General features: G+C 44.9%; 1 protein-coding gene and 1 pseudogene across 1 annotated transcript; one reads left to right on the top strand and one right to left on the bottom strand.

Moving 5' to 3' along the window:
- Nucleotides 1-35,005: 35,005 nt before the first annotated feature.
- PLEKHF1 (pleckstrin homology and FYVE domain containing 1) lies at nt 35,006-101,100 on the top strand. Its single transcript, XM_078671311.1, has 2 exons — nt 35,006-35,157; nt 97,499-101,100. The coding sequence occupies exon 2, from the start codon at nt 97,513-97,515 to the stop codon at nt 98,299-98,301; it is 789 nt and encodes a 262-aa protein (XP_078527437.1). The 5' UTR covers nt 35,006-35,157; nt 97,499-97,512; the 3' UTR covers nt 98,302-101,100.
- LOC144798026 (acid-sensing ion channel 2 pseudogene) lies at nt 56,967-57,605 on the bottom strand (annotated as a pseudogene).
- Nucleotides 101,101-144,179: the final 43,079 nt, after the last annotated feature.

Here is a 144,179-nt window from a genome sequence, read left to right as displayed (position 1 = left end):
GCCGGCAACGTTGATTTAGTTCTTATTTAATGGTCAAATCTGACTAGTTCAGTTGTGCTTTCTCAGAGACCCCCTACTCACACTTACCCAGCCACATCTGGAGTGGGGAGGGAAAATCGGCCACAGCTGAGTATGTATACCCTATGTATTGGCTGTAGGTTTATTCAAGCTTGAAGGACTGTAGTTCCCGCATTGCGCAAAAACCTTATCTCTATACACTTCCACCCATAATGTCTCAAACAGCAGACCCAGGTGCTAGTGGTGCTAGTAGGGAGCAAGTTGAGCAGGAAGGTGCTATAAACATTTCAGAAAATTGCAGAAATGCACTTGCTATAAAATTAGAAAATGTTGGACTCTCAACATTAGGCGGGACCATTACCTTTGTGATTGAGGCACAAGATGCATTCAGAACAGAGGTGTTATATTCTTGGGTTAAATTCCCTCCTGCTGATGTAAACACACATACGTTTCATTCTTATACTCCAGCTGAAATACCAGATGAATACTCTTCAAATGAGGACATAGAAGTGCCATTAACTTAACAAGAACATATAAATTGGTTTAAAGGCGCCCTCCCCCATACCACAGATCAAGTGAGGCTTGGCCTGCACAGCAGAGATGGAGCGAGTTGGCTGGTCCTAGCTGCTTACACACCATATGCAGAGATTGAAATAATGCCTGCAGCAGACTTATGTCCACTTCACAACGAAATAATAAACAGTTCATAATGCGAACACTCACTATTCAACCTACAGGGGTCAATGCGAACACTCACAATTCAACCTACAGGTGTCACTCAGGCTGGTCAACTACAAGGGACCACATCAAAAATCACCCACAAATGCTGAACGTGATTATAGGAAGAATTCCCACTAAACGTGAGCAAATGCCATTCTGGAAAGCAACGAAAATAGCACAGCTTGAGGTAGTTATTCCACATACTGGCCCACAAGAAAAACGCAAAATACTGACAATATGCTTGCCAATGGGGATAGCTCCCCTGATAGAGGATTTTACCACTTGGGGTACAGTTTTATGCTACAGTTTATACAGAACACATGGTACCCCTCAATAGCAATCATACCAGAAGTATTGAAACAAATACAGAACGAGTACAGGGCAGAACCTGCCCTGGATTTGGGGATGAAATTAATAGGCAATTTTGCCCAGGTATCAACAATTATGTTAGCCAACATAAAAGGATAGGCAGCAGCGGTGGCTATACGTCAACGCCCGAGGGAATGCACTCCTGCACGACAGGAGTGAGGGTTACCAAAAATTATTGAAGATACATATGCGTCACTGGGTAGAGATAATTTGGCAGCTAGACCAACTAAACCACAATTAATGGGTAATCCTGAAAAGGATAACTCAAAGCAAGCACCCGAATATTCTAAAAAGAAATGGGACAATACAAATTAAAAAAAACAAGCAAAATACATTACAATCACGGGGTGAGTCTCCACAACAGGAGCCTTCTGATAGGAAATATAACCATAGAAACCATGACAATATTAAAAAACTTGACAAGTATCAGGATACTGATACACATTCCTCTCATTCCTTACAGGGTTCATCAACAAACTCTGAGAGGGAATGACGGTCAGAACACAGAACAAAGGAGCGAGTCAAGCCAAGAGACACACATTGCACTTCAGACTACATTATCAAAAAAGAAGATAAAACCAAAAGTAAACCTCAGTTTAAAAATAAGAAGGTAGGTGACCTTAAGATAAGAAATGCCAAAGCTACTGAGGACTCAAATATTGAACGGGGAATGGGCTCTGATGATGCTAGACTACGCAGCAAAAGTAACAATTGCTCGCCAGAACCTCATAGAATTTCTGGTTACAACAGCGTTGAATTAACATATCACGGTTGAAACACCTGATACAAGGGTAAGTGTCTCACATCAGTTATACAAAATAATGGTCCAAATGGAGGGGGACATACCTAGAAAAGTGAAAGGTCTCTTTTGAAAGAACTTGACTTATGGATATGATATCCTTTTGTCTGAAAAGAATTGGCCACCTGATTTTGTTATGGACTGCCCAAAAAGAGAAGGCATAATATTACCAGCCTTCTCCGACCCCGTTCTAGGATCACTAAAACATTCATACACGCAGGAGTCAGCGGTAGCACTAGTTCCTGCATTACACCGCAATCATGTAGGGTGGGATGCTGAGTCACCTCACCATGAAATCCCAGTTAAAACGGCTCCTAAACCACAAAGGCAGTACCCAATAAAATATGATGCCAAGAAACAGGTCAGAGAGATTTTAGATCAACTTCAATACCAAGGTGTATTCGAGTATTGCACCTCTTCCATGAATAATCCTTTGTTTTCCTAATGAAAGCCGGCAATTCATACCGTCTAGTTTTAGACTACAGGCATTCGAACACATGCACGAAAACATTTGCAGAACAAAATGCACACAGTGCCGCATTGATGAATAACATTGTGCGGGAGAAATACAAAACAACACTAGATATCTCAAATGGATTCTTTTGCCAAAATATAGTGCTTAAAGCAGACATTTGACAATATTTTCAGCGCTCGGTTCTCTTCGCCAATTCTGTAGACTGCCCCAAGGGTATAAGAATAGCCACAGGTTGTTCACAGCAAGAGTAACAAAGCTACTTCAAAATTGTGAGGAGGAGGTATTATCCTTTGCAGATGATATATATATCTGACGGACGATGAATTATTGTGTCATGATCCCCCTGTGGCGTTGTATGCATTCGGGTAGGAAGGGTGAATGACTACACTTACCAGCACGCATCTGGGCAGGCATCCGTGTCTTGCCTTGGAGGTTGGGCTGCAATATAAGGCCTTCCTCTAGGGGGATCCGGAGCTTATCATCTGCTTCAGTGATTGCATTCTAGTAGAGCTAGCAGACTGAGCCATTAGAAAGGAGTGTTCAACTGCGCCGTGAAGAAGTGAAGAAGACACTGAGGAAGCTTTGGAAGCTCGTGCCTGAGCCTAAATCAATCTGAGCTGCATGGAAGCTGCTTGCTGCTTTCTGCCATCATTGCCAAGCACGCCTGCTTGGTTCAAGGACATTCCTGTTTTCCTGGAGTCGCGCTTGTTACGCGGTAAGCCTCCATGTACACCGTGACTGTTTGTTTCTTTGTGCAGCTCTTTGCGAGGAGCGTGTTGTTCCGAGTTCACTCGCCACACAAGTTGCAGGAATCCTTCCAGGCCTATTTCCCCAGGGTTTTCGCATTGTGTAGGACTTTGCATGAAAGCAGAGCATGCATGAGTTCATCAGAGAGGCTCAGCATTTGCTGGACTTTTTGTTTGCCTTGCACGCTGTGAGATGTATCACACCAGCTTATCTTGTTTTCCTTATTTATGGATTTGTGCATGCTCTCATGGAGAGAGTATTTCCATGCTGACAGTGGACACTCTCATTCCTTTATGGGTATTACCTCCACTAGGCTGCCTGCTACACGAGGGTCGGCATAAAAGATTTGCATGTAAGTACACAGGCAATAGGGGGATATTTAGTGACCTATAGTGTGAGTGTGCGTGGTTACAGAATTAATGCCTATTCTTTTTCTTACAAACAGCGTACCATGGTCAGTAGATTGGACATCCCTAGTGGGAGCCTATTCCTTGGATCCCCGGACTAGAAGATTTTGTAGAAAGAGTGCTGCTGAGTTTGATTTTGTTACTCCTTGTTTCCCCTTTCCCTGCGCACTGCTGTATGGGATGGAGTGTTTTCGTCCCCATGTGGTGTAGTACGAAGGAGATTTGGGATCTGCGCATCACCCCCGCTGGATCTGTATCTAAAAGTTAGTGAATACCCTTTTGATATCTGACATATTGGATCACTTGCAAAGGGTGAACAATGTAATTTTGGGGTTCGCCGCTGAAGGCAACAAACTTAACTTTAAAAAATCAAACATTGCTCACCTCAATGTCCTATTTTTAGGATATAAAATCTTAAATGAAGGAAAAAGCCTAATAGCAATTTATTTAGAAAAATGTGCGCTGCTCCAACCTCCAAAGACTCTGAAAAACTCACATTCCATTTTAGAATTCCTGAATTTTGGGTTATGCAGAAAAAAGAAAAACGTTCTACAACTTAAGTAGACCTGATTTTTCAGTTCAGCATTGGACATAGGAACACACAGAAACACGATGTTCCTTACAAGCTGAAATGATAGCTTCCAAACACTTACATACATATAAAACACTACAAATTTGGTGATTTGTGTATTCATGGGCCAATATGTATACACCTACCTCACTTTTAATGAAGGAGAAACGGTGCCCAATACAAATCTCATTTGTACACAAACGTTGAAATGTGTTTTGCATCCACAGAAAAAATACTGACAGTGAGAGAAAGAGCACTATCTCAGGGGAAACAAATAAGTGTTGTGACTCCAGTACCAACCTTAGAGGCTGTTAGAAAAGCAAGCGTTCCTAATGCAAAAGCACTACATCCGCGTTGGATACATTGGGCTAATTCTCTCACTGCAGCGGATGTAGACTGCAAGTTTGATTCTACATTAAAAACACAGCATTCCTGCAGTACAAACAAGAATATCCTCTCCCGAATGAAATAAGGCCTCTAGATCAGTATGAATACATCATGTACTCTTATGGGTCTGCCCAGCCTCCCGTAGAAAGTAAACAGCAATCCAGCGCTGCGTGTGCGATTGTGAAGGGACATATGCGGGATGGCAAGTTCCGTCCTAGCAATACGCAGGCAGCCTCTCGGAGATTGCATGGCACAGCTGGCAGAACTAAAAAGTCCTGATACTGGAACTAAAAAATACAAATCGGGAATTCCACACACTTATTGTGTGCGATTCATTTTACTGTGTCCATTCATTCAATGAATACCTTCACTCTTGGGCCCTGAATGGGTTTAGGGATAACAAAAGTTGCACAATAAAGCACAGGTTGCTTTGGGAACAAGTAGGAGAGCTGAAAAAAGGCTTGCCACAGGCTCATGTAATTCATATATTGAGTCATCAGTGTGTTGGAGTGCACATTGAAGGGATTTCATAGGCTGATGAAGCCGCCAAGCCAACTGTGAGAACTACTGCTGTTGCTGTAATCACATTGATCTAGTATGAGGATAGACAGACAGATAATGATAGCTGTAACAACAGCTTGGCCTTGCCAAAAGGTTTTCTACTCAAGTACTCCTGCAAGTTAGATGCACAAAATATTCCATATGCTCAAATTACAGGAGTGGGGGATAAAGTAATAGCAAGCATGGATCCCAGATTAGGTTAAATTCTAGCTGCACACGAGGGTCTGAGTTCAGCATACGCAGGTATTACTGCAAAAGTTTCACTACTAAAACAACGTTATTGGTGGTCAGGTCTTACTAAACAAACCAAAGGTTTTGTCCTTACATGTAACATCTGTCAGCACATGAAAGTTTCCACCATAGTACGTCCACCACAAACACCACTTCTGATCTCAGACAGACCTCTTGCATGTGTCTGTTTGGACCACTGCAACCCCTTACAATCTGACGGGCTTACAGGTACATCCTGGTGGCAGTGGATTCATGCTCTAGATTCCTATGGGTTTGGCCACAGCGCTCGGCTGACACTCGAAATGTTATAAGAGTCTTCATAGGGACATCTGCAATTGGCACATTACATTCTTACCGCGGCTCTGCATTTAGCTCTCTTGCTTACAAAGAAGATATGTGAAATTTGGGTGTGGTCTTGTGGTACTCCTCCCCATATCAGCCCGAGGGAAATTCAATTGTGGAGAGGAAAAACCAGGACTTAAAGCAATCCTTAACAGCAAGGTTGGCAGTTGGGTCAATCACCTATATAGGGTCCATAGGGCACCTAATAACATGCCAAGAAGTTCCCTGAGGAGCCGTACTCCATATGAGGACCTGTTTGGGACTAGAATGTGGGTACCCAACCTCGATTGCGGCAGCGCAACGGCGGATGAAAAACCATTTGACATAAATGATTGTTTGGCTGTTTTATAGGAACTCAATGCACCGCCACTGGGGAAGTGAAAGCTGTTTTGCAAAACCTGCCTGGGTCCTGAAGATTGGATACCTGGTCAGAGAAAAAACTGTGGACAAACAGAATTCGGGCCTTCTTACAGAGCCTGTACCTGTCCTGGCTTTCGAAGGAACAAGAACAGTACTTCTTCCGCCCCTTGCCGGCAATTAAGAAAAGAGATTTGTCTCCATTGATCTGATCAAACCATACTATTTGGCCGATGCTGAATAGTAGGCCGCGTGGGCTCCTGGGTAGCCGCCGATCTCCTCTCGCTACAATATAGGAAGTTCAGACAGAAAAATGTATAACATTTGAAGATCCTATACTACCAAGTGAAGGAGTTACCAACAATGGAATGAAACTTGTGCCTGTTGAAATTGAGCAGCAACAAAATACAAATGAAACACAGATCTCAATTTGGCCTAATACAGACACCTATGTGAATATGTCTTGAAATGAGTCAACTTCCAGTTCTACGAAACCTTCTGAACTACCAAAGATAGATCGAACTGCGTCTGGCTACTTCATCGATTTTTATACTTTCTCTCTGGATCCAAGTGAACCCGAGTCACTGCCAGCTCCTGTTTCCCACAAACAAAAACTATGTGATTTCTACCTTTGGTTGAAAAAGACTTAGGGCCAGATGTAGGTAATCCCAATTTACCTATTCTTAAATACCGAATTTTACCGATTTAGGGCCCGATGTAGGTAAATTAGATTTACCAAAACATAAATACCGAATTTTACCGATTCGGTATTCATGAATCGGTAAATCTAATGTAGGTAATTATTCTGTAAAAAATACCAAATCGGTAGGATTCAGTATTTACCGATTCTGTAATTTCCGAATCGGTATTTGTCATTGATTCCTATGGGCCTTGAAACCCATAGGAATCAATGGCAAATACCGATTCGGTGATTACAGAATCGGTAAAATTACCGATTTGCCACTTTGACACTCTGTTGCACCTCTGTTTCTGGCTTGTGTGCCATGTGACACACATACATGCCCTTACGTGCACATGGCACAGGTGTACATGCACAGATGTGCATGTACACTAGAATTCGTTATTTACCATGCAATAGTATTACATGGTAAATAACGAATCTGTAATGGCCTGTGGCACTGTTTTCAGTGCCACCTACATCTATATTTACTAATTCGGTAAATTTACCGATTTGGTATTTTACAGAATCGGTAAATTTACCGATTCTGTATATTTTAAGACCCTACATCTCCATTAGCAAATACCGGTCTGTAACGTCCGAAATCGGCCGTTACCGACCGGTATTTGCCGACCTACATCTGGCCCTTGGTATTTAAGAATAGGTAAATGGGATGTAGATACATTTTAGGTAAAAATTACCGAATCTGTAAGATTCGGTATTTACCGAATCGGTATTTACCGATTCGGTAATTGCCATTCATTCCTATGGGCCTGGAGGCCCATAGGAATGAATGGCAATTACCGAATCGGTAAATACCGATTCAGTAAAATGGGGGAAATGTTCAAGGGTGCCCGGGTGTCACTTTGACACCCTGTTGCACCCCTGAATCGTGCTTGTGTGCAGATGTGGCACACATACATGCCCTGAGGGCATGTATGTCTGCCACATGGCACAGTTGAAAATGCACAGATTTGCATTTTCAAAGGTATTCGTTATTCACCACCAATTTATAGTTGGTGGTAAATAACGAATCCTTACAGGTGAAAAGCACTCACTTGAGTGCTTCCTACATTTCAGATTCAATAATTTACCGAATCGGTATTTAAGAACTCGGTAATTTACCGAATTCTTAAATATCGATACGGTAAATTACCGAATCTGAAATGTAGCCACCTACTTCCCAAATGCCTAATACCGGTCCGTAACGGTTGAAATTCGGTAATTTTGTCCGTTACCGACCGGTATTAGGGTTCCTACATCTGGCCCTTACTTTGGTACTCCCTGGCTACAGCTCTGGATTGCAATTGGTCTCTGTTAAAAGTTCAAATCATGAAGCAAGACGAGGCAATGTATAACACTACTTTATTCTGGCCATCCACACTGAGAGAGTGTCCAACATTCCATTGTAAACTCTATTGGAACATTCTATTGTTCACAAGGAGGAAGGGGAGTACAAGGGAGGACAGTACCATTAGGAAGGAGAATCGAGGGTGTATTTTAATACAGGGCAGGTTACTACACATCTCCCTATATAGGGGAGGAAAGAGGTAAAAATTAAGCTAAGTTCACAAGTCTGTCACCACTCCAAGTCTGTCCATTCTCTAGACAAACCACATTCCTGCTTGCCTTTACCAATCGTTGGGGAGGTTGGAATCTTGAGGTTATAGTCCTTAACACCATGTTTCTGGTCATACCAATTTTTATAATTCCTTTGATGTTTTTACATTTTCCTTTGACCTTCCTAGGGGTTGGAATCAACTTTCTTACCTCCCTCCAACCACAGTGGAATCATCTTGGTGCATGGCTCTCTCCCTCTTAGTGCCAAAAAGGGAGAAATCCCTGTGATGAAATTCACTCCAGATGCACTCCCTAAGAGAATCATCTATCTGGTGAACATGGGTGATAGCTAATGGGATATGTTCTTTTATCATGCAGTTTGTTCTTTCCACTAGTCCATTGGCTTTCGGACAATAGAGCGCATTTTTTCATGTTTGGACGTGAATTGCACTGAGTTATCTGTGACTAGAATACCTGGTATTCCTTCATTGCAAAATATAATTTTCAGGAATGTGATACGGCTGTTTGTTGTGGTAGAAGACGTGAATTTTAAGTTGTTCCAGTGGGAGGAATAGTCTATTAAAACAAACACAAATCTATTTTGGGGCCCAAAAGCTTCCATAGGGCCAATTATGTCAATGGCTAGCTTGATCCATGGCACCACAGGTACCTCCACCGGAGATAAAGGAACTTTGCAATGGTCTTGGTTTTATCACTTTAATCACAGCTGATGCATTCTTTGACTTGTATCCCTACCATTGAATCCATTTTGGGAAACCAAAAGCTATTTCTCACTTTATTCTCTGTGATGCTTCTCCCTAAGTGCCTCTCGTGGGCCAGGTCTATGATCTTATTTCTGAGGTCCAAAGGTGGAACAATTTTCTCATTGCGGTACACTTTATCGTCTATAGGAGTTAGTTCATGTCTTACCTCCCAAAACTCCTTCACTGCCTCATCAGCCTCACTACATTTTTCAGGCCAGCCATTGACAAACCTTTCAAAGTGTTCATATTGGCATATTTTCTCATGCCCTCTTCCCATTCTTCTTTGGTCAAGGACGGTATTTGGATGGCTAAAATGGGAACATCCAATTGTTCTTCTTGAGTATTGGTATTAAGGCAGAATCTTGACAAGTAATCCGTTACAACATTTTCCAGTCCGGGTAAGTATTCAACTTTAAAGGAAGAGTTTTCCAAACCATGGACCCACTTGGATATGCCTGGAGAACTGCATTGAACTTTTCTAGATGAAAACATGAATGTTAAAGGTTTATTATCTGCATGGATGGTGAATTTGGTACCCCATAAATAAAATTTAAAGTGATAACGGCCCAAAAGCACGCCAAGGCCTCTCTCTCGATGACCGAATAGTTGTGTTCAGTAGAACTCAGGGAACGGGAGACAAAAGCTATGATGGTTTCACCATTCTCCCCTCTTTGAGATAATGACGCCCCACCCTTTGTTAGAAGCGTCTGTGCTTAACATGGTTTTCTTACTTGGGTCAAAGGATACCAGGGCAGGTGACTCAATGATCTCCTTCTTCAGCATGTCCACCATTTTGCTGTTCTTTTTTTCTCATATGAATTGTTTTTTTGTTTAATAGTTCACGTAACCCATCAGACTTTTCAGAAACATTCCTTACAAACATAGCCATATACTCAATAAGACCTAAAAAGGATTTGAGTTCATCTTTGTTAGTTGGGTAAGGAGCATCACTAACAGCTTGAATTAAACTGTATTTAGATCTAAATCCTTCTTGAGAAATGGTGTGCCGTAGGTAATCCACTGAGCCTACTTTAATCTTACATTTGTTGCGTTTCACTGTCATGCCTGCTTCCGATAGTCTCTTACACACTGTTTTGAAAATTACATCATGCTCTTCAGCGGATGACCCATAAATCAATATATCCTCTTGGAAGCACATGGTTTTGTGATGCCCATGAGTACTTGCTGCATCATTTTCTGAAAAACTGCCGCAGCAGAGGCAAGTCCGAGGGCATCCAAACAAACATATATGCTCCAAAGGGAATGGTGAATGTTGTTAACAGTCTAGACTCAGGGTGTAATTCCACTTGGTGGTATGCCATTGATAGGTCGATAACTGAAAAGAACTTGGCCTGTTCCATGGTGCTAAGCATTTCATTTATATTGGGGAGGGGAAACCTCTCTGCCCATATATTATCATTGAGACTACGCAGGTCTACACAGAGGCGGATACCTTCCCAATTGGCCTTAGAAACTATGACTATGGGTGCCACCCACTCCAAGGAGTCAATGGGTTGGATGACACCCATCTCACATAACTTGTCTAGCTCCTTCTTGAGAGGCTGTCTCAAAAGGAGACTAACCGGGTGGGGTCTATTAACCATAGGTTTAGCTCCTTGTTTAACCCTAATCCTGTGTTGGAAGTCTCTCAACAACCCCAGTTTGTCCACAAAATGTTCAGGAAAAGCATCACATAGCGTGTTATTACTGTTGGAATCTTCCACAAGGATGACCTGATCTTTATTGTTAGGGTCAAGTATAATGACCAACTCCTACTGGTGCTGCCAGACAAGGATATTGGACCCTTTCTCTACCACATACACCTTACCCACTGTGGATCTTCCTTTAAAATCTATGTGTACTTTTATCATACCTACAAGGGGAATGGGGTCTTTGGTTTAACCCTCGGGAGAAATATCTGGTTGGCTTATTTCTGCAAGTAAATCTCCCAAATATTTTTCATAATCATCGAGATTTAGTTGGGTGAACGGAGAACAAGAGTCTGCAAATATTTCTACTGGCTTGTTATTAATAGAACCATACAGTTACGATAGTCAGGTTTGGTAGCCCCACCTTCACTTTTCACTTGAATGCAAATTTCTGATGTTGTTCACCATCCACATTAACTATCTTGACTTGGTTGCTGTCCCCATCCCTACAAATTCTAGCAAAATACCCTCTTCTGTTGCATCTCTCACACATGACACTATGGGCAGACAATGTGGACTGTTGGCCTGGTGATTACTACTGCCGCATCTAAAATACTTCAAACCAAGATTTTCTTTCATGGGTTTGCTGACAGGTACATCTCTGTCTTTTACCTTGAGTACATCAAGATGTTTATCCTCTACTTGGACAGAAGCAACGACTTCTTCAGTAACCTTCATTTCCTTCATGCACTTGACTGTGTGCTCAGTGGATTGAGCCAAAGTACTCACCGCTCTGAGTGTGGGATTTTTTGCTAGTCATTTTTCCTGTATTCTACTACTATTTGTGCACCTGACTAACTGATCCCTTATAAGGGAGTCATTGAGTTCCTCAAAATCACATAGTTGGGTGAGTCCCCTTAATGCTGCTATATACTTGTTGACAGACTCATTTTTGCCTTGTACACGGCTAAAAACTTGTGGCTTTCAAGGACTGCATTTACTGTATCCTGCAAATGTATTTCCAGCTTCATAAGAGTAACACCATACACATCTAGAACATCATCCTCTTCAACTTCTGGTTCAGATAAGGTTTCATGTACTTTATGATCATGCACTCCCAGGTTATGCAATAGAATATGTTGGTTGTGTACCGCAAAAAACGTTCCCCCCTTGGCTATTAAATATGATTCAAATAATTTTGTCCAATCTTTCCAATGAATTTCTGGTTCCCCACTATCATTTAAAAAGGATGGTGGTTGGCTACTGCCTAGGGTTCCCATTATGAGAATAATACAGGGCTGAATGGGAACGTTAAAATGAGCGGAAGAAAGGTGCTCAATACAAAGGTACAATAACACAAAGTATGGGGAACATAAAATTAATGTGAAGAATACTTATTAGTCACTAAAGAGGATTAGATGGGTAGATTTGTGGAGACATTTACATGGCGATGCACGAGAATATACATTCGTCTCTGCTGTACACAGGTCCTTCTCAAGACTGGATTATATCTTTATTCCTCTGGTGGCGGCTTGACGTGTGGAATCGGCAACGATTCTCCCGCGGGCCTCTCGGATCATTCATCAGTGCTTGTGGAGCTTTGGTTGGGTTCGGGGAGGCAGCCATTCCGATGGCGCTTGTCGGTGTGGCACCTTCAACAGGAGGATTATAGGCGACACATGCGCGAGGCGATCTCCAATTATCTTACAGGAAATGTGGGATCAGTCTCGAGTGCCGTTACGCTGTGGGAAGCATTGAAACCTACACTGCGGGGGATAGATATTGCCTGGTGCGCGGCGACGTGGAGCCATGGCGGGAGGCCCTGGTTCGTGCGGAGGCTGAGGTTGGGGACTTGGAGCATCGGGGACGACTGACGGGGGAGGCTTGTGCAGTGAGCCAGCTTCTACTGGCGCAACAGTCATATGCGGCGTTGCTCATGGATGAGGCCAGACAGGTGTGGCTAGCCACGCGCAGTAGAATTTGCCAGTGGGGGGATGAATCAAGCAAAATGCTACATAGGCTCTGCCAAGGGGTCTTTCAGGCGCAGATGTTGCCCGGGATTTTAGATGGAACAGGGGGTCCGTTAACGGACCCGAGAGAGCTGGCGGAGAGTTTCGCTCTGTATTATGCGGAGCTATATGCCCCGTGGGAGTGCCTGTCAGCTGATCAGGTTGACAAATTCATAGCAGACCTGCCCCCTAGGGTGGTGTCTGATGAGGTGCGAAATGCATTGGATCTTCCCCTGACAGATGAGGAATTGGGCACCGCCCTGGGGGAATTGAACTCGGGCAAGGCTCCCGGTCTGAATGGCTTCACCAGTGAGTTCTTCCAGAAATACAATACCCAGTTGGCCCCGCATTATCGGGCGGCGTTGGAGGAGGCCAGCGATCGGGGCAGGCTCCCCCCGGATTGGAGGCATGCGGAGGTGGTGGTATTTCACAAACCGGGTCGTCCCCCGGAGCAGCACTCCTATCGTCCGATCTCGCTCCTCAACGTGGAGGCCAAGGTCCTGGCCAAGGCTTTGCTATAGCGATGCATCTTCGCCTTGTCTAGTTCAAATACATGCATAGGGTCTACAATACGAGGGTTTGTCTTTGGCGGGCGGGTCTGATTGCTTCACCAGACTGCCTCCGCTGTCACAGGGAGGAGGGGACGTTTCTACACACTGTATGGAGCTGCAGAGCTCTTGTTCATTTCTGGAGTGGGGTGCTGGCCTGACTGTCAGAGGTGTTGGGGTGGGAGCTCCCCGCACGCCACAATTTGCCTTACTGCATGTCATGGATGGGGTGCGGGGGCAACATATACAAGAGACACTTGATGTTACTGGGCCTCACGACAGCCAAGAGAGACATAGCTAAAGGGTGGAAGGATCCGCGGGCTCCATCGGTGGCTGTGTGGAAGAGGGCCTTGATTTTTACATGGGATTGGAGCGTCCGATTTTTGTAGCCAGGGGGTGCCCGCGGAAGCATTTTAAAATTTGGAAGCGCTGGGCGGACTACAGGGGGGTGTGGCTGGAGCCCCCAGTAGAGCAGGATGAGCTTCCTCAAGAGGGGTGAGGGGGAGAATGCAGTGGAGTGTGGAATATGGAACGGACAGGACAAATGGACTGCTTATATCGTTCTCTTTAAGCTGTGTATTGTTTACTATGCTGGAATTGGACCGAATGAGGATTATGCGACCTTGGGGGGGGGAGTGGGTTGGGATGGGTTAGAGAGTTGGGGGGGAGGGGGTTTGGTGTGGGGGACTGGGGGAAGGGGGGTTGGGTAGGTGGGGGGGTTCTTTCTTTGTTGCCTCTTCCACAACAACAGATGGTGAAAAAAGGGGTTGTTGTGGTCGAGTACATGACGAATACAGGTGTAGAGAGACTCCACATCAAAGCTGACTAATAAGTCAGTCTCAGTGTCAAAGGTTATGTCTGGAAGTAACCGAAGTACGTCTTTTGTATCTTGCAGATACGTTGACATCTTTTGAACCAGTGGTCTAACAAACACATCCACGAACGATGACAAAGGTTCTAACAGGGACCCAATCCCAGAGATAATGGGTCGTCCTGGAGGTGGTCTAGTGGCTTTGTGAATCTTAGGCAATATGTAGAAGTATGGTGTAACAGGGCACGAGGCAACCAAAAATTGTGCCTCATGTCCAGTTATGCAGCCCTCCGCAGTAGCCTACTCCACTAGGCTCTTTATTTCAACTGTGAGTCTCAAGGTGGGGTCAGTCATGAGCAGTCTGTATGATTTAGTATCGCCAAGCTGTCTAAGGCATTCTGCACGATACACCGTGGTATCTAAAATGACTACTGCACCGACTTTGTCGGCAGGTTTGATTGTGACACTCTGGTCCTTAGACAGAGTGTTGAGTGCCAATCTCTCATTCTTAGATAAATGTTGGAAGGTGTCATGCTTCGATAGACCCAGAGAACCAATTTCATGAATCACTGCCTTCTCAAAAGCTCCGACCTTGGGCGGTACTTGATGTAATAGAGGGGTGAAAGTAGATTTCTTTTTAAGTCCAGTATTGGTATCAGGGTCCAATTTGTTTTCATCTCTCGTTGTATCTGAGAAAAAGAAATGGAGACGAACCTTGCGGAAAAATTTCTCCACTTCTCCGCGTAGTTGAAACGCGTCTCCATTCTGTGTGGGGACAAATCCTAAGCCTTTATTAAGGACTTAATGTTCTGTTGTGGTCAAAGTTCGTGAACTTAAATTGACTATTAAGTCATCCTGACTATCTTGAAAAACTGTCACTGGCCCCCTTGGCCGCGTGTGCTTGGGAGTTCTTGTTCGTCTTCCCAGCGAACTGTCGGTGTGCCCCTCCGTCTGCCCCTGTTCCTGCCACGGCCCTGCCATAAAAAAGCCTGGTTATCAAAGAATTGGGGCGGCGGTTGAAATTGGGGCATATGTTGAGGGAATTGTGGGCAGCCCCAAGGTGCAGGTGGCCACCAAGGGCCTTGTTGGTAATAAGGACCATGTCCACCTCGCCTGCGATTGGGTCGATTGTATTGTCCTCGACCTCTGGCTGGGGGTGTTGTACTCGTCCCTGCTTCTGAGTCACTTGATTCAGCATCTGAAGAAGAGGTGGAGTAGTTGGAGCCGTATCGCTTGCCTTTCTTGGTAAAATCAGGGGGTGTGAAGCTATCACTAATGTAAGGATAGATTTTCTCTAAAGAGAATTTCGCCAGATCTTTTTTGAATTTTTCAATTTTGGTAAAAATAATGAAGTCTCTATATTCCTTATTTGTTTTATTGGACTCATCCAATTGTTTTTGGAATTGTTTATTGGTGAGTGTGGCTTTAATTTGGCCTTCCAGGACCTGGATCTCCACGAGGATGGCATCAGCCACCCTTTTGGCAGTAGTGATAATCAGGATGATCCAGTCCCGGGTGCAGCGCCACGCAATGAGTGACCAATCCTTAAGAAAGGCCTTATCTGTGAGAAACAGCCTTGGAGTATTAGTAACTATAAGACCGGTAGGGGCGCATTTCCCATGTAGATATTCTGCCATCACTTGGCCATGGGAAATAGTGCGAGAATGGCTTTTTTTGAGATAGAGAATCGTGTCCCAATCTCCTATTTGAGTTGGTCCAGAGGATGGCATAGAGTCTAGAATACTCGGATTTTCAGTGAGAATAGAGAGCAAAGTGTCATCGTCGAAAGATAGGCCCGTGAAGTCCGCCATCTCTAGAGGGCCACTAACAGAATGTCATAAAAAGGGAGCGCAACAGATAAAGCAAGGTATGCGTTATCTCTATCGAAAAAAGACCCGCAGCGAAAGCTGCACTAAACTGACAAAAACACCTGTGTACAAGGGTCTGTAGGGGAAACAAGTTTAAAGACCTATTCAGTATCCTATCCCCCAATCTAATTATAATATAAACACAAGGGATACTATAAGTCTGTAATAAGCTCAATATTGTATGTCAATTATGGAAGAGAGCATGCATGAACTGGTGTCTGATCCAAAAAGACTAGGAAAAAGTGTGAGAACAAAACATAAATACTCCCATCAGCCCACCACTTGGCGGAATCTCGTCATCTGGGATTTTTTGTGAACAGACTGGTATCCGTAAGGTCTCTCACCTGATGATATTGTGAGGAGACCTATCAACAGATCCTCCAGTGACAGAGAACAAATATAGATAACATGGCTAGATGGGAGAAGTTGCAGTGAAAAAAGGTGAAAGAAAAAGTGTGAGATAAAATTACCTAATGTGATGCCAAGACAAAACTACTTTATTAGGGGTGGGTCATCACAAGGGTAATATTAAAAGCAACAGTATAAGGATAGTGTTGGAACAAATATCACTATCAATCAGATGGAACTGGTCGACATGTTTCAGCCTAACAAGGCTTTCTTCAGGACCTAAGATTTACGATACTACTGCAACAAACACTATACAAGTAAGTAATCACTTGATAGAAAAACCACAATTCTTGTGGATGCCTACCGTGTACCTCATTGTAGGTCAATAGATTCTCACCTGTATTAGAGATTTAAAAACAGACACATGACATACATGCAAACATTGTACAAGAGCAGCATTGTATATAGTATACATCACATATATTGACTTGAATCTTAAGTGAAGAAAACAGTCAAACAAACTCACCCAAAAGTTTAATGGGGGAGGGCCTCACCTCGCCTGGCACTCGCTCAGGTCTAAAAGAGGCCCCGCTCTGAGGAAATAGAAAAGAGGGGGGGGGGGGAAACAACATACCCATTTGTCAAATGACTCTATTTGGAAAATAATAAATCAAAGAATTTGAAGATTAAATAATCCAAGGTTGTTGTATTAGATTTCCTAAAGATTTAGCCTCTGATTTTCAGATCCAACTCTAGATAGTGCTGGGGTTACTCTGACCTTCTGACTACTGTCTGCCTTGTAGGAGTGCTCCTCCTTCACACAGCCTTACTATGGTTCTACACACAGCCTTACTATGGTTCTATATAAATGCAGCGTTTTCCATCATTGTGATAGGTCTCATGATGGACCAATCAGGTGTGCCATATATACCTGACTCGGTTTGGGCTCTATATATCGGCTTTTCATCCCCCTTAACGTTTCCAATCGAGTTTTACATGTAAATTACAACTGTTTTCACAACATTCTTAGACCTGAAGATGTGTGGATCTAAACACATGGGGTTGTAGTGACATCACCCGCAGTTGGGAACGTTTTGATAACTACTAGCTACCCGTATACAGGTTTCCATCTGCCCGGTAGTTGTCTTTCTATTCGGTAAGGACGCCTGGAAATACGGCGTCTCTAATGCCGATAATAGCTGAACAGGATTGGTTTCAGCATGGACCAATCAGATTGCTCATATAGCCATTTGAGCCAATGGGCTCCCTGGACTCCACGCACATTCATTCCGGCTCTCTCCGAGCCGTGAATTTCATTTTTCCTTCGCTTTTTACTACATCAGGCTGTTTGCATCTACATTTACCACACTGAAACATAAAACTAAGATGCAATGTATCTAACGGTGCAATAGGATTGGTTTGAGTGATGACCAATCAGATTGCTTGCACAGCCTTCTGAACCAATGGGCTCCCCGGAACACTTTTTAACCTATTCAGGCTCTTTACAGAACTTTCGAGCCGCGTATTTTTTCGGGCTTTTTCTCCATTACTCTCCATTATGCTGTTTGCATTTACTATACTGCAGCATGTAATTCATAACTGAGTGTATTTAACACTACAATATTGTGGAAACACACTCGACTGGACAATTCTTTTTTGTCCAATCAGCAGCCGTTTCGAGCAGTTTCCACTGTGGTCAGCTCATGGCCTTTTTAAGGACCTTCTTCACTGTCCTCGGTACCTCCCCCTCGGCTCAGTTAAGGCCCGAGGTACCGACGGACAGGTTGGTTGCACATTTTTCCTCCTTTCAAGCTTGCTGACCACGCTGCTGTGTTCCTACGCCAGCTCGATCCTCTGGGAACCCATTAATCTAGATTGGTTGCTAGGTTCCAAGGAGAGGGTGGTTCACTCTCCTATTCTACCAGCATACTCTTTTGGTGTTCCCCTCTGAGTTTAGTGTCATTAGTCAGTTTTTCTGACCTGTGGAGCGCCTTTCTAGTCCACTATTTTTTGTTTAAAAATCGGTATTTTGAGGAAATCTAAAACAACAACCTTGGATTATTTAATCTTCAAATTCTTTGATTTATTATTTTCCAAATAGAGTCATTTGACAAATGGGTATGTTGTTTTTTTCCCCCCTCTTTTCTATTTCCTCAGAGCGGGGCCTCTTTTAGACCTGAGCGAGTGCCAGGCGAGGTGAGGCCCTCCCCCATTAAACTTTTGGGTGAGTTTGTTTGACTGTTTTCTTCACTTAAGATTCAAGTCAATATATGTGATGTATACTATATACAATGCTGCTCTTGTACAATGTTTGCATGTATGTCATGTGTCTGTTTTTAAATCTCTAATACAGGTGAGAATCTATTGACCTACCATGAGGTACACAGTAGGCATCCACAAGAATTGTGGTTTTTCTATCAAGTGATTACTAACTTGTGTAGTGTTTGTTGCAGTAGTATCGTAAATCTTAGGTCCTGAAGAAAGCCTTGTTAGGCTGAAACATGTCGACCAGTTCCATCTGATTGATAGTGATATTTGTTCCAACACTATCCTTATACTGTTGCTTTTAATATTACCCTTGTGATGACCCACCCCTAATAAAGTAGTTTTGTCTTGGCATCACATTAGGTAATTTTATCTCACACTTTTTCTTTCACCTTTTTTCCCTGCAACTTCTCCCATCTAGCCATGTTATCTATATTTGTTCTCTGTCACTGGAGGATCTGTTGATAGGTCTCCTCACAATATCATCAGGTGAGAGACCTTACGGATACCAGTCTGTTCACAAAAAATCCCAGATGACGAGATTCCGCCAAGTGGTGGGCTGATGGGAGTATTTATGTTTTGTTCTCACACTTTTTCCTAGTCTTTTTGGATCAGACACCAGTTCATGCATGCTCTCTTCCATAATTGACATACAATATTGAGCTTATTACAGACTTATAGTATCCCTTGTGTTTATATCAGTATACGTTATGCCCAAGGGGCCTCACAAACCATATACTGAAATAGTGGTATAAGAACCACATGAGAGTTAGAAAGCAGGCCTAGGGCCTGTGGAATCGCTGGGGCTGCCTAGAACCACCAAAGGTTAGGATGTAGGAGGCCCATGGGACACGCGTGCAGTGTCTAAACACAGCCGCGGGTTACTCTTGACTTCCTATGGAGAACGAACAAGTTACAAAGTTACAATTTAAGGGCACTTCTAGGTGAACTACAATGGAACCCTTTTAGACTAGGACACTTCGAGAGTCAAGACCCACGGGAGCACCGGAGTACTCGTGTTACCTCACCCAGGGAAGCCGGGTGCATAGGTGTCTTTTGGTGTCGGGTTTCGTTGTCGATTCCAATGGAGAGCTGCGAAGAAGTGCTGCAGGCGACCAGAGGAAAAGTGTCCGGTGGATTCAAGAGTGGATCGGAGATGTGAAGAACCTGAAAGCAGAGGAGACAGAGTCTGGGTCACTTGCCAGTGACCAGGATGACAATAGGAAGATGCCAGCCGATGTCGGGTGATTTCAGGTGAGAAGGTGAAGCTTGTCTCTTCAGCCACGAGGACCAGGAGGTGTCAACGATGATCAGGAACAGGAATCGAGCTGTCACACAAAAAATCTAGTTGACTGCTGTGTTGGTATCCGGATTGGACCCAACAAGCCTTGGCAAACGTAATCCACGCAAGATGTCAAGATGGGCTTTGATGCAGACCAGCAAGGTCTGAGGACCTCCTCCTTTGGAAAGGAGTTGTAGCAAGGCTGAAGCAACTAGGAAAGCTAAAGAAAGTGAAGATTGGTTTTCGTGGGGGCTCACTAGGAACCGTGAAGACGCATCAAGCTGAAATGCACAAAGCAGGCCCACGGGACACTCGTGGAGTGTGGGCCTCTGAGCTTCGAAGCAAAAGGTGCTCGGGGCAGGGGCTATAAAATAGCCCAATGCCCAACTTCGGGATTCCTCGGAAAGTAGATGCAGTCGAAAAAATGCAGGATGTCCAGGAGTTCTGGTCCCACGTCGCTCGTGTCTGCCACAGGTCTCAGCTTTACTAGGAGTGCAGGTCAGCATCAGAGATGTCTGGAAGTCTATGCCCTGTGTCACAAATTCTTCAGGATCCGGCAAGAGCCTCAAAAATGCAGACTGGCAAAGATACTGTTGGTGCCTGTTTGGACAGGGTGGTCACTCCTTGACTATAAGGGAGATTTCTTCCATCTTGCAGTCGATATGGAATGTCGAAGGTCCAAGATATATGTGGTAGAGTTTCGTCCAGGGTAATCTAATCTAAAATCCTAGGGACTGGGGTTCTATACTTATAGTAAGTTTAGGGGTTGGACTAACTCTAAGATCCCTCCTATGGGTGGACCTGGGAAAGGAAGGGGTTACACCCCTTCCCCTTTGTCCAGCTTCACGCCAGAGCTGGGGCTGAGTGCCCTAGCAACCGGTTTGAACTGGGAAATGCATGGCGCACCTTGTGTGCCCCAAGCAGTGTCTGAAAAGCATTCACTGAATGCAACCCTCCATGCCCCAATACACTAAAGCCTTTCTGAGGAGGTGCTAGCACCTCCCTGGACAGGAACCCTATTGTCCAGGCCTCCCCTGCTGGAGTTTCGTCCAGCAGCAGGAGGGCAGACTTGTGTCTGTGGCAGCAGCATCCATTTTGTGATGCTTGGGCTCTGCTTAACTTTAACCGGGTTTAACAGTAACTACATGTCTTCTCCGTCTAGAAGGGTAGAATGCTACCCCCGCCACCAGGACTGGCGGGGGGGGGGGGGGGTAGTTTTCCAAAGTGTTTGACACCTTACACAACATGTTTTGATAAAGCCAAACCAAAGTTAGCATTAACCGCTAGGATTATAATGCACTTAAGAGTATATGGTATGGCTATTTCATAGAACAGCTATAAGGAGATGGTTCCGAAAGCTGCAGAGGGGCTAAGCTCATGCGAGGGCACCCTCTCACACAAAACTAAGCACTCTGCCTCCAGGATTGTCAAAGCCAGCCATAGGAGTGACTTATAGGTTAGTATGTGTCTATATATAAGGTAGATATAGATATACTATATCTAAGTAAGAGGTGATTACACCACCTTACCCTGGCTGTAAGTACAGACCTGTGGTGTCAGTTTGGAAGGCTAACCAGGGGTGGCACAATACATGCTGCAGCCCCTGGTAGGCCTAGGGTGCACCTATGCCCTGGATACCTAAGGTACCATATACAGGGGCTCACAAGGGTAACCCAGTAACCAATCTGGTATGTACCTAAAATACATAGTATCAATTTAGAGAGAGTACAACTAGGCTGCGGGCCTGATTAGCAGGGCCACAGCCATACTAAAGTCGAAAAAACAATGAAACACAGCAAAAAGTGGGGGTAACCATAGGAAGCAGACTCTACTCTCCTACAGGCTTTATTTGTTTTCAAAATGTAATCTTTACTACATTGCTTTTTGATCTTTCAGGATAAGAAGACACTGTACCCACAGACTTATTAAGGCCCAGATTTACTAAACTTTCTCTCAATGCAATGCAGCATGGAATCTTGGTGTGCTGCACTGCGTAAAAGGGAGGAAGTCGAAATGCACCATATTTCCTAGGATATGACACACTTCTGCTCTGTTTTGAGCTGCCACACTTGTGAGAGCAGAGGGCCAAAACTGGCACCCTGAGCCACGATGCAAGGGTACCTGTGTTGTTGTCAGAATAGTTTCTATGGAGGAAGGAGCACCTTCCTGCACAAAAACTATTCTTAGAGCCTGATTCATCTTTGTATGTGTGCTGCAAAATACAGCACACAGGCACGAGGAAATAAAAAGGAGAAATAAAGATATTTCTGCTTGTTAAGCCAGTCTCGCCTAGGCACACCATTGTGGTGCAAACCCAGGTTTGCAGTTTCTAATAAATTTGGGTTTGTGTCAAAATACATAGGTGGCTGCACCTGAATGCCCATGCTTCACTCACATAATACCTCCCTGACGCAGGGTAATGCAATGCAGCTCAAGGTACTGTGTTGCATTACTTTTTGGGTCAAATCCAATGCTAAGCCACAAAAATACTGAAATACATTTTGTGTTGTGGCTGTGCCAAACAAAGTGGTGCAAGCATCACACAAAATGTTATTTAATCTGGCCTTATTGTTTAAAAGCATTTCCACTTAGTTAATTTTCCAAATGCAATGTTTACTGCAATGTTGCTTTTATATCCTCCAGGGCAACACAGAAGCCACAGACATATTTAATGTTTAGAAGCATTTTGTTTTTTTTCAATATGCAGTTTTACCTCAAGAAAAGACGTTTGCGTGACTACAAGTTTTTCTCTGCTGGGCCTCTTCTATTTGCTAAGAATGTAGCCACAGAAAGCAGGTTGTGCCATACCATATGACAGACTGTACTGTAACATACCTCACTATACGTTGCAAGGCCATACCATACTATACAATGACAGACCATACCATACCATACAAGACAATGTCAGGTCAAACCATACCATATTATACCATAATATATTATAATATGACAGTGCATACCATACCATTTTGTACGATACCATACTATAATATACAATGACATGCCACACTATACCATACTATACTAAGCAATGTCACGTCATACCATACCATATTATACCAGAATATATTATAAATTGACAGTTCATACCATACCATATTGTACAATACCATACTATAATATACAATGACAGGTCACACCATACCACTGAGCCTACTACAGACCCAAGACCTGCTGACCTTCAGGAGGATACTCAAGACCTGGCTGTTCGACCAGCGCCTTGAGACCCTTGCGGGTATATAGTGCACTTTACAAATGATTGATTGATTGATTGATTGAATGAATGGTTATACCATACCATAATTAGGACTCACGGTTTTCCGTTTAAAACGGATTTTTACATATAAATACAGATGGAAAACTATTTTTCCTTTATCTGTATTTATATGTAAAAACGGCAAAATACTAGTAAAACTGTGAATGGATGAGGTTGCCTTCTGGCATGTGCTAATCAGTGAGGAAGCACACCTCGGCGCATGTTAATGATATTTCCTTCTCTATTATATTTTAGTTTCGATTTGTAAGCTGATCTATAAATAGAGCTCCTCCTGCAGGGGAATCGCATCACTTTGTTGGCCTGAAAGCATTTCGAAAACCTTAAGGACAAAGAAATAAAGATCAGACTTTGGAGGGCATCTGAGCTGCGGATCTGCAGAGCAGAAGCCGTCATCGCTGCTCGCAGTCGGAGTTAAATTGTTTAAGGGAGTAGGTGGGGGAACCTTGTTAATGCATACTAATGCACCTCCATTTCCTTGTTTCCAGTTTTCAGCAGCATCATTCCTTTTACGGATGTCTTTGGTCCGTAATTCTGGGCTTCTGAGCATTTCAGCAGACTGTGTTGTTGCCCTGCGATAAGCCCAGGAGTTAAAAAGTTCTAGGGGCCAGCTCGCACTTCGCACTTCTCTTTGGAACTCCACGGGATGCAACAGCACCTCCCCACCCTCCACACAGGCAGTGGACGGCCCATTGTCATTCTGACTTCAGATGATTAATCCATTTAGAATGACAATGGCCGTCTGCCTTTAACATGACATGTGCACCACAAGGGAGTGGCTGAGGCGAGTGACTCACATAGCGCTAGTAGATTGTAGCAGAAGAGCTTTCCCCAGGTCAGACAGTTTCGGCGTCCAGCAATTAACAAACTTTGGCAAAGCCAATAGGCCTTGCTTTAAAAGGCAGCGCTATTGGAATTTCCCATGTTTTTGGGGAGAGCTTGAGAAAGGGCAGTGAAAATAACAGGGTAGGAGAGTAAAGAAACACATGTGCACTCAGACTGCTGGTTACTAATAAAAAAGTCTGTGAGGTATACAGTGGAAGGATACAACTCACCCAATCAGAACACAGTCAACCCTTAATGCTAGTAGGCAGACAGAAGAATAGGGAAAAATACGAAATCAAGACAGCACAACATGTAATAGACCACAAAAGCTTCCAATCACAGGCAAAGGTTTGACCCAAGTCCCACTCCAAGTACATGTTATTCACTGACAGCTGTCCTGACCCAAGACCTTAAAAGGGGAGCAATAATAGGGTGGGCAACATGGTGGGTATAGTAGGGGGAGCAGAGAGGGTGGTTAAGAGCATGCATAGTGTGGGAGAGCAGGGAGAGAGTGGGTACGAAAGGGGAAGCAGGTAGACAGTGTATAAGAAAAGGGGGACAGAGTGAGACTGCGGTCAGATCGTATGTAAAGAAAGGGGGAGTGGGAAGACAGTGGAGGATACTGAAAGGTGGAACAAAGAGACCGGGATGAAAGTGGCCACAGAAAACGAATCAGGGAGTGTGAGAAGTTGGCCTGATGTGCAGTGTTCACTATTCTAGTGATCACTATATATCAGTCCAAACAACCCTTATTGATGATTGGTTGTAAGTCAACCTTATAGACCAGCTATCCTAGTAGCATGGATACGAGCAGTCTAAGGCTAAGACTCTAAAGGGCGTGTTAAGCCAGCTGTTTTACCATCACATTACCCCTTGAACACCCAGTGAAAGGACACCACACAAGTGTTATGAAAATAAACAGTGTATTTATTAGAATCACAACAACCCTGTACTCTTTATGAGGACAGGGTGCTAGGCACACAACAAAACTCTTACGAAAATACTTAAGTTAGCACGGTATACACAAATGCCCGAGGGGCACGAAAAACCATATACTTTAAAAGTGGAATGCGAAATTACTAGCAGGTAAGTACAGTACTAATAGGCTTTGGAATCGCTAGGACTTGACTAGGGAATTGTTAGATTACTTCTAGGAGACCTAGGGGACTCGGGTGCAGAGTGTGCACTCTCACGCGGGATGCGGGACAAAGTCAATGGAAGCTAGTAACGCTAAAGTTAGTGTTCACGGGCGAACCCGACCTGGTAGGGAGAAAACGACAGTGGATCCTGACCCTTGGATAGTGAGGCTATGCTGGGGCACCGAAATGCCGAAGTTACCTAGCCCAGGGGCTGCAGCTGCATAGGTCTCAAAAGACGTCGGGAATCCTCGTTGCCGGACCAGGAGCCTGGAAGAAAGATGCTGGCAGGCGACCAGTGAAGATTGTTCGAAGTGATCCAAGCCTGGATCTGGAAGATGGATGACACCTGAAAGCAGAGGGGACCAAGTTCGTGACTACTAGCCAGTAGTCAGTGGGCACCAGGAGGGCACCGGATGGTAGTCACCTCGACTAGGTGAGTGGGCGACGCTGGCTCTGCAGATCTCACGGACCAGGAGGCGTTGTCGGTGACCAGGATGGAGAGGCGAGCTGTCCCACGATGGATGAAGCTGTCGGCATCGAAGAACCCAGGATTGGGCAACAAAGCCTTGGCTAATTCAAGCCCACGCGGTGGACTCAAAATGGCGTCTTGAGTGGACCAGGAGGGTCCGGGGTGCTCCTCTTCTGGAAGGGAGCAAGGGCCAGTCTGGAGCAACCAGACCAGCAGCAGTGATGTTGTCGGGCGTCGTTCAGAAGGCCACAAGCCAGCGGGCTAGTAGCCAAACAACGCGGTGAGCAGCAAAAAGCAGAAGGGCCCCACGCCGATCGTGGAGATGCTGGGGGGCTGATCTTTGGTGCTGGAGCTGCTCAGGGTCGGGGCTTCTCGGACCCCAAAGCACTCACCAGGAAATTACTCGGCGGGCTTGCTGTGCAGAAGTCGTGCAGTCTTGGCAATAGTCGGTCCCTTGAGGTCTCGTCGCACTCACGGTTCTCAGCTTGGCTGTAGAGGTGAGTAGAGGTCGGAGGTGCCAGGGAAGCCGGGTCTTGTCGAGCTGGGCAGTCGGATTCCGGAGGAAGGACTTACAGCAGACCGCAGTGTTCTTGCGATGGTGCCTGCGGATGCAGGGTGACTACTCCTTAGCCACAAGGGAGAATCTTGAAGAAGGAAATCTTGAAGTCCTTTCGTAGAAAGTCGTGTCTTGATTCCAAAGATGATCTAATTTGGAAGGGGGCCTGCTCCTACCTTTATCTGAGAAAAGGGGGCTGGCACGCGACTAAGTCCTGCCCTATGGGTGGGACCAGGAGGGGGGTGGTTACACCCACTTCCTTGGCGGGCTTTTCCCCAGCTCAGGGTCTGGAGTGTCCCTGGAACTGGTTCAAGCCGGCCTATGCATAGTGAGCACCGGGGTGCCACTTGCAGTCACCTTCCTCTGTAGCCCTGCCTACCTGGAATACACAAAACCCTGTCTGGGACGGTGCTGGCACCGCCCCTGGCAGGAAACCCTTTGTCCTTGCCTCCTGCTCTGGGAGGACTCCCAGCAGCAGGAGGGCAGACTTGTGTCTTGGTGGCAGCATCCATTTTGTGGAGCTAAGGCTATGTCTGACTTTAACCGGGGTTACAGGTTACATACATGTCGTGTCCCTCTAGAAGGGTGGAATGCTAACCCCGTCGCCAGAATTGGCGAGGGGTTAGTATTCCAATTCGTATGACACCTTACTCGACATGTTTTGATAAAGCAATACCAGAGTTGGCATATAACCGCGAGGATTATATTGCACTTAAGAGTATATGGCATGCGATATCATGGAAACGGCTAAGGGATGGATCCCGAAAGCCGCAGACAGGCTCAGCTCATGCCAGAGCACTATCTCACACGATTCCAAGCACTCTGCCTTCAGGATTGATAAGGCCTGCCATAGGAGTGACTGATAGGAGATTGGTGTGTCCATTTTTAGGGTTAGATATAGGTATACTATATCTAAAGCAAAGGGTGATTACACCACCTTGCCCCAGCTGTCAGGCAGCCAGTTGTGTCAGATTTGGATGGCCAGCCAGGGGTGGCATAATACATGCTGCAGCCCCTGGTAGGCCCTGGGTACACCTATGCCCTGGGTACCTAAGGTACACTGTACAGGGACTGATAAGGTGACTCAGTATCCAATTAGATATGTACCTAAGGTACAGGGAATCCATTTTACAGAGAGAGCAGTGGGCCTGGGGTCCTGAATAGCAGGGCCCCAGGTCAACTAAGTCAGAAAACCAGCAAAACACCAGGCAAAAAGTTGGGGGCAACCATAGTCAGGAATCTACCTTCCTACATAACCCCCCCCCAAACGAAAGGAGATAAGGCTATCCTTGCCAGGTAAGCCTATATTGCCTGAGTGGCCATATAAGGAAGTACCAGCACTGGCATGGTTACCCCCTATCTCATGGTCCACTAAGCAATCCCTCACCCTAAGGGTATCTGAGGGTCTCCACCATAGGGAATCTCTACCTGTGGTGTGTTTTGGCAAAGGAAAAGGCTGGTGCTGAAATGGATTACTGAAGTGAGGCTCCACAAATTTTGGGCTCAGCTTCCTCCAATCATTTTCCACCATAGAGGCCTTTCTTTCCAAGACTGAGTTGTTTTGGGCTCTCAGGGTCAACCTCTGGCTGCCTACAGCTGGAGGTTGGGTCCCTCTATTTGGCTTACTGGAGGGACAGGTCAGGTTTGGGGCCCTCAGGTCCCAGGTTTGGCTGTGCCCAACAGTGTCCATCTGTGGGAGGTCCCTAACTAAATTTAAGGGGGATCCCTCAGGAGTTGATTTTATTTTCACTTGGCTAGGACTACTAGCTTCAGTGCCCTTAATCTGCTGATTGGGGAATTCTTTTGGACAGGGGGCCCTTTGGGGTCCAACACTGGCCTCCCTGACCTCTACAGCCCTGGGCTGACTGAGGCAGGGTAGAGAGGGGCAGGTTACCTGCTCCAGACTGGGTCCCACCTTGGAAGGGTCCACTGACATCAGGGGTTCTGCCAGGCTAGGCCTGACTACCTCTGTGGCAGTTTCTTCACAAGGGGTCAGATCAGTTCCCTGAGGAGGCTGACCCTTTCCTAAAGTCTGGTGGGAGGGAGATTTCTCTTCCTCCTCAATGCTCTCTGTCTGAGTGGAGTGATCCATAGTTTCAGGCTTCACAACACTATCATCTGTCTGAGTTTGAGCTGTGGCCATCACAACTCTCCCAACCTTTTCAGGAGGGGGCTCAGTTTGGGTGTGGGCTGTGACCATCACAGCCTTGACAACCTGTTCTGGGAAGGAAGTTGTCTGAGATTGGGCTGTGACTGGCACAGCCCTCCTGACCTGTTCAGGGAGGATATCTTGGACTGGGGCTGTGGCTATCACTGCCCCACTAACCTTACCATGGATGTTTACCATTCTAAAATGGGTTTCTTGCTCTACTTCAGCCCAGGCTGAGAGCTCTAAATCATTCCCCAGTAGGCAATCTACAGGCAAGTTTGGTGACACTGCCACTCTCTTGTGGCCAGTGACACCTCCCCAGCTGAGATTGACCACTGCCATGGGATGATCTCTCTGTACTCCATCAATATTGGTCACCTGGTATGTGGCACCAGGTAAAAGTTGCCTTGAGGGGACTAGACTCTCAGTCACCATAGTGATGCTAGCCCCTGTATCTCTATAGGCCTCAACTTTTATACCATTGATGAGGGGCTCCTGTCTGTACTTGCCCAAAGTGTTGGGACAAGTTGTGAAGTTGGCAAACCCCATGCCAGTCTCACAGACAAGAGTATCTAAGTTTGGGGACCTGGTTAGGCCAGAGTCCCCAGGAACTCCCAAAGTAAATGCACCCAAATTCTTGGGGGCACTCCCACCACCTGGGGGATTACTACTAATAGTAACAGGAGGTTTGGGAATGTTACTTGGGGGTATGTTCTCCTTATTGTTATTCTTTGGGCAACTGCTGTCAGTTTTCAAATGACCCACCTGTTTACAGGGATAACAATAAGGTTTCTTCTGGTTATTAGAAGGATTCTGGGACCCACCCCCCTCAGAGGATTTTTGGGGCCCTGATGTGGTTTGATCTGGAGATTTATTCCCACCCTTCTCTTGAGGCTTGGTTGATTCCTTTTTCTGGTCACCACCTTGGTTCTTGGGCCTAATCCTGGTTCTGACCCATTTGTCTGCCCTCTTACCCAATTCTTGTGGAGAGGTCAGATCAGAGTCTACCAGGTGCTGGTGTAATAACTGGTTCTGACAATTATTTAAGACTTGCTCTCTCATAATAAGATTATACAATCCCGTGAAGTCAGTAACCTTGCTACCCAGTAGCCAGCCTTCCAAAGCCTTAGTGGCACAATCAACAAAGTCAGACCAGTCCTGAGACTGAGTTTTCTGGGTGTCTCTGAACAGCAACCTGTACTGCTCAGTGGTTAAGCCAAACCCATCAACCAGTGCATTTTTCAGGACCTGGTAATTGTTAGCATCCTCGACTCTAGTAGTGAGGAGCTTATCTCTACCTTTGCCATCAAAGGAGAGCCACAGTATAGCTGCCCACTGACTCTGGGGAATGCACTGCACAGTGCAGGCCCTCTCCAAAGCAGCCATCCATTTCTGGATATCATCCCCTTGCTTGAAGGGGGGCACTATTTTAGTCAGGTGTTTAGTGTCTAAACCCTTCTCTCTATCTCTTGGGAGATTGCTGCCACCAGTGGGAGCTAGCCCACTCATCTGCTGCTCTCTAGCAAAGGCAAGCTTTTCTTTGGCCAGGGCAAGTTCTTCCCTTTCAATCCTCAGAGCAGCCTGTCTCATTCTAGCTTCATGCTCTATTCTCTGAGGGGAAGTCACTCTCCTCTGCGGAGAGTTCCTCCTCCTCTGGGAAGAGGCATTAGAGTGCAGAGATCTATTGGAGTCCCTAGAAAGAGATCTATCTCTCCTAACTCCAAGGTTAGGCCCACTTCGGGTTAGTACTGGGGGTCCCCCAGATCCTAGCCCAAGTAAGTCTAAGTTGGCCCTGGTTAGCCTTCTGACTACCTCAAGACCTTTGTCTACCTCATCCCCAGAGAGTTCCTCCTGATCCTCCTCCTCTCCAACTGCAGTAGCAGTGTTGGGGAGGTCTGGATCCCCAGAGGTTCCCTCTAAGGCTGGCATGTTCTCATGTAACTGAGAAATCTTTCTGGCATCATATGTCTCTAAGAGACCTATCAGAAAGGGAATGGTGGGGTTAGACCCCTGCTTCAGTTTCCTGGAGGTACAGACTTGTCTCATCTCCTGGAAACTGAGAGCTGCATATCTGGAAGTGACCTGTGGAGGGTCAACACTTACCAGGGGAGTCTCAGTGGACTCTCCATGGTTAGACATGCTTTTCTAGTGAGGTGTAAGTGGTGCACTTACCTACACTATGTGTTTGCCTACTGATCCCTTGCTAGAGTTGTAGTTTAGGGTGTGCTAGGCCCTAGGAGCTACAACAGCTGGTTCAGTAGAACTCAGAGTATTCTAAGCTAAGTTATATGTACCTTTAGTACTTATGTGATCTTTCACAAGATATTCTTAGGGCATGTGTGGTAAAACAACAGCAAGCTCAAATCCCAACCGCTGCTCACCAATGTGAGAAGTTGGCCTCATGTGCAGTGTTCATTATTCTAGTGATCACTATATATCAGTCCAAACAACCCTTATTGATGATTGGTTGTAAGTCAACCTTATAGACCAGCTATCCTAGTAGCATGGATACGAGCAGTCTAAGGCTAAGACTCTAGAGGGCGTGTTAAGCCAGCTGTTTTACCATCACATTACCCCTTGAACACCCAGTGAAAGGACACCACACAAGTGTTATGAAAATAAACAGTGTATTTATTAGAATCACAACAACCCTGTACTCTTTATGAGGACAGGGTGCTAGGCACACAACAAAACTCTTACGAAAATACTTAAGTTAGCACGGTATACACAAATGCCCGAGGGGCACGAAAAACCATATACTTTAAAAGTGGAATGCGAAATTACTAGCAGGTAAGTACAGTACTAATAGGCTTTGGAATCGCTAGGACTTGACTAGGGAATCGTTAGATTACTTCTAGGAGACCTAGGGGACTCGGGTGCAGAGTGTGCACTCTCACGCGGGATGCGGGACAAAGTCAATGGAAGCTAGTAACGCTAAAGTTAGTGTTCACGGGCGAACCTGACCTGGTAGGGAGAAAACGACAGTGGATCCTGACCCTTGGATAGTGAGGCTATGCTGGGGCACCGAAATGCCGAAGTTACCTAGCCCAGGGGCTGCAGCTGCATAGGTCTCAAAAGACGTCGGGAATCCTCGTTGCCGGACCAGGAGCCTGGAAGAAAGATGCTGGCAGGCGACCAGTGAAGATTGTTCGAAGTGATCCAAGCCTGGATCTGGAAGATGGATGACACCTGAAAGCAGAGGGGACCAAGTTCGTGACTACTAGCCAGTAGTCAGTGGGCACCAGGAGGGCACCGGATGGTAGTCACCTCGACTAGGTGAGTGGGCGACGCTGGCTCTGCAGATCTCACGGACCAGGAGGCGTTGTCGGCGACCAGGATGGAGAGGCGAGCTGTCCCACGATGGATGAAGCTGTCGGCGTCGAAGAACCCAGGATTGGGCAACAAAGCCTTGGCTAATTCAAGCCCACGCGGTGGACTCAAAATGGCGTCTTGAGTGGACCAGGAGGGTCCGGGGTGCTCCTCTTCTGGAAGGGAGCAAGGGCCAGTCTGGAGCAACCAGACCAGCAGCAGTGATGTCGTCGGGCGTCGTTCAGAAGGCCACAAGCCAGCGGGCTAGTAGCCAAACAACGCGGTGAGCAGCAAAAAGCAGAAGGGCCCCACGCCGATCGTGGAGATGCTGGGGGGCTGATCTTTGGTGCTGGAGCTGCTCAGGGTCGGGGCTTCTCGGACCCCAAAGCACTCACCAGGAAATTACTCGGCGGGCTTGCTGTGCATAAGTCGTGCATTCTTGGCAATAGTCGGTCCCTTGAGGTCTCGTCGCACTCACGGTTCTCAGCTTGGCTGTAGAGGTGAGTAGAGGTCGGAGGTGCCAGGGAAGCCGGGTCTTGTCGAGCTGGGCAGTCGGATTCCGGAGGAAGGACTTACAGCAGACCGCAGTGTTCTTGCGATGGTGCCTGCGGATGCAGGGTGACTACTCCTTAGCCACAAGGGAGAATCTTGAAGAAGGAAATCTTGAAGTCCTTTCGTAGAAAGTCGTGTCTTGATTCCAAAGATGATCTAATTTGGAAGGGGGCCTGCTCCTACCTTTATCTGAGAAAAGGGGGCTGGCACGCGACTAAGTCCTGCCCTATGGGTGGGACCAGGAGGGGGGGTGGTTACACCCACTTCCTTGGCGGGCTTTTCCCCAGCTCAGGGTCTGGAGTGTCCCTGGAACTGGTTCAAGCCGGCCTATGCATAGTGAGCACCGGGGTGCCACTTGCAGTCACCTTCCTCTGTAGCCCTGCCTACCTGGAATACACAAAACCCTGTCTGGGACGGTGCTGGCACCGCCCCTGGCAGGAAACCCTTTGTCCTTGCCTCCTGCTCTGGGAGGACTCCCAGCAGCAGGAGGGCAGACTTGTGTCTCGGTGGCAGCATCCATTTTGTGGAGCTAAGGCTATGTCTGACTTTAACCGGGGTTACAGGTTACATACATGTTGTGTCCCTCTAGAAGGGTGGAATGCTAACCCCGTCGCCAGAATTGGCGAGGGGTTAGTATTCCAATTCGTATGACACCTTACTCGACATGTTTTGATAAAGCGATACCAGAGTTGGCATATAACCGCGAGGATTATAATGCACTTAAGAGTATATGGTATGCGATATCATGGAAACGGCTAAGGGATGGATCCCGAAAGCCGCAGACAGGCTCAGCTCATGCCAGAGCACTATCTCACACGATTCCAAGCACTCTGCCTTCAGGATTGATAAGGCCTGCCATAGGAGTGACTGATAGGAGATCGGTGTGTCCATTTTTAGGGTTAGATATAGGTATACTATATCTAAAGCAAAGGGTGATTACACCACCTTGCCCCAGCTGTCAGGCAGCCAGTTGTGTCAGATTTGGATGGCCAGCCAGGGGTGGCATAATACATGCTGCAGCCCCTGGTAGGCCCTGGGTACACCTATGCCCTGGGTACCTAAGGTACACTGTACAGGGACTGATAAGGTGACTCAGTATCCAATTAGATATGTACCTAAGGTACATGGAATCCATTTTACAGAGAGAGCAGTGGGCCTGGGGTCCTGAATAGCAGGGCCCCAGGTCAACTAAGTCAGAAAACCAGCAAAACACCAGGCAAAAAGTTGGGGGCAACCATAGTCAGGGATCTACCTTCCTACAGGGAGAGAGCAGGAAAACAAGGAGGGACCAGGGGGAGCGCGTAAGAGAGAAGGCCTGCTCCATGGTGTAGCCTCTAAGAGGCTTTTGCTTGCCAAGAGCAGAGGGTTGTTAACCATGGCAGAGCAAAACACACACACAACATTTTCTCATTATAGGTTGCACTTTTATCCCTGAAATGAGGAACTGGGACAGATCTGTATTTTTTCCATACAAGTATTGACGTGTGGACACAGGACTGTGCACTTCACGGGTCACATCTCACCTTTTACTTCGACAGTGAAATGTATGGCTTGAGGCGAAAGTAATGAGCAGATGTGTGGCAGTTATTCACTTTTTCAATGAATTGACTAATGACAAAATGTGAATCTTCATAATGACGTGCAAGACTAGAATGGAGAATGGAATGTGCTTTCAGTGGTACAAATGTATACTACTAGGTAGGCTGTGGTGTCACGGGAATATGTCCAAGGTCACAAGGCCACCACTGCGAGGTTTATAGAACAGAGGGTGTGATAGCAAAGTCAAGAGAACCCCTTTCTGAACCTGATCTTGAATGGCACTGAGTGAGCGACCTCCCAATCATTTGATTGCTTACCTAAGGGAATTCTGAAAAGAGTGTGGGCAAATCCATCCATCTACCCACCCATCCACTAAGGCTGGGGTTCATGGTGCTCATCATCAAGGTTGACGTGCAGAATAAAGTCAACACTGTGAGAACAACCAGTTGCTGGGTTTGCTAGATGATCCTTCCGGTCGTTGCCAGTGTTTCAATATATTTAAAAGAGAACAGGGGCCCTGAATGAACTGTGGCTATGAAAGCACCGGTAAGGAAACATAAAAAATATATATATACTATGAAAAATGCAGACGTTTTTACTGTGGGAATTGCAGCTAATGTATGTAGCATGGCACTCGAAAGATTGATCAATTAATACTGTGATACTAACAAACGCAATGCATTTCTTGTATATTATAGAAATAGTGCAGCACTAAGTTTACTCAATACCTTCAACTTCAAGTGTAGAAAGGCATTTTATTTTTGCTGTGTTTTCAGTTTAAATAAATGTGGAAAAATACTAGCTGTAGCATCGCCTTTTGCTTGTGGCAAAAATAAATGTGGATAGATACAGAAAAAATGCCCAAAAAATAAGTATGGATAAATACAGACGGAAATGGCAAAAAAAGAAATACCATAAAACCGGAAGCCCTAACCATAATATATACCAGGCCATACCATACAATGACAGGTTATGCCTTGCTGTACCATACAATAACAGGCAATACCACTCTGTACACACGTCAGGCCATACCATATGATACAATGGTGGGTCATACCATGCTATACTATAACATAACAGGCTGTAACATACCATACTATATAATAACAACCCATACCACACCACAACATAACTAAAAAAAATAACAAAGCCAATAAGCCTCGCATACGCAAGACCTATTGGCTTTGGCAATGCTTATTACGTACAGTCTACAGTATCCCTTACGAGCCGCTTACTCCTTGCTGGATGGGATGCAGGTGGTCGATACAGACGGTTCTGATTGGCTGGCAAAGCTTGGCGTGGGCAGATGACAGAACTTTCAGTGGGCGGATGCACTAAGCTGATTGGCGAAGGACTTGGCTGTACACACAGACCCTGTGCTTTGACTGCTTCGATCAGTCAGTCTGACGGGAGGCTGGTGCTGAGAGCCATCGGCAGCTCACGATTCTGGTGCCGCATGTTTTCCCAGCTGTGCCACACCTCTGCTTACACTGGCGTGGATCCGAGACAGCCCCCCTCCACTAAACCAGGTCGGGATCCCTGCAGGACTGGAAGTGCTGGAAACCACCGTGGGTGCAGGTGAGTCGAAGAGTGAGGTAGCGGATACTGGGAGGGGCAGGAGAACACCCACGGGTGAGGCTGAAGAGGGTGACACGAGGCAGCATCTGCTGCCAGGTTTCGGTGGCTAAGAGTCGGACTAACCAGTCTTCTGCTCTGGCAATGCCCCTATGTGCTGCGTACCTAGGGGCTGCTCTCGGAGCTGGGCAGTCACAACCCATACAACCCCTGCGCCGCATGTCTGTTCACAGCATTCCTCAGTGTCGCGGTGCTTTGAAAATGTTTGCAGGGTTGATTTTAATTTCCAATCCAGCCTTAGTTTGGCAGAGGTATCTGTGTGATGGAGGGCGGTGAGTAAATGGCAAAACACACCTATACAGGGGATTTCGAGACAATTATTCCCCAGATCTCTCGCTTCTCCACAGACCCGCCCTCGGCCATAGGCGACGAGGAAAGCCTCGTCCGAGTTCTTCTTAAAAGTAAACTTTCGTGTAGCCACGCTGTTACTTTAATAAACAGCACGGATTGTATAGACCCCATAGGATGAAAGGCTGCGTAATCCCGCCTGGATTCGAGCAGGCGACTAGCCACCCCTATCCTTGGCCACCAACACCACCCGCACCTCCCCTCCCCCCCGCAGATGGCATCGCCGCGCTGGAATGGAATGCTAATACGTAGCCAGGAGGCAGTCGCACATTTCAGCCCTCGGGTGTTGTGCGACCTTTGTACCGCCGCAGGACTCTGTACCCTTCTCAGCGTCCCCCCTCGCGCCCTGAACTGCACCCAGCAGCACATATCCTCGAGGTCTTTCCCTTTAACAGTCCCTCTGAGGTTTTCTGCTTTTCTGTTTTGTTTGGACGCCGCTGGCGCCTCCTCCTACTTTTACGTGCCCAGACGAGGACGTGTCTAGCCAAGCCCCCGTTCTTGTGCACTGTTTTATTGGGGATCATTGCACTGTCCAGATGTCTCACTCCTTTGCCCACCTCAAGTAGCGGCCCCTGCTTTACGGTGTAAATAACTCCCCCCGTTACAAAGCGCTGTTAGTTCTGCCTGCAAAATAATGGTCAGAAATATGTATGTAATGTAAGGATTGTTTACCGTGCGGGCAGAACAGTTCCTGCTATTTTCAGGGAAGCGCTCACAGGAATGTTGTGCCTGTAGCCTCGCGCGGGGTCACGCTCTCAACGAGTCTGAAGTGCACCTTTATTTTTATTGCCGGGTTGTTCACCTCCAGCTTTATAAACAAACAAAAAAGACTGAAGTGTTCAGAACAAACACACACACGTATTAAATATGAGTTTTACGTAGATTGTTTTAAAAAGAAAAGCAAAACGACACACCTGAGACAGCGGCTAACAGGATCAGAAGTTTCTGCAACTTTTTCGTTGGGATTTCACCTACAGGTACATGCATGTAAAATATAAGGCGCGCGTCTTAATTAAAAAAAAAAAAAAAACAAGTTACATTTAATTGTGCGAAATGCTTTTTCCTGGTTGATGCAATCACTTTAATTAGTCCCAGCTGATTTTACTTCTAGTCGCTGCACGGGGGAAATAGGAATGTGTATTTATAGTGCCCAAAAGTCGAAATATATGACAAAACGCACTGTGAATAAGAAATCACAGTATTTTATTTAAAATTACATACAGTATACATTAATTTGCTCACAATGTAAATAGGCTGTCAGAGTGCGCACAAAGATTTTGTTTAAATGCCTACAGTGCTTTCAAAACATATTTTTTAGAAATACGCTGATTCTACCCGATGGAAACCCTTTCCATTGAGTGAAAGGAGAAATTCCAGATTTTATTAATTAAAGCCTATACCTACTCCCCAGCAGTCTTTAGATTTGCTGATTAACCAATCGCACATATTTACATTTCCTTCAGGTAGCAGACACTATAGAGAGAATGGTGGTTTCTTCTTTAGAGGCCTCTCTCTTCACATAGGAGTCGCTTCTCCCCTTTCAGCCTGCTGCAACTCAACCATTCAGGAATGTTTTTTTTTTTTTTTAAATAGAGGTATGGAAACTGTTTTGATCAAATTAATACAGTTTGGGAACGTGGTTCCTCCTTCCCCTGCCCACTTACAACATCTCTGACTCGAAACAACTGTCACCTGGAAATGCAGTCTGAATCCACTCTCTTTCATGTAACAATAGGTCTGTGCCCCCATTTTCTTCCATTATCTACCTCGCCTGCAGTAACGTAGCCCTCTTGGGGAGGGGGATTGGGTTGCCCAGACATTGATCAGATTGCCCCCAAAATTCCACCCAATACGATTCGCCACAGTTGCCAGTCATCTATTTTGAAACACCTTTGGGGCCAATCATACAGAGCCCCAGGACATCCTATGTGGGTTACCACAAGGTCGCTGACGTTGCCATGTTGAAGACATCCGCGTAGGGAGGTGGATGGCCGGTGGGACCACTGTTTCCACTTTTTCGTAGAATGATCGACCCTTCAGTTTAAATCAGTGATGTGCCCAGAAAGGCTGGTGACTGAACATAAGGACCTTGGCGAGTCTCAGAGTCCACTGCTAGGCACATTTTCAGTATATGCAATGAATGTGCGCATGCCTTCGAGTCATATCCTTTGTACGTAAATTAATCTCATGAATATGCCCGGTGGAAACCTTCAGCTGTTGAATGGGGTTTGCACTGACTCGAAGCAGAGGAATACATTGATGGCCATCTACATTCAGTGAGTGCCTTGCATTAACTTCCTGGTCCCAGTCCTCACATCATGAGTCTTCTGTACTTGTTGGTTCAGATTTGACCTATACATATAAAAAAGAATACGATTGCCTCTCCTACCTAACATGCCTGCCGAAAGGAATTTCTGTCCTGCAACCTATTAACTTGTCCTTTATTCCTACTTTAATCACTGAGTTTTAGCATTTCTTCTTGGCTATCTTAAAGTATTTCAGAGTATTTGGTTCTTGGAGTAAATACTACAGAGGAACATATGACATAGTTGCGTGTTATTGTAGACCAAAGCTATTCATTTCTCCAGAGTTCAAATGTTGAACCCATCAAATAATGGCAAAGCTGTTCTATAACTTTCATAGCACAATATCCTGATATCCCAGCATGCTCTTGTCCTAGAAAGAGAATGGTTTGACCAGGCTTGATGGTGCCCTCGCTCATAGCGTGCACTGCACATTCAAGAAGACGTGGCCCACAGGTGCCAACAAATCTCAGCAACCTAGGTCTTGTATCAGGGGCACACACTAATACATTGAAGTGTTTTTATGCTATAGAGACCAAAAGGGGAAGAATGGCTTAAAATACTTCTAGGCAGAAAAGATTGTAATATAGGCAGAGGCTGTTCTCAACAGCAACATATATGTTTTAGAAAGCTAGAAGGCACATAGCCATAGATAGATTAGAAGGACAGAATCCTTTGACTAGATAGCGAACAGATGTCCATTGAAGGCAGCCTCCTAGTAGACATAGTTATGTTATGTTATGTTATGTTAATTGGTGATTTATATAGCGCGCGGCTACTCGGGCAGAGTGTCCCGGCGCTGTACAGATCTGTAGAGAGAAGCAGAGCAAAGAACGAGCACACTAGAGGCTGAAAAGCCAGGTCTTAAGGCTTTTCCTGAAGGACAGGAGGTTCTCAGCTTTTCTCAGAGAGAGGGGGAGCTTATTCCAGAGCTGCGGGGCACAGGCTCTGTAGGAGCGACCTCCAATGCGCGAGTGCTTTACAGATGGAACAACAGCAAGAGCTTGAGTGGCTGACCGTAGCGATCTGGTAGGATGATAAAACTGAACGTGTTTCCTGAGGTAGACTGCCCCAGTACCGTGCAAGGACTTAAAGGATAAAGTCAAAGTCTTGAAGATGATGCGTTTCCTTATCGGTAGCCAGTGAAGTGCATCAAGGAGGGACGAGGTGTGAGATCTGCGGCTTAGGCCAAAAACGGCCCTTGCGGCGGAATTTTGGACAGTCTGTAAGCGAGATAGGAGGTACTCTGGGAGACCCAAATAGAGCACATTGGCGTAGTCGAGCCAGGATCCAATCATTGCTTGAACAGTGATTCTCCTATGAACCTGAGACAGTAGCGGTAGGAATTTCCTGAGTGTACGTAGCAAGCCAAAACATTGGCCGACTAGGGCAAGGATCTGGGGTTTAAAGGTAATAGAAAGCAAACTCTTCTTGTAGAGATAGGTGGTCTTCATAGTGATGGTAAGAGGTGGCATTGATGAGAGGGTGGTCTTCCTTACGTGATAGAAAGAGCTGGCATCGAAGAGAGGGTGGTCATTCTTACGAGATAGAAAGAGGTGGCATCGAAAAAGGGGTGGTCGTCCTTACAGTGATAGAAAGAGGTGGCATGGAAGAGAGAGTGGTCTTCCTTACAGTGATGGAAAGAAGAGCCATCGGAAAGAGAGCGGTCTAACTTACAGTGATGGAAATAAGTGGCATCGGAGAGAGGGCGGTCTACCTTACAGTGATGGAAATAAGTGGCATCGGAGAGAGGGCGGTCTTCCTTACAGTGATAGAAAGAGGTGGCATGGAAGGGAGGGCGGTCTTCCTTACGTGATAGAAAGAGGTGGCATCAGAGAGAGGGTGGTCTTCCTTACAGTGATAGAAAGAGGTGGCATCGGAGAGAGGGCAGTGTTCCTTACAGTGATGGAAAGAGGTGGCATTAGAGAGGGTGGTCTTCCTTACAGTGATGGAAAGAAGTGGCATCGGAGAGAGGGCAGTCTTCCTTACAGTGATAGAAAGAGGTGGCATCAGAGAGAGGGCGGTCTTCCTCACAGTGATAGAAAGAGGTGGCATCGAAGAGAGGGTGGTCTTCCTTACAGTGATAGAAAGAGGTGGCATCGAAGGGAGGCCGGTCTTCCTTACAGTGATGGAAAGAGGTGGCACCAGAGAGAGGGCGGTCTTGCTCACAGTGATAGAAAGAGGTGGCTTTGGAGAGGGGACGGTCTTCCTCACAGTGATGGAAAGAGGTGGCATCGAAGAGAGGGCGGTCTTCCTCACAGTGATAGAAAGAGGTGGCATCGAAGGAGGGTGGTCTTCCTTACGTGATAGAAAGAGGTGGCATCAGAGAGAGGGCGGTCTTGCTCACAGTGATAGAAAGAGGTGGCTTTGGAGAGGGGACGGTCTTCCTCACAGTGATGGAAAGAGGTGGCATCGAAGAGAGGGCGGTCTTCCTCACAGTGGTAGAAAGAGGTGGCATCGAAGAGAGGGTGGTCTTCCGTACATGATAGAAAGAGGTGGAATCGAAGAGAGGGTGGTCTTCCTTACAGTTATAGAAAGAGGTGCCATTGAAGAGAGGGTTGTCTTCCTTACGTGATAGAAAGAGGTGGCATCGAAGAGAGGGTGGTCTTCCTTATGTGATAGAAAAAGGTGGCATCGGAGAGAGGGTGGTCTTCCTTAGAGTTATAGAAAGAGGTGGCATCAGAGAGAGGATGGTCTTCCTTACAGTTATAGAAAGAGGTGGCATCAGAGAGAGGATGGTCTTCCTTCCAGTTATAGAAAGAGGAGCCATTGAAGAGAGGGTGGTCTTCCCTACATTGATAGAAAGAGGTGGCATCGAAGAGAGGGCGTCTTCCTTAAAGTTATAGAAAGAGGAGGCATCAGAGAGAGGGTGGTCTTCCTTACAGTGATAGAAAGAGGTGGCATCAAATAGAGGGCGGTCTTCCTTACAGTTATAGAAAGAGGAGCCATTGAAGAGAGGGTGGTCTTCCCTACATTGATAGAAAGAGGTGGCATCGAAGAGAGGGCGGTCTTCCTTACAGTTATAGAAAGAGGTGGCATCAGAGAGAGGGTGGTCTTACTTACAGTTATAGAAAGAGGTGGCATCAAATAGAGGGTGGTCTTCCTTACAGTGATAGAAAGACGTGGCATCAAAGAGAGGGTGGTCTTCCTTACAGTTATAGAAAGAGGTGGCATCGGAGAGAGGGCGGTCTTCCTAGGCTCTAAGCTGTTGTAGAGTGCTTAACTGATCTCCTCTGAAGAGGAGACATACATCGGGGGTATATGTAGGAATACATAACATTCTGTCCATGAGCTTTGATCTACTCATTTGCACAAGGTTTCGACATGCCGGTCGTTGTCTTTTGCTTCCTAATAGAACTGTTGAACCCTATAGAGACAGAAATCAAGTGGTTCTTACGTGGGAGCAGGCGTGTGGATACAACGAAGGTGAACGTTGCCAAGATGGGAAAGGATTAGGAGCCCTTGTAGAGACCTAGGCATAGTGCCCCTCGTAGAACAACAAAACTGATGCCCCTGTAGAAGCAGATACAAGTGTCACTTTGAGCGAAAGAAACTGATCTCCCATGTAGAGACAGAAATCAAGGGCCCTTCTACATTTAGTAACCATATACCCTTGTAGAGACAGAGACCGGAGGCCCTTATCGTTGAACCAACAAGATGGCCCTTATAGAGACCTAAACAGCAGCTTTTTTCAGAGGGGGAAGCCCAGTGGGGTTTTTAGAGTGAAACAAAAGGGGACCTTTGTAGAGTGTAAATCAGGTGAGGCATGCACAAACTGAAACGTGCGTTATAGAGAGAGAAACTACGTGTCCCTTACTGGAACAAAGCTAGGAATGCTATTAGCGACAGAACCAAGGTAAGTGCTGTAGAGATAGGCACATATTCATCAAGGTAAAATCCGCTAGCAAAGGGGCAGATTCTCATAATCTGCCCCTTTGCGACCAGTATTTTTGCATTTGGGATGCATCATCCCAAATGCAAAAATCGCAAAACAAGAAATCGCAAAATTGCGATTACTTGCATTTAAGGAATCTCAAATTGAGATTCCTTAAATGCAATGCATTAAAGTTTAAAAAATAGCGATTTCGCTAATAGGGCTCGCAAATTACCATGACGTTGAACTTCATGGTAATTTGCAAAGACTTTGAAAAATGCACTAAAGTGCATTTTTCAAAGTTTCATGTTGCGCACACACATGCCCTAAGGGCATGTGTGTGCGCAACATATGTGCACAGATCAATTTCAGGGGTGCAACAGGGTGTCCTTTGGACACCCCTGCACCCTTGAAATCGCATTCTCAATTTGTGATTCGCTAATTGCAATTCGCAAATTGAGAATGTCTTCCCATTCATTCCTATGGGCATCTAGGCCCATAGGAATGAATGGGGAGGTATTCCTTAATTGCGACTCGCAATTTAAGAGTCGCAATTACGGAATTTTAAGAAATCGCTATTTTTTTAGTGATTTCTTCATGCAATGCATTTTGCTATTCCGTAATAGCGAATCGTTATTTTTTGCTATTAAGGAATAGCAAAATGGGTTCTTGATGCATCTGGGGGATAGTCCCTTGCAAAAACGGAAAACGTGTCTCACTTACAAAATGCCGCCCTTTACGACTGACAAAGGGACCCTGTTAGGTCTTGAAAGCTATTATACTAATTTGTGTCTGAACTTATTTTGCCAGTCAAATAAAAGATGTCTCTACCTAATTCCAATTTCCATCTTGAACTAATAGCTGTAAAAAAATGTGCCAACATTATTGTGTTAACGCTGAAATGTAGCAAGGCGGGAGAACGATAGCATTGCATCAATTCTCACCATGCAGATCCGGAGGAAGGGGGCCCTTTCTTGCATTGCTGCTAAACACATCCTGCACCTTGGCCTACAAACGCCCAGCTGTGAAATGTAAGCTCTGATCCTAACCCTTTCATTTTAGGACATAATCCCCGTGCCCTGGTAGTCGTCCAGAATGTTCTGTGTAGAAAGAGGCCATGATTAGAACGGTGCCAGTAACCTTGTGGAGCAGAAAAACGTAAAATAATCCATGATTCAGGTAGGGCGCCCACTCTGGTGCCTGTCTGAGCCACAGTTCACAGGGCTGCACACTGACGAAGAATGTTTTGCCTAGAGATGGTTTAACGTTAATACCTTGTCAACCTTGTTTGCTGGCTTTTTTGAGGTATCGCTATTTATGGTATGTTATTGCTCTGTTCTGTTTTTTTTGTTTGTTTTGTTTAGCCATTTGCTTGGTTTCTTCTGATGTTTCTGTTTTTGTTAATTTTTCATAAGTGAAATAATGTCTCTGGTTGTCATTGCGACAAGGTTGCTTCCGGCCTTATAGCACTCATGCCATGGCCTTCTCCGTGCTTCACACAAGGAGCTCTTCTTACTGTAGCGAAATAACAAAAGTTGCTGCCTTCAGAGCACTGAGAAAAACAAACAGATGATGGGTGGGATGCTTGAATCAATTCTAGCTGCCTGTCCTTGTCTTTAGTGGTATAATTGGGAAACAGCGGCCTAAATGTGCCCAGAGGAATTTGCAGCTGCTGAGACTTTTGCAAGAATTCCCCTATCGTCTTTGTGTTACTGTGTCATGCTCGATGTGCCACATACTTTTAGATGCACCTCACAGGTGAAGCCCAACGAGGCAGAATCAGGTTTGAAGTTGTTTGTATCCTGTCTAGAGGGGACCTGGGATGGCAGTCCGGGCTGGACAGTTCCTCTTGTAGAGAGACAAGTCTGGCTTTTATATGGCTGGTCCCTGTCTGGAGTGGCATAATGAGTTAAAATGATGAACTTCCATACCTACATTATAGCGGTGACATTACAAATCAAAACACTCACAGAAATGCTAACACACTACTAGCATGATTTCTTGCGTAGTTCTTTTTTTTAGATAACTCTACAACCATAGGGGTAGTGGGATAGGAGGAGCACGGCCAGTTGTCTTTGGGCAAGTGCAAGGGGTACTCCCATGCAGCCAACAAACAGGTGTGTGGTGAGTCCACAGTGTTCAAAATGTGACACATGTAGTGAGATCAACACCATTGAGGATTGCGCCAGTGGGGCCTTTTCATAGAATTTGGGGTTTTGCCATTTGTGCAGTAACAGGACATAGGGGACTGCCCATAGTATATTGAAGGAATGAATGAAGCAGCATTTATAGAGCACGTAGCTACCCGTGGGCATCCCAGTGCTGAGGAATAACTGAGGCTTCAATGAATCACTTAGGAAAGAGCCATGTTTTCAACAGCTTGAGGAAGGCCATATGAGTGGGTTCCCTTCATAGCTGAAGAGGAAGGGAATTCCATAGTTTGGCAGCATTATACGAAAATAGCAAGCCAACACTTCTAGTCCGCTTGATTCTGGGGACGGCGGGCAGGTATTGCTCATCTGAGCGCAGTCGCCTTTTAGCTCGATAAGGCTTGACCATAGAGGAAACATTCTCTTGTCCTTTCCCTCCTATCATCTTGTGGGTGATACACAAGGCCTAGAAGTGGACTATCTCCCAGACGGGGAGCCAATGGAGAGCTTTCATTGCAGGTTTTGCAGACTGCCGGCTTGGAGTCTGCATAAGGATCCTTGCGGCGCAGTTCTGTACTGTTTGAAGTTTAGCGAGAACCAAACTCGGGGCTCCAAGGTATAAGGCGTTGCCGTAGTCCAGGCGTGAAAGAATAAGTGCCTGGACCATGAGTTTTCTTACCTGAAAGATGAGCAGAGGAAGCACTTTACGAAGCATCCTTATGATCCCACAGCAGGAGGCCACCACCTTTCTGGCCTGGACTTTAAAGCTGAGGTCTGAGTCCAGCCAGAAGCCCAAGCTTTTTATCTCTGACTTGAGGACAGGTGCAGATCCCATAGAGGCTGGCCACATAATGTCTGCCTTGAAAAGAGAAGGATTTCCAAGGGCCATGAGCTCGGTTTTATCACCATTTAATTTTTAGATAAGAGTGTTTCATCCAGTTGGCTACTTATTCAAGGCAGGGACAGAGGCAGGTAGAGGCCCTGTCTGAATGGTTAAGCGCAACGGCCAGTTGGGTGTCATCAGCATAGGTTACAATGTGCACCCTGTAGGGAAGAGCGATGTCCGCAAGAGGTACCATGTAGGCGTTAAAAAGAGTTGGGCTCAGGGAGGATCCCTGAGGAACCCCGCAGTGGAGAGCCCAGGATTTCAAGATAGCCTCGCCCTCGAAAACCTGGAAAGATCTTTCCTCCAGGAAGGATTACAGCCAGGTTAAGGCTACTCCGGACACACTCAAACTTCTAAGTCGTTGGACCAGAATGAGGTGGTTGACTGCGTCAAAGGCCGTGCTGAGATCTAAAAGAGTCATGGCAGAGGAGCCACAGGCATCGAGAATCCTTCTGGATTCTTGCACGACTGCAAGTAGAACTGTTTCCGTTCCTTGGCGGGATGGAATCATGGCCTGATCCTAGAGAAGGATCTTCGGCCTGCCCAAATACACCTCCCTAGCTCAGATAAGATTGGAGTTCCGTCTGCAGAAACAATCTCACGCCAGAAGAGGCGGTATATCAAGTGCTGGCATAGAATCAAGAACGCAGATCCAAACCCACTAAACGCACAATTTCGGCTGGAACTGACAATCAAGAGCAGTTCTCCAGCCAAGGCTTACCTTAATGAATCAGTTACCCAACATGGCCGACAGGATGTTTGGGAGTCATGTACAACCCACAACGGCTTGAAAAACCTGGTAAAATAAAAACATCAATACAGTTTTGTTAATTGAGGACACGGCAGCAGTGACAGGCAGAGCCCACTGCTGGCATGTGCTGCACAGTTGCGAATAAGCCACACCCCAACCCTATTTTCACACGTGGTGCTCTAAATCAGTAAAAGATACATTTCTAAGGTATGGATTGGGCATACTACCTTCATTCCTACATCAACCACCTTGGAAACGTGACATCGTCACAACCGATTGTCGGTTGTGCGTAAAGGGAAAGAAGATATGATGTACTTGGTGTGTACCTGCAAGGAGCTAATGGCAGAGCGAAGATATTGGCCTGCTTTACGCCTTTGGACATGCAGCTAAATGCTGCTTTGTAAAATTCCTCACCAAGGCAAAAAAATACATTTCCTGTCAAACTGATCGCACACACCCAGCTGGAGTGACCATTTTGCTCATGGGACACCTTAAATGCCACTGTATTCCTCAGCTTAGAATGTCTTAGAAAAACCTACCATTTTATAAATAGTACACCTAGCAGCAGAATGTAATCTGTTTTTTTTTTTATTCCTGCTCATCCCGATCGTTGAATTATGGAAAAGCTTTTAATGGTTGATGTAACTCCATTGTTTAATCGATTGGTGGGTAAATTCCTCTCGGTCAGCCACCCTGCTATCTTTGCACATAGGTCACCTTGGATGCTTCTGCATCCCTTTTAAAAGTCTCACAAAAAAGTACACTAGATCTTGGAATTCTTTTCCCTCTATGGTCGGCATTTTAGGTTATGTTATGTCAGTTAAGCATTGAGGACAGTTTAGCATGCACCTTATGAACTGAGGCACTCTTTTCGCGCACTTTAGATGTAAAATTCACCTTATTATACAGCCTGTACATCTACGAAAGACAGGCAGCGCAACCGTCTAGCATGTAACTTCTGAATGAACATGTATTTCATATACGTCAGCTGCCGTTTCTAATTTTATAACCTACTGATGGTGAACGTGCAATAGACCTATGGAGCCACTGTCTTTGAATCTGCCTTCCTAATATCTTCGAGGTTTAACCGGTACGGTCTGTTATGCACTTATATATGTCGGACAATAAAGCACTTTTATCTAAATTGAAAACTCATTCTGCAATTAATGTATGGTGTTGATGCTATTAGAATTGTTTTAATCATGTTTTATAATGGTTTAATGTTGCAAAAGATTTTATTAACCAAGCAATTCTAAATAAACTTGGCATAGTGCAGAGACAAAAAGACTAGCGCTGTCTTTACTAAAGGAACATCAAGTGTAGTGCCAACATATCCTGTGTGGGTTTACTTGTAGTACAGTGACAAGCATGTGAATTTTCACAGGTTTATTTCCCTACTTTTAGTTGGCAAACTCATGACCAACTACCAATCCGGGAAGCGCATAGCAGTCAAGAGTGTGTCAAAGGCAGAAACCCCCAGTATCAAAGCATGTCAAAGTACTCTGTCAACAATCACTCAAATGTGATGAGGCGTGAAGAACCTGAAATTGACGTCATTGAGAGATATGCCAGTATCCTACTTCATTTAATCTTTTCATGAGCAGCCAGCTCCCTCAGAAGCCTCTAGTCACCCTAATTTGTAGTAAATACACCTTAAAAATCCTTTTACTGTTGTGAACAAAACTGCTCTGTAGTCTGAAGTCACTTCCTCACTGAATATTCATGAAATATGTGCCCACGTCATTTGTGTAATTCTGAATTATGGACCTGCTAAATCAGGTTCTATTTATGGATCACGTCTATGGCCAGCAGATAAGATTCTGTTACACAGCAGATGGGGGCTACCCTCACTGCAGTGACCTCCGCTTTTACAGCAGTGACCTCAGCCTTGCAACGTCTTTGCTCTATTGATGTTGTACGTAGACTTCTCAGTAAAATGACCTCAAATAGCTGCCCTCACTGTAGTGGCCTTACACGGTGGCACTGCCCTTACTGCAGTGGCATCAACTGGGAGTTCCCCTCACTGGAGTGATGTAAGGTGGGTAGCTGTCTTTTACATAGGTGTATCTCAGACAACAGTGACTTCTTACAAGGCATCCCACAGTTCAGTGTCAGTGTCAGTGACCCAGTGTGCTTACGGTGCCAACTCTGCCTTAGCTGTCCTCAGAGCAGAGTGCTGATTGGCGATGCTGGCACTTAGGGAACTTAGGAAGCAGATTCCCTGGCCAATGACGCTGTCCGGAGTCTTTTGATTGGTAGCTCTCTCTGTGGGATTATAGAAAGATGAGGTTGTGCTGGCTCCACCATTAATGAGAGGAGCCTTCCACTCCAGTACTGCCCTCACTGACACCCACTGTCAGAACCGAGCATTGCAGAACATCCCTATAGGTTCCGCACACTCCTCTGTTATTTACTGAAGGAGTGTTGTTGTTCCTGTGCAGCTGAATTATCCTAATCGTTTATATAGGATAGTCCTGGAAGTATCTTGCCCTGCACAGTCATTCTTGTTTCTACCTGTGACCAACTAAGTTTTGTGTCAACATTACGCTGGTTCGAGGTCCTGAAGAGCTTAGGTATATAAGTCTTCATCCATCTCTTTTTGAGTCAAGCTGTTAGTTGAAATTCGTGAATCATTCTCATTTTCTTTGGCACGGAGCTTCCAAGCTCTCTGGCCCCCTAAGAGGGCCATCCTCCTTAAATATACGTGCTAAGCTGTCTTGTGGACCTATTAGCAGACCCCAGTGCCAGGAGTGTGGGGAGTACATCTTACCTATTTCTGAGTTTTGTCCTGAAATGAGTGGCTATTCTACTAGTATTGCATGCTGGCATTATTTGTTCTTTAGATAGTGCTTGGATCAATCGCAAAATGTCTTTTACAGGTAAGTGCTTCTACATACCAATTGTATGAACAGCGTGTTAAAAGTTTTATTCTAAAGCAGGTTAAGTCGTCATACATCATTCTCCAGATCAATAAATTGAGTACCATTAACTTTTGTAATCCTAACAACTGTTATCTGTAGTGCTCAGAAAAGGAATACATTGTGGTAGGAAGCACTTATTAATTATTATTTTGCCTATTGAGTCTGCATCCATCGTACCCATAACTTTTTACATTTTGTCCAGGCTCAGCAACCCCATTTCTTTTTCACTTGCCATCGCAATGGGGTCTGCCCCTTGTTTTCTCGTTCCTTGGTACGCAATTGTGTAGTCAGGCTGCATTATGAGCAGCATTCCTTGGCAGGGACAAATCCCTTCTGGCCAAGTGTATGTGTGTAAGCACAGCCCCACTGGCATAGTCGCTATGACTTTGGCCAATAGTTTGTGAGTCTCACTTCACCCCTGATGAAGTGTGAGAAGATGAGCACATGACGGGTCTTCACCAGATTTCAGTAAAACCTTAATCGGTGTGTGGAGCGACACCAAAATACTGCTTTTGTTTCCCCATTGAAGAGAGCCATTAATTGTGGGGCAAGAATGATCAAATACATTTCAATATTGTGTACTTTTGGAACCATCCTAGTATTTTGATGATCACTAGCCTAGTGGTGTCAGCATCTGTATGTTGAGGTACATGCTTGAATGTCCACGACGATCATCAGAAGATATATTAGTTAAAGTGCCGCTGCACAATCTTAATGGAAGCGCTTGCATGTTCTAAGGACCCATGCTGGATTAAATATAGCAGAACTCAGAAATAATGATCCTAAATATATGATGTGCATTGCTTTACCTGTAATGACACGTTTAAAACCCTTATTACAACATTGGAAATTTGTGAGCGCCATTAAAGACAATGGAGCAGCAGCGCCCTATTTGTACTGGTGTAGACCCTCTGCTCTCAACATGTCAATGTCCTCTGCCTTTCTCTCCCCCCTGCCTCGCCAAAATATATCGGTACAAACTAAAGAACGGTGATGGATTAAACACAGATCTGTTGACTGGGTGTGGGTGTTTGATTGGTTCAGATGCTCCGTCCATCACCACTCCCTTTTGTACCGCTTTTGGCCGCCATAAGTGTGGCAGGGTATGCTCAGACATGAGTCCCTTGCTCACTTTGCCACTGGATTCAAGCAAGCCGGGCTGAAGACAGCTGTAATGCCAGAAACCGGTCCTCGGAAGCTTGTTTCCGGTCCAGGGAAGGCATGGGTTGGCAGTTCGGGCTGGACTGTTCCCATGAGGCACAGGGTCAGACTGATTTGCATATAGCCATGTCTGAACTGGGGTGGCAGAGTAGGCTAAAGAATGGTGATGGATTAAACCCAGATCTTTTGACTGGGTGTGAGTGTTTGATTGGTTCAGATGCTCCGTCCATCACCACCCCCTTTTGTATCGCCAAAATATATGGCTTGGGCAGGGGAAGCAAAAGGCGGCGGCTGTGCAGCAGGACACACGAAGCATTCTCCCATCTCTCCTCATGTAGCTCAGTGTCACCTGGGCTTCGGAAAAAGGGTGAATGCTGCTCGGATCCTGGGCCTCCCTGGCCGGGTTGAACTAAGAAAAACAATTTAGCCGAGCGGGGGAGAACCGCGGGATGATTTGTCAGTCTGCTTTCACAGCTCTTGCTGCGAATGTTCAACTACTTAAAGCTGTGGCCCAGCACGAAGCTGTAAACAGGTGAATAATCACAGCAATAAAGGCTGAAGGGTATTTCCACCCCCTTCCTCTCCGATGGTTTTGTTTTCTCAGTTAAGAAATGTTGCCCTCATGGGACGGAATGTTTTTAATGGCCGGTATAGCCCGCTACGGTGGGCTATAAAGCTATATTAGGCAAAGACCTTTTGTCATAAACAATGAACAGAAAGGGGTGGTGCAGTCCCCTTCTACCATTGGTTCTTTTCGGTGAGCACACTTCAGCCATTGGTTGCTTTGGGTCCAGCCCACTTCAGATATTGCTTGTCTTTACTTAAAAAAACATTGTTAGTTTCCCTGTTCCCTTGGACAAATACTTTGTGTTTTTGCAGAGACTGAGCTCTACTGGTGGGGGGGGGGGGGGGGGGGGAGGGAGGCGGCATCGTTCATGAAGCTTATGTTGGTCATCCTGTTCAGCTAGCCTAAGATGTCTCCAAGTTCACAATATGTCTCAACAGATTTGTGCTCATAAAATATTGTTAATCTCCTTGCCTAGGGGTCCATGTGCTAAGGAACTGTGTGAAAAATAAATGCCAAAGGAATGAGTTTGCTTTACAGAAATCTCCTAGCACAATAAAATGTCTCTAAGCAGCAGATCTAAAGTGACAGTAGCCTATTGTGGTGCCTCAGGTGCTAAAAGACAAATACTAGGGGAAAACTGGTAAAGCCTGAAAAGTGACGAGTGAAAACATCACGAAGACATGCCTAACCGTACAGCGGGCATTCCAGCAATTAAACATTCCGGTTTGAAGCCTGCCTACCGCTTCTTCGGCTTAGAGGATATGGTGGAGGCGGAGCCCCACATATTTATACAGTGAATTGTTCTTAGTGTAGCTGGGATAATCTTGCCAGTTTTCCCACCCACAGAGCCTGAGGCCTATGCTTAAAGGATATATTTATTGATGCCAGATAGGACTCTTCTTGACTCGTGCAGCTTGACATAAATTCTTCATTCTAGCATAGAATTGGGCCGCGTGGCTGGACAATTAACACTTGACAAACTAGAGCGAGGAAATTTGCACACACAAAACAAAATCTCTAAACTGGTGTGTCTGTGCTGATGTATGGGAATTAATGGAAAAACAAAAACTGAGAAACCACATTGGGGGAAACCATATCATGGAAAAACAATTTAAAGGAAAGAATGTTTTTTTTTTGGTGTTAAATTCTGTTTATTGTTTTCATTCACAACTTTGGCAATAAGATCAGGTCGAACAGCATCATATGTTACAGTAGTCATATACTTCACCCCTCCCTCTACATTTCCAATGCTTGTACAAAGTCTGTCAATTGTATTTTCCACATCGGGCCACTCTGTAAATCCACACCCCATATTTACATTATTCCTCGTCCTCTGAGCTGTCATCTTCCCACTCTGGCGGTGGCTCACATATATCCCCCCTATATTTGTTCCATGGTCCCCATATCTTGTGCCATTTCCGGGGGCATTTCCGATTTATTTATGAACACAGCTCTTTCGGCCAGCATAGCCATGTCCATGTCCTTACACCAAGTGGTTAGTGACGGTCCCTCCACTGTAATTTCAAAAAAGGGGGTGGTGATGGACAGAGTATCTGAGTTAATCAGAACACTCCTACCCAGTCAACAGATCAGGGCTTGATCCATCACCGTTTTTTAGCACAATGCACCATCCCAGTTCAGAACCTGGCTATATGTAAATTAGTGTGTCCATGGCCCAGTGCATCATGGGAACAGGGCAGACCAAACTACCAAGCCAATTCTTCACTGGAAAGGAAACAAGCTTCCGGGGACCGGTTTCTGGCATTACAGCCGTCTTCGGCCTGGCTTGCTTGAATCCTGATGGTGCAGTGAGCAAGGGACTCATGTCTGAGCATACCCTTCCACACTTGTGGTGGCCAAAATAATTTCAAAAAAGGGGGTGGTGATGGACAGAGTATCTGAGTTAATCAGAACACTCCTACCCAGTCAACAGATCAGGGCTTGATCCATCACCGTTTTTTAGCTCAATGCACCATCCCAGTTCAGAACCTGGCTATATGTAAATTAGTCTGTCCCTGGCCCAGTGCATCATGGGAACAGGGCAGACCAAACTACCAAGCCAATTCTTCACTGGAAAGGAAACAAGCTTCCGGGGACCGGTTTCTGGCATTACAGCCGTCTTCGGCCCAGCTTGCTTGAATCCTGATGGTGCAGTGAGCAAGGGACTCATGTCTGAGCATACCCTTCCACACTTGTGGTGGCCAAAATAATTTCAAAAAAGGGGGTGGTGATGGACAGAGTATCTGAGTTAATCAGAACACTCCTACCCAGTCAACAGATCAGGGCTTGATCCATCACCGTTTTTTAGCTCAATGCACCATCCCAGTTCAGAACCTGGCTATATGTAAATTAGTCTGTCCCTGGCCCAGTGCATCATGGGAACAGGGCAGACCAAACTACCAAGCCAATTCTTCACTGGAAAGGAAACAAGCTTTCGGGGACCGGTTTCTGGCATTACAGCCGTCTTCACTCCACTGCCCCCATTTCTACGCTATGTTACGCTTAGCCAACATTAAGCCCATAGTTGCCCATGTTTGCGCAGGGCACGTTAGGTCGTTGGGCTCCCACACATTCAGTAGACACCTGCGTGGTTCAGGAACTAGTGATACTCCCACCGTTTGTGACACTGTTCTTAAGATCATTTTCCAATAGTCGGATATCTTGGGGCAATCCCACAATGTATGATAAAAGGTACCCTCCTCTCCACAGCCTCTCAGACAATATGGATCCTGCACTCTATTCATTTTATGTAAATTGTATCTGGTATGATATGTGCAGTGTAATATTTTGAGCTGCACCAGCCGAAGGCGTGAGGGTATGCCCACCTCTTTGGGAGAGGACAATGCCTCCTGCCACTCTGTGTCGTTCAATTCCCCCACGTCCGTTACCCACCTCCCTCGGAGGACTACTGTCGGATCCGGTAAGTTATTAATCAGTTTGCGGTATGTGAAGGATGTGGCCCGCTTCTGCATGTACTCCATGAGAAGCCTGTCCTCTAATGGGGAGGCCTCCGGGACATCAGTGTCTGGGGGAGCACCGCCAGTAGTGCGTGCTTAATCTGTGCATAACGAAAAGCCTCGGAAGGTGCTAGGTCATATAACTGTCTAAGTCACGCAAATGGGATAACCGTCCCTTTGTCCCATAGGTCGCCCACCGTGGATATGCCTATATTATCCCATTGAGCAAAGCCTTTACTGTTTCTCAGGTGCCTAGTTGTTTGGTGTCCCAAAGTGGGGTGAGCCGAGTAATGACTCCCTTCCAACCCAGCCGAGTCTGTGCTGTGTGCCATATCATTACCGTATGTTTTGTGGGGCCAATTAGCTTCACAAGCTGGCCTTTATTATAGAGAGCCACCAGTACATTCCCGGTGCCCAGTTGGAACCTGTCTGCCTGATATGCTGGGTCGCTCTGTTGGGCGTGTATTCATTGGTTGATGACTTTGAGGTGCGCCGCCCAGTAGTATAATTGGATATTAGGAAGCGCCACTCCTCCATCATACCACCCTTTGTGTAGTTTTGCCTGTGCAATGCGTGCCGGCTTGTTTCCCCATAGCAGCGCAGACACCTGGGCCGCTATTAGTTTGAAGTACTACAGGGGCACTGGAAGCAGAGTGTTCTCAAGGACGTACAGAAAGCGAGGCAAGGCCATCATTTTAAACAATGCCGCTTTCCCTAGCAATGTTAAGGGGATTGCTTCCCAATGCGCCACATCCCTCTTCAGACGTTCCAGGGGTGGAGCCAAATTTTGGGAGAAAAATTCCGTCTGGTTAGGTGTGACATGAATGCCAAGATACTTAAACGAGTTCTGTGTTATAAGAAGTGGGCAATCGACTGGAAGTCGTGGTATATGGCCATGTAACACATACATTATGGATTTGACCAGTTAATGGTGTATCCTGATACTCTCCCGAAACTGTCGCATATCTTAAGGAGGACCTGCAAGGAGTGTTCAGGGTTGGTCAAATACACTAAAATGTCATTGGCGTAGAGGGAAATACGGTCTTCCCACCCATCCGCTCATTGAATGCCTCTCAGTTGCTGTTCTCCCCTGATCCACGCCGCCAGGGGCTTAAGTGCTAAGGCGAAGAGGATCGGCGATAGCGGGCATCCCTGGTGCGTTCCTCTAGCTAGTGGGATGTTATCAGAGAGATGACCGTTGGCCGTCGGAAAGAATGTTTTAAGAAAACACAAATAAATCGAAAATGAAAGGAACCATTACAAAGGAAAGATCATTTTTAGGAAGCATCCAAAGTCTTAAACGTGTGTGAAGAGTAGGGGTTGTGAGGTTTTTTTTAAGGGTTAAGGGATGGGTGCTGTATAGGGGCGATGCTGTGATTTTAGAGTTTTTAGGGTTCATGGGTGGAGTTTAGGGATGGGGATAAATTTTTTTAGGGATCAAGCATGGGTTGAGTTTAGGGTGGTTAGGGGTTTTTAGAGTTCAGGGATGCGTGGCATGTAGGTGTGTTGTTTTTTTTTGGTGTTACAGATGGGTGATGTTTAGGTCTGGTGAATGTTTTTAGGGCTCAGTGATCGGCATTGTTTTGGGGGGGGTGAAAGGTGATTAGTGTTCATTTATGGACCGAGTTTAGGGTAGTGTGGGGTTTTAAAGGTCCATGGATAGGTGAAGCTTATATGTCAAAAGGGCTTTAATGGTTCAGGGATGGGGAGTATAGATATGGAGAGAGGTTTTTTATGATTCATGAATGGCTGGTTTTTAGGGGTGCTAAGGTTTTTTTTAGAATTCAGGGATGAGGAGTTTAAGGGTGGGGCAGGATTTTAGGGGATGAGGTATCATTGGGATTTAGGCTGGGAAAGGCTTTTCATGGTTCAGGACTGGGAGGCATTTAGGGGCAGTAAAGTGTTTTAGGTTTAAGAGATGAGTAGAGTTTAGGAGTAGAAAGGGCTTTATGAGGGTTCAGAGAAGGGTGGAGTTTAGGGTTAGAAAGGCCTTTGAGGGTTCAGGGATCAGGTGGGGTTTAGGGATCAATGATGGGTGTAGTTTATGCACGGGAAGGCATTTTAGGGAGCAGAGATGGATGGTGTTTAGGGGTGGGGAGGGTTCAGTGAATTAAAATCATCCAAATTAATTGCTTGACAAGGAATATATATAAATGAGAAATAATGCCCCCTGTTGTAAAGGACTGAGATAAATACCTCTGAAAAAATGTTTCATAAAGTAAGACCTGCAACCTTTTCATTTACACCGTAAAACATAGAAATGCCGAAGCCAATTTTGAATAAGTCTATGAAATGGTAAATGCCATTCATCCTGAAATGTTCCATTAAAACGTTTAGGTGAAATGTTTCTCAGTAATAGTATTCCATTCAATCATTTTTCTATGAAATCGCAGACAACCATCTCTGTGCTGGAGAGGGGCATCAATTGTTATTTTGGCAAAATGACATTACTTGAATAAGGGCAGGCAGCACCTTCTGATGCGGTCAGATCCAACATGCCATCTCTGCAGCCACGGTCCGTGCAGGTAACAGCGTTGGGGCCGCGTTGGGGGTGATTTCGAGGGACGATACAGAGGGAAAATTAAATGTTTAATTGTCCTTCATCAAAGTCCCTTGAAATTCCCCCCACGTAGCCCCACTGCCCCACCGCAGTTAGCTGCACGGACTGCGGCTGCATCTCTGCACTTTAACTCGCATGCATGATTAGTGGAAAAACCTCAGATTATTGTAGGGCAAAAATGCTTTCAAATATGCCTACTTGGATGACCTTGGGAATTCCCTACTCTCCCCTGATAAGCCTCTGCTGGACAAGTACAACTATGTACCATATCCATCTCACAGGTAGCTTAAGAATCTAACGGTTACATACTGAGGGTGCCATTCTAATTGATCCCATATAAATATTGTCATAGACACTCAAAAACTGAAAGATGAGCATTGTTGGCTCAGTTGGTTATTTATCGACCTTTACTGAGCACCACAAGCATCCATAAATAGGACATTTTCACATTTCCCATTCCTGTCCCATGTCTGTGGGAATAAATGTGCTGTCTTCTACTGCACAGTCACCTTGGAACACACTGTGGACTGTTTGTTAGCTTGTATCTTCTTGGGATCACCTTCAATTCATCGTGCCATTTATCACACCCCACAGGATATCGCAATTTCACGATTAGCAAAAATAATTCGAAATTGTCAGCTTTGTAAAAAGCCTGCTTTTTTTTTTTTTTACAAAGCTCCTCGCAAAATGTGTCTTTGTAAATACATTGGGTCTGGTCTTCCTTTTATTGGCTCTGCTGTGTCCTGAGACCATAACATGCGGGTGAGCATTAGTTTAACAGTTGGCAGAGGTGTTAAGTTCCTCTGTCACCTGCCTTTAAAATGCACAAGCCCTCCTCCTGTGCTATCAGGCATTTTCTGTTTGTTTCCTGGGACCTGCAGCCATTAACTATTTATTTTTTTGAACGTTTTATAAAGCACAAACTTGGCATGTATTAGAGCATGTTACATTAAACACGTTTTTTATGGTCAAGCCTGTGACAGCATGCACCAGATCTTTTGTCTCACTTGCGAGACACTTAGCAAACAAGCATTGGCATAGCCAATAGGTCTCGCCGTTGGGACCTTATAAGTGTTTAGCCTTGCAACACTTGGTGTTGTTGCACCAAGGATATTGTGCTGGGTAACTAAACACTTCTGAGGTCCCAAAGGCGAGACCTATTAGCTATGCCAATGCTTGTTCTTTATTGCTGGTGGATGGGAGGGCAGGGCACTCAAAAGACAATCTTTTCCAAGTCTTCTCGTCAATCCTCCAACAATATTATCAGCAATTTTTATGTGCGGTATGCGTCACCAAACAGCCAGGAAAAATCTTGAACCAAACATTTAGGAAAAATGTGCATACATACAGTATTGAAGTCCTTATGAGTGCATTCCTGACCCTTGTACTTGCTGTAGAGCATCATATCCTTTAAGTCGTGTCCGACACGGTCAATAAACTCACGCATTCTGAAGAGCTTGAGCGTGGACTGCTTAAAATGTATCTTCTCGTGTAGAACTTCCAGGACCACAGGATCTGCCTGCTGAGGTTCCAGAATGTGTCCATTCACATCGAGTAAGCCTAGGAGCTCACCTGCATGGAAAAGGTCATTGGTCGTCAGCCTGGAGAAACGGTATGCATTGAGGGTACATATGGTGACAGCAGGGAAGATAAGGCTGTGGGCCACCACCTCGTCCACCTTCGTGACATGCTCATAGGAAAAGTAGTTGACTACTCTCTCCGAACTCTCCACAACTAGCAGGCCGAGGCAGCCAGCAAAGGCCACCGTCCACAAGCAGCGCCTCATGCTCATAGGCCATTATGTGAAGATGTAGCGGATTCCATGGAATGTGGACGTGTTGGCGAAGATTTGGAGGCCGGAGGGCTGCAAGCTCTCTACCCTACCCTCACTGGCACACTCTTTGAGATCCATTTGTCATTGGGTTTCCCACAACTTATTCATCCTGGCTTTCACTGTTCTAATGCTCAAGGGTTTATAAGGATTCCACAGAAGAAGCAAAGAAGACACATAGATTTTATTTATTTATTTATTTATTTTTTAGATTTCTAAAGCGCGTAGCTACCCTGGGGCATCCCAGCGCTGACATACAACCTATTATTCCAGAGGGGGAGGGGGAGAGCTAGATTTATGGAAAGAGACAAGTTTTTAGTTGCCTGCGGAAAGTGAGTAAGTTGTGTTCTCTTCGAATGGCCTGCGGAAGAGAGTTCCACAGTTTAGGGGCATTGTAGGAAAACAATCTTCCCCCTGATCATGCTCTGTTTATTCTTGGAATGCAGGCAAGGGAGAGAGAGTCAGACCTGAGTTGTCTGTTAGGGTGGTAGGGTTTGATGAAGGATTTCAAGATTGGCGGGCCTTTGCCTTGCATTAGCTTATGTGTAATGCATAAGGCCTTAAAAGTGACCCTTTCTTTGATCGGGAGCCAGTGGAGACTTCTGAGAGCCGGTTTGGCCGAGCATCTGGACTTGGTACCTGTAAGGATTCTGGCGGCTGCATTTTGGGCATATTGCAGTTTTTTAAGGTTGCGGCCGGAGCTCCTAGGTACAGGACATTTCCGTAGTCCAATCTAGAGTTCACCAGACCCTGGATAAGCATTTTCCTAGATTGGAAGGGGAGAAGATGGAGGATCTTTCGTGCTTGTTGGATGAGACCGAAGCAGATGCCAGAGGTTTTCCTGGCCTGGATATTCAAACTAAGCTCCTGGTCTAGCCAGATCCCCAGGCTCTTGACTTCTGCCTTCGGGGTAGGAGGTGGGCCCATGCATAGAGGCCAAGAGAGAGACGTTGGGAGTTTGCGTGGGTTGCCTAGCAGTAGAATCTCAGATTTCTCTCCGTTTAACTTGAGGCGAGATTCGCACATCCAGCAATGGATGTTATTTAGGCAGTCCGCCAAGTTGTCCAGACTTTGACTTGAGTGGTTTAAAGATACCACCAATTGGGTGTCATCAGCATACATGACAGTTTTTATACCAAATGGGGTAATGACGTCCTCTAGGGGGGACATGTTTACATTAAAAAGCGTGGGGCTCAGGGAGGAGCCCTGAGGAACCCCACACTGAAGGGGGAACGACTTGGACAGCACAGGTCCGTCGGACACCTGAAAGGTTCTAATCCCCCAGGAAGGATTTGATCCAGGACAGGGCGGTACCAGAAACTCCTGCCGAGCTGAGTCGGTGGAGAAGAATGGAGTGGTCCACCGTGTCGAAGGCGGCACTTAAGTCGAGGAGGATCACTGCCACTGATCCTCCTACGTCAATGATGGTTCGTGCCTCTTCGACTACGGCAAGAAGTGCGGTATCGGTACCCTGCCCCGGTCTGAACCCTGTCTGGGAATGGCGCAGGAGATTGTTGGTCTCTAAAAAGAGAGACAGTTGGAAATTAACAATTCGTTCGGCGATTTTTCCCATGGCCGGGAGGAGAGAGATGGGTCTAAAGCTGGATAAGTCTTTAGGGTCCAGGTGAGGTTTTTTCAGCAGCGCCCTAACTGTCGCTTTTTTTTCCAGTTCTCTGGAACAGTGCCGGAGGCCAGAGAGTTATTAATCAATTGGGTGAGGGGTGGCGTGATAGTATCGGCGACCAGTTTCAATTTGCTCAGCGGAGCAGGATCTGAAGGGGCCCCACTTTTCACTGAATGTAAGGTAGATAAAAACAGATCAGTAGTGACCTCGGGGAAAGCTAGGAGGCGTGTGGTTTCTGCACTCGGAGAAGAGATGCTGGGAGTTTGGGAGGGGGTGGGGGGTGGGAGGGATTCCAAGATATTACTGATTTTTGTAGCGAAAAATTCTGCTATTTGATTGCATCTAGTACCAGATGGGTCTGGTGCCGTGACAGGAACTGGGGTTTTTGTAAGGAGGCGAACAATGCGGTAGGTTTCTTTGGAGGAATTAGAAGCTGTCTGTATTGCTTTCTCGAAAAAATGTGTCTGTGCATTTTTTATACAGGATTTGTAATGTTTTATCGCTGATCTATATGCGATTTTGCTTTCGTGTGCCCAGTCCCGTCTCCAGAGGCGCTCAAGTTTTTTACACTGTTTCCTAAGCAGGTGCAACTCTTGGGTTAACCATGGGGATTTAAGACTTCTTCTCTTACTGGGAAGGGGTTTGACGGGAAGGGTTGTATCCAGGGATTGAACTATCCAGTCGCGTAGTTGCGCGTCTGCCTGGGATGGGTCGTCATCTAAAGCTGGCAGGGTCTGAGCAAGTGTTTGAGCCCATACATTTGTGTCCAGTTTCTGCCAGGGACGAGATGAGGGTTGCTCCGGGGGGGGTCTCCGGTATTTCTGCCGATAACTTAAGGTTAAAGGGGATAAGGAAATGATCTGACCAGGGGATAGGGGTAGGGGTGTTCACTATTAGCCTCGGAAGGTTTGAGAATATAGGGTCTAACATATGGCCCAAGGTGTGGGTTGCATGGCTGTTTTTTGAGTTAAGACCAAGAGAGGCTAGATCGTTTTTGAGATCGGCGGCTATTTTGTTGTTTGGATCGTCGAAGTGAAGGTTTAGGTCTCCCAGGACCGTAAAGTTGGGAGTAAGGCAGGCCAGAGAGGTGATGGTTTCTACTAGGGAATCGCAGAAGAGTCGTTGATATCCTGGGGGGCGATAGACTAAGATCCCTGAGAGGGTTGTATCTGGTGGTAGGTGAATGGAGAAGTGGACGTTTTCACAGTCCTGGATTGGGCTGTCCTTGAAAGTACAGGACAGGTGGTCACGGTAGATAATAGCTATCCCTCCCCCGGTACCAGAGGGTCTGTCCAGATGTTTTATAAGGTAACCTGGGGGGAGTGCTTGAATGATGTCTGGGTCCGAGTTGACATTGAGCCACGTTTCAGTGAGGAAGAGAACCTCAATCTCCAAGGGCTGTAGAATCATGTTGATTTCTACTTGATGTTTTGGGAGGGATCTACAGTTCAATAAGGCCATGTTGATCCGGCGGGGTTTCAGAGAGAGACGTGGTGAGTGTTTGTATGGGCACAGTGCACAGCGGGATTGTCCAGATTCCGAGTGGGAGGCTATGCAGGCTGCAGAGGGGTGCTGTGCTGTGGAATTCTTAGAGACACAGCAATGGCTTGTCAGAGGTAAATATTTGTGTTTAAAAAAAGCATTCAAACTCTGGCTCCTGATTTCCTCAGTGCAATAAGGATTGGTTTTGTTTAGGGAGACACCAGGGTGATGTGGGAGAGATGGGTGGAGAAGGGAGAGTGGGTCAACCAATCAAACATAAGTCTTTCCTCCTGCACATACACACACACACTTGCGCGCTCCTACAGAAGAAGAGAAGATTTAAAAAAAAAATGCTTAAAAGGAGTTGTCAGCTTGCAGCCTGTTAACTAGTGCGTAATGCTTCGCTTTAGCAGTCCGCAGGAATGTGTGCTTCACGGGCTTGAGCTTTCGCAGGGCTGGAGCGACTTCACATTGATTGCTCGGGTTTATGTGGTGAGGTGGAGAGTGACGGGACTTAGCTGTTCCCCTCTGGGCGCTTTTCTAGAGGCCGCCATTCCGGTGCACAGGCTCTTCTGATCAAAAGAAGGACAGAGGCTGGTGAACGAGAAGTGGAGAACCAAGAGGAGAAAACTGAAAATAGGCTGAACTAAGGGAAGATAGCGAGAGTGTGCGGGGGTGGTGCGGAGATGAAGCGATGTATGCACATATTTTATTTATACACAAAGGGAAAGGAATTGGAAGGGGAGAGGAGAGGAGGGGAGAGGAGGGGAGAGGAGAGGAGAGGAGAGGAGAGGGAGAAATTGAGAAAATGGGTGGAAAGGGAAAACAAGCACCGTGTGTGTGTGCGCTAAACAGATATTAAAAAAAAACGCTAGTGGTGCCCGCGCTACGGCAAAAGTGAGAGCAGCTGTGGCGAGTGGTGTGCACACACCACAAGAGAGGAAAGCCAGATGGCACCTCTGCTTGTCATTGTGCGCATAACCGCACGCTCTATGCCACCCTGTCGGACTTTTGAAAGCCCACTCACTAAATGTCTCGCCAGAGCAGCGCATGCGCTGGCTCAAGCGAGACCTAAAAGGGCTTAGAGCTTGCCCGTTGCTTAAAATTTGTTGCCTTGTGTGGCACTCATCTTTCAGCCTTATACTTTGTAAAGACAGGCACAACATCATTTCCATTCCTCTTTGTGGAGCAGAGACCAAACACTGAGTTGAATCAATCAGTGCCCGTCTGTTGCTCCTGACATGATTGAGTTGCTATTTTGTTCTGTTTAACTTTTAGTGCTCTGCAAACAAAAGCGGTGTGGCTGGTAAAAATGTGCCCAGCATGTCGAACAAAATTGCAAAGATTTATTTTCTAAAGTTAACTTTCTTTTATATTGCCAAGACTTCCAAAACAATCTGCTCAATCCAAAACAATCTGCTGACTCCAATCTTACGCAGTCCTATCTGCCTCACTCCACTCCAAAACAATCTGCCCCCCTCCAATCCAAAACAATCTTCCCTACTCCAACCTATCCCACTCCAATCCAAAATAATCTGCCCCACTCCAGTCCACCCCACTCCAATCTGAAAAGGTCTGCCCTCTCTAATCTGTCCCACTCCAATTTAAAACAATATGCTCACTCCAATGTGCCCCGCTCCAATCCAAAACAATTGGCCCCACACCAATCTTAGCCACTCCAGTCCGCCCCACTCCAGTACACCCACACCGTCCTAATCCATGTCACTACAATCCACCCCATTTCCATCCCCAGTCCAAAACAAAATGCCCACTCCAATCTTCTGTGCTCCTGTCTGCCCCACTACAGTACAAAACAATCTGCCCCACTCAATTCAATCCACCCCAGACCAATACAATCCACCCCCCTCTAATCCAAACCACTCCCCCAATCCAATCCTTCAATCCCACTCCAATCTGGCCCACTCCAATTCCCTCACTGCAATCCAAAAAAATCTGCCCCAATCCAAAACAATCTGCTCCGATCCACTCCAATCTGTCCCACTCCAATCCACCCCACTTCAATCCAAGCCCCACTAATCCAATCCACCAACTTCCTTTCCACTGTAATCTACCCCACACCAATCCACCACTCCATTCTGACCCACTCCAATCCAGCACAATCTGCCCCCTTCCAATCCAGAACAATCCCCCCCATTCCAATCCAAAACAGTCTGCCCCTCTAATCTGCCCCAACCCGCCCACTCAAATCTACTACAGTCTCCCCCACTCGAATCCAGTGCACCTCACCAATCCACCCACTCCTCCCAATACACGTCACACCACATCCAATCCATCTCACCCCAATCTGATCCAACCCACGTTATTCCTACTCCATCCCCAGTCCAAAGCAATCTGCCCCACACCAATCCAGAACAATCTGCTCCACTCCTATCCAGCACAATCTCTCCGATTCTAATCTCTCCGACTCTAATCTCTCCGACTCTAATTTGCCCCGCCCATATCTGCCCCACTTGAATCTCTCCCACTTGATTCTGCCCTGCTCCAATCCAAAACAACCCACCCCAATCCAGCCAAACAAATCTACCCCACTCCAGTCTAATCCACCGCCTCACTCCAATCAACCCAAGTCCAATCCGATCCAATCTACCCGCCCAAGTCCAATCCAATTCACCCCATTCCGGTCCATTGAAAATACCCCAGTCCGATCAAACCCACCCCATCCAGTACACCCCACTCCAATCCACTGCAGTCCAATCCACCCCAGTTCAGTCCACCCCAGTTAGCCCACCACACTCCAGTTTACCCCAATCCAATCCACCCCACTCCAAACCACCCTCCTCTAATCCAATCCACCCTAGACCAAGCCAATCTAATCCACCCACTCCAGTCCAATCCACCCCTCATTTTGCCTCCTGTCCTTATATTTGAGGTATTGTTTCCAACTATGATTATTTTAACAGCTAGTGAGCCCTATCCTTATTTTTTTTTCATCTCCTATATTTCTTTTCAGACATGTTCTTCCCAATTTTTGCTAAAGTAGTTTTCTAATAGTGGCAACCATCATCACCTCAGGTGTCCTCCGGTTTCATTAACCCTGCCCTGCCTTACTTGAGGGTATGGTGATATAAATGAACCTCTCTAGTACACTTTTTTTTTAGCAGCTCTAATTGTTTTGGGAGATTCATGCAATCAAACAATCATAAATACATACCTATAAAGAGGTCCCTATGTCAGCCCTGTTTACCCTTCCGTCTGTTCAGCTGTCACAATTTACTTCCTCCCCCATAGTATACAGCCTGACTCCCACTTTATTGACTCTCTTGGAGTGTATGACATTTTTTTCTGATGACCTCTACAAATCAATCCAAAAAGAAGTGCTTTTCCGTGCCAGGAATTGGAGGTCAATATTTTGCTGTGTATCTTTCTATGTTTTAAATTATCATTAGGTTAAACTAGGACTTCGTGGTAGAGTAATTAAAAATACCTGTACTTTGCAGCAATAAAGAATCTTATTTGCTCTGATGTGTATTAAAGATACGCTTTTTTTAGGCATGTTTTAAGTACCTCTGCTTTCTAGGAGCCATCCAGACTGCCCTCGTAAAATTCTATGTGATTGGTTAATTTTGTTTGATTTTATCATGTTTATGGCAAGCACATGGCCGCCACAATTAAACAGCATGTTTTTCTTTATTTTTTTGCATACTTGCAAATGCATAAAAACAATAACCTTTGCCTGGCTTGCCAAGGCCAGAAACAGTGTTTTTGTTGCGATGTCGGCACTTTGCTCTCTTTGTTATCCATAGCAGGCAGTTTGGCATGTGCAAAAACAGTAAGACACATGCAGTTTTCCTGGCATCAATGGCTATTATTGTTGAGCACAATTCGCCCACATGGCAGGAATTAAGGAAATTCCGCCAGGAACAATTGGACCCTTGTGTGCGCGCGCCCACTCTCGTTCGGCCGCACAGGAGTCGGGTGACCTGCACATTGGAGACCCAGTCCAACTGCCTTGTTGCAAACAATATTTACTGACCTCGTGTTAGTGCAACCTCGGGCCGTGGGAGATCCTGCTTTTTTTTTTGTGAAGTTCTCCGTTTTGTTGCAAAACCTGTCCTTTGATGGCAGCCTACAGTGCAAGCCACGTACTTGAAATTGTTTTTTTTCTTGCTATCTCCACGACTTTTATTGGTTTGCAGAGCAAATTGTATTTTTTTTGCTCTCTTTGCGGCTTTTATTGGTTTGCAGAGCACGTGCTTGTTTACTTTTTAGAGTGCCTGTTTGAACATTGCGACATCAAGGCACGTGGAGCCTTTTTTTCTAGTCAGAGTCTATTTATTACCCGACGCCGTCGGCACAGCTTGATCATTGTGTACTTTGTGGTGTAGCCAGTTGTGGTAGTTTTAAACAAATGGCCGTCTTATTCTGCTAAGTAGACACACACAACTTATAAACTTTTCCGGCTATCTATCACTCTTTGTATATTTAAGAACCACATGGACGCGACCAAGATCCTTAGATTTTTAGACCAAGAGTCTGAATCGTGAAGTACTCGAGCATCGATATCCAGTAAGTTTCGTAATATATTGCATTTCTAGCTTTCAAAGATATAAAAGTTTAAGGCACTGAAGGAGAATGAAGTGGCGCACACAATCTTATATACCTGGCTGATCTAAACAACACAGAAGAAGCTCGCTTTCATTGTCATGCCTTGGGGGAAATTTATCAACATTTTGCAGTGAATTTGTGTTATCAAAAGTGACATAAACCCTGCGCAAAATGTTTTGTTAGGATTTGTTTTCATAGGCAAATCCTGATGTGTGATGGAAACTAAGACGCCTAAAGATAGCTGTGGTGATATGCACAACTGTGCGTCAGGGTCGTTCAATGCAGGGTACATGGGTGTTCCCATGAATTTACCCATGGGATTTAACTGCAAATCCTTATCTACTGTCATAAGTAAACTGGGATTTTTGTGCCACAAACTTACACCACCTCAAGTCTTCTTTAAACTTTCCTACCTTTGCATGTGTGCTGCACTGTACAGCACACGTAGAAAGTGAGAAATTAAATGATGCATGGTTTTTATCCTGGAATAGCCCCCCCCCCATCCAATTAAATAACACAAATGCTTGACAGAAAGCACTATAGAGTAATGGTGTCTGCATTAGCACATGGCAGCCAACAGTGTGCCAGTGCTGGGGGAGAATAAAACTGCACACATCTTTGACACAGCGCATTGCCGGGATGTGTGAAAAATTAGTAAATCATCCCCCATGTATTTTCTTAGTTCAAAGTAAGTTTATTGTATAAAAAAAAGATAATCAAACATCAATGCTGTGTATAGTTAAACATTACAAAAAAATGCATAAGGAACAGCTTTAGTATTGAGCATTCTGTCTGGAAAAGAGAGATAATACACTTAAAAATATATATGGAGCTGGTTCATGTAGGCAGTAAAAAGAAGAAAAGATTTAATATAATATAAATAAGCAATTGTGTGAATAATCAAGAAGTAACATGCTAAACAATGTTATCATCAATAGAAGGGAAGTCAGGGAGGCTGAACAACTTCTTGTACCAGGGGGACGGGAGCAAAAGATAGTTTTGCGCTATTATCCAAAATCTGTGTAACAGAAGGCCATAAATGTAAACGTTTCTTAGCAAGAGAAAGGAGGATATACAAATGTGGATCTAATCTGTGGTTATGACAGACAGCGTACCACCAAGTTAGCAGGGGCGGTGGGTGAGATTTGAAAGTGGTGGGGCGGAAAGTGATTATCATCCAGCATCGTCGCGAGCGAGCGCAGGGAGCGAGCCCGAACCCCAAAAGGGGGGTTTGGGGGGGTTACCCCCCCCGATGAAATTTTGAAAAAAAAGAAGAAAAATCGTGCATTTTCAAGCCAATTTGAGAAAGCAGGAAGGTTAATAAAGCAATTGTGAAAGTGCAGTTATTACATTAATAGATGGCATAACATAGGTAGCTGCTTATTCAGTATAACGACAGAGCTTCATACATTCCGCCCTATTATGCTCAGGTGCTGAATTCAGACTATAAGACTTTCATGGAAATCTCAGCTCTAAGAGTAGAAGAAGTTGCACAGCAGTGTAATGGTTGCCAGGCTCGTTCCGCAGGAGCGCCAGGAACTTGAAGAAAAGTCCACAGTCTTCCCCTACGGCCTTCCGACTCTATAAGACTGTAGAGTAACGAATGGCACACAAGGGGAAAACAGGGAAACAATATACATCTCCAACAGATCCCCTTCCCACAAAATGACTGCTAAAATACAGCTGTATTACCTCCTGCCTCTCTGTGCCATAGTGGTTGCTGGAGGCACTGAAAGAGACACTGCTTGAGGGCCTGGAGAGTGACCAGATACATAGCCCTAACTCCCATGTAAAAAAATATATAGCATCAGTTTCCTTACCTTTCTTTAACACTGGTGTTTGCTGGGTTGTAGCCGGGATGAAAGAGCAGCAAAGGAGGTTGGGGTCCTCTTGTTGTTTGCTGATAAACCTGTCAGTAATCAAAGTACAACGTATAAGGTGCAGTGCAATAATATGAAGAAAAGGATAGTTTTGCGTGTTTGCTGCACAACTTTTAATAGCTTTACTTCGTTATTTTGTACTTTTACACTTCTTAACACTGTCTGGGCATTGGGTGCACCTCAGTAATACTGTTCAATTCCCAAATATAACAATAAACAACAGAAAGGTGACCGCGCAAAAGTCCTACTACTGCGAGGAATCACGTGCAGATGCGTTTTTAGTAACTTTGGAACTGTTTTACCTAGAAACAAATATTTATTGGTCAAACTCTGCCGATTATGTAACAGATGATGGATTATGAGGCAAATGGAGCAAATCTATAAATATGCTACCATTGCTGCGGCCGCACAGTCACATAATTCCAGTGGGTTGTCAGTTAGCAGGCCCCACTGTAAGTGAACCACACATCAAGTGGAATCTCTAACGTTCATGCACCCATCTCTGCAATTCAGTACTGCCACCATATCAAGTGTGTCCCCCTCGAACCTTGAGTCTTTGGTTCAGAACTTTAATAGGCATGTAAGATGCTAAAAAGCACAACATCTGCCTGACTATGAAATGCAGCCATGTTTCTGACTGTGTTAACTGCACGTTTACAGAGGAGCTGGCGCAGCCCCATCTCTTTGCATTTCTGAGAAGTGATACCAATGAAATTACCAATTTAGTAATTAAAAGTAAAGCATGCCTGGTGATTAAAAATTCGTACATACGATTAAAACAGTAATTGCTACCAGAAACGTTTTTCCAGTGACTAATGACTGAATTAATGTTGAGCTTTTCCATGGTTCCTCGAGCTTACACAGCCAGAGAGGAGCAATGCCAGAGATTGAATGGTATAGATAGAGCCGTCAATGTGAAAAGAATTAGAAACAAATCAAGCAAGGAAAAGAGGAACAGAGAAAAGCAGGAAGGATGGAGGGAAGAGAAACGGAAATTTCAAGAGACAAAAGGAATCGGAGGGACGGAGGGAGCATAGGGGGGAAAAGGAAGGGAGGAAGGATGATTTGAAGGAATGATTAAAACAAGTAAGGAAGAATGTAAGGACATAAGGAAAGGGAAAATAAGGGGGAGGAGGGATAAGAAGACAAGGAAACAGTAGATGAGACACATAAAGACATTAAAATATCTTCCTCGCATATAAATTACATACAACATTATTATAAAACAGAATCAGTCATTTCATCCCAAACACTATATCTGCCATAATTCTATAACAACTGTAGACAGTGCACAATATGTTACACAAGATTAAAATGCAATGGTAGCATCATTTGGATGATCTATCCCCTTTGTTGACGCCCTGGTCTGCGTTATCAATTAAAGAAACGTCAATACGGAAAAGACCACACAAATGCTATCAGGGTTGCACAGATGAAATGATACCCTGTCCCGTCATAATCTCCATACTGTTTGTTGTCTAGATAAGATGTTTGATGGATGTAAAAAGAGTTTTCTTCCAAAAGTCCTTGTGAGTTAGGCACGGCACTCTCAACTCGGTGCTCATTGCAACAGGGAGACTCGCCCGAGACCTGAACATTATTCGTAAAACTGAAGCCTAATCTTCAGTCTGAATGCTCTGGCGTTTGGGTGTGCTACCTATGTTAACATTGTTATTTAAATTCAAAAACAACAAACAGCAAATACGGTACATTAGCTGAAATACATAGTGGCAGTAGAGGCACACTGTAAAGATGCGCGGCCGTGAGGTGCACAGAAAAGATAGCATCCGTTTATTTGCACCTGAAGAAAATGAGCAGTGATAAGCAAATATGAGCTTCAAATAAGGAGTGAAGATTCTTGCTATGTATGTGCAGTGGCGTCACTAGGGTTGGTGTCACCCGGTGCGGGTAACTCATGGTGTCACCCCCTCATGACTTACCGCATGGACTCGAGTCTCGGCAATGACGCTGAACATCCTGTGATTCTACGCAAGTAACTTAATCTCCCCGTGCCTATCAAAAAATTAATGTGTCTTCATGTAATGCAACTGGTGCTATGTAAAGCACTCTGATACCCGATTCGGGTCAAGTACGTGCTATATAAAACTCTGTATGATATCCGATTCGGGTAAAGTTTGTGCTATATAAAACTCTGTAAAATAAAAAAATAAAATGTAATATTGGTTAACCTGTAGTCTGTCGGCTTCCACCACCCCACCCCCCTGCTCATACCTGTGCAAGCCGGTACTGGGTCTAACTCGTGAATGCACAGTACCATAGCTGCCAAGGTGTCCGATTGCTAACGTGTGACATTTTCATAATTGAAGTGTAATTATGAGTGACATTCAACGACTATGAGTGACACTTTCTAGCAAGCAAACTCAAGCAATGAAGAAGTGCAAAACATATAAATAACAGACATCAGACCAATTTGGGCAACGAAAAACTCAGATCTTAAAACTGCTGTAAAGTGGTAGAAATGGAAGGGCACTAACCTAGTAAAAAGCAGTAGCCCACAGATAATCATCATAAAATACAATTTCATGTTCATGTTCTTTCTTTCCTTCCTTCTCCCCTTTTATCCTCTTTCTTGCTTTTTCCCTCCTTCCCATTGTCGCATTTTCCATTTTCCTCTCTAATAAATTTTTTTCTTTCTCTTTCCTCACTGAAAAGGTAACAGTGGTTAAACGGGTTAGCCATGTGGCATCATTTGGGATCAAAGCATGCATGATGTTACTTCCGATACCCCAGACGTTTGGACTGACACTTTATAAAGCTAACTTTCTCTGTATGCTAATAGCACCAAGAGGCCTTATTGATCCAGAGCCCCTGTGCTGGCGTCTCTGGAGGGCGAAAGGGCGCCGTAAACTGCCATTGACCCTGGCTGGCTTTAGCACCCCATTCGGGACACAAGCACAGATGTCCACGTGCAGCTATCAATGTATAATTGGTCTAGTAGTTACTGCCAGACAAGGTGATCAGGAAGGTGCAGCTAAACCTGCTCGAGCAATGTACTGAAAAAAAAAACGTCTCTGGAGCGTCCAGGCAAGGAAGCACTTTCCTGGCTCCATTCATTAATTGTATTGCCCCTTTTCTGCAGTCTTGGCCACGGTGCCCTGCCCCACTCACTTTAAGTATAGATAGGTCAGTTGCTCTCGCTGCCTGCACCCTTCGACCGCTGGTGTGTGAAAGCTGCTGCCTGCTATAGCATACGCTCTAATTATGTTTTGAAAGGTACAGGTGTTGGTGATTGTGCATTTAAACTTGTAGAGCAGCAAATAAAACAAAATGCTGCACAACCATTTAACGTGCCCCCAAACAGCCCCCACTTTGGTGTAATATCGGCGAAAACACCGTCCTGTGCATAAGACCCAGCAAGGCCTGCAGGCAGCCAAAATAAACTAAAGCAGAAACCACTGACCCGCACAGTAACTGGCCTCTCGGGACTCCTGCAGTGCACATATGGAGAAGGCATGTCACTTTTTTTTCTTGCACTTCTTTGTCTCGAACCTAAGTTTGTCTTTTCTGCAATTGTGCGGGAAGCCATTCGAGATAGTAACTGGTCTGCCAGATAGGCAGAGGTGTCAGTCGAGATGGCTTCGTAGATAATGCTGCTAGCCATGAAGGTGGGACGAGCTTGCAATTGGAGCCAGTGAAGTTCTGTTACGATGATGATGGAGGGCTCATAGGTTTTTTCAGGCCCTTTACCTTGCATGCTCTGGTCCCAAAGAAGAGCCAATGTAGAGTTTTGGAGGCTGCAGAGCAAGACTTTGCCGAGATCTGAATGCAAAAGTACAAGACCGAAGACCTTGAATGACAACACTGAGGTCCCTTTTTGGTGGATGATTTTACACTCTATAGTAGAGAGAGCTATCACCAAGGCATTTGAAGTGTTTAAAGGTGAGATCAATTTCACAAGTACACTGAGCGAAAGTTACTGCCGGCCGGGGTAATACCGCGCAAGCATCACAGCGCGACTACCCTTCCGCCCCCTAGGCATAGTTATTCGACTGGAGTACTGTCTTGGAATATTTGTAGGACAGTCTCCATCCCTGGCATTTGCAATTCGGGGCAGCGGTGACTCGGCAGCGCCCGAGGCCACTCAGGTGCCATGCTGCTGAAATGAATGATGCTGCCCGTGAGAATTACAGTATTCCTGCTGTGTTTTTATTACACAGCGAGCCAGAGCAGCGTAACCAGATTGGTGTCACCCCATGATGGGGTGACACCCGGTGCTGCGGTCCGCACCCCCCTCGGTTACAATTTTCCTTCATGGAATATTTAGCAACGTTGTTAAACACTAGGATATTTCTGCCTTTATACGGGGTCTCACAGCATTCCTTCCTGTGTGAAGGGACTCGTTCAATCATATTGGCAGAAAGCCACACCAAACTTCAAATAATCCATGACTGTAAACAGGTACTCCGTGTTACTTGTTGAACTTATGAAACACAAGAGGACATTATGCCTCATTTAAGGAAATGAAGAGGCAGGCTGTGGTTACGGAGAAGCAAGTCAACATGACTGTACCCCCCAGAAAGATCAGTATAAAATAATGCAAATTCCGAAATTCATATACATTGCTGAATGGTCAGTCAGGTTGTCCATGTGTACACTTATTTTGGTCCATATGCCAATATCAACCTGAAAATTCGAGCTAGGGCATTATTGTGACGCCAGCCTTTATCACCCATATCTACACATCACTGTTGGCATCTGCATACAAACTATAGTCCTTCGGTTTGACAGACCTACTCTGTCACAGACTGTACTGCAAAGCATATCCTCAGTACAATGAAGTTCCGAACGAGGTTTTGAGAAACCTGGTGAAAATGTTTCATGGCTGATGGCCTCGCTTTGCCATTATTTAGTCGTTTTTCCTGACTACATTTTTCAGCGTCATGCCAGTAAGTGGCACATTCAATAAACTCCTAGGTTGGGATCGTTTGCTTTCGGATATCTGTTATGTTCAACCCAGTTTTCTTCACTAATCGTTTCCACCTGGTATTAGTACCCATTTAAACTGAAATGAGGTTTCAGCTACTACTTAAACAACTTGGATGGGCATAGCAGTTACTGTTAACCTGGGATTACCAGAAGGAAAACGATCAACTGCCCGTGACTGTAATCCCTCAACTTGACAGGCCCTTAAAATATTCACATTTATTATCCTGGAAGCTTGGCCGTGGCACAACAGGGAACGGGGGTTTACGATCAAACACACACTCACATACAATGTTACTGCCAGAAGGAAAACTGCATCTAGTCAAGAGGATGCGAACCAAGCAAGGCCTCGCGTCCCCCAGACCTGCCTCATGAAACCTTCACTGTGAGCTGCGGCCTTAATTAAAGCGATAAAGTCCTACCAAAGCATTCAACAGAAATATAGCTTGGTGGAATGAGAGCGAACTGAAAGCCTGCTAAAAACACTCATATTGCAGTCTAGGTCAGGTGGGGTTCCGAGTGCTGTCGCCGCTGATTTATGCAGCCCCGTTAGACATGTTAAATATAGTAATAAGGCCCCAAGCGCGACCTGGCTGCACACCATCCGTCACTTACTTTTTTCGAAGTCAGTCAGCCCGCCGGCGACTCGATGCCTGGATTGATGATTGATGACATCGTCGATTATTAGTCACTCTCAGAGTAGAGTTAGAGTAGTCGTCTAGTCGACTCAAATAATTGCACAGCACAATGTCGCTCTCTGTCTCTCTAAGCTGCGCACGTGAGTCGCGATGAGACAGAGAGAGCCGGCCCCCACCCCCACTTGCAACTTAACTAATTACTACACCGCGCGCACGTCCCCAAATCGGAATGGCCATGGCCAATCACTGAATGGCTTCACACGCTGAAGTCACAGTGATTGGCCATGTGAAGTTAGATAAGATAGTTTAGACATTTGTCTTTCCAATTCTTTGTTATTTGCTGAAAAGCCAGTGCTAGCAACAGGTCTATAATTTATACTTGAGATTGACCCATATTTCAGTCGGTAGATAAGCATCCCAAAAAATGTTGTTGCTCTGAGTCCATATTTGATTCCAAAACTTAAGTACAGACTGACATGTAAATAGCAGCATGTTCAAAGGAACACGACCAACAGGTGTCAGGAATTTCAGCTTGCATTTTGTGTGAGGCCAAAGGTGTTAATAAGGGTCTGTTATAAAAAAAATAAAGTTTATGTAGTGTTTGCTGCTCTGGATGATTTCCGGATTTTTGTCCAGATCTTGTTCCACAGGAAAATGGGCAATTGTGTGTCAAAATCAGCTTCCCAAGAAAGTTCTATTTTTGTATTATCCCTATCAGTGGAAGAGTGTGTCAGGTTAGAATAAATACTAGAAGCTTGAGGATTTATTCAGAGAAGGTACCACCTGGAGTCTGTCTGGGAGGACGAAGGGTTAAGATATAGAAAATGGGTATGTGCTTCAAGTATTGCTGTTCGTAAAATTGAAAACTTGTGCTGAAATGAAAGGGGTAATTGAAAAAGAGATCGCGCCTGGGAGACATGTGTCTTGTTCAGATAGTTGTCCTTTATTTCTCCATGTCTTCCAGTAAAAGGGTTTATTTTTGATAAGTATATGTTTGTTATGCCAAATAATGGAAGGGAGAAAAGTATCAAGATCAGTCAGGGTAAAATGAAGAACAGCATTTTACAACTTGCAGGAGTCTTCAAGAACTGGTGTGGATATTTTTTCCGGTTTACAAGTGAAATAAAGGCATTCCTGAAATGAGAAGGGTGAAAGAAAAGATTTCTCAAGGTCGACCCGCAATAGAGAAATCTAATGAAGGGTCTTATTAAGGATGCCTTATCATATTATGAGAAGTTGGACTGGTATATGAGGTCCACTAATGAAAGTGGGCACCTTGCACCAGTCCAAATAACCTTTATGGTGATTCAAGAGGTCAAAGGCAACCTTAGAAAGCTATCCAAGTGGTAGCAGTGGAGAGCAGCCTTCCGGCTTAGTCTTGAAGGAATGTTAAGCAGCTTGTTTCACCAGAATGCAACCTTATTGTATTGGTTAAATGAAAGGAGAACCACACAGTAGTTATAAAAATATGTATTTATTATTATAACGCACTTTAAATACCTCACAGTATCTGCTACACGCAGATAAACACAAAGCACACAATACTGTAGCACAGAAACAATCGTAAGCAGCACTAATACACAGTGGGCTCCAGGGGGAGACCAAACCATATACTAAAATAGTGGTATAAGAACTACGACGCGAGTTAAGACAGTGTCGAGAGGTTGTAGAATCTCTAGGACCCCAAGGAACCACCCAAGATGAGTAAGGAGGGACACCACGGAGGACGGGTACAGTGTAAGGACACAACCGCATGCTACGTACAATTCAATGGGAGAGTCGCGGTTGCAGTTTTAAAGTTTAAGGACCTTTCCCAGTGGATTACGAGGAAGCCATGTGGATCATCGGAGGTTGGGGAGCCACCCCACCCGTGGATACAGTAGTACCAGAGTTACCTATCCCAGGGAGGCCAGGTGCCTAGGGCTGAAATGGTTTCGGAAACCGCTGTCGATCTCAATGGAGGACTTCAAGGAAATGCCACAGTGGGAAAGAAGAAAAATGTCAGTTGGAATCCAAAGGTGTATTCTTGGTGAAGGGTACCTGAAAGCAGAGGAGACAGAGTCTGGGTCACTCTGGAGTGATCAGGGGCTGTTTAGACGTGCCCACCGATGCCGGGTGCTTCAGGTGTGATGATGGAGACCGTGACTCTACAGCTGCAGGGACCAGGAGATGTCGAGGATGACCTGGAGCCAGATACGAGCTATCCCATGGAGTATGTCGAGTGCTGAGGGTTCGGTGTCCTGCGGGAGCACCAACAAGCCATTGCAGCAGCAACTCATGAAGAAGGTCAGGGAAGGTTACGGTCTGGCCCAACAAGGACCAGGGGACTTACCACAGCAAGGAGAGTCAGGGCAGGCCTGGAGCAACCAGTGAAGCCCATGAAACGCAATGTTGACCCTCAAGAGGACCCACAGGCCGGAGGCATAGGAGTCGCGAGGGGACCTTGAGCAGATTTACAAAGCAACAGCCCACAGAGCACTCAGTATGAGGAGGCCAAAGTGCTGTGGTGGGACTGTGCCCAGGGGCTGGGGCTATTCATAGCCTAATGTACTTGTTCGGGAAGTTACAACAAGCATATGCACTTGCAAAAGTACGCAGTGCACAGGGTATCAGGTTATGTGGTCCTCACAAGGGATACTGGCCTCAGACTTAGTGAGAGGGCAGTTCGACCTCAAGGAACATAGAAACCCATCTCCTGTGTTGCTGGAGCCTTCGGAGTCCACAGGAGCTCAGGATCAGCAGACCGGTCAGTTGCATTATGGTGCCTGCAAATGTAGGGGAGTGACACCTTTACCCCAAGAGAGATAACTTCACTTGTCCTGATGCTCCACAGGTCCTGCACAGAGCCTCTATGGTGCAAAGGTACAGGCAATGCTTTGGACGGAGAAGGAGACAAAGTTGGGCCCAGTCGAAGTCCAGAGAATTCCAGAGTATCCAGACGGTTGAAGATCAGTGTTTTCTTGTTCAGATATTGTTCACATCGAATCTAAGGTCCTACAGACAGGTAAGCCCTTTTGTACCAATGGGAGAGGGTTGGAGAGATTCTGGGGACCCTCCCAGGGGAGGGTCATGACAGTGGGGAGGATACTCCCCTGTCCTTTGTCTAGTTTCGTGCCAGAGAAGGAGCCAACAGCTCCCAGGACTGGTTTGAACTGGACTATGCACAGGGACACCAAATGTGCCCCTCGTGCAGACTTTTAGGCACTGTGGAAGTGCACACACTCAGCCTCAATACACTAAATCCTGTCTGGGAGGTGATCACACTTCCCTGTGAGAGGATGCCTATTGTGCTGTCTTCCCCTGCTCGAGCTTGGCTCAGCAGCAGGAGGGCAGAATTGTGTCTCTAGTTGGCAGCAACCATTTTGTGCTGTCCGGGTTGAGAAGGCTGGCACCGGGAAGACTAGGGACCCCACGAAGCTCACAACATGTTTTGTTGCAGCTGTTTTCGAAAATAGCATTTTAGGTGAGCATATAATAGACCTCTACCAATATGTCTGACTGCGTCACTGACGACCGGGGAGAATGATCTCCGAAGGCTGTAGGGGTGTTCTGCTCATGCAGGGGCACCCTCTCACGTAAAACTCAGGACCCTGCCTTCAGGATTGTTAAGGCCTGATAGAGGGGTGACTGATAGGTTTTAAGTATAGTGACCTATAGGTATAAGAAACCTATATCTTTTGTAAGCGGTGCAAGCACCAGTTTACACAGGCTGCACTGGAGGCCTGTAGTTCTATTTTGCATGGCCTCTCATGGGTGGCATAATACATACTTCAGCCCATTGGAGGCTTCTGGGGTACCTATGCCCTGCGTACATGTGTACTATATACTAGGGACTGATAGGGGTACCCCAGTACCAAATCTGGTGTGTACCTAAGTACATGGCATAACATTTTAGGGAGTAAGCAGACAGACTGGAGTCATGATTAACAGGATCACAGTCAGACTAGTCAAAAACAGTGTAACATCAAGCAAATTGGGGGTAACCATAAGAAGGAGATCCTGCTTTCCTACAGATATTTAGGGAAATCAGGGAAATTTACACCACCTTCCGATTTTGGACGTGAAAGTTTTAATAATGACATTCTAGATTTTTTGTTGCTCCATAAAAAAGATAAAGGAATGGAATTAATCTTATGAAAGTACTTAGTTGGTATAGGTAGCGGGATGTAAGATATGGTGTATGTATGATAGGGGCTAGCATAACTTTGACAGTATCTAGGCTGCTCCACCAGGACAAATAAAGAGGGTACCATTTCATTGTAAGTGTAATTAATTTTATCCAAACATTTATCAAAATTAAGGGAAATTGATGCATTAATAGATGGGGTGAACCATAAGCCAAGGTATTTGATGTTGGAGGCTCTGTTTAAATTTGAGATTGAAAACTCCTTTTTAAAAGTATATCTGATCAGAGGTAATATTTCACATTTCTCATTGTTTAATTTATAACCAGACACAGTCTTATATGAGTCAACCTCTTTAAAAAATGCAGGGAACGTAGATTGAGGATGAGAAAGGAATAGCAGAACATCGTCTGCATAAGCCGCTAACTTGATCTGATGGGTGTTAAATGTGAATCCAGTTATGGATTGATTTTGTCGTATTTTAGATAAAAATGGTTCTAGTACCAAATTAGAAATAAAAGGGACAAAGGACAACCTTGGCGCACTCCTCTATGTAAAGGTAAATAGGGGGAAGTAAGGCTGTTAGAGAAAATAGCCACTTTGGGTTCAGTGTAGATTTAAGAGATTACAGAAGTGACCTTTGGACCTAAACCAAACTATTTAAATTTGTGGAAAATGAAAGGCCAATAAACACTATCAAAAGCCTTCTCATCATCTAAGGTAATCACTGCAAGGGTTCCGAATAATGTGATGTTTTTGATAAAATGTCAAATAATAAACGTGTGTTGTCAATAATATAATGTTCTTTGACGAAGGCTGACTGTTTCTTGCCAAGTAGTTGAGGACGATAGGATTCAAGTCGGAGGGCTAAAGCTTCGAAGAATATTTTATAGTCAACATTGACTAGGGGAATGGGTCTATAGTTTTGCAGTATCGTAAATCGTTTCGTTCTTTTGGAATGAGACAGATTAGAGCTTTTAAAAAGGAGCCAGACGATCTGTGTGAGTTAAGAAAAGAGGTTATAAGACTGTGTAGATGGGGAAGTAGTATTTGGGCAAAGAGCCAGTAAAATTCCAATCGGAGTACCTTCAAGGCATTGAGCAGTTCTGTCTGTGTTATATCGAATTCTAGAGAGTCTAGATTTTTCAGGGAGTCTACAGATTTTTGGAGTAAGAAAAGTAATGGGATATATCTGTGTCTGAGGGTGTTTTCTCTAGCATGTATAGTGATCCCTAGAATTGTACAAACTCTAAAATGTTGGACTCTTTATGTTTTGATATTTGATTTGTGTCAATGATTGATTCAATTTGAAGTCTGTTATGCTTAATCTTTAAATAGTTAGTTAATAATTTACCAGACTTGTTTTGACCTCCTTAAAATTTCGCACTGGACTTCAATAAGTATAAGGAAGTGTTCTCTGTAGAATCCTTATTAAATTGAATCTTATCGTTCACAAGCTTTGACAAACATTCCTTCGACTTAGAAGTATAAAAGGAATGCTCCAATCTCTTTATCTTAGCTAGAAGTTCAGCATTAAGCATTCGGACTTTTTTCACTTGCTAGAAACATATCTGATAATTAAATCACGTGCATCAGATTGAAAAGCATCCCAAATTGTGTGGAAGGGGATATTATCGGTTTGATTGAAATGAAAATATTCATGAAAAAAGGATATAAAAGAAGAATAAAATTAGGATCTAAATGAATTTTTGAAACGCCATTTTTTGGGAAGTGGAGGTTGAGGTAAAATATCCAGCTGAATCCAAACAGGGGTATGGTCAGATATGAGAATAGGGCCTATATCAGCAGTGCGTAGAGATTGAGTGACATTGTGTGAGATGAAAATGTGGCCAATTTTAGATTGAGTTTGATGGGGTGGGGAGAAATAAGCATATTCTTATGAAGAGGGATTGAAAATTCTCTATGCATCCATTCGGCTTTGTTGCTTTATAGTTTGTAAGACACTTTTGTGTGCCTTATTAGGAGTAAAAAATACTTTGGACTTTCAGCCTAGAAAGGGACCAACTACCTGATTGCAGTCGACTGCAAATATAACATTCTCTGCAGGGTATTTTGCGAGTAGTTGGGAAATTAGGGACCAAAAAGGAGCATCACCATTAGTAGGAGCATACACATTGAATAAAGAGGTAGGAGTCTTTCCTATTGTACTGTATTGTATTGTAATTGCAGTTGTATAGTGCTTACTACCCCTGACGAGGCGTCAAAGCACTTTTTTCGGCGAGTAGCATGCTACTTCGGGACCCATAGAGGATTAGTGTTGAATTAGTATAGTGAAACATGCAAGTAAATTTTAAGTGGTGGATAGGTTAGTCACTTATTTGGATTCAGAAGGATAGCAGAAGGATGGAAGAGGAAAAAAAGGTTTGTATTTATATAGCACTTGTTACCCCTGATGGGGTGTTGAAGCACGCTACTCCGGAACCCCATAAAGGATTAGTGGTGATTTAGTATGGTGAAATATGAAAGTCATTTGAGTGGTGGAAATTAGTCAGTTATTTGCAGTGAGAAGGATAGTGGAGGGATAGAAAGGGAAGAAAGGTTTGCATTCTTATAGCACCTGTTACCCCTGATGGGTGTTGAAGCACTTTTCTGGTGAGTAACACGCTACTCCGGAACCAATAAAGGATTAGTTTTGAAAATTAGTTTAGGGAAATATGAAGTAATTTGAGTGGTGGATATGTTATTCAGTTATTTGGATAGAGAAGGGTAGGTGGCGGGATAGAAGAGGGAAAGAGGTACGTATTTATTTAGTGCTTGCTACGCCTGATAGGGTTTTGAAGCACTTTTTTGGTGAGTAGCACACTACTCTGGAACCCATAAGGATTAGTATTGAATTAGTATGGTGAAACATGAAATTAATTTGAGTGGTGGACATGTTAGTCAGTTATTTGGATTGAGAAGGGTTGGGTGGGGGTAGAAAAGGAAAAAAAAGGTTTGCATTTATATAGCGCTTTTGACCCTGATGGGGTGTTGAAATGCTTTTTTGGCGAGTAGCACGCTACTCTGGAACCCATAAAGGATTAGTGGTGAGTTAGTATAGTGGAATATGGAATTTGAGAAGTGAACATATTACTCTGTTATTTTGATTGAAAAGGATAGTGGAGGGATAGAAGAGTGAAGGATTTATTTTTAGGTCATAGCAGTAGGAGGAGGCTTTTGGATGAGTAAAAAGGGTTTCTGGAGGGGAAAAGTCAGAGGGAAGAGTTTAGAGAGGTTTGTTTTGGGGGATCAGTATAGTAAAAGAGGTGTCAGATGATGCAAGGAGGGGTAGAGTAGGAGAGAGTCTAGAAAGGGTTATATTTGGGATCATAGTAGTGGTATGGGGTTTGGGATAAAAGAGATCGGATGTAGAGGATATATTGATAGATGTATATTAGAAAGTAGTTTGAGATGAAAGTTGGGCTAGAATATATATTGAAAGCAGTATAGGCTGAGAAATAGGGAAGTGCATTGAAAATGCCAAATTAGAAGACAGGGATAAATATATAGATCCATAGGTACATTGAAAGTATATAGATGCATAAAGGAGGTAAGTATATGTAGATAAGAAATAGGGTAGTGCATTGGATATGCTTTTTCAGGAGAAAAGAAACAGACACACAGATCCAAGTACATGGAGGTGCATAGAGGCACAATGGAAGCAAGTACATGTAGCCCAAAGATAATTATTCTACATGTTTATACAAAGCAATACACAAAGATAGGTACATATGTAAAGTGAAAATAAATTGTGAGTGGGTATTACTGAATGGGAACATGGACAGCATTTCTGGCCCTCGTCCCGACCAGTCTCAAGCAGGCTCAAAGAGGCAACTGCCCTTGTCCTCGCTGACCTTAACAGGCTCAAACAGGCAACTGCCCTTGTCCTCTCCGCCCTTAACAGGCTCAAACAGGCAACTGCCCTTGTCCTCTCCGCCCTTAGCCTAGACGCCCGGGCTGAGACGCCGTAAGCCTGGCCTTTTATAGCCCTAGTAATCAGGTGACCCCCTACAGCCAATGGGAACCCTAGCCCTAACTCTATCCAATCACAACACTACCCCTAAAATCTGGAACCAGTAGGAGAGCAGGATCTTACAGCCAATCTTCGCCCTAGTCCAAATAACCAATTAGTTGAAAAAAAACCTGATCTCTACATCCAATAGAAGCCCTAGACCTACCAGTAGTCCCAATGCAAATCCAAGCAACCAATGGCACAGGAAGCCCTAGTCCCTACTTCCAATAGAAAGCCTAACCCTACTGTTAGTCCCACACATAGTCCAGCAACCAATCACACCAGTAGCACTAATCACTTCTTCCAATTAAAGGCCTAACCTTAGCCCTAGTCCCACCCTAGTCCCAACAACCAGTAACACAGGAAGCCATAGTCCCTACTTCCAATAGCAATCCTAACCCTAGCTCTAGTCCCACCCCTACATTGATTGAATCACGGACTCAGAATCCAATCAGAACCCTCAAATACCCAACCAATGAGGACACTAACCCTAATCCAATAGAAACACCAGATACAACCACCAATCAGTGTACACATGTACCCAACAATAGCAGATTATATAAGGTCCCAGCTACCTCAGACAAGGTTTGCTGGCCAGGGAGTTAGAAGCTGCTGCTCTATTCAGAAATCTCCTAGGAGACAGACAGGCTCAATCCACACTTTGGACTTCTGCAAGTAAGGGACTAACAAACTTGTCCTTTAACAATACTGTTTGAATAAAACTTTACTCCCTCTCCTGGCCAAAAAATGAAGTGCACAGTCCCTATTAAATACAGTTTAAACAGCACACAGCAGATTACTGCTGTCCTCAGAGCACCCTCTGATGTAGAATATCCCGTTTGCTGGTGGGGGGGGTATGGGGGGCTGGTTTCCCTGACTTGTTAACACAAAATAGTGACTGGGGGTGCACTGCTTAACATACAGGTCTTAGCACAGAGCAAAGGAGAAATTTGGAGGGAAAAACTGGTAGTCACAGGGAATGAGAGTTTGGACAGCAAATCCCACAATTCAACAGGTTAACTGGAAGCAGCCACGGGCAGGAAACAACAGACGTTTAAACACAAAACAGGTGATAAATTATGCAATCATGGGCATGTTAAAACCACCTCTGTTCTTATACAAGGCAATCACAAACATTGAGCAACTATTTCCTTCCACGCTGGATGTATCTCCATTAAATCAAAAAAAATGGTCCATGCCACCTTTTATTTATAGTCATGCAAGGCGCATCATGCACTGTGATACACAAAACATTTAGAAAAGGGATCCCTTTCATGGGGAGGTCTATTCTAAAATGGTTTGAAAATCAAGCGAAGATGCCATAACCATTGTACGCAATGAACAAATACATTGAAAGTAGGAGCTCCGAAGCAAGCGGTTAACATACATGGTTCCCTAACCAACAATAATAAACCCAAACTTGGAAAATCAATGCAACACCACAGTTTAGCCCTATAGGTAAAGAAATATTTCACTTAAAAATAAATTCAGGCTACAAAAAAACAAAAAACTAAAAAGGTGAACGAAACCTCTTCAACTGAGGCAAGTTTTATTTGAGAAAGAGGGAATAACAATGTTAAGATCTGCAGGTTCGCCCTATATGGAATTAGGGTGCGTTAACAAGTTCTATTTACTGGGAGAATCCATAACAAAATCTGTATTGAAGAGAACTTATATCTTGCATGTAACCGCACAGTCTGGCCTAACACAAGAGTGGTCAAAACTATATAAAATCAACAAGTTTGGTTAAAAAAATCCCAACAATCCTTCAGTGTGGCATAAATATCATTTATCTTTCTTCTGAACATTAGTGGTCTTAAACGGTTGGTTTCTGGCATCCATGGAACTCTGCGCCATCAATACTGAGACTTAACGTAATGCTACTTTGCCCGGAGAAATGGAGTGAGAGATTTATTAAGTAATTAATTGAGCATATGCTCTTTGTATTTGCACGTGGATTGTGTAATCCAACAAATGCACATTTAAAAAAAACAGCACCTGAATGATTCTGAATATTAAAGTGGTCAAATTGGACCTCTGGGTCTATAAGTCCAAGAAAGGAAGCTTAGTAAACGTGTGCTCTGATGGCCAAATGACAAACCTGTAAATCTTGTGAACAGGAATACTTTTGGCATGGAATAAAAGTACAGCAAAAGTAAATTGGTGAACAGCCACCTTTCGACATCGTCAAATTCCTTAGACTAAAGCTTAGCTTTTAATCACTTATGACATACGTTTATAACACCATTTCTTTTGCCATCATCAGGTGAAAAGAAGACTTCACCTACCCAATTCCTTTTTAGTGACTCAGACATTGTAAGGTGGGATCCTTGCAATAGGGCTATTTTGACTTCTAATTTAGATAAATATGATGAGACTTTTGATAGAGGAATTTATGCTTCTGACATTCCATGAAACAGTTTTTAAAGATATAAAATATTCATGTAAAGAATGCAATTAAATAAACCAACAATAATGTAATGAACATCGAATGTAAACCAGAAAGTACAGACATAATAACATTAAGAAACAATTAGCTAAATAGAGGGTAAGAGAGAGAACATAAGATAGAAAGATTGTATTAAGGGACAGAGTAAAAAAGACCTGGAAAAAGGAAACAAATTAGCATGAAAAAAGAAAAAGATTCATGTTAGAGTTAAGAGAGTAAAGTATAACATACCTACAACAATTCTGAAACACAGAAGGGTGGGGGGGGGGGGATGACGCCACATGGAAAAGATGACACGTCCAGAATCCATGGGGGAAGGCGGGAGGGACCGCAGCACAAACAACATGAAAATGGGAAGGTCAAACAACAGGGAGATGGTACCTGTAAGGAGAAAAAAGACTGTTATCACCTATTACCTGTTGTTAACAAAAACATTGTCGATGTTCTTATGGAAGGAATCATCGAAAAATATTAAACATGGCTGTAAGAAATATAAGGGGATTAAGCAAACTATTTAATGTGCACTAAAGATGTCCATATTGTCTATTCTGCAGGAGTTTAGAAAGCTTCTCAGTCTGACCGGGTCTTCATAGGTAGTTGTCTTATTATTGTCGGTTACTTTGAATAGACAGGGATGGAGGAGACCAAAACGTGTTCGAATGGATCGAAGATCCGGTCTCATAGCTAGGAATACTCTGCGCCTGTCAGCCTTTTCCTTTGCATAATCCTGTGAGAAGAATAAAGAAAATGCCTGACCAGGACACCCACTTTAAAGATCTGATTGCTGACAAAACTTTAAGAAGGTCAGCATATTCTACAAAGTACAATATGACTCCTTTTGGTTTTCTCGTGTTAGAAGCGAACCTAATCTGTGGGCATGTTGGATATTAAGAGAGTACTCTCTGGCAAATTTAGGATTTTTGGAAGAAATACAGTGATGTTTCAATTAAACTAATACACAGATCTGCCACAGAGATATATATTCTTAGGGTACTCGATCTTGCTTTATAGCTCCTCCTCATATGAGCAGACTGAAAAAAACATATATAATATGATTTTCTCATTCCATTCATGATTAGTCTGTGACCAGGCCACCTGCTCCTCCCACCAGCCTACGAAAATATTTGCAAAGGTGGGGGCGGAGCAGGGTTGCGCCCCCAGCTTTGCGAATCTTTTCGTAGGCTGGTGGGAGGAGCAGGTGGCCTGGTCACAGACTAATCATGAATGGAATGAGAAAATCAAAGGGTGGTATCTCTGTGGCAGATCTGTGTATTAGTTTAATTGAAACATCACTGTATATTCTTGGAAAGAAAAGAGCTACTAAAAACTAAGAATAGAGAGTCAGGGAGTGGCACTTTCAGGTTGATCACAACATTCTCAGAAAATGCAGGAGACATAAAAGGAATCCTGAGAAAGAATTGGAACATCCTTATGACGGATAACATCATTAGACAAGATCTGCCATCCAACCCGTTGGTCACATTCAGGAAGGCCAGGGCACTTAATGATCACCTTGTACATAGTCACCATGAGAGTCATAGTATTCAACCGCAGTTGAAACAATTAAATGGTTTCTACCCGTGCGGCCGCTGTAAAGCGTGCAAGTACAGTAAACGCACTTTATCTTACAAGATTCCTGGCCTAAGGACACCTAGAAAAATACAATTTTTTTTGACATGCACGACACCGTATGCAATATACTGTTTAACCTGTCCTTGTGGGAAGAGATATATCGGGAGCACTACCCATCCAGTCAAGATACGCATATTGGAACACATGCGGGCTATAAACAATGCAGACGTAACCTATCCGGTTGCAAGACATTTTGACACTGCACATGGACGCAACAGGGATCTGTTGTCACACCTGTGCTTAGACAGTGTCCCCGTAAGTGTTAGGGGAGGTGATCGACTGCAGAAACGTAGACGGTTAGAATCACGTTATATCATCGGTTTACAGAGCAAGGTGCCGAATGGTCTTAACATGCATGAAGAACTAGCAGTGCATTTGGGCTAGGATTATGTAGAGTATGATTTCATATTTATGGTTTTTCTTCCATTATTCGTCTGATATTTTAAACAGTGATAATGTATATAGAAGGATATAGTATTATGGTATACTGTATTAGGGGAAGTAACTTGAACTATCATCAGAGTCATGAATTGTGGTACTTATGTCCATGGAATGAGTATAGTATCAGTGTGAGCCCATCCAGGGCATGATTGAGTGAACGTGATAAACAAATGAATTGGTATCTTGCCCATCCAGGGCTGAATTATGACAAATTGTCGGACTATAATGGTCCACATTTAAAATATGAGATACTTTTTGAGATTGCTAATGTTAGCGATTTATATCGCGTATCAAATGGTATTTTGCACACTATAACATGGAGGTATGTTGAAAGAGAAAGGAATAGTCCTCTTTCTATGCGCATGATAGTATCACGTGATATATAAATATACGAATGGCCGTGGCGCCAACTGTGTAACAAATTGATGAAGGCTAAGCGCCGAAACGCGTCTTTGATGTGCTAAGGCTTTTCGAATAAATCTTTTTTGAAAAAACCACCCCCGTGAGTGCTGCTGATCTGTAACAGGCCGAGTCCTGTAGGATGTTTGGAGCAGTGTATATGTGACAGGTACACCCCCGTCAAGCAGGCACCCGCTTGAGAGCGCGGCAGGCTGGTGTTGTTTGGAGCGGAGGCGATATATATATATATATATATATATATATATATATATATATATATATGATTTTAGGAGAGAATAAGTAAAGAAGGATGTTATATCAGAAGAGTAGAGCTAAATATAGCTGAGCAACATTTCTAGGAAGGCATTTGTTGAGGATATTATTTGTGAGCAACCGATTTCTCACAAAGGCTGCTTGTGAGAGTTCTTCTGAGTACATGAACCTTGTGCTTTTAATGTTGAGAAATTAATGTGCAATAAGTACCTTTTCTGTTATCTGCTAGCAGGATTCCTTTCATTTTCTGTGGAGCAATATGAAGCATTGCGCTAAGTATAGCTCGTTGTAGCCTTTGCGTTAACCTAAGACGGCGGGCAGCATTCTGAGGAAACCACGCATAGAATGCAGACACGAAGTCGGAAGCAAGCAATGCGTCAAGATGCATAAAATTCACTTAATTGCTTCCTCCGTTGTTGGCAGTGCTTGCGACACGGTTTTCAGGGGTCCGCAAGCATTGAGGTCGTCGTCAGGCTGCCGATGTCTGCGCTGTCCCTGGGAGGATTATCTAGATTCCCCCATGTATTTTTAATCAGTGCCTCCTTCTGCAAAGGCTGATTATAGGGCGGGCAAGACTAGGCAGGGCTGAGGGTGGCACCAACAGAGGGTGCCGGATTGCACCTTTCCAAGTACCAAACGTTTCTCCTTGCGATGGGATACGGAAAGCAGCAAGGGGTGGATACTGATGTACTTGAAATGAGTTAAAGGGAGGTTAGGGGTAGGAGATCGAAGGGGGATTTGGAAAATCATTCTGAGAAGTATAACGGGAGTATTTCTCTGTTCCCTGATGACAAGTCCATTTCTCAAGAAAAGCCAGTGTAAGGCCCATACAACTAGATTTTAAATAAAATGATTGCAAAGTGGTCTATATGCAGAGAATGGGTAAAATTGTTTTATCAATTGTGCAGGCACAAATAAGGCAAAAGTATTTTGTAAATAAAATGTGAAATGGATGATTTAATAGGTCAATCTACCTTGCGTGACATACTGGAAATTCCTTTAATTGGCAGATATGTTACTGCGTATATTTTATCATATTGATTTTATTTCTTTTTTTTAGTAATGAATGCCTTTTGTTTGTGACATGTTATTGTGAAGATTTTAATTAATCATGCAATACATTTTAATTACTAAAAAATGTGAAATGGAGTGTGATGATTTGTAGTAAATATGCATGGGAAACATGAACAAATGTCACGGGAAAATAATTCACATGTACACAGCTGCTTTCTAGAAGTGACAGTCCTAGCTTAAATGACTGGCGATGCAAGCTTCTTTGTTCTCAAATGGGGCAGAATGGACCTGCCATGATGGTGGGTCCCATCCTCTTGTCAACAGCACTAACATTAGTTAGACAGACTTATCATGCAGGATAAGGACAGTATCTTATCTGGTGTTAACTTGTACTTATGCAATATGTAATTGATAATATGGAATTATGTGGATTGGATTATTAGTTGTGGAATTGTGTGGAGTGGAATTATGTGGTGTAGAGTGTATTTGTGTATTGGAATTATGTGGCATGGTGTGTTGTGTAATTATGTGAATAGTAATTATGTGGTATTGAGTGTATTTGAATTTTGTGGAGTGGGATTGTGTGTTTTTGGAGTGTAATGCTGTGTAACTATTTTGTCTTGTAGAGTGTTATGTAATTGAGTTGAATGACGTGGTGTGCTGTTGAGGACTGCCTTCCATTGTACACAAACGCCTATAAATAATATTTATAAAATTACATAATACATGATATAAATGGCCAAACATTAATACACTAGGGGCCCGATGTAGGTAATCCCAGATTACCGATTCTTAAATACCAAATCATACCGATTCGGTATTTAAGAACAGGTAAATGGGATGTAGGTAATTTTTCTTAAATAATTACCGAATCAGTACGTTTTGGTTATTACCGAATCGGTTGGCCCATAGGAATGAATGTCAAATACCGAATCGGTAATGGGGGAAACATTGAAGGGTGGCAGGGTGTCACTTTGACACCCTGTTGCACCCCTCAAATGTGTATGGGTGCACATGTTGCAGACATACATGCCCTAAGGGTATGTATGTCTGGAACATGGCACTGTTGAAAAAGCAAAAAAAAAGCTTTCTCTAAGGTTTTCATTATTTACCACCAACTTCTAGTTGGTGGTAAATAACGAATCCTAAGATGGGAAAAGCACTCATTTGAGTGCTCCCTACATTTCAGATTCTGTAATTTACCGATTCGGTATTTTTAAGAATCGGTAATTTACCGAATTCTTAAATACCGATTCGGTAATTTACCGAATCTGAAATGAAGCCACCTACATATGAAAAGCCTAATTCCGGTCGGTAATGGCCGAAATTCGGTAATTTCGGCCATTACCGACCGGAATTACGCTTCCTACATCTGGCCCTTAGTAAGGACATGCCCTTCCCACCTTAATAAAACAAGGAACTCTGTTGTGTGTCTTTTTTTGTAGAACTCTGTACAGCATTCTCATTACTTTGATTCATGTAGTGCAGCTGGTAATGAAGTACACTGTAGCAGCTCAGCACTTAAAAAACTATGTTTTTTAACGTAAGACCATACTCCGTACCAATGCACTGCACTTTGACATTTTACATGTACCACTAATGCACTGCAGTTAGAGTTGTTAAAGGTGCCATTGCACTGCACTCTGATATGTCACATGTACAACCAGTGCACTGTAGTCAGATATTATAGGCACCACCGTGCAGAGATATTCTGCTTTTATAAATGTCACAAGCACCAACAACCTGCCATAATGTGAAAAATCACAAATCCTAAAACAATGCCCTGCTATCGCAAATGCCATGAGTCAGGACAAGATGGCCGACTGATTAAACACTGTGCTGGCATCTGCTTTACGTGTTTGGGAATTCTTGGGCAGCATGTAGGCCCCTTGTGTTACATGGTATGCACGGAAGTCCCAGACAGTAGTTACTCAGAATGCATGGAAGCCTTGGGTAGCAAGCAGGTCCCCTGTGTCACGTGTAAAGCTTGCAATGCCTTGGGCAGGAAATAGGTTTACTGTGTTACCTACAATGAATGGAAACCATATGCTGTTTGTAGCTTCTCAATGGCAGAAGGAGTGCATGGGGTGCCCCTTCGCTGTAAGGAATAAAAGGGGGGCCCCAGACTGCATTAATTTCTAGCAATACCATGGAGTGCATCAGATGAGATGAAGTATGAGACCCTGATGGTACACAGGGCATAAAAGCCGTGAAAGTACTTGCTTCTCTTGTGATACAGAGAATGCAAGTAAAGCTCCTAAACAGCTCGCAGGTCCCGTGAGCTGCGACAGCCAAGGAAGGAAAAACTTGCAAACACTAAATGATTTCATCCAGTTCATCCGTAGTAATCAATTTTATTCCAAAGTTCTTCAATGATCTCAAAATGTGCACAGAGGCAGCGTGATTTCACACTTTAACTACTACAAAAATGCCCATCTAGACTTTATTCTGCAACCTGTCAGAATTCACGTTATATCTTTAGTATACACCCAATGCATTTTGGGTAAAAAAAACAAAAAACCTTCGTTAGGCTTCTGTAATATAAGGGAGGTCCATCAATAATCACAAATAGTTACATAAAACATGCCCATAAATAATCAATTGATTAAATTCAACATACTGGCCATACAGTGTATACATAGAAATCACCACCAACATGCTACTGAGTAGAACACAGCTGAATTCATGTTCTGTTTTGAACCAACAATTATTAGAAAAATACAAAATGATATCCAATGTTAAATATGTGTCCTAATACTTTCTAAATCAAATGTACAAATGCTTAACTAACCCTGTAAAAACATCAGATTTCCATCAAACAATTAACTCACACGTTTAGGATTTGTTATCTCTCTCTCCAGGGAACTGCGCACACCTGGTTAACTTCTTTTCTGTAAAATCGATCCCAGAGAGTACAACTGGCAGACCAGGTGTCAGTGTCAGCTGGCATTTCGTGTGGAGTGCCTCAAGGAGTGGCACTCTCACCTCTCCTTTTTAATGTCTATCTGCAACCATTGATTTTGGCATTAAATCAGATGGAATGCCAAATTTATAATTATGCAAATGACACTCAGATTGTCATTCAAATTGAGGACTCACCTTTTGCACATGCGAGATTGCAAAACATCCTGAAATACACGGTTAATTGGATGTCCGCTAATTCCTTAAATATAAATCCAGATAAAACAGAGGTGCTGCCAATTACCATCTCTGGAAGCCCTTGGAATGATTTATTCTGGCCGAAGGAATTAGGGCCTTTTCCAGAACCAGCAGTAGCCGTGAAAAGTCTGGTCATCCACATAGATGGCAAACTGACTACGGAAAAGCAAGTATCTTCAGTAGTCGGAACGTGTGTTGGCCTTTTGAGACAACTCTGGAGAATCTCTCAACTTCTGTCTCCGGCTACCCTGAGACGTGCCATATCAGCCATGAGTTTGTCGCGCTTAGACTATGGCAACTCGCTGTATGCTGGTCTTCCCCAGCACCAGTTGACTAGGCTACAAACAGTCATGAATGATGCAGATAGATTAATCTTCAAAAAACCGAGGTGGACACATGTTACTTCTTTGTTGTGCAAGCTACACTGGCTGCCAATTAAACAAAGAGTAATTTTTAAGGGACTCTGTATCACCCATAAAGCCCTATATGGAAATGCGCCAAGTTATATCAAGGCGCGTCTAGTTCCATATGTTCCTAGTAGGGCTCTCCGTTCAACAGATGCCACTCTTCTAGTCCGCCCCTGCTTCAGATTATCAACTATGGGTGGGCGTGCTTTCTCAAATGCGATCCCAGTGGCATGGAACAACTTGCCAATACATCTGCGCAAAGAACCAAACCTGTTACCTTTCAGGAAGATGCTCAAAACTGTGCTCTTCCGGGAGGCCTGGGGCCCCTTCCAAGGTGCCATGGCCCTGTGAATATTCTGTGTGTACTCTGGACAAGCGCTTAGAGACCCCTGGGTGATAAGGCCCTCTACAAATCTAAATAAATACAAAATAAAAAAAATGTCCTTTTCAGCTAACACCCATGAAATTGTGCTGGAAGTGAACCATGTACAATAAACCTTTTCTGAACCCCACATGTGAAATCCATTCATTCCAACATGCCATAAGTTTAAAGTAGACCAGTGACTATGAGAATCAATCCGAAAAATATGTAAGCAATATGTGAAACACCTCATTAATGCATATCGTGTGCTGTGTGATCCTCTGCAAGCGTACTCTTTATGAGATCTATCAAATTAACCTAAATATAATAAAACATGAATCATAGTCCATTAAAACATTGCCATGAAAATATTTGAATTAACAGAACCATCAGATCCTTGTGAATAATTGTTTGATGTTTTAAAGATGTAGAGTTATCTCCCTCTAATGAACTTATTATATAACTCAGTCTCTCCTAATAGCCTTCGAGGTGGTATCTTGCTTTTTTCTTCTTTTTAATCTTTACTTCAGTTTCAGCGTGCTGGCTTGTACTTTGTCATCGAGGATCTAAAAAATATTAATTAATGAACACAATAAGGAGTGCATTGCTGTAGGAAGCTGGCTCTGTATATACTATACCAAAGTGAGGTATAGTGTGCACAGAGCCCAGTGGATCCCCAGAGGTAGGCAGAGGTAAAAGTAGGAAGCACCTTACTGTATATTTGTGGTAGTGTGGTCGAGCAGTAAGGCTTTACCAGAGGGTAGTGTTAAACATTTGTTCTACACACTCACTCAACAAATGATATCACACACTCAACGACTGAACTTCAGACCAGTTGGGTTTGTATAAAAATATTCTTTTAGTTATTTTTTTTTCTAGAACCAAGCAGCATGGCACAGGTAAGCAATACATTTTTTTACAGTAGTAATACAGTTTGTAAACAGTTTGCATTGCAATTGTATATGCACCTTGATTTGATTACAGTTGAGCTACTAGTAATGCAATGCTTTGGATATACTATACATATACATTGTATTGGCTTTTTAGTAGAATGTCAAGTAGATAACTTTACAGAGTACTTTTCTTACACAGTGCAGTATACCTGGAGTTGGTATTCTGGGGTAGACTCGGGGGTCCCTCAGGGTCGAGGATACACTCTTGTTACACCCTCAGCGGCACGAGGGCAGCCAGGTCAGAGTGCTGAATTCCAATGTTATCCAATGGGGATAGGGGGCCTCCGGTTGGTGGCCACTGACGAGCAGGCCACTGGGTTGTGGGAGCAAAGCTCCTGGACTTAATCTCAGCTCAAATGGGGGTTCAAGACAGCACAAAAGGTGCACACTCAGCGGCACTGGGGCGTCCGGGTGCAGAGTGCTGTTTTGACATCAGGCGCCCTGCAGCTTCCAGTGGGTAGTCTCCGGTTTGCAAACACAATGCAGCCTCGGGACGAAGGTTTTCTGGGTGCGACCACCACTTGGAGAGGTAAGTTGGGATACTGAGGGTTGGTTAGGCACTGTCAGTTGGGCCACCCAAGGCCGTGGGGCGTTGGATGCAGGGGTGCCTGTTAGGGTTGGATCTTCTAACCAGCTCCTGGTTGCGGTTAGGGGGACCTTCCGGTTTGAGGCTGCAAGCGTTGGCTGGAGGCTTGAGGCTTGAGGCAGGTCAGGGGCCACTGGATCACCGGGGAGACCTCCTCATGGTGTTGGACCACTCGAACTCGGCCCGTTGGTGTCAGGTGCAGAGTGGTGCAGACTTGCAGACTTTGCCGGACCTGGAGTCTGTTGGTGAACAAATCCAGTGTTCACAGGAGACAAAGTCTTTTCTTTTGAAGGTAGGGCAGGACCTCTGGGGTCTTGAGGCTGCTGGCTGCAGAACAACGGGGAGTTTTGCTTCTGCAGGTTCAAGGTTGGGACAGCCTGCAGCTGCTTGCGAAAACTGGTAGGGCAGCCTCCACTGAGTACGCAGACCCATGGATCCCAGACAGAGCCACAGATATTTGCATGCGCTGCAAACAGAAGAAATTTTCACTAGTTACCCGTCATCACCACTGCTGCAAGGGCCAAGTCAGTGGGCGTCCTCCTGTTCTTAGCTTCGGGACGGCTGTTCGGTTCTTCTTCTTCTTTTCTCCTTCTGGTTTCTTGTCTGCCTTCTTGGTTCAGAGCTGCCCCCTAAATACTGTATTTAGAGGTCTCGAGGTCAGTAGCCAATGGGCTACTGACCTTAGGGTGACTACACCCTTGGTGTACTCACCCCACGTGGAGGAGTGAGCACAATCCCTAATCCTGATTGAGGAGTGCCTGCCATCTGCAAGATGGTGGGCATTGAAGAGTTCTTCACCTACCCTACCCCACCTGAGGGGTGGGTTTGGCAGAGGTGGGCACACCTTCTGGGCTGGCTAATTGTTCCCACCTGTCTTCCTGCCAAAAAGGAGGTGAGACAGGAAGGGGGCCTGCTCCTGATAGCTGGAGAGGCTGGGGATCGCATTACAAAGGCTGCAAGGCCTTTGAAGCTCCCCTGCCACAGATGGCTCTTCCTGGCCTGGGGGAGGTGTTAACATCTCAAATCAAAAACCGGATTTTTGATTTGAGACTCCAGAGGGAGAGAGCGGGGCTTTAATTTGAGCCACTGCTAACACGTATCCGTGTTTATTTGCGAGACGAGGCGGCACTACACGATGATCGCCCTGTCTTGACTTTATTTAAGGCGTATACATTGTCCGTTGCAAATACTCAACGCAGGACTCGCTGCATTACTGGCGTCCCTCCAATTGATTTGAATAGGCATTCCGGCCTCCATATAATCTTTATCTACTTTTGCCCACCATAATTTCGGTTATCCTTCCAGGTTGGAATTATCACCGGAATTGGGCCTTGCTAATTTTGGATACAGCGATTAAGCCCTGATGAGTTGTAGTACACTGTTTGTCTACAATGAAACACGTGCCAGCTGGCTGTATGTAACCTGTATCAGATGACCAATTAAAAGGGAGAACTTATAATCCGGAATTCTACGACAACGTTGGATGATTTCTACAGAACATTGACTTACACATTGTGTGTTGTTATAATTTGAGTGCGCAGGACTTTTGTGAATTTGTGTTTGTGTGGCTTGTTCCACACGGATTGAGGGGTTTGAAGGGTCTCCCCTCCCTGACAGCACCATCCCTAGACATTGTACCTATGGTTTATTATACGCTAATATAGCTAGAGCGCCACAACTTCCTACCCACTAAAACCCGTTTCTTTCTTAAACATGTTTTATGTAACTGTTTGTGGTTTTTTTTTTTGCTTCCTTGGCTGTCGCGGCTTGAGTCTGGTTTGTGACGATTCACCATTAGTTAAGAAGGTAAACAAACCGCAGTCCCAGAGAGCGGCGCTGGAGGAAAGTTCAGTCACTTAGCACCCACTGCTCACTTGAAACTTTAGCTTGGTCCCTGCGAGCCTGATGAACATAAAACAAGATGAAGGGGATTAGAAGAACAGCACAGCAGCGCACCAGCGAAGCACTTACTGTTGCCATTCACTACAACTTATCAGCCAGCAGGAAAGCTTTCCCTTCCGTAAAATGAGTACCTCAATGTCTGTGACCGGAAGCGGAGAGGCCCCATGCGTGCGCTAATCTATGCCGTATGTCGGTGCCCATTGAAGCTTGTAATCACTCTTCGTGGTATGGCCATATTGCTCTGTTTCACACCGAAATCCACCCATGCAGTGAAGAAACAGAAACCTAACTTTTCCTCCTACCCGGCGGCACATTATTGCAGTGAAGCCGCCCCCACCCCCCATGCTCTGCTCGAGGTGGCGCAGCTGCTGGAATGGTTTCCGTCAGTTGCATTTGTTGCAGAAGATGCCTGTAAAGTGCAGCTGGGTAGGACCATATTATTTAAAAAATGCTGCTACACTGGCAGCAGTGTCGTCTGCAGGAGCGGGGGAACATGAAAGCAGGGCGGGAGAGAGGCCGGGGAGGGGTTGGAACAAATGGCGCGGGAGGTTAAAAAATACAAGCGAGCTTTGGCGAAAGTAAAAAATAGTCAATTGAAACAAAACATATGACCCATTGGGAAAGCTTCCATGTAGCAGGGCCAGTCGCCAGGGAGGGAACAAAACAGCCACTAGGTGGGCCAAATGGACACTATTCTCCACGAAAGCAATGCAATCTGTAAAGGCAGACCAAGCAACCAATGAAAAAGCGGTGGGCGTGTGTGGGTGTCTACTAACTTAACAGAAGGTGTAGAGCATGCTTCGCTCGACCTAAAAAACAATGCAGACAAGCCGCAGGTATTGTAAATCTAGTATTGTCAGTGAAATGGGCTGGTTAGGTTAAGGAGAGTGGAGAACAACGACTAAACTAGAAAAAATAGGCCAGAGACTCTATTCTGAATTATAACATATTTTCCCTGCATTCTTTAAGTGGCTGCTGTTTGATTTAGGGAGGTCGGGGCTAGAGGGCGGTTTTACACAAACAGTTGAAGTCCAGCAGTCTGTTTGTCACCAGGAAAGGTGTTCTGTTGGTCGCATGGAGCTTTGTGGATAATATACCGATACTTGAAAGTTCAATCATTTTATTACTCATTGCTGGTAGAGCTGGCATTACTTTGGGGGTATGTTTCCAAGAGAAACCTGCCATCTTCACTTTTGACTACTGAACTGAGGGGATATTGGTTTCTGTAAGTGCATCAAGTAGTTCCAAACATCAACTTAAAGGGGATTTCATGTTGTGAGGTGATTAGAAAGAAATAGTTCAGTCTTGTAGATTAAAGAAAGTATGGGGACCAAAATATGTCTGGTGTGATTTTCATATAGATTTGAAAGGACAGATCATGCCAAGCTGATGCAGACAGAGTCGAACAGATTATAAACCAAGAAAAGTCTTTTTCTGTGGTCATTTTACGTTTATTAACATGTACTTTTACCCTATACCACCATTTCACTGTCATGCGTTCTCATGTAACAGCCCTTTTGTAAAGTCCTTGCCAAAGTCCCTTCAGTCAAAATCAACTCTATAGCAACTTTACCCTTCCTTTTTACACTGCTCCTTGCAATTTCCCATAATTTACCACCACTTTAGGTGCTCCATTTGACCCACTCTTCCTAGCACTTGGGCCCTCCCTTCTACCCCATCTTCCATGCTCTCATCAATCAACTTCTCCTTCCCACATCCACCTCACCAGTTGATATGTTCTGCCTGCTTATGTCCCCGAGAAGTAGGTTTTCTTTACCCCCCCATCTCACGGTATCATTTAGAACTGCTGATCAACGTAAGAACTATTTACATAACTCTAAACTTCCCCTTCCGGCTAAAACTCTGGCGTGTGTAGTCTGCTCCCAACTGTAGTCTTTCTTTCTAGCTTAGAGACCTAGTAGCCAGTAATTCAGTAGGATTCTGCCTAGTCAGATACACTAAGGCAACATAACTGTGATTGAGGTGCAGGGGGATCTTTAATGATGTATTTTCACTTTACCTTTACTTACCCCATCAGCACAGCACTGTGCTGGTGTGGATGTGTGGTACAACGAAGCTCAGCACCTATTGTTGTTCTCGGTGTCCATTAATCCTGTGCTGCTTCCCAAACCGCAAGAAGCAGCAGCGCAAAGACAGTGGGAATCTTTGCCTGATGGTGGATAGCTGAATATAAGAGAATTGCATGGTCACCAGTGTGCGGGGCATATTTTGGCACCTGGGCATTTATGTACTGGTAAGTAGCCTGTAGTTCATCAAAAAAGTGGGCGTATTACCAGGTACTTTGTCCAGCTTTTCAGTTTCAGCCTTGATGCCAGCCGGTCCCGAGCCGTGAGGTTAAATCACACTGATGGTACTCCTCGCTTTTGACTTTTCCCTAAAGTCCTACCCTTTACTCTTTTCCCTTAGAGCTTTTTCTCACCCATGGAGGACATGCAAAATATTTTCTTGTAGCTGAAGCCCACTAACTACTCATCACAGTTTAATCATTCTAGAGCTAATTATCATGTGCTTTCAGTAACTGAACCACCTTGGACCTTTCCTCCTCTATTCGTAGCACCTGGAGGACAAGCTGGACATTATTAATGGATTCAAGCCTTGGCTTTTCAGTTCCTAGTTCCCTAACACATCATTGCTTGCCAGTGACGGTTGGGGTATTTCCTTTTGTCAGTACATGTAATAACTTTACCTGTCTTATCAAAACTAGTTATTGCTATACACTTTCAGTTTCCGCCCCATGCCTTTGCATCTGCCTATTCTCTTGTCACCGGTGGACCACTTCAGTGCTGTGCACTGAGTGGTACAAAAGCACGTAGTGAACACGTAAAGAAAGGTGATGCAGTACCATGCTTTCTTTCCAAAATGTACTCCTTCCTCCAAAACTTCCATAAATACAGAGACGGTGTCACTATGTGTTGCTCACTTGATGCTCTTATGCCATGGGCAGTGTCCTCCTGTTCTTCTTGTGATATGATGTCCTACTAATTGTTGTGGGCTTGTTATATCTGTATTTCTTTGAGAAACTGTTTTCCATAATGCTGCATCTTTTGGGTTGCGTAAAAAGGTTCAGTGTATTTATTTGTTTAACAAGGACTTCTTTTGTTTTCTAGATAAAACAGACAAGATGGCCGACAACCTTGTTAATACAGAAATAAACTCTGTCCGCGTAGGTGCTGTGGAGAGTAGCTTCGGGGTTGCAGGACAACCCTTGGCTCTACCAGGAAGGGTTCTCATAGGGGAAGGAATTTTGACGAAAGAGTGTCGGAAAAAGGCCAAGCCACGAATGTTTTTTCTTTTCAACGATATCTTGGTGTATGGAAACATTGTCATTAACAAGCGGAAGTACAACTGCCAGAACATCATTCCTCTGGAGGATGTCACCATAGAGACCCTGGAGGACCTGCCAGACAGAGAGAACAGGTGGATGATCAAAACTTCCAAGAAGACTTTTGTAGTGTCTGCAGCTTCCCAGACAGAGAGAGATGAATGGATCCAACACATTGAGCAATGTGTAAAGCAGCTGCTTGCGAAAACTGGTAAGGCAGCCTCCACTGAGCACGCAGCCCCGTGGATCCCCGATAGAGCCACAGATATTTGCATGCGCTGCACACAGAAGAAATTTTCACTAGTCACCCGTCGTCACCACTGCCGCAAGTGTGGTTTTGTGGTGTGCCAAGAATGCTCTAAATTCAGATTTTTGATGCCCAAGTTGGATCAAAAGCCACAGCGGGTATGTGGCCTATGCTACAAAGAGTTAATGGCTGAAAAGGCAAAAGAGGAAAAAGAGAGAAGCAAGAGGGAGAGTTTCCATTCTGAAGTGCCCTTGCACGACCCATCCAGTGAGGATGATAGCGATAACGAATATGAGACAATGAATGCATATACCGCAGAGTTTTATGTGCCACCATCTTGATGCGCAGAAATTAATAGCTGATAATAGGGTATCCAAAGCATCATAATCGTCTTCTGTGTCTACAGCTTTCTAAACAATTAATTTGCTTTGTCGGTGCAAGCGTCCAATATCATAGTAAAAGCTACTAAACCTAAAGAGGCCAACCTGGCCTTTTATCATTCTAATATTGTCTTATTGGATGAGAAAAACGTCAGTATTAAAAATATAGATGCTAAAACAGATGAGCTTCTGACCGAAAAATACGAGGTTGGCATTTTGGGAGGTCTGCGCAAGACATTGAAGTCAAGGAGGACTGTAAAAGACATGGGAGAAAGGGAGAGTAAAGTGACTCTATATGTACCAAAGGTGGGCATAAAGGCTGTCTGGAACTATGGTGGATCTAATCATTTTCTGGAAGAAAACATACAATATAACTGGCCACCAGACAATGACGATATTTCTTGGGGATATTAGATTTTTAATGTGAAAACATCACATAAGCCCTTAATTACTAAAGGGCTTGGGCAACATGGAATAGTAGTTATGTATATAACATGTAACTTGTATAGCTCTATGAGTAAACAATCTTCCGGGTAATAAATTGTTATCATTGTATTTTCACAAGAGGGAGAGATTGGAAAAGTATGTTCTGACTGCTTCACTCTTCACCCAGAAAATATGAAAGGAAACTGCTGCCCTTGCAGAGACAATGAATTGACTGTGTTTGAAACCTTCTAGCTGCTTCAGATAACCCGCAATTCTCAATGACACCTTGGCAAAACTCTATACAGTTGGGGTGCATCATGATTAGGTATTCATCATTTTGTAAACCGGGATTTTGGGTAAATTGTATCGTTTTCATTCTAGTATATGTATATTATTTTTCTGCTTTGCTAAACATTTAAAAAAATCAAGTTGCAATTTACAGTCAAACTTGCTATCTGATCTTCGACCTTTAGGCTTCCTTTTGGGTGCAGTCATCAGATGTTATCAAATGCTTGGACACGAAAGTGGTTTTTTTAATGGATGTTCTAAAATGTTCACAGAAATATCTTAAAATCCAGAAAAATTGGTCACAAAGCCTCCTAAAGACAGACATTAGTCACTAGCAAGCTGATAGCCAATGCCAAAAGACGATCTTTCTTGCGTTGACTGTTTTGCTATGCAGTTGACGTGTTAAAACTGCTGTAGCTGCACAAACTGTTTACAGACAGATGTTATTAGACTATGCTGATGTTCAACTTGGAGTAGCATAATAAAAGCTAATCCTGAACTGAGACGGATAAGGGAAATAAAGCATAAATTTACACCATTGGGTACGTTTATAATATCGGGAACTAACAGGCAAAGATAAGATAAAGTGCATTAGTTCATAATTCGAAGCGTGAAATACATATTCTCTGTAACAAATTATTCGCTAATCCCTCACTATGCAGATAAGGAGACCTATACAGAAGAAAAGAGTGCATAGATCCATAAGTTACAGCATATTAAGAAACGAATCCTGAGATGGAACAGGTAAGATAAGAAATGCATTGAAATTCACCAGGAGTTAGTTTGGTGAAACTAGTAGCCGAATATAGGGTAAAGTTCATGAATTCAAGATCTGCAATGAGTAAAGTATATTCACCATGACACAATAATGAATGATCCATAACAAGGACAAAGTGCCCTGTGCGGGAGAAAAAAAGAGCAGTATTTTATTAATTACAATGAGTGGTACATATTCGCTCTAAATTCACATGATGATGCGGATCCTTAAGTACAGCACAAGGTGGCCATATCCAGAAATACAAGCACTTGGTTCTCTGATCTTAAGATTGAGCAGGTTAAGTCCTATGTGCACGAGTAGGGTACTGGAATACATAATTAGCTAAGTAAATGAGCATTCAAATGTCAGTGCCCAAGAACCTGGAAAAGTCACCTAAAGTGCAAAATTAGGGAAATAGTGGCAAGCCTTTGCTGTAATCACTTGCTAAGCAGAAATATTATCTAACTTAGATCTATGTACTAAGGGGAAGCAATGTGCGTGATTATCTGATTTATCTTTCTGAAACTCAATTGATGCAATGTCCTAGAATTTGAATAGACAACAAAAGGGACTGACCCAGCAGGGGAATCCAAACACAAGGCAGCTCAATGACAAGCGCACTGGAAAAAACCAATAGGTTTTGAAAAAGAACCCTCACCCTCCAACCTGGTTGGGGGCATGCAATCACCCGCTCCGCTGTAACTTAGACGTCGCAGCACAGCTGGGTTGCATGCAGCAGCCCAGCTGGGAATCCAACGATGAAGCATACCACCAACCAGGTTGGTGGGTGAGGGTTCTTTTTCAAAACCTATTGGTTTTTTTTCCACTGTGCTTGACATTGAGCCGCCATGTGTTTGGATCTGGGTCCAATGCTGGGTCCTTCCCTTTTCTTGTCTAATCATTTAATTTGGGGATAAGGATGTGCCCTTTCTTCCCCTCGCTCTCTCTTGGTTTCTCCCTAAAATTTGAATAGTGTGGCCTTTAATTCTCGAACAATGCCTGGCAAACAGGCTGCCTTGAGTGCCCTTACTCCAAGCCTGTTAATACATGGGAGTAAAATATTTCTTCGGGGAAACATTATAAGTGGACATACGCAGATTATCTGTGATAACATCTCAGAATGCTGGCCACATCCTCTACAAAACGTACACGTATAACAATATCACCATGATTCAATTTATTTCAATGGTAACAGAAGAAATCTGAGGTGAATATATTTTTCCTGCAAAGATTGTTTTCTGTACAAATAAAGATAAGGTTGAGGAAATGGCCTCTTATGAGAGTGTAAAGGGACTGTGCTCTGTCCATTATTTTAAACGCTTTTTTTTTGTGTATGAATAAATTCTTGCTGCATGCTTCACTTGTAATTTAAAATAACCATATTCTATCTTATTGTCTCAGCGTTCATTAAGTTGCAGTTCTTCTGAGAGGGTTTTTAAATTTAAGATGCTTTTGTTTGTATGAATTTAAAAATGACGTGTTGCCCCTTTCCAAATACAAGCTTTTAAGGACTCAACAGGAGCTATCCTCAGACAAAAGTAGTACTTGATAAAGTGGGCATCAGCAGATGTGGTTAAATTCCCCAATCTGAATTCGAAGTTGGCTTTCCGGAGGGCTCTTGGGTAGACCAAAAACTGTGCATGTCGCCCCAGACTACATTTTCGCCAGATCGGAATGCAACTTGACCCCAGTGGGGGACTCATAGATAATGGCTGGTGCCGACTATGCTCCAAATATCTGAAGCACACTTGTACCTATGGGTCTACGTAGCCTATTGCTTATTATCCTTAAATGGTGCAGAAAATGTAGTGACAACATTCCATGGCTTTAAGTTGATATTTAAACGTTAGTTTAGAATCTGTCCAGATTCCGAGACAGCGATAAGCTGGAGTCATGAATATCCTTTGATCTCCTAGACGCTGGACAGACTTAGATTTAGCAAAACCAAATTTCATTATCATGATCTTTATCATATTTAATTTCAGATCAATTATTTTATTCTTGGAGACCATTTAGGGCCCATGTGAAGGCCAATTTCAGTTACATCTAAAAGTGGTTGACTAGTTTCAGCCCAAAGGGCCTATAGCCCAGGCTTTCTTCAGGACCTTTGTTGACAATAAGCTACTGCATACGTGAAAAACTATAATTGTGTATTTGTCATATTACATCCATACAGGCAGAGGGATTTTCACACCTATCCTATATGTGGTATTGGCCTCACCTCACCCGGTAAACACTCAGGTGTATGAGACCCCGCCCTCTCCGTTGGTGCCTAGGGCTTAACCTCAATGTGTGGCCAGTGACAGAAGGGAAGCCCTATTCACACCTGTGCTGTCGTCTGCCACCGCTGAGGCCTATCCCATCATGTCAGCTCCTTCCCTAGCAGGGTCTTTATTGATATTTTGTCCTCCCGACTATCACCTATTGTGCCCAGATTGGCAGTCATGCCCAGATCACAGAGTGGAAACTTGTAGTTATGTGGGTTGTGTGTAAACCAGGTCACATAAAGGATCCCAGAGGAACATACATACATTCTCTCATCTAACAATGACATTTATTGAGTTTTTGAATTTTTAGACTGTACTACTGAACCAAAAAGTGCTAGTGTGCTGTACAAACAACATTGTGGGATGTAGATCATCCCTTACAAGGAACAGTTAGAATCATCAAGAGTGTTCATATGGCCTCACTCACATTAGTTGTGCAAGTACACAGACTACAGTCAGCAATTCTCTATGAACAGTTTAAAGACAAACAGGAACATTTAGAGCTGTAAGTTGAGTAGAATTAAGTTGTAAGAAGTGGAAGTAGAATCTATAATACAGAGGTTAGTTAAGGAGAAGGCAAGAAGAATATACAGTGGGACAGGGGAGAGCACATTAGAGGATATGCAGAAGATCAGAGGAAGTGAATGTTGTGGGAACAAGAAAAAGTAAAAGAGAGAATAGGAATATGAGGAAAAAATAAGGGTTATGTGTGAAGGGAGGTTTAGTCAAGGTAACATTTAAACTAATAGGTTTTCACCGTATTTCAAACACCATTAGAATCTTAGATCATCTCAAATTGACTAAAAGAGAGTTCATAGGGAAGGCGATGCACAAGAGAAGGATTGTGTTACAGTTTTTTATGTTTTTGTTTACAGGCTTTAAGCAATGTAAACTTCATAGGTCCTTATTGACACCAGGTAACGTGAGGGAGATGTGAAGGTTCTTAGGTTATTATGTGTATTGCTTTGAAGGCGATGCAAGCCAGTTTGAATTTTGTTCTACCTTTTAGGTGGAGCCAGTGGAGATCTGTGGTTTCTTGCACGAGATTTAAGACTTGCCTCCACATGGAGAACATCTTTCACCAGAATTAGAGACTATACTGGAGTGCTCACCAACATAAAGTTCTCTTAGTGGATTCTGGCCAGCACTAGGGCCTGCATAATGTGATGGAAGTACCTGGTTTGGAGAAAAGATTTAAGGTTCTCTTGACATGCAGATCTGTCTAGATTAAGCATAAGGATGGTCGAAGATCACCAGTTTCATAAATTGAAGTGGCACTTTTTCAGAGCACACACGTCTGCATGCTGGTGCATCGGCACAAGGACCTCCACCATTAGGAGTTTCAGTGATTTCATATATAGACTGATCAATGTAGGTGCTACAAAAAGGCTCTGGGGAATACCATATTTGACAAGACCAATACAGATGGGAAATTCTCTAGCCTGACCAGCTGCTTGAAGTATTTCAGAAGGAGGAGAACTACTTTTGATACTCGATCTTAATGAACACTCGGGTCTACGGATTCTGGGGAAGTCTAGTTGCTAGACTCTAGCAAAAGAGGTTGACATATGAAGAAGAATCATTCAACATGCAGTTACTACATCCAGAACTTTTAGACTTGCAGTTTCTCTTTCTTGTGGCCTTGCTACAGGAAGTACTTATCTCTGTAATGAGTAGGGAGGGACCATGTGCTCAGGACAAAGATTTAATGGTGTAGCATGTAAAACACTCAAAGTAGACACCTCAGAACCATGAAAATTAGCAGCCATTCTCAGACATACCAAAGGCCTTTTTTCTCAAGCCTGTGGACTCTTGATTGACTTACCATCAAACTTAGGTCAAACAATTCCAGGTGAAATTGAAGGAGTAAATAAATCACAGAATTCACAGCCTGATCTCTTTTGTCTGGCACCCCAGGCATCAGTATAAGATCAACATTTAGGGATCATCACATGCTTTCCTCATGAAAGCCTTCTAGAATTCAAGAACAACTTAATAAGACCAACGACGGCCCATGCAGGTAAGAGCGGTGGGGCTGGGTTGGGTTGGGGGAGTCGACAGACGACCAGGAGGGAAAATTAAATAAATAATTAATTTTCCCTTGTCGTTGTCTGTCAAAATCCCCCCCACCCGGCTTCACCGTCCCAACACTCTTACCTGCACGGGCCTAGGCTGGGAAATTGGCTGAAAATCATTAATCAGAAACTGGAAAGCAATTGCTTCATGTTTTGGAGCCCAAGAATACCAGACATTGAAGTTTGTGGTTATAATTGATCCAAATGATGAGCTGTAATCTTTGTTGTAAAATAATTCGGGTCTCAACAGCTAATGCCACAGGATTTTGGCAGGCAAGGTTGATCTGCACATAATTAATCTAGAGTGTCATCTGAAATGCATTTTCAGACTTTGTGAACGGATACTGCTGGGCCTTTAAATGTGGTATCTTTTTGGGATTATTCCATTCCACCAGAATGAAGTTTCTGAAAGAATGTTTCATGGGTAACATCAGTATTAATTGGCAGGGTAATTGCCAAATGGGCTCCTATCAAAGTTGATATGTTTGCACTCAAAGGTAAGGTAATTCACTCTTAGACCCATCATGGCATTAGACACAGTTGGTTCTAGTCTCCATCCTTGAAGATATTATAATGGCAGTAGTCAATGATAATAGTGCCACCGTGGTTTTATTAGACCTTTCGGCAACCTTCAACAATGTTGCCCACAATGTTCTAGTCATGCTTCCATCACATCCATGCAGTGTCCTGGCTTGGCTAGCACAATATTTTGAAGAGCATTCCATGTGCAACAATTTATATTTTTTTAAGCGATTGCCACAAGGGGTCCAATGGGTTCATCCTTGAGCAACCATGATTCACTTCTACAAGACGACTAGTGCTTTTTATTCACTCTTTTGGCTTCACATTCAGAACTATGCTGAAGACACACTGATTAGTTTTGTTGACCAGAAGATACAGACAATCAAATGTACATAATTTTTTCAAAACTGCCATTCAAATGTTCTCATTTGAATGAACAAAATTCCATCTTTAACAAGACTCAAGTTCTTGTGGTGTGAGGCCCCTCATGTGTCTAGTCATCAGCTGGTGGTCTTGTGATCTTTGTCAACTTTGCAAGTACATTTTCTATGTAATTTAGGATCCTTAGGTTATTTGCTCTTGCAACTTAGCCCCCCCCCCCATTCTCAGCAACAAATCTTGCGGAGAAACAAGAGTTAACTTGCTACTAGAGAGTAATGTCCTGACCAGATGATAGGGTGAAATGCATTTTCCATATAATTGCCTTTCTTCTGTTTGTGCATATAGCCGAGACCGATGTGAGCATGTGCTAGGCAGTACCCAGTACACTGTAGGCTGTCCTGATTTTGGTTTAAGCCTATAATAACTGATATAACCCCTCCAAAAGTAAAACAGCCCTCATAAGTGTAAACATATAAACACTAATAAACAACAGCAAGAGTACAATCTAAGGCTGGACTCGCCTAGTATACCAGATAGGGGTATGTGTGAGCAACTGCATTGCCAGATTTTAGAGTTTCTAATCTATTGTAAATAAACTGGATACATCTGCAAGTTTGACTTCTAGAATTGGTATTGTGGATGCAACTCCCTATTGTGTTTTGTTATAATCATTGTGTGCTACTGGACCATTTCTTTGTTATACTGTCTTCCCTGAAATGGACATGGAGAGTGTAGGAAAGTAGGATCTGCGTCTTATGGTTACTCCCACTTTTTTGCTGGATATAATGCTGTTTTTGACTAGTCTGACTGGGATCCTGCTAATCAGGACCCCCGTCTATTTGTTTTCTCCCTAAACTGTTATGCTATGCATTCAGGTACACTCCAGATTGGATACTGGGGTACCCTTATCAGTCCCTAGTATATGGTACACATGTACCCAGGGTATAGGTACCCTAGAGGTCTCTATTGGGCTGCAGCATGTATTATGCCATCCACAAGAGACCAGGCAAAATGGAATTACAGCTCTGTCATTGCAGCCTGTGTAAGTTGGTGCATGCACCACTTACTTAAGATATAGGTTTACTATATCTAAGAGTCACTGCACTTAAAACCTTTAAGCCACCCCTATAGCAGGCCTTTACAATCCTGAAAGAAGGGTGCTTGGTTCTAAGTGAGAGGGTGCTCCTGCATGAGCAGGACACCCCTGCAGCCTATGGAGTCCATTCTTCTTGGTTGCCAGTGAAGCATAAATAACACAAGAAAACTGATGATCTAAATAGGAAAAGAGAAACGTATATGTAACCATACACACAGAACAGAAGTAAGCAAAACGACCCACATTACATGAATCATCAGTCTAGCTGTAAGTAGTAATAAGAGAATGATAGCGCGAATGCGACTTCATGTCAGGAGATACCCTGAGGAGGGCAGAAAAATAAGGATTTCCATCAACTGCCCTTGGTGGCCAGTGTCATCATTTGGAAAACCAACAAATACAGGACACCCCAATAAGCCACACATGCAATCAATTATGTGTATGAACAAGCTATTATAATAGGGCTAGTTTCTAAAAATGAAAAATAAAATGAAATTCCATCTGTCCTCAGAGTGAAGTATAAAAGAATTGTAAAATACATGTATAGTATTCCACCCAAAAAGGCACGAAATACCGAGTGTGGCAAATGTATATGGCTCAACCCTCCAAAATATTCGAGCTGCCATGGCATTATTCAGGGTCCCCAATATGCTTGCCTCTACCCAGAACTAGTATTTGTAAAAAAAGAGCTCAGTTACATAGGTAATAAGAATTTAGGCAGGGTCAACAGCACCGGGAGTTATGTTTGTGCCCCAGCGTGCTGAGTAGATCGTAATGCCATTAATCAATCGGCCCCCACACCCAGAGTTTATCAAAAATGCGACGAGGAATGGAAGCATTACATTTTTGTAAGATAGAGCACAGATCGTGTTGCATATCACCACGCTTACCTAACCGTCGATACCCCGGATATATCCTGAGGCAGGGGGAGGTAGCGTTTCTCTCCAGACGGCTGCCATTAGTGCTAGTCACGGGAATCCATGTGACCCATGACATCAGTGAGCCTGAGCCAATCGGAGACTAAAACTACAAAATGACGTCATCGGACTGTCAAATGTAGTATGAAAGGTAATGCTATGTGTCTCTTCCGATATGCATTCAAAGTATACGCCGGAGAAATCCATAGGACCCTCGTGTGTCAGAGCAGTCCGGGCATGAAAAAGAAGTTATTTCAAAGCGAACAATATTTTAAAGCCAAACGAGGCATTCACAAAGCGAATGTTCAGGTGATAATGTTCCTTTCAGTGTTTGAAAAAGTTATAGTAGATATGCAGTGAGGGGCTAACCTGGCCATATGTTGTTGAGTCTGCTCAAATAATCAGAGTCATGTACAAGATGTATAATATAAATATATATATAAATGAGATTCATACCCTTTCCTCTCATATATATTGGTGTTAATATAGTATTACAGAATATATAACCATTTATATTGCCAGTGAAGCAGCCATATACTAATATAGAGGGGCATTGCGTGAGACGCGCGATGACCATCTCGAAAATGGCTGCCACGAACACTATCATGTTTGGTGTCAAACATGTTGGAATCATACCCCCACACCATTACCCGTGTGGGAGGTATGATCCACCCACGGGAGAGCCCTCTGTTGGGCTCTCATTGTTCCCGGTACCAGCCTTCTAGTCCCGGATGCTGCCAACCAGAGACACATTTCTTCCCTCCTACTGCTGAGCCAAGTTTGAGCAGGGGAAGGCAGGACAATAGGCATCCTGTCACAAGGAGGTGTGACCACCTCCCAGACAGGATTGAGTGTATTAGGGCTGGGTGGGTGTGCTTGCCAGTGCCTGAAAGTCTGCATGAGGGGCACATTTGGTGTCTCTGTGCATAGTCCTGTTCAAACCAGTCCTGGCAGCCATTGGCTCCCGCTCTGGTGGGAAACTGGACAAAGGACATGGGAGTAACTTCCCCCCCATCCAGACCCTCCTCTGGGAGGGTCCCTTGAATCTTCCCAACGCTTTCCTTGGGGCACTTACCTGGGTGTAGGTCCCTAGATTTGTCGAAAACAAGATTCAGAACTGAAACCACTGCACTTCGACCGTCTGGGCATTCTGGACTTTGCTGGACTTCATTTGGGCCTGACTTCATCTCCCTCTCTGTCTGCTGCCTTGTCTGTGCCTGTACACGATACAGGATCCGTGTAGGGCCTGTGGAGCATCCAAGACACCCAAAGACAATCTCCCTTGGAGTGACAGAGTCACTCCCCAGCATTCGAAGGCACCGCAACACTGCTGACTGGTCTGCTGATCCCAAGCTACTACAGACTCTGAAGGTTTCAACAACACAGTTAGGTTTCTGCGTGTCTTGGGGCCCCGAGCTGCACTCTCACCCAGTTTGAAGTCAGAATCCCTTGGGGGGGCTGCAATACCTGAACCCCTGAGCACCACATACTATTGCAAGTGCAAATGTTTGTTGGCAATTCTGCAGCAAGTACACAAGTCCCCATAGCTGCAGAGTCAAGGTCATCAACATCTATCCTGAAGCACCCGACATCGGTGGGCATTCGTCTACTGAGTACCTGGTCACTCTCGAGTGACCCAGACTCTGTCCCCTCTGCGTTCAGGTAATCCTCACCAAGAATCCATGTTTGGATTTCCACTGCCACTTCTCTTCTTCCAGCAGTGGCACTTTCTGGTCCCAGGATGGTTGTTTCCGGTTCAGGGAATTCCAGGCTTGGCAGTTCCGGCTGGACTGTTCCCATGAGGCACAGGGTCAAGACTGATTTGCAAATAGCTCGGTCGGAACTGAGATGGCGAAGTGAGGTAAAGATTGATGATGGATTCAACCCAAATCTGTGACTTGGGGTGAGTGTCTGAAACGTTTCAGCGCTCCATCCATCATCTCCTTGTGCTTACTTTCCTGAAGTCCTCCATTGGGTTTGACTGCAGTTTCTGACACCACATCACACCTATGCACCCGGCTTCCCAGGATAGGTAACTTGGGTACCATAGTATCCACGGGTGGGATGGTTCTCCACCCTTTTGTCTTCCACTGGGTTTCTTCAGGGTCCACTGAGAAGGGTTATTAATCTTTAGAAATCCAACCGCGACTTGCACATAGACTTGTACTGAGCACGTGATTGTGTTCCACACACTGCTTGCGCTCTTCGTGGGGTCCCTATCTACTCACCTTGGGTGGTTCCTTGTGGTTCCAGCAATTCTACAGCCTCTCAACATTGTCCTGACTCGAGTCGCAGTTCTTCTACCACCTTTTAAGTATATGGTTTGGCCCGCCCCTGGGGCCCACTGTGTATTAGTACTATTTACTGTGATTTATTTGCTATATGTTACAAAGATGGTCTGTAGGCAGAAGAAACACCAACTCCAGGTGGGTTCAGGTAATATTTATTCACTGTCCCCACTGCTCCACTCCTGTCACAGACTCCAGGTGCCTCACAAGCCCAACATTCTAATGTAGCCTTTAGAACCCCTGAGTGGGAACATTCTATATAACAATAGAGAGGAGGGGGAAAGGAAGGTACCAAGTGGGAAGAATGAAATTACAACACATCTTCCCCCTTTAGGGAAATAAAAGAGAGAAAAAGAAGGAGAAGAATGGAGGCTAGCCAAAGATATGGTTGACATGTCCAACTGAAATTGTTCAGGTGTTCATGACATAGTCTTTATGCCAGACCGGCATTTTGGATTCTCGGCGAGTAGTGATCTCACTGCTATGGGGGTTTGACTCGCTCCCCCTTGCAGAACTCTCACTGGAGGACCATTGACGGAAATCATGTCGAACCAGTCTGTCCATGCTCCACCATTATCCATTATCCATTATGGCAGCATTTAGTTTAGTTGCAGCAATACGCATTGGTTGGGAGAATTTGGATATACACCCTTCCCAGCCGGTAGGCCTCTTTACATACACCCAGTCCTCAACATCCCATAGTTAACTTTTGGTGCCATACTTGACATTGCATTTGTTTTCATACTTCACTTGGTTGAGTGCAATTGTGTCTCTGGCCAGGTCGGGGTCTTGAGAAACTCTATCCTCTCCCTCCCAACCAACCCGGAAACATTTTTGCACATGGTTTTCTTCCTTTAAGGGCAGTCATGGGTGACACTCCCGTTACAGAGCTGGGAGTGGGATAGTAAGCCCACAACATTTCCTGCACAGGGTTTTCTATGTCCAAGAGGCTGGAGCAGGCTAACTGGATGCATTCCTTAACCATATGGTTGATTCTCTCCACCAACCCATTGGCCCTGGGGCAGTATGAGGCAGTCTTAAAGTGGCAAACATTAAGGTGAGCCAGGAACTCCACCATGGCAAAAGACGTAAATTGGACTCCGTTATCTGTTACAATAGTGACCGGGATGCCTTCACTGTAAAAAGAAACTTTATCATGTGCTCTGTGGTGATTTGGTGAACCATTTTAAAAACCACTTGGTGACAATTGAAATTTACCATGACCAGTGCGTAGCGTTTGGTCACCCCTGCCTTGTTGATGGGACCAATGATGTCTAGGGCTACTTTCTCCCAAGGTTTGTCGGGGACTTGTACAGCTGATATAGGAGCCCTATGAACAACCTTGGTTTTGTCGCTGTTGACACATATAGTGCAGTCTTTCACTTTGACCACAACCATGCTGTCCATACCTGGGAACCAGAAGCGCTCCCTCATCCTTATTCTGGGTTGTTGGGGTCTAGTTTGATCCCTAATTCCTTTTGGTATTGCCACCCCAAAAGGTTGGACCCTTCCTTGACAACATAGACTTTGCCTACAGAAGTGAGATTTTTAAAGGTGATGAGAGATTTGAACATTCCTTTGAGAGGAATGGGGTCACGGTAATACCCACTGTGGGTAATGTCCGGGGCTTGAAGACCTTCCACTTTAGCATTTCAAATCTTGCCATAATCTACTGAGTTGATGAAGGTGTAAGGGGAGCAGAAGTCCGCATACACTTTGATGGGGTTGCTGTCAAGGCTGATGTCACAAACTGAGTAGTTAACAACATTGATGTTGATGAGGTCACCTACTTGCAAAATTATTTTCTTGACCGACTGTTTGACCTCCTCAAGTTCTCTGCTTCTGCTACGTTTCTCTTTGTGAAAGGAGTAGGGAGGGACCACGTGCTCAGGACAAAGATTTAATGGTGTAGCATGTAAAACACTCAAAGTAGACACCTCAGAACCATGTAAATTAGTAGCCATTCTCAGACATACCAAAGGCCTTTTTTTCTCAAGCCTGTGGACTCTTGATTGACTTACCACCAAACTTAGGTCAAACAATTCCAGGTGAAATTGAAGGAGTAAATAAATCACAGAATTCCCACAGCCCGATCTCTTTTGTCTGGCACCCCAGGCATCAGTATGAGATCGACATTTAGGGATCATCACATGCTTTCCTCATGAAAGCCTTCTAGAATTCAAGAACAGACTTAATAAGACCAACGACGGCCCATGCAGGTAAGAGCGGTGGGGCTGGGTTGGATGGGGGGGGGGTCAACAGACAACCAGGAGGGAAAATTAAATAAATAATTAATTTTCCCTTGTCGTTGTCTGTCAAAATCCACCCCACCCGGCTTCACCGTCCCAACACTCTTACCTGCACGGGCCTCGGCTGGGAAATTGGCTGTAAATCATTAATCAGAAACTGGAAAGCAATTGCTTCATGTTTTGGAGCCCAAGAATACCAGACATTAAAGTTTGTGTTTATAAATGATCCAAATGATAAGCTGTAATCTTTGTTGTAAAATAATTCGGGTCTCAACAGCTAATGCCACAGGATTTTGGCAGGCAAGGTTGATCTGCACATAATTAATCTAGAGTGTCATCTGAAATGCATTTTCAGACTTTGTGAACGGATACTGCTGGGCCTTTAAATGTGGTATCTTTTTGGGATTATTCCATTCCACCAGAATGAAGTTTCTGAAAGAATGTTTCATTGGTAACATCAGTATTAATTGGCAGGGTAATTGCCAAATGGGCTCCTATCAAAGTTGATATGTTTGCACTCAAAGGTAAGGTAATTCACTCTTAGACCCATCATGGCATTAGACACAGTTGGTTCTAGTCTCCATCCTTGAAGATATTATAATGGCAGTAGTCAATGATAATAGTGCCACCCTGGTTTTATTAGACCTTTCGGCAACCTTCAACAATGTTGCCCACAATGTTCTAGTCATGCTTCCATCACATCCATGCAGTGTCCTGGCTTGGCTAGCACAATATTTTGAAGAGCATTCCATGTGCAACAATTTATATTTTTTTAAGCGATTGCCACAAGGGGTCCAATGGGTTCATCCTTGAGCAACCATGATTCACTTCTACAAGACAACTAGTGCTTTTTATTCACTCTTTTGGCTTCACATTCAGAACTATGCTGAAGACACACTGATTAGTTTTGTTGACCAGAAGATACAGACAATCAAATGTACATAATTTTTTCAAAACTGCCATTCAAATGTTCTCATTTGAATGAACAAAATTCCATCTTTAACAAGACTCAAGTTCTTGTGGTGTGAGGCCCCTCATGTGTCTAGTCATCAGCTGGTGGTCTTGTGATCTTTGTCATTTTTGCAAGTACATTTTCTATGTAATTTAGGATCCTTAGGTTATTTGCTCTTGTAACTTAGCCCCCCCCCCATTCTCAGCAACAAATCTTGCGGAGAAACAAGAGTTAACTTGCTACTAGAGAGTAATGTCCTGACCAGATGATAGGGTGAAATGCATTTTCCATATAATTGCCTTTCTTCTGTTTGTGCATATAGCCGAGACCGATGTGAGCATGTGCTAGGCAGTACCCAGTACACTGTAGGCTGTCCTGATTTTGGTTTAAGCCTATAATAACTGAGATAACCCCTCCAAAAGTAAAACAGCCCTCATAAGTGTACACATATAAACACTAATAAACAACAGCAAGAGTACAATCTAAGGCTGGACTCGCCTAGTATACCAGATAGGGGTTGAAACGTTGATTGCAATTTGATTACCAGCCAGGACAACTATAATTCATTTGACAGTGTTCACATATAGCTATGTGATTTCTCTGGAACAATTGACCTTTACTTAGGCCGGATCAGTATCACCATACAAATGTGATGAATATATGCCACACTACCCTGTCCTTGTCCACTACCCTCACGTTTTCACTTTTATCACAACCACTTCTCATTCCCTGCTTCCCAGCCCTGAGCACCAAATATTGTAAATATTGACATTTTTCTGAATATGTGTGAGCAACTGCATTGCCAGATTTTAGAGTTTCTAATCTATTGTAAATAAACTGGATACATCTGCAAGTTTGACTTCTAGAATTGGTATTGTGGATGCAACTCCTTATTGTGTTTTGTTATAATCATTGTGTGCTACTGGACCATTTCTTTGTTATACTGTCTTCCCTGAAATGGACATGGAGAGTGTAGGAAAGTAGGATCTGCGTCTTATGGTTACTCCCACTTTTTTGCTGGATATAATGCTGTTTTTGACTAGTCTGACTGGGATCCTGCTAATCAGGACCCCAGTCTATTTGTTTTCTCCCTAAACTGTTATGCTATGCATTCAGGTACACTCCAGATTGGATACTGGGGTACCCTTATCAGTCCCTAGTATATGGTACACATGTACCCAGGGTATAGGTACCCTAGAGGTCTCTATTGGGCTGCAGCATGTATTATGCCATCCACAAGAGACCAGGCAAAATGGAATTACAGCTCTGTCATTGCAGCCTGTGTAAGTTGGTGCATGCACCACTTACTTAAGATATAGGTTTACTATATCTAAGAGTCACTGCACTTAAAACCTTTAAGCCACCCCTATAGCAGGCCTTTACAATCCTGAAAGAAGGGTGCTTGGTTCTAAGTGAGAGGGTGCTCCTGCATGAGCAGGACACCCCTGCAGCCTATGGAGTCCATTCTTCTTGGTTGCCAGTGAAGCATAAATAACACAAGAAAACTGATGATCTAAATAGGAAAAGAGAAACGTATATGTAACCATACACACAGAACAGAAGTAAGCAAAACGACCCACATTACATGAATCATCAGTCTAGCTGTAAGTAGTAATAAGAGAATGATAGCGCGAATGCGACTTCATGTCAGGAGATACCCTGAGGAGGGCAGAAAAATAAGGATTTCCATCAACTGCCCTTGGTGGCCAGTGTCATCATTTGAAAACCCCAATAAGCCACACATGCAATCAATTATGTGTATGAACAAGCTATTATAATAGGGCTAGTTTCTAAAAATGAAAAATAAAATGAAATTCCATCTGTCCTCAGAGTGAAGTATAAAAGAATTGTAAAATACATGTATAGTATTCCACCCAAAAAGGCACGAAATACCGAGTGTGGCAAATGTATATGGCTCAACCCTCCAAAATATTCGAGCTGCATGGCATTATTCAGGGTCCCCAATATGCTTGCCTCTACCCAGAACTAGTATTTGTAAAAAAAGAGCTCAGTTACATAGGTAATAAGAATTTAGGCAGGGTCAACAGCACCGGGAGTTATGTTTGTGCCCCAGCGTGCTGAGTAGATCGTAATGCCATTAATCAATCGGCCCGCACACCCAGAGTTAATCAAAAATGCGGCGAGGAATGGAAGCATTACATTTTTGTAAGATAGAGCACAGATCGTGTTGCATATCACTACGCTTACCTAACCGCCGATACCCCGGATATATCCTGAGGCAGGGGGAGGTAGCGTTTCTCTCCAGACGGCTGCCATTAGTGCTAGTCACGGGAATCCATGTGACCCATGACATCAGTGAGCCTGAGCCAATCGGAGACTAAAACTACAAAATGACGTCATCGGACTGTCAAATGTAGTATGAAAGGTAATGCTATGTGTCTCTTCCGATATGCATTCAAAGTATACGCCGGAGAAATCCATAGGACCCTCGTGTGTCAGAGCAGTCCGGGCATGAAAAAGAAGTTATTTCAAAGCGAACAATATTTTAAAGCCAAACGAGGCATTCACAAAGCGAATGTTCAGGTGATAATGTTCCTTTCAGTGTTTGAAAAAGTTATAGTAGATATGCAGTCAGGGGCTAACCTGGCCATATGTTGTTGAGTCTGCTCAAATAATCAGAGTCATGTACAGGATGTATAATATAAATATATATATAAATGAGATTCATACCCTTTCCTCTCATATATATTGGTGTTAATATAGTATTACAGAATATATAACCATTTATATTGCCAGTGAAGCAGCCATATACTAATATAGAGGGGCATTGCGTGAGACGCGCGATGACCATCTCGAAAATGGCTGCCACGAACACTATCATGTTTGGTGTCAAACATGTTGGAATCATACCCCCACACCATTACCCGTGTGGGAGGTATGATCCACCCACCGGCTCCCACTCTGGTGGGAAACTGGACAAAGGACATGGGAGTAACTTCCCCCCCATCCAGACCCTCCTCTGGGAGGGTCCCTTGAATCTTCCCAACGCTTTCCTTGGGGCACTTACCTGGGTGTAGGTCCCTAAAATTTGTCAAAAACAAGATTCAGAACTGAAACCACTGCACTTCGACCGTCTGGGCATTCTGGATTTTGCTGGACTTCATTTGGGCCTGACTTCATCTCCCTCTCTGTCTGCTGCCTTGTCTGTGCCTGTACACAATACAGGATCAGTGTAGGGCCTGTGGAGCATCCAAGACACCCAAAGACAATCTCCCTTGGAGTGACAGAGTCACTCCCCTGCATTCGCAGGCACCGCAACACTGCTGACTGGTCTGCTGATCCCAAGCTACTACAGACTCTGAAGGTTTCAACAACACAGTTAGGTTTCTGCGTGCCTTGGGGCCCCAAGCTGCACTCTCACCCAGTTTGAAGTCAGAATCCCTTGGGGGGGCTGCAATACCTGAAAACCAGTGCACCACATACTTTTGCAAGTGCAAATGTTTGTTGGCAATTCTGCAGCAAGTACACAAGTCCCCATAGCTGCAGAATCAAGGTCATCAACATCTATCCTGAAGCACCCGACATCGGTGGGCATTCATCTACCGAGTACCTGGTCACTCTCTAGTGACCCAGACTCTGTCCCCTCTGCTTTCAGGTAATCCTCACCAAGAATCCATGTTTGGATTTCCACTGCCACTTCTCTTCTTCCAGCAGTGGCACTTTCTGGTCCCAGGATGCTTGTTTCCGGTTCAGGGAATTCCAGGCTTGGCAGTTCCGGCTGGACTGTTCCCATGAGGCACAGGGTCAAGACTGATTTGCAAATAGCTCGGTCGGAACTGAGATGGCGAAGTGAGCTAAAGAATGATGATGGATTCAACCCAGATCTGTGACTGGGGGTGAGTGTCTGAAAAGTTTCAGCAGTCCATCCATCATCTCCTTGTGCTTACTTTCCTGAAGTCCTCCATTGGGTTCGACTGCAGTTTCTGACACCACATCATACCTATGCACCTGGCTTCCCAGGATAGGTAACTTGGGTACCATAGTATCCACGGGTGGGATGGTTCTCCACCCTTTTGTCTTCCACTGGGTTTCTTCAGGGTCCACTGAGACGGGTTCTTAATATTTAAAAATCCAACCGCGACTTGCACATAGACTTGTACTGAGCACGTGATTGTGTTCCACACACTGCTCGCGCTCTTTGTGGGGTCCCTATCTACTCACCTTGGGTGGTTCCTTGTGGTTCCAGCAATTCTACAGCCTCTCAACATTGTCCTGACTCGAGTCGCAGTTCTTCTACCACCTTTTAAGTGTATGGTTTGGTCCGCCCCTGGGGCCCACTGTGTATTAGTACTATTTACTGTGATTTATGTGCTATATGTTACAAAGATGGTCTGTAGGCAGAAGAAACACCAACTCCAGGTGGGTTCAGGTAAGATTTATTCACTGTCCCCACTGCTCCACTCCTGTCACAGACTCCAGGTGCCTCACAAGCCCAACATTCTAAGGTAGCCTTCAGAGCCCCTGAGTGGGAACATTCTATATAACAATAGAGAGGAGGGGGAAAGGAAGGTACCAAGTGGGAAGAATGAAATTACAACACATCTTCCCACTTTAGGGAAATAAAAGAGAGAGAAAGAAGGAGAAGAATGGAGGCTAGCCAAAGATATGGTTGGCATGTCCAACTGAAATTGTTCAGGTGTTCATGACATAGTCTTTATGCCAGACCGGCATTTTGGATTCTCGGCGAGTAGTGATCTCACTGCTATGGGGGTTTGACTCGCTCCCCCTTGCAGAACTCTCACTGGAGGACCATTGACGGAAATCATGTCGAACCAGTCTGTCCATGCTCCACCATTATCCATTATCCATTATGGCAGCATTTAGTTTAGTTGCAGCAATACGCATTGGTTGGGAGAATTTGGATATACACCCTTCCCGGCCGGTAGGCCTCCCATAGTTAACTTTTGGTGCCATACTTGACATTGCATTGGTTTTCATACTTGACTTGGTTGAGTGCAATTGTGTCTCTGGCCAGGTCGGGGTCTTGAGAAACTCTATCCTCTCCCCCCCAACCAACTCAGAAACATTTTTGCACATGGTTTTCTTCCTTTAAGGGCAGTCATGGGTGAGACTCCCGTTACAGAGCTGGGAGTGGGATAGTAAGCCCACAACATTTCCTGCACAGGGTTTTCTATGTCCAAGTGGCTGGCGCAGGCTAACTGGATGGATTCCTTAACCATACGGTTGATTCTCTCCACCAACCCATTGGCCCTGGGGCAGTATGAGGCAGTCTTAAAGTTGCAAACATTAAGGTGAGCCAGGAACTCCACCATGGCAAAAGACGTAAATTGGACTCCGTTATCTCTTACAATAGTGGCCGGGATGCCTTCACTGTAAAAAGAAACTTTATCATGTGCTCTGTGGTGATTTGGTGAACCATTTTAAAAACCACTTGGTGACAATTGAAATTTACAATGACCAGTGTGTAGCGTTTGGTCACCCCTGCCTTGTTGATGGGACCAATGATGTCTAGGGCTACTTTCTCCCAAGGTTTGTCGGGGACTTGTACAGCTGATATGGGAGCCCTATGAACAACCTTGGTTTTGTCGCTGTTGACACATGTAATGCAGTCTTTCGCTTTGACCACAACCATGCTGTCCATACCTGGGAACCAGAAGCGCTCCCTCATCCTTATTCTGGGTTGTTGGGGTCTAGTTTGATCTAATTCCTTTTGGTATTGCCACCCCAAAAGGTTGGACCCTTCTTGACAACATAGACTTTGCCTACAGAAGTGAGATTTTTAAAGGTGATGAGAGATTTGAACATTTCTTTGAGAGGAATGGGGTCACGGTAATACCCACTGTGGGTAATGTCCGGGGCTTGAAGACCTTCCACTTTAGCATTACATATCTTGCCATAATCTACTGAGTTGATGAAGGTGTAGGGGGAGCAGAAGTCCGCATACACTTTGATGGGGTTGCTGTCAAGGCTGATGTCACAAACTGAGTAGTTAACAACATTGATATTGGTGAGGTCACCTACTTGCGAAATTATTTTCTTGACCGACTGTTTGACCTCCTCAAGTTCTCTGCTTCTGCTACGTTTCTCTTTGTGAAAGGAGTCTCTGCATATTCTCAAAAAATGTCCCCTTCTGTTGCATTTCTTGTAAGTGGCGGACTTGGCCTGACAAAATGGAGAGTTGCAAGGGTGATTGCCGCAGCTGTAGCATTTAAATTTACTGTGCTTGTTTTTGCTTTTAGGTCTGGCACCATTGAAATTCCTCATTTTGGATATTTCTTCTTCCGTGTTCACATATTTTATAACTGAAGAAGTTTCATTTGAGGTTGTGGATCGGATTTCTTTCAGGCATTCTGCAGTGTGCTCTATAGATTTGGCAATTTCAACCGCTTCTTACAAGTCTGGTTGTTTTTGTAGTAATTTCTCTTGGATCCTTATGTTGTTGGTGCATCTGACTATCAGGTCTCTGATGAGTGAGTCATTTAAATTTCCAAAGTGACACAGACTGCTCGACCTCTCAGAGCAGCCACGTAGTTTAAGATGCTTTCTTGCTTGCTTTGGGTGCGGCAGAAGAATTTGTGCAGTTGTAAAACAACATAAATTTGTTCTCCAAATTGTTTCTCTAATTTAAGGAATGCTACTCTATATTCATCTGACTCATCCTCTTCATCATCATTTTCAAATACTGGTTCAGGAAATGAATGATGTATTTTTAGGTTTCGCCCTGGCCGTAGCAACTGCGTAGCAGTTGCTCCGCACAGGGCAAAATCTTATGTCCTACATATGGGGCTTTGGTCCCGCCTCTGTCTTCCATTGGCTAGCTCCATAAATGAAGGCTAGCCATTGGAAGAGATTGGCTGTCAATCACGCTTTCCCTGTGAAAACGCGATTCGGGGGCTTTTTTTTCGGTCTTTTTTTAAGTCCCGCCCCTTTGTCCTGGGCCGCGCTGTGATTGGCTGCCGGCCCGGGACACCCCCGTGACGTCATTCCCCGGGCCGCGCTGTGATTGGCTGCCGGCCCGGGACCTGACTTGTTGTATTTAGCCACCTAAGCCACGCTATATAAATCTTCTAATTACTCATTTGTGTTAAAAACAAAACAAAATATATAATAAATTGTATGCAAGTTTTTGAGGTACCCTGGTCCATTCTAGGGCTTTTGACTCGCGTAATTTCGATCAAACCCCCAGCTGATAAGTGCCCGTGTGCTACAGGGGATACACACAGCAGTGCTGGCCGTACAAGGAAATGCAGCCTCATTCTCGCTTATTCGGATGCTTTCTGGGCCAACCCGCCATGGTCTTCCTGAAGCTATTATCCCAGGGCTGCCACACATCTCGAGGGGTCGTGCAGCGTATAAATCCGCATTTCCTAATTGTCTCTAACCCGCGTACAAGCACGGCACTATATTCCAGCGTTTCTCCTGCCTTCCACAAAGCTGCTTGAAAGCGCCAGTCCTGCTGAAGGGCCGCCTCTTCATTAGGAAGCCTGCAGGGAGGCGGGTGAGGGCGGCGAGCGAGGAACAGAGGCGGGCTGGGCATGTGTTAAAGGACCTCCGCGTATATTCTGCTGGAGAGCTATTGATTCCTGTTTTCTTCAGTTCTGGCCGACGGGGGAAAGAAGTTTCATTAAAAGAAGCAGTGAGAAAGTAGCACAATGTGGCGTCAGTTTGTGAGATCTGGCCGAGGAGAGGGGGGCCTTATAAAAGATGCTGGATGGGCTACGGTTGGAGGAGTCGGATCCCATCCCAGCATGCATCTTGTTCACTTTGTTCCGGGTTCTGAGGGCGAATATTAAAGGAGGAGATATGGAAGGTCATGTTTGTGCAAATCCAGTACCGTGTCACATGTTCTTAGTACTGTTGCCTAAAAGTATATGGCACTGCTAAGTAATGTCCGCTTACTTTTGGCGATTTGACCTGTATAGTTCACTCTAACCCTGTAATTGATGGTCTAATCGTCAGTTTCTGATATCCAACATAAAGTATGGAACGTTATAACCATTGGTGTCCGCGCCTGATTACAACCTCTGGAGATGGATGCCGAGAATTCCCGCTTTTGGGTTGACCGTTGTTGAGAATTTTAGAAATTAGCTGGAGCTAGTGAAACGTCGGTTGTAGTTATGTATAGTAGCTTAACCAAATGAGTAGGTGAACCGTGGCACTGATCAGAGACGTTGATTAGCGTCAAATTTTACAGTTTGTATAGTATCACGCATGTTTGATGTCTTGTTACTAACCGAAGCAGAGTCTTATGGTGTTAACCTTAGTTAAACGTTTGTAAAGTGTCCCGCCCCTTGTTGCTGTGTGCCCCGGGCCGCGCTGTGATTGGCTGCCGGCCCGGGACCTGATTTGTTTTTTTTATTCAGTTCGGTATTGAAGGTAAGGGCCTCTAAGTCGGAGCTCTAGTCATGAGGTTTTGTTAATTTTTTCTGTCTAGCGTGATTATTTCTAAGCGATAGTGATAAATGTTGTTAGGGGCTCTAAGAAAATATTTTAATACGCAGAGTCTGGTGATTTTATTTTTTGTTTTACAGCGCTCGCGTTTAAATGTGCTATAGAGCAGTTAGTCTTGATGTTAGACAGCCTCCAGTGCACGGAGTATGATGTCGGACGAGCTGCAGACGGACACGCTGCTTTAAAGCGAGGCTATGTGGAGCAGAAATGATGGGGTGTTTTACCTCGGACAGCCTCCCATGCACGGAGTATACTGGCTGTCAAACAACAGGTGTCACTTTATCATGATAATGTGCAGCGTACCCCGACATACTGTCATCACACAGGAGCGCTGCTGAATACCACAGACCGTGCTCATTCACTGAGTTCCCAGGACCTCTGCCTGCACATTCCAAGGTAAGGCATCTAAAACCATTGACAGACAAGGCTGCGTTCTCGGGCACCTCTTTTTTGTCGAGGTTCTGTGCCTCTGGGAGCTAGAGGAAGTTGTTCCTGATGAATGCGTCCACTCGTTACTTCCCAGGTTGTCTCCCTGCAAGTGTTGTCAGGATTGCCGCATTAATTACAATGAGCAGTCAGTGCCCCTGTATTACACCTGCATTACACATGTTCCGCTCTGGAGTCATGCCAGCAGCTCTTCGAGCATATGTTCTGGTGGCTAAATGATGTCTCGTGTTCACCTCTGTCAGAGAGCTCATTACCTGAACGTTGCGATAAATGATCCATCTAATTGCTGGTATCATTAGCAGCACTTACATCTCTTCACGCAACAAGGTGGGGAAGTGTGCACAACCCCGACACTCACTGGATGTCTGACCTGCAAACCAGACTTTGGGGCGCCTGGTTCCTTTTAACAGGAGAGATGCTGTCATGGTACTTGTGCACAGTGCATCTAACAGGTAAAGTCCTCTCCGCAGCGATGCCCCAATTCCACGCGCGTTCATGCGCCCTCTTACTACTAGAACCCACCTGTACCCCCACCATGGGCATCATGGTATCCAGGATTGGCAGAGATACAACGTGTGCAGGGTTCAGACAGAGTTTACCCATTTGACTTCGACGTCACTAGAGACAGTATGAGAAGTTGTAGTTCTTGCTATGGAAAGTTGTGCAGGAACTAACATCTGTTAAGAAAAGCGACTGTTTTCCCATATGCTAGAAAAGTAAATAACTCGATAAAAAAAGTGTCAGTAAATCAACAAAGAAATTGACAGATATTAACCTAAATACATTTTTCTTAAGCCGACATTTCATCTGTGTTATGGTCCCATCATTTCTACATTGTAATTGTGAGCAATGCTGCAAAGAATGGCTCTAGTATTTTTTAATTTGTAAAGGAAAATGCACACTTAGTGATGTTCCTATTTTAGGAATACATTCAAAATCAGTATATCCACTACAATAAACACATATGTGTCTCTGTCTCCATAGCAGGATGTTTTACTGTTCCCGTCACTTTAGCGAACCATGTACTGTATAATGGAGCCAGTGCTGGTCTCCAATTAACATTGGCACCGACAGCAGTGGAACCCAATAACCCCAAGTCAAGCTGCCTGCTGTTTTACTCCCTTTTTCACTAAGAATTATCCACTAAGACTTGCCTCATCAACTTTGCAATAAGAAGTGACAAACGATTTAAACATGTTTGAGTTTAATTCACCATGCGTTTGTAATACATGTACTTTAATTCCATGTTGAGTAAAAAAGGAACATTCCCTGATTGGTTAAACTCTATACATCTAAATCGAACATCCTGGGTGTGCACTAAGCTGCACAGGGACTTTGACAGTGCAGGGCAGCGTGGGAGGAGAGACCTCTCCTCTTTCTCTCCTCCCTTTTCTTCCCTTCTCCCCCACCTCCCTCTCCCTACCTCTCTCCTCCCCATCCTCTTTTCCCCTCTCTCTCACTTTTTTCTCTCTCCCTCTTCATCCCTCTCCTCCTTTTCACAAAATAAGCCTAGAACATATTTGAGGCAGCAGACCAGTGGTAAGAAAGCATTTACAATGCAACAGTCTCGCCTTTTCAAAAGTTAGAGCTATTGGCATTGTAAATGACAACATTTCTATTTATGTGTTTGTTTTGAAAAAAGATAAATAAATGGCATTGTCATTTACAATGCCATTAGCTCTAACTTTTGCAAAGGCGAGACCGTTGCATTGTAAATGCTTGTTCTACCATGTGCCCCAAAATTAGGGAAAAGAATGTGGATCCCATCCTCGTCACCAGTGTTACAAAGATGGTCTGTAGGCAGAAGAAACACAGACTCCAGGTGGGTTCAGGTAAGATTTATTCAATGTCTCCACTGCTCCACTCCTGTCACAGCCTCAAGGTGCCTCACAAGCCCAACATTCTAAGGTAGCCCTCAGAACACCCGAGTGGGAACATTCTATTTAACAATAGAGAGGAGTGGGGAAAGAAAGGTACCAAGTCGGAAGAATGAAATTACAACACTATAGTATTGTGTGCTTTGTGTATATTTCCATGTGGGAGATACTGGAACATACTAGAGAGTATTATATAATAAATACGTATTTTTATAAATACCTTGTGTGGTTCTCTTTCATTTGATCTATACTATAAGATTGCATTCTGATAAAACAAGCTGCTTTACATTCAAGACTAAGCCTAAAGGCTGCCCTCCACAGCTACCACTTGGATAGCTTTCTAAGGTTGACTGAGACCTCTTAAATCATCATAAGGGTTGTCTGGAAATGTGCAAGATGCCCACTTACATTAGTGGACATCATATACCAGGCCAGCTTCTCTCAGTGAGTACTTAGGTACAATCCAGATTGGCTACTGGTGCAATCATGTAAGTCCCTAGTACATGTTACTAAGGTACCCAGGGCATGGGTACACCAGGGGTCTCTCATGGATTAAGCATGTATTATGCCACCGATGAGAGACAACTCAAATTATGACTACAAGCCTGCCATTGCAGCTTGTGTAAGCTGGTGCTAGTATCACTTACAAGTTTCCTTATATCTGAGGTCACTGCACTTAAAACCTGTAAGTCACTCCTAAGGCGGAAAACATACTTTACAACGCATGCATTACAACACATGCCATTGCCCTGCATTTTTTACTCTGCAAAATCTTTTACAACGCAGGGCTTTACACTGCAAACCATTACAACGCATTACCCAAAGTAACACCCCGGTGGAGTTAGACTAGTAAATTGCGTGGTAATGGATTGCGTTATAAAAAAAAATTGTGGGGTAAAAAATATGGGATAATGGCACAGGTTGTAAAAGCATGTGGGGTAAAGTGTCCTATTTCCCTAAGGCAGGCCTTTCAATTCTGATCGATACAAAAGGGGATGATGGACGGAGCGTTTCAACAAATCAAACACTCACCCCCAGTCAACTGATCTGGGTTTAATCCATCACCATTCTTTAGTTCACTCAGCCACCCCAGTTCAGACATGGCTATATGCAAATCAGTCTGACCCTGTGCCTCATGGGAACAGTCCAGCCCGAACTGCCAGGCCATGTCTTCCCTGGACCGGAAACAAGCATCCTGGGACCGGTTTCGGATTCATAATCCTCATCAGCCAGGCTATCTTGAATCCAGTGGCCAAGTGAACAAGGGACTCACGTCTGAGCAAACCCTGCCACACTTAGGGCGAACAAAGCGATACAAAAGGGGATGATGGACGGAGCGTTTCAACAAATCAAACACTCACCCCCATTCAACTGATCTGGGTTTAATCCATCACCATTCTTTAGTTCACTCAGCCACCCCAGTTCAGACATGGCTATATGCAAATCAGTCTGACCCTGTGCCTCATCGGAACAGTCCAGCCCGAACTGCCAGGCCATGTCTTCCCTGGACCGGAAACAAGCATCCTGGGACCGGTTTCGGATTCATAATCCTCATCAGCCAGGCTATCTTGAATCCAGTGGCCAAGTGAACAAGGGACTCACGTCTGAGCATACCCTGCCACACTTAGGGCGAACAAAGCGATACAAAAGGGGATGATGGACGGAGCGTTTCAACAAATCAAACACTCACCCCGGGTCAACTGATCTGGGTTTAATCCATCACCATTCTTTAGTTCACTCAGCCACCCCAGCTCAGACGTGAGTCCCAGGCTCTCCACACCACTGGAGTCAAGCTATCCAGGCTGATAGCCAGAAACCGGTCCTTGGATGCTTGATTCCGGTCTGGGAAAGACATGGCTTGGTAGTTCGGACTGGACTGTTCCCATGAGGCACAGGGTCAGAGCTGATTTGCATATAGCCAGTGTCTAACCCAGGGTGGTGTGGAGTGCAAAAAAACGATGGATTTAGGCCCAGATCATTGTACTGGGGTGAATGTATGACATTGTTCTACATTCTGTCCATCAACTGTGTTTTTTGCAATTTTCACCCCGAGTGGGCTGGGTATGCTCAGACGTGAGTCCCAGGCTCTCCACACCACTGGAGTCAAGCTATCCAGGCTGAATGAAGGCTGATAGCCAGAAACCGGTCCTTGGATGCTTGATTCCGGTCTGGGAAAGACATGGCTTGGTAGTTCGGACTGGACTGTTCCCATGAGGCACAGGGTCAGAGCTGATTTGCATATAGCCAGTGTCTAACCCAGGGTGGTGTGGAGTGCAAAAAACGATGGATTTAGGCCCAGATCATTGTACTGGGGTGAATGTATGACATTGTTCTACATTCTGTCCATCAACTGTGTTTTTTGCAATTTTCACCCCGAGTGGGCTGGGTATGCTCAGACGTGAGTCCCAGGCTCTCCACACCACTGGAGTCAAGCTATCCAGGCTGAATGAAGGCTGATAGCCAGAAACCGGTCCTTGGATGCTTGATTCCGGTCTGGGAAAGACATGGCTTGGTAGTTCGGACTGGACTGTTCCCATGAGGCACAGGGTCAGAGCTGATTTGCATATAGCCAGTGTCTAACCCAGGGTGGTGTGGAGTGCAAAAAAACGATGGATTTAGGCCCAGATCATTGTACTGGGGTGAATGTATGACATTGTTCTACATTCTGTCCATCAACTGTGTTTTTTGCAAATTTCAATTCTGATGGCAGGGCGCTTGGTTCTAAGTGTGAGGGTGCCCCTTCATGAGCAGGACTCCCCTACAACCTTCGGAGGCCATTCTCCCGGGTTGTAAGTGCATCAACCATTAGGATACATAGAGTGGCCATACATCATTACGCGATGGCTGTCTCTAAACTAGCTGTAACGAACCATGTCGTGTTCGGTATCAACCATGTTGGAATCATACAAACAGTAAACACTGTAGGAGGTATGATTCCATGCACTGTCAAGCTCCTCCGGGAGGCCATCAGTGCTCCCGGTACCAGTTCTCTAGACCTGGACAGAAAACTATGTCTGCTGCTGACCATAGACCCGATTCTGCTCTCCTGCTGCTCAGCTAACCTCGTGCAGGGGAAGGCAGAACAATAGGTTTCCTATCACAGGGAGGTGTGACCACCTCCCAGACAGGACTTAGTGTATTAGGGCAGGGTGGGGGCGCTTGCCAGTGCCACTGAGACTGCTTGAAAGGCTTGTTTGGTGCCCTTCCTGCATACTCCAGTTCAGAGAGCAGTTGGCTCCAGCTCTGGTGGGAAACTGGTCAAAAGACATGGGAGTATCCTCCCCACTGTCCAGCCCCTCCTGTGGGAGGGACCCCTGAATCCTCCCAACCCTCTCCTTAGGGTACTCAAGGGCGTACCTGTGGGTGGATCCCTAGATTTGTCGTGGGACAAGATTCATACCACTTCTACTTCAACCGTCTGGGCACTCTGGATTTCGCTTTGGGAACCGAGACTGCAACTGGGAAGGCTCCTGCTGCTATTGGTCTCGTCATCCTGCAAGTCTGCTGCAACATCTGTGCTTGTGCTCCATGCAGGTTCTTCACAGGACATATCCAACATACCAGAGGAATCTCCCTCAGAGTGAAGGAGTCACTTCCCTGAATCTGCAGGTACCACAACACAGCTGACCGGTCTGCTGGGCCTGGGCTCCCACAGGCTCTGAAAGGCTTAGCAACACAGGTGGTGGTTCTGCAACTCCCTTGAGGCCTGCACTGTCTTCTCACCGAGTTTGAGGCCAGTATCCATCGTCAGAACCGCTGGAACAGAACCCCGGTGCACCTCGTCAACATGCCGTTTCCAAGGCTTGTTGACCTTCTCCAGAAATCTTTGGGCTCCAAGAAGCTCCAGCCTCAAGCATCTCCTAAAACCAAGATCTTCACCTGCACCATATCCTTTGCACCGTGGGTCTTCATCCTTTGGTGAGCTGCTCGAGGTCCTCTTGCGACTCCTGTGCCTCCAGCCCATGGATCCTCCCGAGGGTCTTCTTGGGCTCCAGTGGGCTCCCCTGCTTGCTCGGGCCCTGCTTTGACTTACCTGCTTATGGTGAGTCACATGGACCTTGCTGGTCTAGACACTACAACTTCTTCTACAACTATGTGGGTTGTCATTGCCAAGGCTTGCTGGTGTCCCTGCAGGACACTGACCCCTTGGCTCTTGACATCCAATATGGGACAGCTCGTGAGCAGCTTCTGGTCTACCACAGCTTCACGTGGTACGCACAGCTGTAACTTCAAGGGCACCATCAACTCCCCTGCATCTCCGACATCGGTGGGCGATCATCTTCCTTGCCTCTTGGCCACTCCAGCGTGGCATAGACTCTGTCCCCTCTGCTTGCAGGTACCTCACAACTTAAATCCACCTTTGGCATCCACTGGACTATTCTCACCTTCTTCATCAGCGGCATCTTCCTGAAGTCCTCCATTGTGGTCTAAGGCGGTTTCTGATGCCACTTCGCACCTATGCACCCAGCTTCCCTGGTGTAGGTATCCTGGTTCCTGGGGTATCCACGGGTGGGGTGGCTCTCCAACCTTCACCTTCCATGGGGTGTCTTCAGGGTATGCTAGGAAGGGTCCTTTTTCTTTAAAACTGCAACCACAACTTACTCATTGACTTGAATTGAGTACTTGGTTGTGTTCCCACACTGCACACAACGTCCGTGGGGTTCCAAGATACTCACCGTGGGTGGTTCCTTGGATCCCCGACCCTTCTACGTTTTCTGGGTCCACTCTTGTCTTGAGTTGTGGTTTGCATTGCACTATTTTAGTATATGGTTTAGTCTCCCCCTGGGGACCACTGTGTATTTTTGCTTCTCGTTTATTCTATTGACAAAGTAGTGTGTGTTTTGTGCATATATCTCTTGGTAGGAGATACTGTATTGTGTTAGTGGGTGTTAATAATAAATACATATATTTCATACCTACACTGTGTGGTTCTTTTTCACTTAACCCATACCATAAGATTAAGTGCTGGTAAAACAAGTTTATTTACACTCCTTCTGGACTAAGCCTGAAGGCTGCTCTCCACAGCTACCACCAAGAGAGCTTTCTGAGGTTGTCTAAGACCACTAAAATTCCCATAAGGATTGTCTGGATTAGTGCAGGGTGCTACACTTACATAAGTGAATACCATATACTAAACCAGCCTCCTACACAGGGCTACAATTATTGTGGTATGATTCAAAATTTTAAAAGTTTCTCAAGGTACTATGCTTTTGTAATGATTAATCACTTCTACAATGTTATGTCATAATATTCAGTAAGTAGGTTGTGAATGACTCCCAACTCTTTCCAAGAATTTGCTTATTAAACATGTTAATATAGTACTCTTACTTTTCAAAATCTATTAACAGTTCTGTAAACAAGACAGATTTGTGACAGAGTGTGTATTAAAGGTAATAAAATGTGAAAGATGGGAAGGAGATGTGAGTGAGAATGCAATGCACAGATGTTCGATGTTTAACATAGTCTAACGCAAGTCTATGGAGGACCCTGCATATCCTGCATTACCTATCCTTTCAATTAAATATGTGCTTTATAAGAATCACTGCAAAAAACAACATGTTTAAAAACACTGGAAAACACAGTTTCTGTCTATTTTGGGAGTAGGCAGCTGAATAAACACTGATAAGCACTGTTTTCAAAAAGTTTGTAAAACACAAAAAAAAACACAGAAATCACAAAACATAAAGACTCAATACAAGACAGCCTAACTGTTTGGAACCTTCCAGCCAACTGATTAATGACAACCTCACAATCATAAGTCATGGCTCAGCTCTTGTCACAGGGACCACGTATTTAATTAAACTGCCTGTTAGAGCTAGAACCTGAGTCCCATGCAGCATCCTTATATCCTCCTTTCACTCTCCCCTCCAGGTCCACTTCCCCTTTCTCCCTCTCTCCCAATTGTCCTTATATACTTCTCACTTTGTAAGTTCTGCTTCTCTTTTCCATTCTTCCCTTCATCCTATTCTCCTTGCTATTACCCATTACTCTCTCCCCATCTCGCTCATCTTTTCCACTATCTTCTATCTACATCCTGCGCTTTACTTTTCACAGCCTCCCTATGCTCTCACAGCCCTTCATCTATTTTCTTCTTTTCTCTTATACAACTATCTTTTGTCTTCCATTCTTTGTCACATGTTTGTTTCCTTCTCTTCCTCTTGCTCTCTTTGACGTTATTTATTCACCCTTATCCCAGCCTTGCCTTTTTTTGTTTACTAGCTTTCTTTTCTTGTCCTCATGATCGTCCTACCTTTATCTCAGTGATGCACTATTGTTCTCCATCTCTTTCCTCCATTGATTCTCATCTCCATTTCTCCTGTATCCTTTCTACCTCTCCTCCTTAGTTCATCTTTGTCTTTGTGCTTGTCCTTTCCTTTTCTGTGCACCCTTGTCTCTCTCTAAACTCAAATCTCACCTCACTCTTTGTGACAGTATCGTTCCCAGTGGTCCTCTCACCTGGAGAGGACTAAACACAAGCCATGCTTTCAAAATAAATTCTGAGACTGGGTAGGTGGCCTGTTAAAAAAACTGCAGCTGGTGAAGGGCAGGTTAAACCCTCACACCTTTGAGCCCCTGTGCTACTACATGGGCTGCACCGCCTGGTGCCATTACGCAATGCTATACCCCTACTTCTTCCCAAAAGAGGCATCACCTCTAATCAAGATGAACCCACAGTGATTCCTATTTTGAATATAAAAAGTTACATTGTTTACCTGGACACTCTCATAGTTAGGCAATTCTATTCCTGCTAGAGCATGAGGTATCTGTCCAGAGACATACAAAGCAGACGGGATTGTGGGAAGGGAAAGCTTAGTTGACATTCCACGGTGAGAGAGGGGGCAGGAAGCTTATTCACTGTGTTTAGGATGTGAGGTCCTCTAAGAAGAGGTGGACACCACACATGAATATAAAAACTTAAATGAGGAAAGGAATATACGGGGTGTGGTCTAGCAACTAAAGCTGGCAGCTGTGGAACTGGGTAACAAGGCTCAAATTCTGGCCTCAGCTCAACAGCCTGTGGTTATAGGCAAACCCCTTAATCTCCTTGTGCCTTAAAAATGTGTAATGTTGTCTGGTTCTGTTGTAGAATGCTCTAATGTCATTGGGCCAAGTTTGTGCCATATAAAAATGTGCAAACAGTATGGGATTAATCACACACTACATGAAGGGGTTAAAGAACACGATGACTAGCATGCAGTAATGCTTACATCTGGGGTTAAACATCTGACTCCACATACAGAACAGATGCCTATACCACACTTTGGGCTCAGTCAGATAAACACCACAATGTGTGTTGATATTTGATCCATAAACTCGCTTATCATGGCCACAGAAGTTTAGGATTCAATCATTTTTATTGATGTTCATACATAGATTAAATCAATCAAGAAAACATAGACAACGCTTACCCTCATGTACATTCATCAGCTGGTGAGGGAAAAAGAACAGGAATGGGTAACAACTGGGAAAGGAAAGTGAGCGGGGACAGGTTAAGGAGGAATCGTATTGAGTTCAAATGTCTTTGGAGTGGTGAGGGGAGGGGGAAGGGGACAAGATAGAATAGGAGAATGCTCATCAATCACTATTATTCCCCGACACAGGCTAAGAAGCAAGACAAAGCAAAACCAAAGGGGATGATGGACAGAGTGTTGAACGTTGCAAGCACTCACCCCCAGTCAACTGATCTGGGTTTAATCCATCATCATTCTTTAGCTCACTCCGCCACCCCAGTTCAGACATGGCCATATGCAAATCAGTCTGACCCTTTGCCTCATAGGAACAGTCCAGCCCAAACTGCCAAGCCATGTCTTCCCTGGACTGGAAACAAGCATCCTGGGACCGGTTTCTGGCTAATCAGCCATCATCAGCCAGGCTAGCTTGAAGCCAGTGGCAAAGTGAGCAAGGGACCCACGTCTGGGCATATCCTGCCGACTTAGGGCAAACAAAGCAAAACCAAAAGGGATGATGGACGGAGTGTTGAACATTGCAGGCACTCCCCCCCCCAGTCAACTGATCTCGGTTTAATCCATCATCATTCTTCAGCTCACTCCGCTACCCCAGTTCAGACATGGCCATATGCCAATCAGTCTGACCCTGTGCCTCATGGGAACAGTCCAGCCCGAACTGCCAAGCCATGTCTTCCCTGAACCGGAAACAAGCATCCTGGGACCGCTCTCTGGCTAATCAGGTGTCATCAGCTAGGCTAGCTTGAATCCAGTGGCAAAGTGAGCAAGGGACTCAGGTCTGGGCATACCCTGCCATCTTAGGGAAAACAAAGCAAAACCAAAGGGAATGATGGACAAGGCAGACTATCAAGTCTGATTAGGGGTCACCGCTCTGTTATGTTATGTGTTATGTTAAAGGAACTTGTTAAGCGTGCGTTCACCAAGCGGTTTCATGGCACTGAGGACAGAGGGGAGGCGGCATCAACAGGGCAAGACATTGGCTTACGCGTAAGCTTGAGAAAACAACATGGTCTTGAGGAGTTTTCTAAACTGGGCATAAGAGGATGTAGACCTCAGTTCCATGGGGAGAGAGTTCCAGAACTGTGGGGCCAGGACCGCAAATCTTTAACCACCGTGCTTTTTGCGTTTAAAAGCTGGAGTGGTCAGTAGGTTCAGGTAAGAGGAGCGCAGCTCCCGGGAGGGGATATAGCGCTGAATACTCGAAGAGACAAAGACTGGGCCAACACCAGCAAGAGCTTTAAAAATAATGCAACCCAACTTGAAGTTACAGCGCTTGGCCACTGGGAGCCAATGAAGACTCTTCATTAGGGGGCTAACATGATGGTGTTTGGGTTGGCAATAGATTAGCCTGGCCGCTTGGTTTTGTACCAGCTGCAGGCGGCGTAATTGGTAAGCTGGAATGCCAACATACAAAGAGTTGGCGTAATCGATTTGAGAGATTACCAGGGCCAGAGTGACCAGGGTCAGGGCCTCAGTGGTCAAGAATCGGCTGACCTTTTGGATTCTGCGAAGATGGTAGAAACAAGCAAAAATTACTGAGCTGATTTGAGCTTTCATGGACAGATCGTTGCTGATGATAATTCCTAAGCTCTTGACAGAGTCAGCTGGGCTGGGCTCTGGCTGGGCTCTGAAGCGGAGCACTTGCAGGTAAGCAGATCATGCCAACTCCTGCTAGCTCTGCGCCAGGAACCAAAGGCATAAACCCCACGTTTGCTCGAATAGTGGAAGCTTATGTTTAACAAAAGCCATCAGCCTTTTGATGCGAAGAAGGTTCCATAGTGTATACAGCCAATCTGTGTGTGTAGGCACAAACTCCGTGCCCTATTTCAACAGAATGGCCTGTTTAGCTGCATAGGCGGAAAGAGTGCTAGCTTTTCCCTTTGTCGACCGAAGTGGGTAAGTTAGAGCGTTGGGGAGGCCCAATAAAATTTAAGTGGGAAATCAGGGTGTCTCAGAATCATACATTTCATCAATGTCTTCTAGGATGTTGGTCCAGTAGCAATGAAGTTTAGGGCAATGTCATAAGAGGTGAGACAATGTGCCTTTTTGGCCATAATTACGCCAGCACGTAACGTGTGTAGTGTGGGTGGGAAGTCTAAATTCCCATTTATGGGTGTGAGAGGTGAATTAGGTGTGCAGAGTATCTTGGCTAATTGAAGCCTGTCCCAATAGTCGCCTCACCACTGGGGAGATGTATATTCCTGGGGAAGGTGTTTTTTGAGTAGCCAGGGTATTTTCCATATATGTATGCTGGCAATTGCTTGGTCTGTAAAACACCAATGCTTCTTCATGCTCGGCTGCTGCCATTCCACCATATATCTCAACTGTGCTGCCTGATAGTGGCACACCAAGAAGGGGATAATCAGCCCTCCTCCACCACGGGCAGATAGGTGCGTTTCCTAGCCGGGCTTGCTCGCTTGCCAGCCAGATAAATATTTCAATAAGCTGTTGGAGTTTCTCTATAACATGTTGAGGGGGTTGCATAGGGAGCGTTTGCATTAAATATAGAATCCTTGGGAGTAGGAACATCTTGATGGCTGCTATCCTACCAAGTCCCGATATAGGGCCACCCTCGCCAGGATTGGAATATAGAGCAGGCTATGGCCAGCAGGGATGCATAGTTGCACTCCGCCATTTTATCTGTGTTGGAAAACTGTTGGATACCTAAGTATTGGATCCGCTGAGCTGCCCAGGGAAAGGGGAAAAGGTTCTCCATCTGAGTTCTCTCACTCAGAGGGACGGTTAGATTGAGGGCCTGAGACTTCTGTGCATTAATCTTGAAGCTGGAGACTCTGCCAAACGCCTCGAGCTCCTGCAGCAGCGGAGGCAGGGAACAATGGGATTGAGTGATTGCCACAAGGACCTCATCCATGTAGGGGGCCAGTTTGTTAACCTGGTCTCCCATATTTATTCCCACAATTTGAGAATGCACATGAATCCGCTCGGCAACGGGCTCCTTATAGAGCGAGTAAAAGTGCGGATAATGGGCATCCCGAATGAGTCTCTCGTGAAACTTGGAAAGGCTTGAACAACATCCCGTTGACCTGCACAGAAGCAGTGGGGCCAGCATAGCTAGACCAGACCTGGCTACAGATTACTGACCCAAAACCTGTCCTGGCAAAGACCACCTAGAGAAAAGGCCAGTGCACTTGGTCAAATGTTTTTTCAGCGTTAATCGAGATCAACAAGGCTGGAATGTGGGATTGAGTGGTTTTATCAATAAGGATCCGCTTAGTATTATTGCTGCATTCTCTCCTGGGAATAAACCCAGATCGGTCTGGGTCTATGAGCCCCAGCATGCATGGGCCCAAGCAAACAGCTAGTATGCTGATTAAACTTTTAGCATCTACATTCAGATGTGAAATTGGATGGTATGAAGAACTGAGAGTATGGTCCTTCCCAGGTTTAGGAATGACTGTGATAATAGCTGTCTTCATCGTGTTAGTGAGGGTACCCTGTTCGCTAAAGGAATTTTACAGCCTGGTCAATATGGTCGTCAACTGCGCAGCAAATGTTTTATGGAATGCAGAGGTAAGGCCACCCTCGCCAGGCTCCTTATCCAACTGGAGTTTTCCTATGGATCTGAGGACTCCCTCCACTATGATGTCCCCTTCTATGTAGAGAGCATCAGTAGCGGTAGGCTTGTCAGACAAGCTTGAGCTATATATTCAGAGGCTTCTGTGTGACTGAGCCACTCTGCTGAATATAACTCAGCATGAAAGTGGTCAAATTCCACTGCTATAGCTTCATCATGGGATATCCTAGGATCAGACGGACTCTGAATTTCTGTATCCCACAGGTGTTGGACTTGGGCCCTCAGTTGATAGGTGAGGAGTGCCCTCACCTTATTGCCCCCAAGCATAATACTACTGCTTAGTGCAGGGAAGGGTGTATTCTGCAGCATCCATATCTAGGGCTTAAAGTTGCTTCCTAGCCAATGTGAAATGGTGCCCTATCTAATGTGAATCAGATTGTATGTGGATATCTTCTAGGGCCTTTACTTAATCCACCAATGTAGTACGCTTGTTCCGCCTATCTTTGTTGAGTTTTGCATCTATAGGAATGAAAGCCTCCTCACTAGTGCCTTAAGAGTGTCCCAATGTGGTGCTACTTAAATATCTGGGTTATTATTGGAACCAAGGTAGGTCTGTATGGTGTTTCTTATTTCTGTAATGGTGGGCTCGTAGGCTAATTACTTGGGGTTGAGACGCCACAAATGTGACAGCAGTCACAGGCTGGATGTGCATAGAGTAATTGAGATTGGGCACGGTCTGACAAGGCCGCCACCCCAACGTCTGCATGTGTAGTTGTCGACAGGAGGTGAGGAGTGGCAAGAAAGTAATTGATCCTGGCATACGTCATGTGTGCTGTGGAAAAAATGCGTAGTCTTTCGTTATGGGATTCTGGAACTTCAACACGTCCATCAGTTCCACCTCTGTCAGCCACTGCAATCCCAGTGTCATGAATGCACCAATTTGGCACGTCCTTTGGGCTGCACAAAAGTGCATCAGGCACCAAGTTAAAGTCCCCCCAGGGTAAAACATTAGCATCAGGAGACGTGATCACCCTCCTCGCTGCTTGTTGAATAAAGTCTTCTTGACGTTCATTGGGAGCATAGATGCTAACCACAGTGAAGGTGTTGGTGTGGAGGGAGATTCATAAGGAGCCTATCAGCCAGCTCCTAATGTACTAACAGTGTATTGCCAATAGGATCGCCACAACTGCTCTCATCCCAGGCCCAAAAGAGAAGTTCTGTTGGTCAAACCACCTGGACTTCATTCGACCCCAATCCCACTGAAAGAAATGAGTCTCTTGCAGGAGACACACTTCACATTGAGGGTCGTTCAGCATTGCGAGAAATGCAAACCATTTCGCTGGAGCGTTGAGGCTCAAAACCTTAACTATGGCCTAAATAAGTAGCGCACTCCTGCGAAACCACAGGAAAGGGTAAGCCTGGTCCGGAAAAAATGCTGGTACTTTATGTGGGAGGCAGCAAACTGGAGTGAGTGTTGAGCATTGGGTAAATGGGAAAAAATTCAAACTGGGGAAAACAGTTGCTCTGGTAGCCGGAGTCCAGTGTGTTATGTGGTCAGGGTCCATATCACTGGCGCGCAGATATGAGTAGGAGAGCAGCAGGAGATCGGAGCTCCGCCACATACCGGGGTGAAAAGATGGTAGGTAGGCAACATTATGAGGGTGACTCACCCGTCAATGAGTGGGAGGCCAAAGGATGAAGAGGGAACCCTGCCTCAGGCAATTCAGAAAGTCATCAACCTGCCCAGGGCCAGTGGGAGTGCAGAAATATTGGTTACATCAATCCAAAACGTGATCAGAAGAGGGCTCCCGTTGATGCAGATGCTGTAACCAAGCTGACCTTTCTCTACAACTCTTGGCTGCTGAGGGTGTGCTAGCCTTCTTCCGCTATGGTGCGGGGTCCATCTTTCTACATGGGCCGTCAGGGATGGGCTCCATCGCTGTTGTGAGGATGGAGGGCCGTCTCTCACCTGTACTAATCCCAAGATTGGGCTTTCTCAAGGTGGAGCACAACATGCGTCTCGCTATTCCAGACAAAAATAAGGCAGAACGGATGTCCCCATTTGTATTTGACTCTTTTCTTCCTGCGTAGAGTGGTGGCTGGCTTCAGTGCTCGGCAGCATTGCAGAGTGATGAGAGAGAGGTCTTGATAAATCCAAACTTTCAACCCTTCTAAGGTGACCAACCCTTGGTCTTGCATGGCGGACATGATAATTTCTTTCTGATGATAGTGGTGTACACAAGTGAATATGTCCTGCGGGGCCGCAGGGGCATTGAAGGGGCGACCTGCTCTGTGAGTGCAGTCGAGGATGATGTATTTGTCGGCGAGTGCCAGACCTATGTGGTGGAAGAGATGGAGGACTTAGTCTTCTAGCTTGCCAGAGTCTGCTTGCAGTGGGACTACTTTGATTCAGATACTGGATCTGTGAGACCTGTTCTCTGAGCCCTCCAGATGAAATTGGAGAAGCTCTACCAGCTCACATTGGTACGCCTATTGTTCCTCCTCCTATTCATCGCTACTCTGCTCCTCCTCTTTCTCACGTCTCCCATCTCACGGTGGACCTCTTTGATATCCTGACTGCTTCCTGCTTGAGGGCCACTATGTCATTGAAAAGTGTGAGGAAAAGAGTTTCCATAAAACCGCTTATAATCAGGGCTTAATTGCAAGAGGTCATTGCACGCACTCCCCAGGTGTCAGGGCAGGTGTTCTTGTGCACCGGTGAAACTCACTCTACACTTGCCACCAATTTGGTGCAATCTCTGCAGTTCCTCGACTGCGTAGAGTTCAGCTGGTCTGGAAAGGGCACTCGGCGTTGCTCCCGAGGCAGTTGGTGGGGCCGTTGCAGTCACTCCGCATCGACTCACCACCATGTGCTATGTGTATGGAGCTGTGCACAAGGCAGCACACATAGGGGCATATTAACAAGAACGGCGTTAAAATTATCGCCATTCTTGATAATATGCCCCATATAAACAGCAAAAATAAGGAGAAATAAAGCATTCCTCCTCGTTTTGATATGTTAAAAGCAGGGGGGTTTTTTGTCTTAATTTTGACGCTGCCCCATATTCACATCACCCTTGTAAATATGGGGCAGCTTCAAAATCAATGGGTGTTGTGGCGGAACGCCCACAGCAGCACCTATTGCCCTCCCCTTTCTAGTTAAGTATAGCGTGAAAGAATTTTTCATTTACAAGGCAGCGTTAAGCCATGTTAAGTTGCTTAACACTGCCTTGTAAATAAGGCAAAGCCCGTATCGCCACAGGAACGTCCAAAAAAGTGACGTTGTTGTGGCGAATGGGGCTTGTAAATACGCCTTATATTTAAAGTATCACTTTTATTGTGATAACAAACGTTTCGCAGAGGTGCTTGGGGATCAGTTCCAAGATCCAATTGTGTATAGGGGTGGGGGTGTTTCAAACTCTTGCAGAGCCTCAAAACACACCTTTAGGGCAACAGGCGTTTAACAATGTTTTAAACACAGCATTGTAACCAAGACCGTCACGCTCCAAATCAAACTCCCAACCTCAGCAACAAACATCTTAGAGAGTCCACACTTATACTGGGGACGTATAAAGTTAACAAAAATAGCATTTGTGCCCGCAGTTCCTCTTTCTGTAAAATGTTTTCATTTGGGTGGTTAAACCACCAACACCTGCGATTGCCCCGAGAGATCTGTGTCTGAGGGAATTAACAATTTGATTCAAAGCTGGTGGCGTTGCAAAATTCGTCTGCAATTTGCTGTCAACTCCAAAAAGATTTGTGCTTGTTTTGCAGATAAAAGCGTGATGGTTTTAAATCTGACACCCCTCCCGTTTCGTAGCGGTTCCTGGAGTTAATGTCTGTGAAACCCTTTGCATGTCTCTTTGGCAGTGTTCTTGCCTGTTTGTGCGATATTTGGAGAATGACTCACTCTCCTCGTGATCCGTATGCTTTTAATTTGATTGCATCTCCCGTTGGGCAATAAATCATCTCGAAACACTGCCAGCTGGTTTCCCGTGACTCTGGTTGCTATTTCTGAGCTCAGCGATCATTCGACGAACTTGTACTTTACCCTAAGTGAGCAACTACAAGGCAGTTTGAGTGACGATGTGGTACAGTGTGTTGTGTGACGAGTGATACCATGGAACGGTGCTAAGCACAGGTGGATAGAGATTAATGTGTGCAGGTGTTTGCAGGCGACGGGCACCTGCACTCATGTTTGGAGACTGTAACTTAAAATAAATACCCTCGACCTCATAAGCGGTGTATTGTCGTTATTGGGGGAACCTGCATCTTTACAGAGACTGGGACTTGTTTCATCAGACTTTGACCCAGAGCAAGAGAGAAAGTCAGAACAGTGAAAGAGGGAGAAAGCAGGGGTGCAAAACAACTGGCAAGAGTGAGAGAGTAAATAAGTGTACAGGTGGTGGAAGAAAGAGGTATGAGACGATTCAAAACAAAGGCAGCATGTGTATTCAGAAACGCCAGCATTAAGCAGCATTCAGAAAAACACGAGGCTCCCGATCTTATTATTTTCTTACATATTTTATTTATGTTTTTTAAAAAAATGTGCAACTTAAGCGCTGCCAGTGGCTGCACCTTATGTGGAAGACATTGCAAGCATGATCCTGGGTCTCAATTATGTTTATTTCTGAGAGTGAGGGCTGAGGCTAAAAGAAAACAGATAGTGTTGCAGAGAACTATTTAAAATAAGCAAAAAGCGGTGCAAGCAGTACTGTGAAGAATACTTACAAATGTCAAAGCTAGTACCACAACAGTTGTACTGACATTAAGGGGCTTATTTACAAACAAGCATTGGCATTGCCAATAGGTCTCGCTTGTGGGACCTTATAAGTATTTAGTTTTGCAGCACAATATCCTTGGTGCAACAAGGATATTGTGCTGCAAAACTAAATACTTATAAGGTCCCACAAGCGAGACCTATTGGCTATGCCAATGCTTGTTTTAGGAGAGCTCTGGAACAGTCTCCCATCTGTGAGGGTCTAGTATGGATACACGAACTTGAGAAGTTCGGATGGCGGAGTATTGCTAAGTTAACTTGTGGTGAAATTGTGCTAAAATAGGTTTTATAAAAAGTTCCGCTTAAACGATACATTTAACATATGTATCCTACCTAAGGTGTGAGTGGTGCTCTGCCCCCTCCCCCAATGTAGGTAGAAAATTCAGTAAGGTAATACCGTCTCCCATTTAAGGCTTCCCTGTGCAGAGTGGATTCTGTCGCCGGTTAGCATTTTAGCTGACCGTGGGTAATGATATGGGGGGGAGGTGGTTACTATAATGTATCCTGGTGGAAGAATCATACGCGAGGTCGGACTAGCTTATAGTGCAATAAGGCAATCCATGTATCAAGTGCTTTTTGTTTTTTTGTTGTCTAATATACAGATTACTTCTATTTTGATGCACAAGCGTAGGTGTTCTCCTCGCCAGATACTCACCTAGTTGCTAACACCACTGCCGCAATCCCTAAAGGGTTGTAGAGGTATGCGGCGTTTTTTTTTGTTGTTTTTTTTTGCCGTGGTAGAGCAATGCGGTAACTGTAATTCGACAAACTTATTAAGCTGTAATGGTTCCGACTATACACCCCGCCGCTTAATTTATAAAGTGACGTTAGTGGCTGCCATACAGATTGTCCCGTGAGGCAGGAGTGGCTGCTAGCTTGCTTCTCAATCTCTGCCGTAATACACGCAGGGTCAATGATGCAGCAGTGGCACCGGGGGCCAAGAGAATTACGATAATTGCTATAGTTGATTACTCAGCCCGTAAATGGGGTAACATGTTCATTGTATTTCTTACATTACACTTCACGATTGTGTAAAATGTCCTTTTTTGGAAAACGAGCCTTTTCTAAGCAGGAATTATAATTATAACCTTTGAATAGCAGTACGTCGGGGTTCCATATGTCTTGTTTAAACTTAGTGAAGCTTCAATAATTCTACAGTGCAGTCTTGGTTCATGAATGAAAACACATGGAACGTGTTGTTTAAACTTAGTGAAGCTTCAATAATTCTACAGTGCAGTCTTGGTTCATGAATGAAAACACATGGAACGTGCGCCGGGAAAGGAAGGCAGAGAAGGGGAGAGCGGCGAAAATGACTAATTAGGGGAGGAGAAGCCAAGAAGCCGCAGAGCGCACGCTGGGCGAAGCCCTTTGATGTGCTGTGCGGCAAATGCAATTAGGAGGGAGGCTGATGCGCGTTCGTGTTTGATCACGTGGTTCACGTGAACTTCATGAAAACTGCCAGCAAAAAGCTGGTGGTTTCACAAGGATTTTGGCCACTTGAATTCTCGCTCCGCTCGATGCGCTTGCGCGCATCGATAGGTCGCGAGACCTAAAAAGTGATGCACCAATGATGCAAGGGACTTGTAAATAAGCCCCTACAGTTACTAATGAAAACGTATAAACGCTCCTTGTGCAATAAGCCTTGTGAATATCACGTAATTGTGAGCAGTTTGGGCTGAAGCAAGGAAGCACCACCAGACGTGTGCAAGGGCCACACCTCGGCATGTGCAAATAGATGAAAGCGCTCAACAAACATGCTGACTTGCAGTTTCAATCTCTACAGACAGGGCTCGAGTCCGGGTACCACACGTGTGGACGGCGTCCCCCCACTTATTTTACCAGGAACTCGATAACCATACACTGCAACTGAGTGCAAGCCACCTTTCGCGACGTCACTTCCTGTCGTGACATCAGCGTCCCCCCACTTCTTTTTTTAGGACTTGTGCCCTGTCTACTCTACAGACATAGCAGCGGTCGATAGAACCCTCTGCCCCAACCAACCTCTACCACCAGTTCAGGTGCATAAAACAAGCCCAAACAGCCCCTGCGTTGCAGGGGGGGGGCAACCCTTCAAGGGAGTCCTATTCAGCCCAAGGCCAATGAATATCTTTGAGATATAATAAACTCAGGGGCCCCTCATCACATTCTCAAGGGAGAGGCCCCACCATTTCGCATTACGCCACTGCCCCAGTTGTGACCACTGTGCTGGCAGAGATAGACAACAAGCAAGCGCCTTGGCGGGCTAACCGGCTGAAAGACCATGACCAGACTCCGAACCACTGATGAAGCCAAACACGTAGGGCCACTAACAACTTAGGGCAGCAGTTGAAAGTGACAAGCAAACAGGTAGAGAGGGTCACTTATAAATACATGTAGAACATAGAAACCTTCTCAGGGGTCCCACTGATACTTGGTCCTTTTAAACCAACAAAGAAGAAATTGGCACAGAAGCTGAAATTAAAAAAGAACATCTTTATTAACCTCAAATGAGGGAGACTACGTCACACAGAAGCCTTAGCAACTGAATGAGACAGTCTGAGGAGTACAGAAAACAGAAGCCTTATATATGCATAGGGTTACATAGTCACCATAAGACCAAGAGGCAGTCCTGGCACATGTAAGCATGCAAAAAATGACTAATATGGGCATGCAGGATCTGCTTGCTCCCCAAATTGGGAGGAGCTAACAGTTGCTAATTCTGGTGAACACATCCTGATATTTACAGACTAGAATCAGTTGCAAGGACATCTGCAAGCTCAACTGAGCATGTGCGAAGGTGGAAGATGCTAAATATAGTTCGTTTCTAGGCAGATTACAAGAGCAGTCAACACTGAGGGAGGTAGAGTGAGGGCGTGAGGGCGGTAGAGTGAGGGCGGTAGAGTGGTAGAGTGAGGGCATGAGGGCGGTAGGGCAGTAGAGTGAGGGAGTGAGGGCGGTAGAGTGAGGGCGGTAGAGTGGTAGAGTGAGGGCATGAGGGCGGTAGAGTGGTAGAGTGAGGGCAGTAGAGTGAGGGAGTGAGGGCGGTAGAGTGGTAGAGTGAGGGCGGTATAGTGGTAGAGTGAGGGCAGTAGAGTGGTAGAGTGAGGGCGGTAGAGTGGTAGAGTAAGGGTGGTAGAGGGGTAGAGTGAGGGTGGTAGAGTGAGGGCGGTAGAGCGAGGGCGGTAGAGTGGTAGAGTGAGGGCAGTAGAGTGGTAGAGTGAGGGTGGTAGAGTGAGGGCGGTAGAGTGAGGGCAGTAGAGTGGTAGAGTGAGGGCGGTAGAGTGAGGGCGTGAGGGCGGTAGAGTGGTAGAGTGAGGGCAGTAGAGTGGTAGAGTGAGGTTGGCACGAGTTCAAAGATAATACAGCTGGACAGATGTTTAAAGAAATCTCTGAGTTTTTAGCTCTGGGATTTCGCTCCCCCTGGCCACAGGAGATGCCCAACAAAGTGGGAGAGATGCTTTGTTTAAAGCCCCTTAGGCCCAGGAGAGGAGGTGAGGGGGCACAAGTTATCTAGTGTGCGGCCAGATTTGCGACTGCTGGGCGACCCTTGACATGAAAATGAAAGTAAATAAGAAACCCAGGTGATCTGTTAGAGGGAAGGCCTCCGCTATCGCAAAATACTACAACGGGGTGGTGGGGACTCCACACAATCGCGCCAGAGGCCTCAACACAGACTGTTCCAGCCAACACAACCACCCCATCTCCAGGGCTTCATGTGATCCGGTGGGTGCAGGTGGGGCCACCGGCACTCTTCTTTGGGGTTCGGAACTCATTGTTAGTCATTAGTCTTTGACCCAACGGTGGAAAGACAGAGGGAGAGAAAGACAGACAAAAGTGGCAAAGGGAGAACGCATGGATGAAAAGGAACCCAGGCGTGTCCAAGGTAGGTGCAGGAAAGGTATACTGGTGGATAAACAGGCATGATGTGACATACAGACTAGACAGCCATGGCATTTGGCAACCCCGACATTCTGCAACAGCGCCAGCAAGATCATTGGAAACATGTTGGAGCTAGGACGTATTCTTCTCCAAAATAAAGCACTGCCCACCTCTGACTGAAGCTCCCTAAAGACCAAGCAATAAGCCTCAAAGACTGCACCATTCGAATATAAACCCCCCTAACATGAGAGAAAGCAGAAAGTGAGAGACACCCACTGCTTTAATCACCCATAGAGGAACTATTAGCATGCAGTCATCTCACAGAGAGCTACGCCGGTAAGGTATCATTGCATGGAACAAGGACGGCATGGGGTCATCGCATGAAGAGGAACTGTGCACATTCTCTCGACGCGTGACGACAAAATGCACACAGCCTGCCAGTGCATTAAGAAGACCTGCTGCCATAAACAGGAAGTACTGAACATCGTCATTACACAAAGATCCATTACTGACAGGCTATCATCACATAAATATCAACTATGGTTAAAAAGCGCATTGGGAAAGCACTACGCACAATAGTGTGGATCGATATCGGGAGCTTGCATGGGCAGGTGAGTCCGCAGTCTGAACAAACCCTGGAGGAGAATGTAGGCCTGGGATGAAAACACTCCTCATCACTGCTCCCGGGCCGGATTTCCAACTCAGCACATTGGTAAAAGCTCCAGATTGCCTCCTCCTACTCGACAGCAAGTGAAGGAAAAGATAACAGAAACTACCCACAGAAAGAGCTCGTTCGGGCCTGTCTCGGTTAGGGCCCTGGGTTCAATAGGTTGCACTAGTGGTCAAAGTGCTTTTTAAAAAGTATGGAAACTGTGAAAGAAAAAAAATGGGAAAGTAAGGTTGAGACTGTGTTTGCTGTGGTGGGGGCGGGGGAGCGCATTCCTTTGAAGTCTGATGGGGGGTACGGGGGAGCGGCTTGGGAGCGGATTCCTTTGAAGTCTGATGCCGAGGCTCAGACAAATGGTGGTGTGCGAGCGGCTTCCTATGAAGTCTGATGCCGAGGCATGGTGTGGGATGTGGCTGGCGATAATGTGCACGCGCCTGCCTGACACGCCTGCCTCACATGAACTGTACGCGATCCGCAGCTAGGTAGATTTCTGGACTGCGTACTATAATCTCGCCTATTCCATCCCTAATGGGATGGAATAGGCGAGACCTAAAAAGA

This window comes from Lissotriton helveticus, chromosome 12 (genome assembly GCF_964261635.1).
Source record: "Lissotriton helveticus chromosome 12, aLisHel1.1, whole genome shotgun sequence".
Lineage (NCBI taxonomy): Eukaryota > Metazoa > Chordata > Amphibia > Caudata > Salamandridae > Lissotriton > Lissotriton helveticus.
The sequence above is the reverse complement of the archived record's forward strand: the minus strand, read 5'-3'. Positions and strand labels throughout refer to the sequence as shown.

Bases quoted from the DNA above. Each gene is read 5' to 3' on its own strand.
- PLEKHF1 (XM_078671311.1), top strand. From the start codon at position 97,513: ATGGCCGACAACCTTGTTAATACAGAAATAAACTCTGTCCGCGTAGGT.